This window comes from Rhinopithecus roxellana, chromosome 6 (assembly GCF_007565055.1).
Source record: "Rhinopithecus roxellana isolate Shanxi Qingling chromosome 6, ASM756505v1, whole genome shotgun sequence".
In the NCBI taxonomy this organism is placed as follows: domain Eukaryota; kingdom Metazoa; phylum Chordata; class Mammalia; order Primates; family Cercopithecidae; genus Rhinopithecus; species Rhinopithecus roxellana.
Genome location: NC_044554.1, coordinates 100303995 through 100441685, shown reverse-complemented (window position 1 = coordinate 100441685; position 137691 = coordinate 100303995). Strand labels below are relative to the sequence as shown.

The 137691-nt window shown below is 58.3% G+C and overlaps 4 protein-coding genes across 17 annotated transcripts in view; 2 read left to right on the top strand and 2 right to left on the bottom strand.

Annotated features, from left to right (window-relative positions):
• Positions 1-34035, top strand: part of IQCE (IQ motif containing E) — a 53027-nt gene extending 18992 nt beyond the window's left edge. For 5 of the 11 annotated variants that reach the window (XR_004057988.1, XR_004057985.1, XR_004057990.1 and 2 more), the window contains 17 exons: positions 359-472; positions 590-640; positions 4744-4814; positions 5793-5865; positions 6180-6229; positions 8489-8652; positions 10050-10105; positions 12420-12619; positions 16224-16328; positions 18118-18208; positions 21795-21962; positions 25123-25146; positions 28553-28663; positions 29119-29318; positions 30448-30551; positions 30899-31529; positions 33145-34035. Coding sequence is in view for 4 of the 11 variants with exons in the window: in XM_030932542.1 (XP_030788402.1) it covers positions 359-472; positions 590-640; positions 4744-4814; positions 5793-5865; positions 6180-6229; positions 8489-8652; positions 10050-10105; positions 12420-12619; positions 16224-16328; positions 18118-18208; positions 21795-21962; positions 25123-25146; positions 28553-28663; positions 29119-29318; positions 30448-30551; positions 33145-33266 (1704 nt within the window). In the remaining 7 variants the exon portion in view is untranslated. The other 6 variants (XR_004057986.1, XR_004057987.1, XM_010366667.2 and 3 more) reach the window with 6 other exon arrangements.
• Positions 34036-55647: 21612 nt separating this feature from the next.
• Positions 55648-91123, top strand: TTYH3 (tweety family member 3). Its single transcript, XM_010366666.2, is given in 15 exon segments — positions 55648-55981; positions 70865-71034; positions 71163-71274; positions 71438-71658; positions 71976-72003; positions 72005-72072; positions 73505-73577; positions 73846-73921; positions 76493-76548; positions 77222-77314; positions 81676-81768; positions 81982-82118; positions 84575-84748; positions 85275-85350; positions 87975-91123. Coding segments are annotated over 15 exon segments (1572 nt in total). The 5' UTR covers positions 55648-55858; the 3' UTR covers positions 88047-91123.
• Positions 91124-103448: 12325 nt separating this feature from the next.
• LOC104664990 (beta-1,3-N-acetylglucosaminyltransferase lunatic fringe) lies at positions 103449-111303 on the bottom strand. Its single transcript, XM_030932677.1, has 8 exons — positions 110789-111303; positions 106332-106380; positions 105759-105858; positions 105510-105663; positions 105306-105391; positions 104690-104855; positions 104177-104262; positions 103449-103950 (listed from the first exon to the last, which is right to left on the bottom strand). The coding sequence occupies exons 1-8, from the start codon at positions 111218-111220 to the stop codon at positions 103884-103886; spliced, it is 1140 nt and encodes a 379-aa protein (XP_030788537.1). The 5' UTR covers positions 111221-111303; the 3' UTR covers positions 103449-103883.
• A 1562-nt stretch (positions 111304-112865) lies between these two features.
• On the bottom strand, positions 112866-120906 carry LOC115898289. Of its 4 annotated transcripts, none has more exons than XR_004058007.1 (4): positions 119933-120906; positions 119544-119714; positions 118203-118380; positions 112866-114690 (listed from the first exon to the last, which is right to left on the bottom strand). XR_004058007.1 is itself a non-coding variant. In XM_030932678.1 (4 exons), the coding sequence occupies exons 1-4, from the start codon at positions 120083-120085 to the stop codon at positions 114526-114528; spliced, it is 594 nt and encodes a 197-aa protein (XP_030788538.1). In that variant the 5' UTR covers positions 120086-120906; the 3' UTR covers positions 112866-114525. The 4 variants fall into 4 exon arrangements, 2 of the variants coding, with proteins under 2 accessions (XP_030788538.1, XP_030788539.1); XM_030932678.1 differs by lacking the exon at positions 119544-119714 and adding an exon at positions 117075-117172; XM_030932679.1 differs by lacking the exon at positions 118203-118380.
• Between the last annotated feature and the right edge of the window lie 16785 nt (positions 120907-137691).

Here is a 137691-nt window from a genome sequence, read left to right as displayed (position 1 = left end):
CATGGCTGTGTGCGGTGTATGTGTAGTGGTGTGTGCGTGGCAGTGTACGCAGGGACGTGTGTGTGGCATGTGCGCAGTGGCGTGTGCGGAGCTGTGCGTGGGGGACCTGTGTGCGGCGTGTGCATGGTGTGGTGTGCTTGGCCGCGCAGGGAGGTGTGTGCGGCATGTGCTTGGCTGCCCGGGGACGTGTGTGCGGTGTGTGTGCAGCAGTGTATGCTTGGCTGTGCGTGCGAGGACGTGTGTGCAGCATGTGCGCAGCAGCGTGTGCTTGGCTGTGCGTGTGAGGACGTGTGCGGCTTGTGTGCGGCGTGTGCGCAGCAGTGTGTGGATGGCTCTGCATGGCCCTTCTTTTCTTCAGTCATTGCACGTGCAGAAGAGCGATGTGGACCTGATGAGAACGAAGCTCCGGCGCCTGGAGGAGGAAAACAGCAGGAAGGACCGGCAGATAGAGCAGCTCCTTGATCCCAGCCGCGTAAGCTCCTGGCGCTTCAGGGACGGGGCACGGGGAAGGTCCTCGGGGCATCTGCCAGCCAGCCCTGCTGGGGGCTACACGGAAGGCCGTCTTCATGTCTCAATCTGCTTACCACAGGGCACAGATTTTGTTCGGACTCTGGCAGAGAAAAGGCCCGATGCCAGTTGGGTGAGTATGGGCTGTGCAGGACAGAGCCTTTCCCCATACACTAGTTATGGGGGACAGCTACAGCGGGGACGCCTTTCCCTGCAGCACCCACTCATGAAGAGTAGCAGGCGGGGGGCGACTGCGGACCCCCAAACCCTTCTCCACTGACACCTGGGGATGCCACGGGGAGGGGGTCAGCAGGCTCACCACAGAGGCCAAGCAAGACACTGTAGGAAAAACCCGTCACAATGGGCAACTTCTCCCTCATACCTGAGAAAATACATTAAGCTCAACAAGTGCTCCCAGCACTTTGGGAGGCTGAGGCAGGTGGATCACTTGAGGTCAGGAGTTCAAGACCAGCCTGGCCAACGTGGTAAAACCCTGTCTCTACTAAAAATACAAAAAAGTTAGCCGGGTATGGCAGCCTGCTCCTGTAGTCCTGGCTACTCAGAAGGCTGAGGCACGAGAATTGCTTGAACCTGTATGGCAGAGGTTGCAGTGAGCTGAGATGTTGCCACTGCCCTCCAGCCTGGGCGACAAAAAAAAAAAAAAACAAGTGCTACAGATGTAAATCAGGGAGCCAGGGCAGCGATAAAGTCCTTCAGATAGATCCAGACCCCCCAGATACTATATGACGATATGTAAGAAGTAGAATGAAATGGAAGGAGGGAAGACGTTGCCTTTCGGTGTGGTAATGCCGTGGCGATCAAGTGTAGGTAGCACAGTACACCTCCTAGGAGTCAAGGAAGTACTTTTCTAAAGCGGGAAATGCTGGAAGAAAACTGAAAGGGATACGATTTTGAGATTCTTGAACACAAATAATAAAATAACATGAACAATGTGATTAATAGATTTGATCATGTAAAATTAGAAGTGACGGAATCAAAACCCATGGGACTAGGAGCACCGAGATCACTGTCATGGGGGAGGGGAAGGATATTATGGATCAAAACAGCAAAGTTTTCTGTTCAGAATATACAAAAAACCATACATCTCTAAAGAAAAAAGCCGTCTCCTCTGAGCTATGTCACAGATACAGAATGTAGAACGACTTATAATCATTACGTGTTTAAAGTAGATGGTGAGAGCCTGGTTCTGCACCTGGGATGGCACAAAGTAAATCCTTAACAAATGCCTGTAAGTAGCGGGTACTTTCGTAAGGAAAGGGCTCCATATTTTTGTTGTTCTGGTGCTCTGTGTGTGTGTCTGTGGGGTTTTTCTTGTTTTTTTTTTTCTTGAGACAGGGACTCACTCTGTTGCCCAGGCTGGCATGCAGTGGCAGGATCATGGCTCACTGTAGCATTCAGCTCAGGTGATCCCTGGCTCAGGGGATGCTCCCACCTCAACCTCCTGAGTACCCGGGACCACAGGCACGCACCATCACACCCAGCTAATTTTCTTTTAGTTTTGGTAAGATGGGGTCTCACGAAGTTGCCCAGGCTCATGCGATCCTTCTGCCTCGGCCTCCTAAAGTGTTGGGATTACAGGCCTCAGCCACTGCACCTGGCTAACGTTAATTTAAACTAGGAATTCTAGATCCTAGGGTATATGCAGTATTCATTATCATATGGCAAATTGTCCACCAGAGTGGCTGCGCCCTACCACATCTACTTGTCATCACCTGCCTTCAGGAAACATTTGCAGATGTGCCTGAGGAGACCTGGCCAAGGATTTCAATTATAGGATTGACCAGAATTACAAAAATGGGCTACAACTGAAGTATGTGTCAGTAGGCTACAGTGACAGGTTTTAGAGGATAGCCAAAAAAAAAAAAAGATTTTAAAAGGGTCTATTGGCCGGGCGCAGTGCTTCATGCCTATAATCCCAGCACTTTGGGAGGCTGAGGCAGGTGGATCACCCGAAGTCAGGAGTTTGAAACCAGCCTGGCCAACATGGTGAAGCCCTGTCTGTACTAAAAATACAAAAAATTAGCTGGGTGTGGTGACGCACCTGTAATCCCAGCTACTCAGGAGGCTGAGGCAGGAGAATCGCTTGAACCCAGGAGGCGGAGGTTGCAGAGAGCCGAGATCGTACCCCTGCACTCCATCCTGGGCTACAAGAGTGAGACTCTGTCTCAAAAAGCAAAAAGTGTCTATCAGTAGGAGAGACTGGATAGAGAGACTGTGGGAAATAGTGTGGATTCACGGGCGCCAGCAGGGACAGAGCACCAGGAGGATTTGTTGAATGTCAGGAGAAAAAAAAAAAAGATTCAGAGGGATGCATGTGACAGAGCCCCGTTTCTGTGAGAACAGAGGGCCTGACTTCCCGAGTGCACACACACAGCCATGCACAGAACCAGGTGCAGAGGGGCATGCAAGCGGAAACAGGATTCGGTTGGCCGAAGAGGGGAGTGGCCAGGTCAGAGTATTTTAGTCTCTATAACGTCTTCATTTTTGTTTTGTTTTGTTTTTGAGACGGAGTCTTGCTCTATTGGAGTGCAGTGGCGCGATCTCGGCTCACTGCAAGCTCCGCCTCCCAGGTTCACGCCATTCTGCCTCAGCCTTCCTAGTAGCTGGGACTACAGGCGCCCACCACCGCACCCGGCTAATTTTTTGTATTTTTAGTAGAGATGGGGTTTCACTGTGTTAGCCAGGATGGTCTCAATCTCTCGACCTTGTGATCCGCCTGCCTTGGCCTCCCGAAGTGCTGGGATTACAGGCGTGAGTCACTGCACCCAATCCTGTAACATCTTCATTTTTTAAGGAAAATGTATTCATATATGACTTAACATAATTTATTTGTTTGTTTATTTATTTATTTTGAGACTGAGTCTGGCTCTGTCGCCCAGGCTGGAGTGCAGTGGTCAGATCTCGGCTCACTGCAACCTCCACCTCCCGTGTTCAAGCAATTCTTCTGCCTCAGCCTCCTGAGTAGCTGGGATTACAGGCATCTACCACCATGCCCGGCTAATTTTTGTATTTTTAGTAGAGATGGGTTTTCACCATGTTGGCCAGGCTGGTCTTAAACTCCTAACCTCAGGCGATCCACCTGCCTTGGCCTCCCAAAGTGCTGGGATTACAGGCGTGAGCCACTGCACCCAGCCAACTAACATAATTTAAAATGACTTTAAAATCCAATGTAGCCGGGCGCGGTGGCTCAAGCCTGTAATCCCAGCACTTTGGGAGGCCGAGACGGGCAGATCACAAGGTCAGGAGATCGAGACCATCCTGGCTAACACTGTGAAACCCCGTCTCTACTAAAAAATACAAAAAACTAGCCGGGCGAGGTGGCGGGCGCCTGTAGTCCCAGCTACTCGGGAGGCTGAGGCAGGAGAATGGCGTGAACCCGGGAGGCGGAGCTTGCAGTGAGCTGAGATCCGGCCACTGCACTCCAGCCTGGGCGACAGAGCAAGACTCCGTCTCAAAAAAAAAAAAAAAAAAAAAAAACACAAGAAAAAAAATAAAATCCAATGTAAAAGTTGTCTGTTCAAGCCTGGTGTGGTGACTCACACACATAGTCCTAGTACTTTGGGAGGTCAAAAGCAGGCAGATTGCTTGAGCCCAGGAGTTGCAGCATAGTGAAACCCCATCTCTACTTAAAAGTTGTCTATTTAGAAGAAAAGAATGTTCTTTAAAGAATATAAGAATGTTATCTCCTCCAAGCAAGACATTCACAGAAAAGGAGGTGAGGAGGCCTCTGGAGCTGTTCTCCCTTCCCCAGATGGAGGAGAGTGGCTCCTCGGGCCCCTGCGGCTGCGCTGTCTCCCAGCCCCACTCGCTGCCCTGTGGAGACTGAACTGGGTGACGCTAGGGGCTTCGAGTCTGTGGTTTCTCCAGCTGGTGATGGGGCTGCTTCCTTTATTTAATATAATCAAGGGAGCACCCTGCTCTGTCCCCAAAGTGTGTGGTGTGCTTGGGGAAGGACTGCCAGTCGGTCAGTGTGCCCACGATGGCTGCCACCTCCTCCTGCTCCAGCCGGTGTCACACCCCTGCCATTCACCCAGCTTTACTCAGGGAGAGGACAGTGGGGCCCTCCCTCTTCCCTGGGCCTGTAGTCTAAAAGAGAGGACAGTGCTGGAGGGAGGAAGGACAGTGAGGTGTGTAGGTGCTCTGGGAGGAGGGGACAGCCACGTCTACTGAGGGAGAGTGGGGGTGGCCTGCCTGATGGGCATGTTCCCCGGGCAGGTCATTAATGGGCTGAAGCAGAGGATCTTGAAGCTGGAGCAGCAGTGCAAGGAGAAGGATGGCACCATCAGGTAGGTGCAGGGCCTGCATCCTCTCCCCTGCCTCCTGCCCCCGTGTTCTGCTCGCTCAGACTCCCGCCTTTGTTCCTCCCCAACCCCTGTCCTGTGTCCTTACTCCCACCCCAAGGCCGAAGGTAAATATTAGCTGCCTCTTTTTAATTTTTTTTATTGTCTTTGTTCCCTCTAAATATTTCCCTTCAACAACTTCTTGTATTTAAGAAATACTTTCTCTCTGCTTGCTCTGTGGACCCCTGTATCTTTCCAGGATGAGGTTTCTGTGCCTCAGTCCTGCGCCGTCCTTGTGCTGTTTTTGGTGTGGCTACTCGCATTTCTTTACCTGCCTTTCAAGTGTGAAGGGAAAGTCTTTCTGGGCCGTGTTTTGGTTTCTTTAAGAGAAACTGAGGCCACACGTCCATTGCCTCATGTCTCCTGTTCATACGATAGTTCCCACCTCGTGTCCTGCCCAATTTTGTCAACTTAAGTTTGCAGATTTCTTCTTGTTTCAGTGCAGAACCTCCATGACCTTACTTTAGTTTCTCTATCAGTGTCTCTATTTAAAGTCTACTCTCTGTTGAGAGTGAGGGGACAGCCTGACAGTGCCAGGGAAAAGGTGATTCTCTCTTCCTTACAAAACCAACCCCTCAAAGACGGCTTGTCCTCTCTAAGCTCCGAAGTCTTTCCTCACCATTAATCTAGTCTTTTAAAGACAGCATCTCGGAGAAGAATATCTCTAGGGAAGCTGTGTATTCACTTTGGGAAGCAGCTGGTCTACACGGGATGCTCTCCAGTGTGAGGAATTCTCCCATCAGGCTCGAAACAAGTCCCTTGTTCAAGACACAAGCTGAGTGAAGGCCCATTCAGGCTTTTCCCTCCCATCCCGGGTCTCTTCCAAAGCCTCTCCTCTTCCGAATGTTCTGGGAAACTCTTCCTCTTGCTCTGTCCCCTGGGAACACTGGCACGGCCCTGTTAACACTGAACCTGGGTTTTCAGCAAACTCCAGGCTGATATGAAGACCACCAACTTGGAAGAGATGCGGATCGCCATGGAGACATACTACGAGGAGGTGCACTGTGCTGGGTGGTGGGGCGGAGGGCGGGCACCGTGCTGGGCGGCGGGGCGGAGGGCCGGCACCGAGTTGGGGGCACCAAGTGGGAGGGGACCGGCGCTGGCCCCAGGTGGTGGATCGAGCCCAGGTGGCCCAGAGCTGCGCTCCTGGAGCCTGCTCCTGCTCCAAGCCCAACGGAAAGATGAAGTGCGACCACTTAGTTTTCGCTTCCGGCTGTAGGCAGTGTTCAGGACTGTGATGTCAGTCTTTTCAGAGAAGGTCTTCTCCATGCTAGCCTTGTGTTTTCATGCATTTCAATTTGGTATTTACAGGTGCATCGTCTCCAGACCCTCTTGGCAAGTTCTGAAACCACCGGAAAGAAGTATGATGGCCGTTTGTGAGCTGCGTTTTGTGTGTTGCCTTCTCGTTGTGGAAGCTCCTCTGAGAGCGTGTGGCTGTCACGTGGGTGCAGCATACACTGCCCTTAGCTTGGCGGCGGTGCCAACACCGCACCTGTTCTGTTCAGGGTTAGAGTTGATACGTTTCCATTTGCAGTGTTCAAACTCCTCATAGTGACCACATGTTGACGGCCCACACTTGTTCAGTGCTGCCCGTGTTCATTCTAGATTCTACATCCTGCCTTCCAGCTTAGAGCTAGAAAGTGCTGTTTCAAAGCAGATCCACCTTTTTAGGAAGACATTGCATACAAGGACAAGTTTACTTTGCCACCTAATGTTTTCCTAAATAAGTTTATCAGGAGAAACACTGAGGTTCCCCTTGTCTGGTAGATCTCCCATATCCCTTTCCCAGCGAATGCAGCACCCGGCTGCCATCCGCGTCTGGGTGGCTGATCCCTGGCAGTGGCTTTGGCCGTGTCACTGGTCTCTGCAGCAGCTTGCTGACGTCACGGACTGCTTTCCTTTTTCTTTTTTTCTTTTTTTTTTTTTTTTTTTTGAGACGGAGTCTCGCTCTGTGGCCCAGGCTGGAGTGTAGTGGCCGGATCTCAGCTCGCTGCAAGCTCCGCCTCCCGAGTTTATGCCATTCTCCTGCCTCAGCCTCCCGAGTAGCTGGGACTACAGGTGCCGCCACCTCGCCCGGCTAGTTTTCTGTATTTTTTTTAGTAGAGATGGGGTTTCACCATGTTAGCCAGGATGATCTTGATCTCCTGACCTCGTGATCCGCCCGTCTCGGCCTCCCAAAGTGCTGGGATTACAGGCTTGAGCCACCGCGCCCAGCCTGCTTTCCTTTTTCTTTACCCCTCATCCTTAAAACTGGTTGGAAAACTTTTTCTGTAAAGGGCCAGATACTAACTACAATTGATTCTCATTATTCAGTTACAAAGTGTCTGTAGGTTTTCGTAGTGCAGTGGTTATCACGTCCGCCTTTCAGAGTTATAAAGTCTCCATGAACATGGAATGAGCAAATACTAAACCACTGCTCCTAGGGGAGGTACAGGGCTCCTGCGAACTTCTGCTCACAATATTTTTTTTTTTTTTGGAAAATGTCGCCCAAGTTGGAGTGCAGTGACGCGATCTCAGCTCACTGCAACCTCCGTCTCCTGGGTTCAAGTGATTATCTTGCCTCAGGCTCCCGAGTAGCTGGGACTGTACAGGCATGTGCCACCACGCCCGGATAATTTTTGTATTTTTAGTAGAAACAGGGTTTTACTATATTGGCCATCAGGCTGGTCTCGAACTCCTGACCTCAGGTGATCCGCCTGCCTCGGCCTCCCAGAGTGCTGGGATTACGGGCGTGAGCCACCGCGCCCAGCCTGGTCGCAACATTTTTATCAGCCAGTCAAAGTATAACCTGGCTAATGTGTATCTGTTTAAAGACACCCTATTTAATAGTGATTGTGGATTAATTTTCATCAAACTCACGGCTGGCCTGAACGAGGCTTCTTGCACACACATAAGCGTCTCCACAGGGGCCCACACAGCCTTCCTGAGCTTAGAGGCACTGGACAGCACTCAGACTGCAGTCCAGCCCACTCCAGGCAGCATCACCAGCAAACAGCACAGAAACGTGCGAGCTACAGCACCAGGCAGGCCGCAGAAAGCACACTTGTTTTCACATGAGTTGAGGTGAGGAGCGGAGCATCACCTGGTTCAGCCCGAGCTGGGAACGTGCGCACCAGCGACTGGCATTTTTCATCACCTGTGCACGTGTGAGAATTCCCACACAACCCCCGTGCGTATTGATTTTGGGCTGACAGATCCATTTTAGCAGCAAGCACATTTGCAATTATGGGATCTGCAGACAATGAGGATCGACTATACTTTAGACCTTGTGGGCTACGAGGTGAAATCTGAGCTGTTCTGCAGGCACCTGGTGGAACAAGATACATTTCCACAACCCTTCTAGTGATGGCATGGAAAATACAGTACTGTTGCTTGAGTACGATATTTTGTTACGCAGGTTTACCTTGCATAAGGATGGGGTTCCATTTTGGGTGCTAACGTTTTGCTTATTTAAGGTTCAAAGTTATTACTGCCTATTTGATTTCAAATACTCACCTGCAAAAGCCACTCTGAGAGCTCATGACCAACAGGGCAAGCTGTGATTCACCTGCCCCTCGTTTCAAGCATGTGTGAAACCAGCTTAGCAATGCAAACCTCAGCCCACGATTTGGTTGTTCCAGGCCCCTGGGGGAGAAGAAGACGGGCACCAAAAGGCAGAAGAAGATGGGCAGTGCCCTCCTGAGCTTGTCCCGGAGTGTCCAGGAGCTCACAGAGGAGAACCAGAGCCTGAAGGAGGACCTGGACCGCGTGCTGAGCACCTCCCCCACCATCTCCAAGACACAGGGTACCTTCCTGAAAGCCACTGCAGGAGGGAGGCCAGGGAAGGGCGGGGCATGGCCACTGGACAGGCACCACGAGGGCAGATGTGAACCCTTGAGCGACGCCAATTCCCACGTGCGCCAGCACCTGCCACGGGCCATGCGGTGTCCGGGGGATGGAGCCGCGAACGGATGCTTATAGACACCCCTCGAGGAGACAGTGCTGTGGGAGGGAGGGAGGAGCTGGGTCACATGCGTGACAGGTGTGTCAGGTGGCCGTGCCGTGAACGAGGGGAGGAGGACACGTTTTGGGGTGAGGCAGGTGGTGTGTGCAGCAGCAAGCAGGGTTGACAGGAAGGTGCCCCCAAGACAGTGACAGCTGAGCGGGACCCAGAAGGAGCGAGACAGCCATGAAGACGGCAGCAGGGGTGGGACAGGCGGGGCAGGGCTGAGTGCCTGGGAGACACGTGGAGTGTGTTCCCTGAGGCCCAGTGGGGCGGGGCGGGGCAGGGTGCCATGGGAGCCTTAAGGGTGCCGTGGGAGTGTTAGGCAGAGGGTGGAGGGGGCCGTGCTGCTTCCCGAGGACCCCTGGCTTCTGTGCAGAGACAGGGATGGTGGCAGATAGAGGCTTCTGCACTCGTCTAGTCGGGCTGCTGGTGGCCTGGATGGGGGGAGCAGTGGGTGTGGTGAAAGGTGGTCAGGGTCTGGTTGCATCTTGTAGCCAGAGCTTAGGGAAACTGCAGAGAGGGTGTAGGCTCTGAGAGGGAGCAGCCAGGCTCCAAGGCTTTTCGTCCCAGCAACTGAAAAGACAGAGTTGCTGTTTCCTGAGATGGGGAAGGTAGAGGAGCAGGTCTGGGGAAGAGCCACGGGAGGTCTGAGTGTGTGGCAGTGCGGGCCAGGCAGTGGCTGTGTGGGGGTGCGGGGCAGAGGCCTGGTCTGGAGAGCGAAGCATGCGGGTCACCAGCACTCAGGTGGATCGAGTGAGCTCACCCTGAGTGAGAGGAACCTGGTGGTGTATGGTGGGGCGGGGGCAGCCAGCAAGGCAGAGGGGAGGAGTGACCAGCGAGGGACTGTGCATGCCAGGAAGGGGACAGGCTGAGAACCGATTATTGGATTTGGCAGAATGACAGTCATCAGAGATCTTGATGAGAACTGTCTTAATGGCCTGGCCAGGTGGAATCGGGAAAGCATGTCACCCTGAGATGCTTGGAGGCCATTAATACAGACATCTCTGCACGGTCCAAGCGACAGAGACTGGGCCTGTGCTGGCGAAACCCCCAGGGGGCCGGGACCTGTCAGTGTGGCTCTGCAGCCCCGCAGGCTGCTCCGGCTGCGGGAGAGGAGCCTCAGGCCGTACCCGAGAAGGGTGGCCCTGCTGGCAGTGCTCGCCAGGAGCCGTTTGAAACCACACTGCTTCCCTCAGGTTATGTGGAATGGAGCAAGCCCCGGCTGCTGAGACGCATTGTGGAGCTGGAGAAGGTGAGCCGGCGTCTCAGGGCCACTGTCCTTGAGGACCAGGGGCCTCATGCTGTGGGGATGGGCTCACGGGGTGTGGAAGGTGGTGCTGAGCATGGCACTGGCTGTCCGCCAGGCAGCACCACACACAGACCACAAGGAGACTTCTTCCAGGTGTAGACAACGCTGAAGGCAGCTCTCACGCCCCTCGCTGGGCTGTGAGCTTCTGTGCGTGGCCGCAGGCAGACGCGCTTCGCACTGGAGCCCCTCACGGTCCAGCCCCCCTGTGCAGGCTGTGGGCTGTGCCCTGCCCGTCGACGACCAGGCGCTGCCTCCACCACTCAAGTTGTGTTGGAATCCACAGGGAACTGTTGACCCAACTCCTGGTCAGCCAGAAATACTGGGAAGTGAACGTTTCCCCACATCCCCTACGCGACTTTGCAAAGTAGGAATTAGGCAGATTCTATTGGAATTGGACCTGTGTTTGGGGTTGTGTTTTTTAAGATGGAGTCTCACTCTGTCCCCAGGCTGGAGTGCGTGCAGTGGTGCAATCTCAGCTCACTGCAAGCTCCGCCTCCCAGGTTCAAGTGATTCTCCTGCCTCAGCCTCCCCAGTAGCTGGGACTACAGGTGCCTGCCACCATGCCTGGCTAATTTTTTGTATTTTTAGTAGAGACAGGGTTTCACTATGTTAGCCAGGATGGTCTCAATCTCCTGACCTCGTAATCTACCCGCTTTGGCCTCCTGAAATGCTGGGATTACAGGCATGAGCCACCGAGCCTGCATGGTTTTTTCTTTTTTTCTTTTTTTTTTTTCTGAGATGGAGTCTCACTCTGTCGCCCAGGCTGGAGTGCAGTGGCGTAATCTCGACTCACTGCAACTTCTGCCTCCTGGGTTCAGGCAGTTCTCCTGCCTCAGCCTCCCCAGTAGCTGGGATTACAGGTTCCCACGACTATGCCCAGCTAATTTTTGTATTTTTAGTAGACATGAGGTTTCACCATGTTGGCCAGACTGGTCTCAAACTCCTGACCTCAAGTAATCTGCCCACCTTGGCCTTTCAAAGTGCTGGGATTAATCCCAGCACTTTGGGAGGCCGAGACGGGCGGATCACGAGGTCAGGAGATCGAGACCATCCTGGCTAACACTGTGAAACCCCGTCTCTACTAAAAAATACAAAAAACTAGCCAGGCGAGGTGGCGGGCACCTGTAGTCCCAGCTACTCGGGAGGCTGAGGCAGGAGAATGGCGTAAACCCGGGAGGCGGAGCTTGCAGTGAGCTGAGATCCAGCCACTGCACTCCAGCCTGGGCGACAGAGCGAGACTCCGTCTCAAAAAAAAAAAAAAAAAAAAAAAAACAAAGTGCTGGGATTACAGTCGTGAGCCACCGCACCCAGCCTGGACCTTTGTATTTTAAATAGTAAATTGGAGCATCTGTGTTGTTTGGCCAAGAAGAATAAACCTAGAGGGAAAAACGTTTTTAAAAAATAGTTTTTTACATATGTACAGTGTAGAAAACTAGCCAGATACAATGACTCACACCTGCAATCCCAGTACTTTGAGAGGAGGATTGCTTGAGCCCAGGAATTTGAGACCAGCCTGGGCAACATAGCAAGACCCCATCTCTACAAAAATGAAAGCAATTAGCCGGGTGTGGTGGTGCACACCTGTATTCCCAGCTACTTGGGAGGCTGAGGCAGGAGGAACCCTTGAGCCCAGGAGTTCAAGAATGCAACAAGCTGTGATTGCACTCCAGCCTAGGTGACAGAGCCAGACCCCGTCTCAAAAAAAAAAAAAAAAAAGAAGAAGAGAAGTTTCTATAAATTGTGGGCATTTAAAATATAGAACTTGTTGGGAAGTCAAGGCACCCAGAGGTGGTTCGGAAACACAGTGGGTAGCACGTCCGAGAGCCGGGAGAGGCAGGAGTGGAGGGTGGGACGGGCTCAGTGGCACTTTGCAGGCGACACCAGGACGTCACTCGAGACTGAAAGCATAAAGGTTGAAAATGTCAGCAGTTCCAGGGGATAGGAGGGTAGATGTGCAGGGTCGTTTGAGTCACCTCCCCTCGTGCCCTCCTCTCTGTTTTAATGGCTTCTGCCCGCGCCTTGCCTCGGCAGGGGTCTGGCGTGCCTCACTTCTGATTAAAGAGAGCTGAGCAGGAATCATGCTCTTCCAGTAGCCCTGTGCCCCACGGTGTCTCCGGGTAACTTGGGTCCCCTCAAAGCTTTCTCGTGGCCCTGCTGGAGACTCGGTTCGCCCTGGTTCGGTGTCTCTTTTCTGGGTTTGGTAAATAGAAAGTAGAAATGAGAACTAGCATCTAACACGTGCCTGTGTTGCCTCCAGAAACTAAGTGTGATGGAGAGCTCAAAACCACATGCCACAGAGCCAGTCAGATCACACCCGCCAGCCTGCCCTGCATCCAGCTCTGTGCTGCACAGACAGCCACGAGGGGACTGCAACAAGGACCACGAGCGTCTCCGAGGGGCTGTGAGAGACCTGAAGGAAGAGCGGACCTCCCTGCAGGAGCAGCTGCTGCAGAGAGAGTAGGTCCTCCTGAGGCCCCCCAGTGTCCCACGGGAGCAGCTGCTGCAGAGAGAGTAGCTCCTCCCGAGGCCCCGCCAGTATCCCCACGGGAGCAGCTGCTGCAGAGAGAGTAGCTCCTCCCGAGGCCCCGCCAGTGTCCCCATGGGAGCAGCTGCTGCAGAGAGAGTAGCTCCTCCCGAGGGGGCCCCCCCAGTGTCCCCACGGGAGCAGCTGCTGCAGAGAGAGTAGCTCCTCCCGAGGCCCCGCCGGTGTCCCCACAGGAGCAGCTGCTCCAGAGAGAGTAGCTCCTCCCGAGGCCCCCCCCGGTGTCCCCACGGGAGCAGCTGCTGCAGAGAGAGTAGCTCCTCCCGAGGCCCCCCCCGGTGTCCCCACGGGAGCAGCTGCTGCAGAGAGAGTAGCTCCTCCCGAGGGCCCCCCCCGGTGTCCCCACGGGAGCAGCTGCTGCAGAGAGAGTAGCTCCTCCCGAGGCCCCGCCGGTGTCCCCACGGGAGCAGCTGCTGCAGAGAGAGTAGCTCCTCCCGAGGCCCCGCCGGTGTCCCCACGGGAGCAGCTGCTGCAGAGAGAGTAGCTCCTCCCGAGGCCCCGCCGGTGTCCCCACGGGAGCAGCTGCTGCAGAGAGAGTAGCTCCTCCCGAGGCCCCCCCAGTGTCCCCACGGGAGCAGCTGCTGCAGAGAGAGTAGCTCCTCCCGAGGCCCCGCCAGCGGCCTCGCCAGGGAAGCAGCTGTCACTCCTTGTGGAAACTGATCTTCGCCGGGGTTCAACAGTTGTCAGTTTGGAAAACTGTTCAGCTCATAGTGGTCACTGCATAAATATTTTTATATGATTCTAAAACTTTTATATGATTCTAAAACCACTTTTGGTGGTGAAATAAAGGCAGCTTTAGTGATAACAAGAAGACACTAACTGACCATATTACATTATCAAAAGCATGAGGGGTCGGGCATACCTGTCATCCCAGCACTTCGGGAGGCCGAAGTGGGAGGACTGCTTGAGGCCAGGAGTTTCAGACCAGCCTGGGTAACATAGCAAGACTCCATCTCTCCAAAAAAAATTTTTTAATTAACTGGGAGTGGTGGCTCATGTCTGTAGTCCCAGTTACTCGGGAGGCCACGGCAGGAGGATCGCTTGAGCCCAAGAGTTCAAGGCTGCAGTGAGCTATGATCATGTCACTGCACTCCAGCCTAGGCAACTGAGTGAGACCTCAACTCAAAAAAAAAGTATAGGGAATGGTGGGAGAGCACATTTAAATCTCTCTACCCTGAATTCCAGAGAAATCTTCAAATTGTCTACTAGAGATGAATTAACTTTCATTGGTTTATGTAAAATCAGTTAGATTTTATGCAGCATGGTCTTAATTCAGTAATGTGTTTATGGGGCATATGATCTATTAATACATATGAAATAAAACATAAATGCTGCAGCCTGACGCCGTGGCTCACGCCTGTAATCCCAGCATTTGGGAGGCCAAGGTGGCAGGATTGCCTGAGTCCAGGAGTTCGAGACCAACCTGGGCAGCATGGAGAAACCCCATCCCTACAAAAAATACAAAAGTTAGCCATTCGTAGTGACTCAAGCTGGTAATCCCAGCTATTTGAGAGGCTGAGGTGGGAGAATCACTTGAGCCTGGGCAGTCGAGTCTGCAGTGAGCTTTAATCATACCACTGCATGCCAGCCTGGGTGGCAGTGAGACTCTGTCTCCAAAAAACAAAACAAAACAAAACCGAAGAAGACCTAAATGCTGTGAAATACTTGGTGTGAACATAGGGCTGGGAAGGCAGGGCCTCACCGGGTGTTCCGGACCTCCATGACCTGTGGCCACCTAGCACCCAGCCTGGCTCCTGTCCTCCTCCTATTTGCGGCTCCTCTGGGCTCGGCTCCGCCATGAGGCAACCACCTCTATCATCTTTGGAATGATGTTTCTCTCTAGTTTGCAAGAACTACCGTGACTTGCCCCTCAGAGTGGCCTGTGAAGCAGCAGCAGGAGCAGGAGCTGGGAGCTGGTTAGTATGCAGGAGCCCAGGCCCTACCCCGGCCTTTGGAATCACACTCTGCATCCAGTGGGATCTGCAGGTGATGGGTTTTTTTTGAGACAGAATCTCTCTCTATCGCCCAGGCTGGAGTTCAGTGGCACAATCTGTGCTCACTGCAAACTCTTCCTCCCCAGTTCAAGCGATTCTTGTGCCTCAGCCTCCCAAGTAGCTGGGATTACAGGCATGCGCCACCACACCCGACTAATTTTTGTATTTTTAGTAGAGATGGGGTTTCACCATGTTGGCCACGCTGAGTCTGGAACTCCTGATCCAGATCTGCCCGCCTCGGCCTCCCAAAGTGCTGGGATTACTGGTGTGAGCCACCGCGCCCAGCCCTACAGGTGATTTGTGTGCCCTTTAGGGTCTGAGAACTCGGCCAGTGCCTCCCAGCCTGCTAAGTTCTCTGCTGCCTGCTGTGAACAGTAGAAGGCCAACCCGTCCCCACTATCCTTACCCCTCATATGAGGTCTCAGATCGCATTTATACCAATTGATAGGTCGTTTATAAAAATTAGTATTTCATGACAAGGTTTTCCAATTAAGCAGTCATTACAGAGTTCATAGACATCAGGTAAAAAAAAAAATTAAGGTAGTCATGAAAGGTAAATAACTTCTGGAATTATCTATGAAACTGTAAAGTGGCATGATAAGAGCCACCTCTTATTAGCCCTAACTGTGTGACAGGGACTCTGCTAAGCACTCTAGGGTTTCTGGCATTTAATAGAGACTTGTAGGCCCTGAGCAGTCAGGGCTCGCAGACAGCATACAGTCCATCTGAGACTCGGACAGAAGTCTCCGTTGAAGGCCAGTGTGTGGCCATCACACCACATGGGACGCAAGAAATGCATCTGGGAGCGGTTCAGCTGGAGCCCCGCACAGGCAGTCACAGGCAGTGGCACGGTCTAGGCAAGGCAGGCCCCTGTCCCATTCACGAACCCCGCGCCTGCCTGCAGCACCCCCACGCGGGTGCGAGGTCCGTGCCAATGAGTGGTGGCTGGAGGGGCAACTCCCCATTCTATGGCCTGATGGCAGGGCCTTCTCTGGCATCGTCCTGTTGATCCCCTGCACACAGCAAGTGCTTGGTTCAGGGCAGGCAGGGCCCTGAGGTCTGTCCTTGGCACTGTGTGATTAGAAATGGGCCTTTTGGCCAGGCACGGTGGCTTAAGCCTGTAATCCCAGCACTTTGGGAGGCCGAGGCGGGCAGATCACGAGGTCAGGAGATCAAGACCATCCTGGCTAACACGGTGAAACCCCGTCTTTACTAAAAATACAAAAATTAGCCAGGTGTGGTGGCGGGCGCCTGTAGTCCCAGCTGCTCGGGAGGCTGAGGCAGGAGAATGGCGTGAACCCAGGAGGCGGAGCTTACAGTGGGCCGAGATTGCGCCACTGCAGTCCAGCCTGGGTGACAGAGCAAGACTGTCTCAAAAAAAAAAGAAATGGGCCTTTCGTGGTCCTCCTGCCCCCGCTGTCCTAAGGAAGGGTTGAGCACTGTCACTTTTCAGAAGTGCCTTCCTGCTCTGACATAACCTCCAGTTTTCGTGAATGCTGATGAGTCTCCTATTCTGTGTGTGCAGTTTGGAGGTGAAGCAGCTCCTGCAGGCGAAGGCTGACCTGGAGAAGGAGCTGGAGCGCGCAAGGGATGGCGAGGAGGAGAGGAGAGAGAAAGAGGAGGCTTTGAGGTATGTGACCTGGGTCAGGGCTAGAGAGAGGAGCCAGGCGAGTCTGCACTCCTGCCACCACTGCAGCCCCCCGAGGCATCTCAGCCTCTCCAGCCGGGTTTTTAGAAAGGCCACACCTCCCTGCAGTCTTTCCCTGGTTTTCTGTCACCCAGTTCAGGAATAACCTCTTGATGCTGAGCAGAGCCTACCCTCTGGCATCGTGGCCACCTCCCAGGGGCATCCTCTGCTCTGGCTGTGCCAGCACCTGCCCCTTCCCAACGAGCCATCACACTGGCCTCTGGTCAGAGCCACCCTGGTGTGGGCCACGTCCTCAAGAGGGGCCGCCTGTGCCCTCAAAGTAACGCCATTCGCGAGATCCAGGAAGCAGCACCCACCCCACGGTCCATCAGCTGCTGGGGGACAAACACCCTGAGATCGACCACACGGAGGCGCAGAGCGGACGGCAGTCCCGACAGGCCTGGCCTGGGGACCCTCAAAAACGTGGTGCTCAGCAAAGAAAGCCAGACACAAAAGGCCACGTAGCACACGATTCCGTGCGCAGGAAACATCCAGAACGGGCGGACCCACCTGAAAGTGCTGCTGCTAGGGGCTGGGAGGGGAGCGGGGACTGCTGACGAGCATGGGTTCCTTTCTGGGGCGATGCAAATGTTCTGGATTTAGATAGGGATGGTAGGTGCACAACATTGTGAATATGCTAAAATTCACTGAATTACACACTTTAAAATAGTGAATTTTATGTGATGAGTCTTAACTTTTTAAAATGCACAAAAAACTAGGTTAGAAATCTGAGCAGACATATTTAGCATTCAGAATAATTAGTAAGACATAGATTACTGGAATGAAGAAAACCTTGGCTGGGCACGGTGGCTCATGCCTGTAATCCCAGCACTTTGGGAGGCTGAGGTGGGCGGATTGCAAGGTCAGGAGTTCAAGACCAGCTTGACCAACATGGTGAAACCCCTTCTCTACTGAAAATACAAAAATTAGCTGGGCGCAGTGGCAAGTGCTTGTAATCCCAGCTACTCAGGTGGCTGAGGCAGGAGAATCACTTGAACCCAGGAGGCGGAGGTTGTAGTGAGCAGAGATCATGCCACTGTACTCCAGCCTGGGTGACAGAGTGAGACTCCATCTCAAAAAAATTTTTTTAAAAAAGAAAGCGTTTCATTTTCAGGAGAAATCTGACTGAATTCTGTCAGAAGGCTAGAATTAAAGTAAATCTGAAAGAGCACATGTGCAGAAATGAATTTTTTTTTTTTTTTTTTTTGCCTTTAGTACCTGGAATGAACATCTAAATTGCAGTGCCTTCTGTTCATACTATTTACTAAAATGCCAGTGATCCCTGCTTATTTATCTCAAATGCGTGGGCTCAAGTGATCCTCCGGCCTCGGCCTCCCAGAGGGCTGGGATCACAGGCGTGAGCCCCCCGCGCCCGGCCTCCTACTTACTTATCAGTCTCCTACTTACTTTATCAGTCACAAAATGGATTCTGTTTTTAGTTCTTAGCTGTTTCAGGAGAGGTGCTGGGCCCTGGGGGTCCTCAGCCCTGGCCTCGTTGGGCTTCTAGCCCAGAGCAGGAGACAATAGGAAGTCCCGGCCTACGATGGGGTTTCTGGTGCCGTCAGGTCATAGCTGGGGCCCAGTGGCTCAGGGAGACATGACCCCACCAGCCCTCTACAGGCTGCCTGGAGTCCCCCTGTCTCAGCGTGGACCGCCCACCCCACCCTGCCCTGCGCCAGCCTTCATCACATAGTGACAGGTGAGGCGTCTTATTTTTCCCTTTCCGCCTTAGAGAGGAGATTCAGACGCTTACCAGCAAGCTCCGAGAACTGCAAGAAATGAAGAAAGAAGAGAAAGAGGATTGCCCGGAAGTTCTTCATAAGGTACGGTAACCGTTTGGCTGAGTCTCCCGTCAGGTGTGGTGAGACTTCTGCTGGTCATGACGGTTCCGACCGTTTCCCTGCGCAGAGTTTTTTCTAACCATCCACTGAAAATCCCACTCCCTTTTATCATCACAATTGATTTCTATAACTCATGTCGTGTGTGTCGAAGTCCGACGTTTTGGATTAATTGACTGTCAGCAAATTGACTTCTCGAACTGATATTTGAGTCTCAAGGCTGGTGAGTAAAGAGTTAACAGGCCGGGCGCGGTGGCTCAAGCCTGTAATCCCAGCAGTTTGGGAGGCCGAGACGGGCGGATCACGAGGTCAGGAGATCGAGACCATCCTGGCTAACACGGTGAAACCCTGTCTCTACTAAAAAAATACAAAAAACTAGCCGGGCGAGGTGGCGGGCGCCTGTAGTCCCAGCTACTCGGGAGGCTGAGGCAGGAGAATGGCGTAAACCCGGGAGGCGGAGCTTGCAGTGAGCTGAGATCCGGCCACTGCACTCCAGCCTGGGCGACAGAGTGAGACTCTGTCTCAAAAAAAAAAAAAAAAAAAAAAAAAAAAAAAAAAAAAGAGTTAACAAAAGCTCAGCCATGCGGAGGGTGTAGGGATGTGGCCAGAGCTGTCACTGAGAGGCAGGAGGCGCTTGGGGGAAAGGACAAAGGCTCAATCCGGCCTCTGCATGGAACTAGGCCTGCGCCGTCTCCTCTCATCTAAGTTCCAGAACACGAGGCCGGCAAAGCCTCAGCGGGGACTGCCCTGTGTGTGGAGTGGGGCTTCCTCTGCCCTCTCTGCAGAACACAAGGCCAGCAAGGCCTCAGCGGCCACTGCCCTCTGGGTGGAGTGGGGGTTCCTCTGCCCTCTCTGCCGTTACTCAGCTGTGTACGGGTTGAACATGAAGTGACTGTTAGCAGGGACCCGGCAGGTGAGCAGGGACCCTAGGCGGATGCCCTCCTGCCTCTCCACTCCCTCCACGTGTGTGGACGCTACCCAGGGGCAGCTAGTCGAGGCGGCGTCTCTGTGTCTCCAAGGTCCCTGGCTCTCTGCTGCCTCCCTGGAGGGTCACAGCCATGCTCTGGTCACCATGGCCAGTGCTGCCTGCACTTGCACTTCTGGTGGCAGAAGTGCGTCCTCACAAATCCCCTTCCAGTGGGTAGGATCCTTTGGAAGGCAGGTGTGAGCCCATGCATGTTCAGGCAGGAAGCAAGGAGCTTGGCGTCACCATCCTGGGTCTGCAGTTCGCTCTAAGAGGGGCTCGTGGATAAAACCAATCGAACCCACCGCCTGTGGTCCCAGCTGCTCGGGAGGCAGCAGTGAACCAAGGTTGCACCACTGCACTCCATCCTGGGCCACAGAGCCAGACCCTGTCTCACTAAAAAAAGAAAAGAAAGAAAGAGAGAAAGAGAAAAGAACAATGTCTGAAAGCAGAGAGAGAGGAGAGACAGAGAGGGAAAGAAAACAAAAATGTCTGAAAATACTGCTGAAATACAGCCTTTTCTGTGTGGTGGGGTTATAAGCTTTTTTTTTTTTTTTTTTTTTTACTTTCTTTTAGTGTTGTCTGAATTTTTCGTAATAAGCATGTATTAGCTTTGTGTTATTTTCCTCCTCGGGAAACATTTCTATTTTAGAGAACAGGAAGAGTGGGATTGAGTGATCAGCTCTCTGAGTAGGGGAATCAGCTCTTAGCATTCACGTGGGAATGATTAATTGCAGGTTAAATGGAGTGACAAGAGTGGGTTTAAGAGTTGCCTCAAGGAATTTATAAGCATGTGAACATTTAGATTTTTTTTAACTGTCTGTAGTTGTGTGAGTAAATGTTCATTTATCTTCTGAGGAGCTGATTTTACCTTTCCGATCACATTGGCACGGGCCACGTACTAACAGCTGATCTCACTTTAGCGGAACAGAGGCCTGAAAATGTGTCAGGACTGAGGGAAGATGAGGCTCTTCTTAGGGTCACAAAATCGGAATGTGGAAGCCCAGGGCCAGAATGCTGGTGCCAGGCAACTTGGTGCCACAGCTAAAGGGATCTTGAAACAGCTGGTTGTGTGGATGTACCCAGGGCATCTTCGTCAGGGATGTTAAGATGTGTAGACACGCAAGTGACTGTCCTAGGAAGTTTACACTCCCAGGTCCCTAGAAACAGGAGGCAGGGCATGCAAGGCCACGCAGGAGCAGCACGTCGGCCCGGAGGCGGCAGGGATGTGCGGAAGACCTGGGCCAGGGCCTTTATCATGGGAAGGAGCGGGAGAGGTGAGGTGAGCTGGCTGGTTAGGGCCAGCGGGCTGGAAGCTTGAAGAACTTCAGCAGGACCTGGGCCACAGGGTGGTCTTGAGCTGTCCCGCACCTGGCCCTGGGTGATTAAGGCTGAGGAATATTGCCTCCTGGAGTGTGGGCCCCAACGCAGGAGGCGATTCTGAGTGTGGGCACTGGATTAGTTGCTTGCATAGGATGGCCGTGCCCAAAGGCAGGCCCTTCACTGTCTAGGAATTGGCCAGGCCCAGAGGGGCATCAAGGCCCCAGATGCCCAAGCGTCATAACACACAGATAATGAAAAGCCAGTGCAATCCGTTCTGTGTTTGTTCAAGTCTGTGGACAGGCCACCTGTGCCCGCGCCTGGCCCAGTGTGCACTGGGAGCGGTCTTGTGTCTCCCTCTGGGGAGGGCTTTCAGCAACAGCATGCTTTCCACCGAGCTTGCATTCTTGACATGAGAGGCCTTTTCATTTGTACTGGGTAGTGTCCTGTGGATGATACATTTGGAGTCATCAGTGTTAGAAATCATAATTTTTCTTTTTTCTTTTTAGAGACGGTCTCACTCTGTTGCCCAGGCTGGACTACAGAGGCACAGTTATGGCTCACTGCAGCTTTGACCCCTGGGCTCAAGCGATCCTCCTGCCTCAGCCTCCTGAGTAGCTGAGACCACAGTGGTGTGCCACCACACCCGGGTATTTTAATTTTTTTTTCATAGAGATGGGGTCTCGCTGTGTTGGCCAGGCTGGTCTTGAACTCCTGGGCTCAAGTGATCCTCCCTGCTTGGCCCCCCCACATTGTTGGGATTACAGGCGTGAGGCACTGCACCCAGCCTGAAATCGTGGTTATTTCAATGGTCGTTATAGCAATCCTGGCTTGTTTCTACCTTAAAAAACATGGTAGAAATATATATATTGCCTTCAGTCCCAGAAATCCCATGTTTATAATTTAGAGTGTTAAACTAGAAAACAGAAAAGGACCCCAGAAAAACAATTCTTGAAGGAACAAAATGTGACCGAGTGTAGTGAGTGTGTGACAGCCGTGTGAAGAAGCGTCCTCTCTCTCTCCCAGAAGGTGTGGCCAGACAGAGTTGAGGGAGTTTAATGAGAAGTGTGTCTGCACGTGTGTGCTCGCCTGGACACTGTTTCTCAGCAGTACAGAAGACCGCTGTCATGTGGCCTGTGGACCAGTGTGGAACAGCTCTCGCCACATTCATAAGACTCGCCTGATAAGCCCAGCCGCACCATGCAGAGTAATATCCTGTCCCCTTGCCGGGTACTGCTCGTCCCTGCCCTGGCTTCATCGTCCTCTTACTCCTTCAATTTCCTGCAGGCCCAAGAGCTCCCAGCTCCCACTCCCAGCAGCATACACTGCGAGCAAGACTGGCCGCCGGAGTCCAGTGAGGAGGGGCTCCCGTGGCCCCGCTCCCCCTGCTCTGATGGGAGAAGAGACGCCGCGGCCAGGGTGCTGCAGGCCCAGTGGAAGGTGTACAAGCACAAGGTGAGGCTCCCCAGGGTGACCCGGGCTGCTCCCTGTGAGTCTTCGTGCTCCAAGGCAAGCCACGCACTCTCTAGGAATGACTAGGCCTGGGGGGGCCAGCCGGGCCCGAGGTGTCCGAGTACCGTAACATACAGAAAATAAAAACATCATTCACACACTGACTCATCTGTTCTGGGTGCATTTTGTGCAATACTGAACATCTCGCCAGATTTCTTTTCATACAGTTTTCTTCCAGAACTATTCGAAAGTAAGTTTTAGATGCTATAAAACATTAGCATGTATCTTCTAAGGAAAAGTGTCTTCTCCTACCTGACCACAGCACCGTGACCGCACCTCAGACTGTCACAGCAGCTTTATATCCTCACCTACCGGCCCTTCCTATTCACATTCCCCAAACATCCCGAGATGCCGCCTGCAGCTCTCTGTTTCCCACTAGCATTCAGTCACGGCGGTTCTCAGCCCACCTCCCGCCAGAGCCTGGGGGTTGGTTGGTTACATCTCCTTAGTGTGGTTCACAGCAGCCCCCACCCTTTCTTTTCTTTAACGAACGGGTCACCCTGGCCGATTTGTTTGTTTGTTTTTCTGAGACAGAGTCTTGCTCTATTGTCCAGGTTGGAGTGCCGTGGCACGGTCTGGACTCACTGCAGCCTCCGACTCCCAGGTTCAAGCAATTTTCCTGCCTCAGCCTCCCAAGTAGTTGCGATACAGGTGCCCGCCACCACGCCAAGCTAATTTTTGTATTTTTGGTAGAGACAGGATTTCACCATATTAGCCAGGCTGGTCTCGAACTCCTGGCCTCAGGTGATCCACCCACCTTGGCCTCCTAAAGTGCCAGGATTACAGGCATGAGCTACCACACCCAGCCTTTTTTTTCTTTTTTCATAGAGACAGGGTCTCACTCCGTCACTCAGGCTGGAGTGCAGTGGCACAATCGCAGCTCACTGCAGCCTCGACCTCCCGGGACCAAGCAATCCTCCAGCCTCAGTCCCCCAAGTAGCTGGGACTACAGGCAGGCACCACCACACTTGGCCAATTTTTGTAAAGACGAGTCTTGCCATGTTGTCCAGGCTGGTCTTGAACTCCTGAACTAAAGCCGTTCACCTGCCTCGGCCTCCCAGAGTGCTGGGATTACAGGTGTGAGCTACTGCACCTAGATGTTTTTTCTTTTTCTTTTTTTTTTTTTTTTTTTGAGATGGAGTTTTGCTCTTGTCGCCCAGGCTGGAGTGCAGTGGCATGATCCCAGCTCACTGCAACCTCTGCCTCCCGGATTCAAGCAATTCTCCTGCCTCAGCTTCCCAAGTAGCTGGGATTATAGGCGTGCACCACCACGCCCAGCTATTTTTTGTATTTTTATTAGAGACAGGGTTTCACCATGTTGGCCAGGCTGGTCTCGAACTCCTGACCTCAGGTGATCCACCTGCCTTCGCCTTCCAAAGTGCCAGTATTATAGGTGTGAGCCACTGCACCTGGCCTTTTTTTTCTTTTTAAAGACATTTTCTTTCTTTCTTTCTTTTTTTTTTTTTTTTTTTTTATTGAGATGGAGTCTCGCTCTGTCGCCCAGGCTGGAGTGCAGTGGCCGGATCTCAGCTCACTGCAAGCTCCGCCTTCCGGGTTCACGCCATTCTCCTGCCTCAGCCTCCCAAGTAGCTGGGACTACAGGCGCCCGCCACCACACCTGGCTAATTTTTTGTATTTTTACTAGAGACGGGGTTTCACCGTGTTAGCCAAGATGGTCTCGATCTCCTGACCTCGTGATCCGCCCGCCTCAGCCTCCCAAAGTGCTGGGATGACAGGCGTGAGCCACCGCGCCCGGCCTAAAGACATTTTCTTTGGCAGAGAGCAGGCCAGTGTGTTACAGAATGTTCCCTGTCCTGGATCTGTTTCCTTATGGGGTCATTAACTTACTCCTCTGTCCCCTTAATTTCCCATAAATGAGAAAGAAGGTCTCCAGCTCTGATTCACCCAGGTTTGCTTTTGGCAAGAATGTCTCACATTGAGGCTGTGTACCCCCATCCCCTCAGGCCGGCCCCTGTTTGTGTTTCTTACCTGGTCATGGCTGCTGGCTTTCGCCATTTTAAAGAAACAAGTTTCCCTTGGTAACTAGCCAGCAGTTTATAGGGGACAGCTTGGCCTCCATGAGGTCCATCCCCGCCACCTTTCCCCTTGTGGCCTTAGTGCCCTTCATGTCACAGCTGTCTTCGTCTGAAAAGCAGTTTCCTTATTTGCGGGGCCAACTCATGGTCCTCCCAAAAGGGTGGGAGAAAACTTAGTGACTTCCCTTCAGGTGCTGAGCAGATGCTGGCTTGTCTGTCTGTCTGTCTCTCTCTGTCTCTCTCTCTCTTATTCAGTGTATATATTTCTTTGCTTCCATCTTACATTCTGTTGGTCCTTGTACTCAGTTCCTCCTTAATCTCCCAAGGGACAGATCCTGTGTACAGTAGTACAAATGTGGGCTGTGCACTCTGATGACTATGGAAAATCAGCCGGCTGATGTACCTGTTATCTGGCCGTGGCCATTCCGTGCCCTTAAGTGCATATTGATTATTTTGGCGTCAGCATCTGGGAAGGACTTCGTTCACATCTATAAGAACACGTGCTCCGAGAGACCCTCTCTGCTGACTGACGCTGTGTGTCAGCTGCAGCCACAGAAACTTCCCAAGACACCCAAGGGTGACTGATGACCAGTCAGGTTGAGGCCAGTGATCCAGACCCCTGAACCAAAGTCCCCTTCATAACGTCCCCAGCAGGCAGCCTCAGCCTCCGAATTCTGGGACTTATCCAGAAAGTACAGTGGTCCGGACACCTGTGATGTGAGAGGGCTCCGCATCCACCTCCTTAGCTGCACAGCTTGGCCTAATGGAGTCTCTTCTGCACAGCCAGAGGACCGGCACACGGCACAGACACATCCCTTCATCTGCAGCTCAGGCCACCTCGTGACTCCCGGAGAATTCCCGCCATCCTCATTCTGCCTCTCACTTTCGTCCTCCTTACAAAGGCGTTTGTTTGCTGGGCCCTGGCAGCTCGGGAGGGAGGAGCCAGGGCAGCCAGGCCTCTTGTTAGCTTGATCGACGCCTGTTGGCAAGATCAAGGGCTGAAAACCACTGTGTGGGGAAACATTCATCCTTCTCATGTTTATTCATGTATTTTTTCTTTTTTTCAGAAAAAAAAAGCTGTTCTGGATGAGGTAAGTGAGGTTTATTTCATCAGTTTCGAAATACGGATTTGTATTTTGTTATAAAGTAGGTGAGGGGATATTTAAAGATGCGTTGAGTCCTTTTCTTTTCTTTTCTTTTCTTTTTTTGAGACAGAATCTCGCTGTGTGGCCCAGGCTGGAGTGCAGTGGTGCAACCTCGGCTCACTGCAACCTCCGTCTCTTGGGTTCAAGCGATTCTCCTGCCTCAGCCTCCCTAGTAGCTGGGATTACAGGTGCGCACTGTCACACCCGGCTAATTTTTGTGTTTTTAGTAGAGATGGGGTTTCTCCGTGTTGGCCAGGCTGGTCTGCAACCCCTGACCTTAGGTGATTCGCCCATCTTGGCCTCCCAAAGTGCAGGAATTACAGGCATGAGCCACCACGCCCGGTAAGTCCTTTTCAAGAAACCAAACCAGACCCCAACATTAAGTATAACATACATAAGAAATAGAAACATCAAATAAATATTTGGATAATTTTCCACTTTCAAAATCTCTTCATTCATTCCTTCCTTCCATTTATTCTTTTCATGCACATTCACTGATCACCAGCCCTGCATAGGACAGTCTCAGAGGCTCTGGGACGCAGAGGCTCAGACACACAACTGAACAAGTGGTTACAGCCCGGGATGGCGCTGGGGGCGGCCAGCCCTGCACACAAAGGCCAGGAGGTCCCTGTGAGGGGTGACATGCAAGGTGGGCCTCATGGGACACATGTCAGAGCTCGCTGCACCAGGAAGTGAGGGGAGGGTGTCCTAGCAGAGCCAGCGGGATGAGGAGTCTGAGACAGGGCGAGGGCGTGGAACTGGAATGGAGGTTGAGTATGTCACCCACAGCTGAGAACTGACAGATGGATGAACAGTGCAGTTCCAGCCATGATCCTTTTTAGAGAGGAGCTAGAAAGTGAGATCTTTATTTTGCTAGAGTCCTGGTGGCCTCAGATGCTCGCCTCTCCTTTAGGGCCCCTTCGGGGACAGCAGTGTATTTGCACTTAGACCGCGGGAGAGGCCCCAGCCCCAGTCACTCAGAGCGGCCAGGCCACAGGGCTTCTCACGCTGCCTTCTTCCTCACCAGCAGCTGCTTCTCCGTGGTAGGGCAGACCCTGCACCCGCTTGTCCTCACACTCCCCCGGTGTATCTGATGCCAGCAGGGTTGACAGCTCTGCCATCAGGGCGGGGCTTGCCTTCCCCCTGCCCCACACCCATTGTCCCCTTCCCCTTGGCCACATTACTCATCCACAAGTGTTTGCTGGGCTCCTGCCATGTGCCAGGCACGTGAGGAGCTTGTAACAGACCAGCCAGACACTGTCCAAATTTCACGGGGTTCATACTCTGCAGTCAGGACAGCCAGAATGGTCACAAGTGTGGGTGGCGCACCAGGCTCGGTGGCCTGTGCGCAGTTGCAGTGGGAGAATGTTGGCATCTGAAAGCCAGGTCACAGCCGCATGAGCGCCCTCCATGAGCAGGTAGCTGGACTGCCCACCTGGCTTACCACACTGTCCCTGAGGAAGGGCCCCTGCTCGCCACTACCCTAGTCTTCAGCCTTCGGTTCTGCAGCCCCTCCGTGCCTGGCCTCCTCGTCCCTGAACTTGCCCCACAGCCACACTCTTGTCCATACCCATCTGACACATCTGCAGTGGCAACTTACAACATTCCCGTCTGACTCTCCCTCCCATCCTCCAGCAGCCCTCAGGCCCTCATCCTGAGGTCTCCAGCACGTCAGCCTCCCACCTGCCCACTCACCACAGCCTGCCCAGGCTCCCGGCCCCACAGCCGGCTGTGGTTCCTAGCACATGCCCCTGCCTGGCATCTCACTTTGTGGTTATTCTTGCCGGCCTCCCGTCAGAATGCAAGCTCTTTTTGCCACAACACCTCTGGTGCCTAGACTAGCGCCTGGCATGTGGGAGGCATTCGGTAAATGCCCTCCAGCGAGTGGGTGAGGGGACCCGGGCTCCTCGGCCAATGGGCCAGTCAGTGGTGGGTGCCGTCTCCCCATCCTGCTTCTCTCCCTGGCGCCCCCCCATGCCTCAGGGTCCTCATCTCTAAAGACAGCAGTGAGGCTGCCTGTGTGGGGCTGTGGTGGGCGTGGCGTTTGCCAGCGTGTGCGCAGTGTGTGGTGTGACGGAGATGCATGCCCCTCTCACCCCTCCGGCTGGTGCAGAGCCCCCTGTACCTGGCAGCCGCTTTACCGGATGCTTCTGGGCAGCCTCCATGTGGTCACCACACTGTGGCGGATCGTTCATTGTTGATAGCGAGCGCTGCCTCGCCCTCCCCGGCAGAGCTCTTTTCCCACCCCAGTGTTCTTCCCCTTGCTTTAAGACAAAACAAAGGTGCTTTCTGTTCCAGCAGCGGCAAGCCTGCTAACCTCACTTGGCATGGGGCTCGGTGGGCATGCTCGTCATTCTCCTAACATGTTTGAGAGCTGCCCGTATCAGGCTGGGAGGGCTCACAGGGCTAGAGGCAGATTGTTCAAAAATAAGTGCTTCCCCGAAAATGGAGCGTGGACTTCTCATGAAGTGAGATAGAGTCTTACTGTGTCACCCAGGCTGGAGTGCAGTGGCCCAATCTTGGCTCACTGCAACCTCTGCCTCCCAGCTGCAAACGATTCTCATGCTGCAGCCTCCTGAGTAGCTGGGACTACAGGCATGCACCACCACGCCTGGCTGATTTTTGTATTTTCAGTAGAGACAGGTTTTTACCATATTGACCAGGCTGGTGTCAAACTCCTGGGCTCAGTGGATCTTCCCACCTCAGCCTCCCAAAGCACTGGATGATAGGTGTATGCCATGCCCAGCTAATTTTTTGTAGACACAAGGTCTTGCTATGTTGCACAGGCTGGTCTGAATTTCCTGGCCTCAAGTGATCATCCTGCCTCAGCCTCCCAAAGTGCTGGGATTACAGGCATGAACCACTGCACCCGGCCACATTTCCTAAGAAAATCATTTAAGATTAAGCTCCAAGGATAAATTATTCTCTTCAGATCACTTTAGAGGTCCTGTTGCCCCTTGCTTGATTTAGAAAACGTATATGGAAAGTCGATGAAACCAGTAAACTATTCCAACCCGGAAAAACGCTCCAACATGAAAACATAACCATGTGTGAAATACCAGCTCCTATTAGCCACTGAAAGGGACTGCAGTGAGCAGCGAGCCCTTCCCATTCCCAGAGTCCCCACCGTGCTGACAGGCGCCGCGCCCTGTGCTCCCTGGGGTGCCAGTGAATGTCTCACGGACTGGGGTGAGTGGGAGTGCGGAAGGCTCTTTGGGAGACTGGCTGCGCAGCAGTGAGAGGAGTTGCGTTCCTACCGCCGAGGCAGCTCTCACCTCGGCGCCTCCCTCTCGCCCGCCGTTACCCCGGGCATTCACATCCGCTTTTCTCTCCCTGCTTCCTTCCCTGACAGGCAGCTGTGGTGCTTCAGGCAGCTTTCAGGGGACATCTGGCACGGACAAAGCTCTTAGCAAGCAAAGCATGTGGCTCAGAGCTGCCCAGCATGCCAGGCCTCCCAGACCAGGTAACGTCGGGGCGCTGGACATCCCAGTGGCCATCTCCAGAGCTGCTCATCTCACACTCCATCCACTGAGAAAGCCCAGGGCACCTCTCAGCCTCCACATCCCCGCCCGCCCAGCAGGCATCCCTTCCACTCCATCCCTGGCCATGCAGGCCACACAGGCCCCTCTGCACAGGCCCCTCTGCATAGGCCCCGGATGGGTATGGCATTAGGGCCAGATTGCCTTGAGCTGCCAGAGAGTCAAATAGCTCCATGAAGATGTAGCTAAAAACTACCAAAGATAGACACAGGCCATGCCAGCCCCTCCTCTGTAAGGAGGACCAGGTGTTTGTTTAAGAATCCCTACAGTTTAAAAATTCAGAACCCGCCGCCAGGAGGCTGCTCACTGACCAGCAATTCCCGGGAGGTAGGGCCACCTGAAATGGAAACTGAGCTCTTCCCGTCTCCCTTACACCCAGGGTGTCCCCGGGGCCGAGCACCAGGAGCCAGCAGGGGGCTGCCAAATAGTCGTCTTCCCTACTGTCCTTGTGCCCCAGAGCTCTCCCGTGCCCCGTGTTCCGAGCCCCATCGCCCAGACCGAGGGCAGCCCTGCGCAGGAGGAGGCCATCGTCATCATCCAGTCTGCTCTGCGGGCACACCTGGCCCGGGCCAGGCACAGGTGAGTCAGGGTCACAGGGATGCCCCCTGCGACACAGACGCAGCGCAGGAGGCTGCCCACTGCAGTGGGCACAGAGCACTGGGCGCAGGGCATGTAGCGGGAACTGGAGCATCACCTGCCACCTGCCAGTGGGACCTCAGTTTGGGGCCTGAGTAAAGGCTTCGCGTCGTGAGGACTCCCTGCTGCACCACGGGCGTGGAGCGGGCTGGAAGTTCTGATCCTCGGGAGCCTTTCCAGAGTCGCTTCTTCCCTACTGGGAGGAGATAAGAAGAGGAGCTTCAGACACCATGTAGCTCAGGTCGCCATCAGTCTGGCCTGGCTTTCGGCTGTGCTGATACGTCATCCCTTTGAAAGAAAACTGTGATGTGACCTCAGTGTTGGACATGGCATATGACAGGCGACACGTATGGGGTCCAGGTGGCAGCGTTCCTACAGGCCTCCCGGTGGATTCGCTAGGACTCTCTTGGTGTCAGAAATCAAAACCCCTTGAAGTGAGCCTGGGCAGAGGGGGAGTTTAGAGTAGGGGGAAGAGATGGCCCCGCTCCCTCACCCTCCTCTGCTTCACCCTTCGTGGGGCTTGTTCCCCTCTTATCACAGACTGCTCTGGTTCTCGGCCTCCATGGTGGAGATGCGCAGCCACCCAGCACTTCCAAGTGAGCAGTTTCTCCCTCCAAGGCCGCATCTGCATCTCGTGGTCCTGATCCCATGTGGCCTGGGACACACCATGGGCTCAGGAGTCGGGGACCCGTCGCTGGGCAGCGAGCCTCAGCCAGGACGTGGAGGGCCATGCAACCTGCAACCACGTCCCTGGGGAATGGCAGCCGGGCTGACCCAGACAGGAGACAGGGAAGGGAGCCGTCTGAAGCCAGCTTATAAAACCGAACTGGCCTGACCTCAGCATGGTCCCCGAGGAGATGCACAGGGGACGTGTCTGAGGCTCTTCATGGCCGGACGTTTCTGGACCCTGGGTACATCTCGGGTACAGGGCTGGCCGTGGGGCTCAGGGGTGGCTGTGTGTTTGCTTTCACTGGAATACTTGCCTCCAGGCAAATTAGTGAAGCCTGTCGTAAACCTCAGAGAGGCTTGTACTCTCTAAAGGCAGAATCAGCTGGCATTTTCTTTTTTCCAGCGCTACCGGTAAAAGAACCACCGCCGCAGCTTCTACGAAGAGGATATCGGCTTCAGCCACACACGGGGATGCCTCCTCCCCACCCTTCCTCGCAGCTCCTCCTGGTAATTTCATTCATTTGGATTCTGGCACCAGGGCAGCTGGTCTGCTGAGGTCCCAGCCAAAGAGTGGCCACCTCCAGGAAGGCCGGGCTGTGTCAGGACGGAAGGGAGGAGTCTCCCATCTGGAGCTGCCTCTGAACTAAGCGTTGCCTTATGCCAGGAAGGCCCCCAACAGAGCCCCCCTTGGCCCAGCTTGTCCCTTGTCCCTGGAGCTGCAGAGGTCCTGGCTGCCTTTATTTTTACTCTCAGCTCCAATGGGACCCAGGTGGCTTCCTCCTTCGGACCAGCATTTCTCCCGTTTGTTTGTTAAGTAAAACTGTGTTATTGTTTCCTTTTCTATTTTGTTAAAGCCCAAAAACAGTCAGTGAAGAAGCCGCTGGCGCTACAGGATGCCACACCCTCAGGTGAGGCCTCATCCCTGCTCTGCCGCAGCTGCCCGGAGCTGACGGGGATGCCCCAGCAGGACCCTGCCTTTCTCTGGCTGTCAGTCCCTTCATGTGCAAAGTAGAGAACAGGCTAGACAGCTCAAAAGCCACTCTGCACCCCCAAATCTATGCTGCTCTGCATAGACTTGAGATCCCGTGTGTTATCCTGCAATTAGAAACCCCTCATTGACGCTTCCTGTAAAGGGAGGATGAGTGCAGAGGCACAGTGTTGAGACACAGGACTGTCGGGAGATGGAGAAGGGCGGCCTTGAGACCCTGTTGAGGAGTGTGGCGTGCAGGGCTATGTCGCGTGGGTAGTGTTAGGTGAAGGGCTTTGCTGTGCTGAGTCCTTAGGTCTCCAGGGTGGAGTCAGGGAGGGAGGAGACAGAACAGCAAGGAAAACCACAAAGGAAGAGGCTCTTCTGAGCCCAAAGGATGAGGGTGATGAAGGCCGGGGGTGAAGGAAGGGTGAGGCCTGCCCGGGACCTACACGCCTTAATGAGAATGTCCCTTCAGGACGGGCCCAGGGAGGCGGCGGCCCCCCAGCACCACTCCAGTAAGTGCGGGGGCCCATGGTGGGCGGAGGCCTTGCTTTCTTAGGAGATCCCTCCTGTGATGACACGGAGTCACGGAGTCGGGAAGAGGCCGTTTTGGGGCCCACATCAGACCTGGAGCCCGAAAGCCTTGCCTCCCCAGCGGGTCCCGTTAGGGACTGTGTCTTAGAGAGTCTCCTGCACGAGCTAAGAACTGTACACCACGTTTGACCTGGAAATACCACAGATGAAATCACGTTTTTTTCTTTTCAGTCATTTTTTAACCTAGTTTCGTCAGAGCTAGAAAACTTTGAACTTTGATATTCGCTCCAAAACCTCCATTTGTAAAGCTCAACAAAAAGATGAGCCACCTGGGGTTTCGGGGAGAATGTGCAGACACGCAAAGCTGTCCGGCCGGCCTGTGACTCACGGGCTCTGCAAAAGATTTTCCACTGTTCTGCCGGCTTCACCAGACCCTGCATTCGGCGACCTTTAGAGGCTTTGATCAGGGGCTAAAGCGGGCCTTGGTGCTGCCCTTCTCTCTTGCTAAACGCAAGTGATTTTGAAGGGGCAAGTTCATCCCAGTGACCCAGGGATTCGGCTTGATTGACCTAAGGAAATGTCTCTGGGAAAAGTATAAATCGAGCTTTTGTTTGAGCTGATTGGTGGTTTTTGAAGATTAGCATGAAAACTGTTTTTAATTTCCTAAGGTTCCCCTTTAATATGAATTTTCTTGGAAGTTGCAGGAAAAAAAAGCTGACACAGTTACAGTATCTGCAGCATGGCCGAATTGCCATTTCCTTCCCTTTTTAAAATCTCACATCAGCAGTTTGTTACTTTTTTACTTTCATCTTTCAAGGCAGTAAGAGTCAGGCTCCCTGGCGAGGAGCTCTGGGGCTGCTGGTGTGGTAGGGCCGGTCCCTTCTTCAGCTCTGGTACCCACCCCCATCCCGTCTGTAGGTGGCTTCCCATTCTAGAGTGGATTAAAAGTTCTGAACACTCTAGATGCTTATGAAGGAAGTAGCATCCAAGGGGGAATGGCCGAGCAGCTTGCAGGCTCACAGCAATCCGTGCCTTGCCCCCTCCTGCCTTCCATACCAGTGGCCAGCGAGTTAACAGGGAAGCTGGCTTTTTTTTTTTTTTTTTTTTTTTAAGATGTGGTCTCGCCGCGTTGCCCAGACTGGTCTAGAACTCCTGAGTTCAAGCCACCCTCCCACCGCGGCCTCCCAGAGTCCTGGGGTTACAGGCGTGAGCCACTGCACCCAGCAGAAACGCTCCTACGCACAGGTAGCCGCCCAGCCAGGCCCCAGACTCCTGGGCTGCTGCTGTGGGAACGACTTCCGGGGAATTCCTCCAGCGCAGACTCGAGGTTCCTCCGTGCTGGCAAATGTCTGCTTTTGCAGGAGTTTGGATTTGGGGAATGGTGATACTCAGAGCTGAGTGTGAAGACTAGGAGAGCGAGGCTTTCTGGCAGGTGTGTGAGTTGGTCCTGTGGGCCTGTGTGCCCCATGGCTTACTGCTTCTGGGGGTAGCCGCCGTCTTACCTGCTGGGGAAGACCAGACAGTGTAAGGGTGTGTGTGGTGGCAGCCCCTGAGGTCAGCGTGGCTGACCCGTCTCCCTGTGGTTCATTTCCGCAGACCCCTCTCCCGCAGGGCCGCAGCCCGTGGCACCTCCACCTGGGGATGACGTCAACTCCGATGATTCCGATGATATTGTCATCGCCCCATCTCTGCCCACGAAGAAGACCTTTCCAGTCTAGGTCCCCGTCACTGTCTCCATGACGTGATGGCAGCACTGCTGAGGACACAGGAGCCACGACTGGAAAGATAATTTGTCGTGTTAGGAGAAGAATGATACCTACTTAACATCTCAACATCGGCGTCGTCTCTCTGTGCTTTTGCTTGTGGAAGGAAACCCAAATGCCTTTACTTTATTCTCTGGGGAGGGCCAGCGGCTCGCATCCCCCTCATCTCCAGCTGCAGCTGGGATGGTGGGTTTTCATTGCCGACAGACACGTCTGCCGTGAGCTCGCGGACACCAGGGAGCCCTGTAGTGACATGTTATCTGACCACCTCGCCACCTGCCCACGACCTTGACCATGAGGAGCTGCTGTCCGCAGCTAGCGCCGACACCACGCCCCCTCTTCCTGGTGACACCCATGACAACCAGGATTTGCTTCGATCTCGGCCCAGTAGGCCAGGCAGAGGCGCCCCGCTGTGCCTTAGGAAGGTGTGAGACCGGCTTCCCCCATCCCCACAGCAAAACACGACATGTCCCAAGCCAGTGAGGAGCTAAAGACACCCAGGTCCCCAAATGAGCCTACTCCATGCCCCACCTGCCCACACCATCCTTTCCCGTCACCCTCGCTACCCCCTGGAACACCGCCCTCCAGAGCTGCCCTTCCCAGGAAGGAGTTTGGTTGGATTCTGTCACTGTGGAGACAAAGTCTTTTCTTTAATTCCAAATTATAATCACAAAAGCAGCATCACACTTGCTTTTGAGAACATCAGGGTGATGTCTGTTCCCAAACCGGCAGCGGGTGCCTTAGCCTCTGTGGGGCCACCCAGGGGAAGGAGAGGAGAGGAGGGTGAGGAGGCAGGCTTGCCGTTCCAAGGGAGAGCACAGGCTCATGGTGGGGTGTGTTGCATGTGGTGTCTGGGACAGTCCCCATCACTCCATGTATGCGGCCTCTACACTCCCAGCTCCACTGCTGGCCTGGGCTGGGCTGGGCTGGGCGTGCGGAGCCTGGGGAACCAGCGGCTGAGGAGGCCTGGGAGGAGCCCTTGGAGGCAGCGGCTGCGGAGGCCTGGGAGGGAGTTCCTGGGGGAAGCGCACAATGTCCAGTGCCCATCTCTTGCTTTTGTGTGAGATTAGCCCCTGCTGGGGCATCAAGAGGAAGAGCCTTAGACCTGGGCGGGCCTTCAGGGGCATCTAGACCCCTGCACAGCCCAGGCCTAGTGTCCACATTTCCATAGCACCCCTGTGGGGACTCCTGCCGGGGCTGGCTGCTGTCTCAGGAAAGACCCAGTGTTAGAAAGCCCCTTCTTACGCAGCCAGTGGCTTCTCCCAAGGCTTCTGTCCACTGGGACAGGCTAACCCCTGGGCACCTCTTCTGCAGCATGGCTTCTTTCTGATTCACCCAGGCTGAGCCTGGGGCATCCTCCACGGCAGTCAAAAGGCCGATGGCCCCAACACAGTGGCTTGTAGAAGAGAGAGAGGAGGCTCTGCATGTCCATCTGCCCTGTGGGAGGAGGACACAGGTGTCTCAGTCAGTCAGGGATGGGGCCCCCCAAAGTGCAGGACCCGCCCCACCCTGCGGTTCGCAGCCTGGCTCCTCTCTCCACTTAGGCTCTGTTTCTACAGTGGGTGGAACTGAGTCAGCGGGGATCCTGGCTTGTGTACGTCTTTTCCTTATTTGGTCTGTGGGTTGTCAAGTCCATTTTTTTTTCCCACTGAACTGGCTGGTAACTTGACAGACTGTGTAACTGATACAGGCCCTCTGTAAACCCCTGCCTTCACCCCACCTGCCCGGGTCCACTCCCTGGGGCACTGTCCCAGCCATCCCTGCTTGCCAGCTCTAAGCTGCAGTCCTAAGAGCCAGTCTACCTCGAAAGCCCTGAGAAAGTGAGACACCTGCACGTTCTCTGGGGGAGACCCTCCGTTCTCTTGCGGCAGCTGCTCCCTCTTGTTAAACCAAGCTGTTTCTGTGGGACATGCTCACTCTTGGGAACCAGTGGCCTAGAGCTTTGGGTTACAGGTATGGAGAGGGCGTTCCTGCCTCGGGCTTGGCGGAGAATGTTGCATACATAAACCACCATGTCCTCCTTTGGTGCAGCTGGACTGCTCTGTTAAAAGCCAGTGTCTGTCTTGAAGCTCACTGGGTAAATGGCAATGCATTCTCAAGCCTGTGTCTTCAGCTGATGCCCAGTGTCCAGTGCTGGTCACCAGTCCCCTTTGCTGGGGACAGCCCGCCCGGCTGTTCTGTGGTCCTGGAACACTGCAGTGTGGTTTTGTTCCTTGGAGACAGCACCAAGCGGAGAAGCCTCCTTGCCCGCTGCCCCAGGGCCTGGGGGCCAGGGGTTCTGGTCCTGCGGGAATTTAGGCAGGAGGGGAAGAGAAGCCCATGGAGCCATGGGAGGGGTGTCATGGGCGGGGCCTAGCCATGGGAGGGGTGAGATGCGGGCGGGGCCCAGCCGTGGGAGGGGTAGCTGTGGGCGGGGCCTAGCCATGGGCGGGGCGAGCTGTGGGCAGAGCCTGGTCATGGGAGGGGTGAGCTGTGGATGGACGGGACTGAGCCATGGGAGGGGCAAGCCATGGACGGGGCCGGGCTGTTGGAGCGGTAGGTGGAGTAGGCTGGGCGGAGCTGCTGGGGCTGCTGACAGGGCCTGGGAAAGTAGACAGCTCCCAGGGGAGACTGGAAGTGGAGAGTGAGTCCCCATGAAAGGGACCTCTGCCCCAGCGTTAAGTGCCAAAGCAGGTCCCGCCCACCACTTCGGGGTAGACGTTGGCGGCACGTGTTCCTCACGGTGTCCTGATTGTCACTGCAACGCCTCCACATCACCTTGAACTTAAAGAACGGCAGCAAAGCTGTATCTGCTATCAGAGGCTGTTAGGTAGCCCAGCTTTAAACTAACATACTCTTTCTCCATCGCATGCCCTTTAAACAAGCAGACACAGAAAATGTCCGTCTCCAGGGCCTGGCCCCACTGTGTTGACAGCAGCCACACCTGTTGAACCGACACTGCTGAGGCTGAAGCTGGCCCCAGTGCAGGGGGCTGGTGAGCCACAGGTGCAGCTACCCGGAGGTGTGCTCTCCCCTAGAGTCCTGCCCCCCCCTCCCCTGAGGCCTATTCCTGCTGCTCTCAGACCTCAGCAGAGGCACCAGCTGGAGGGCTCCACAGACATCCTTGGAGATACAGGAAGCTTTCCTGGCACAGGGCACAGCTCTTAGGAGGCGTTTGTAGGACGCTGTCTCCCCAGCGTGTCCTGCTCATCCAGGAGGGGGAGAAAGAGGAGGAGGCTCCAGGCTCAGAAGCCAGGGACAGATGGCCGATGATGACCAAACTGAATCCAGGTAGTGCCATGACCCTTGGGTGTCCCTTGGTTCACGTCACCCACCAGACACAGCTGCAGAGAGAGTGCAGGGAGGGGCTGGGACCAAAGAGGCCAGAAACCAGCAGAAAGGCGGCAGAAATGAGGTGGGTGTGCCTGGGGCGCAAAGCTAGCACCGGGGGGATTTCAGTGGGGTCCTACAGCCAGTTTCTGTGCGGACTGTGATGCCAGAGAGGCGTGCAGCCTCTGGGCAAGTCGGGAGAGGGCTGGGGTGGTCCCCACAAGGGAGAAGAGGTGGAAGGGCCAGAGAAGACCGCCAAGACCACCGTTTCCCCAGGCATGGGGTGAGTGACCTATGAGACTAGCAGGGCAGAGCCAAGCAGAGCTAAACTCCAACCCAGGGCCCAGTGTTAGACAAAGTAGCTTTTTCTTTGCTCGCTTGTCTGTGTATTAAGAAGAGACTAAAATAGCCAAACGACACTGGTCGCACGCTCTGGCTGTGGTCTGTCGGCTGAATGTCTATTTTTGTCTCCTGACAAGAGACATGAGGACCATGCCCTTGATCCCTCCAACAGACCAGAAACCCCCTTCCTTGCAAAAAAAAATAAAAAATAAAAAAGCCAGCTGCATTAGGAAGAGATAGCCCAACCTAGCTCAGATCCACCAAGATAAGCACAGCAAAGCTTGGCTGCATTTTTGAGGAATAAAAACCTTTTGCAGAAAGCACCAGTAACCTTTAAGATCTGAATGAGATTCTAGTATAACCCGTCTAAACGATTGCAAAATTTCCCCTTTGGTTTTGGAAGCAGCCCTTGCTCTCACGTGGCTCAGGGACTCTCTGAGGACCAGGAGTTGACACCCAAACCCCGCCGTGGGTCCGAGCCAGCTATTTCTCAAGGCTCCCACCTCGCCAAGCTCCCAAGGGCCTGCCGGCAGCACCTACACTGTGCCAACTACCCTGTCTGGTACAGACCACGGCTGGGTAAGCACCCTCAAAAGCAACAGAAATGACGTCTGGAAGCTGAAATGCAAAACTGTCGAGATGGCTTAGGAGAGGAAGGAGCGGACCTGCTGGTCTTTGACATTTTGTATTTAGAATTATTCTAATTTTATACAGAACGTCTAGGCAGATCTTTTGGAAGGGATATATGGTTTTCATTCTTGCGCAACTCATTGTTCTCATTACTGGCCTTTTACATAAAAAGTTGTTTTGCAGGGCACCTTGATTGCCTGTGAAGCTGTCCCTTTACCTCCAGGTGTGTTCCTGCTCCATGTGCTCAGGCTGCACAAACGATGTGCTCCAGAAACCCCGCTTCTCCGGGCTTCTGGCATTTTGCTGTGGTCGTCGTGCAGGCTTGGGGTTGGAGAACCAACTGGAGGGACAGGTCCCGCCGCCAGCTCCCCGCCACACGTGAACTCGGATACACCTGTTGACACCCCAGTCCCCCGTCGAATTTCAGATCCTGAGATATGAGGACACAAAAATGTCCATGCATGAGGCAGTCATTTCTCCACATGTGATTTCATTTTTGTTTCAGGAGCAGGGAAATAATAATTTCCTGAAGAATCAAACACAGATGGAAACAACCAGAAGGAGCTGATATCTGGGTTTTGTTTTCCAATATTTTGTTGCATGGGACAAGGTGCATCTGTGGCTTTGCGTGCTTGTGTCTGCCTGCCCTGGGGCCCTGAATCCTGGGTGGAGTATGTCTGAAGCCTCCATATTTACTGAGGTTGGCTCTGGCATTTGCCCAACCCCATTTTCTGTCTATTGATCTCATATATATGTGCGTGTGTGTGGAAATATATGTACATTTTTAAATTGAGATAGGGTCTTGCTGTCTTGCCCAGGCTGGAGTGCAGTGGTGCAATCATAGCTCACTGCAGCCTCAAACTCTGCGCCCGGCTGCCCAACCACTTTTTAAAAAATTTCTGGCCAGGTGCAGTGGCTCACGCCTGTAATCCCAGCTCTTTGGGAGGCCGAGGTGGGTGGATCACGAGGTCAGGAGTTTGAGACCAGTCCGGCCAATATGGTGACACCCCGTCTCTACTAAAAATAGAAAAATTAGCCGTGTGTAGTGGCGCACACCTGTAGTCCCAGCTACTCGGGAGGCTGAGGCAGAAGAATCGCTTGAACCCAAGAGGCAGAGATTGCAGTGAGCTGAGATGGCGCCACTGCACTCCAGGGTGGGTGACAGAGCGAGACTGTCTCAAATAATAATAATAATAATAATTCTGTAAAGATGGGGTCTTGCTGAGTTGCCCAGGCTAGTCTTGAACTACTGGGCCCAAGTGATCCTCACACCTCAGCCTCCCAAGTGGCTGAAACTACAGGTGTGACCTGGCTAATATAAAAAATTTTGGGGGTGGGGGACAGTGGTTCACACCTGTAATCCCAGCACTTTGAGAGGCCGAGGTGGTAGATCACCTGAGGTCAGGAGTTCGAGGCCAGCCTGGCCAACATGGTGACACTCCATCTCTACTAAAAATACAAACATTAGCCGGGCGTAGTGGCACATGCCTGTAATCCCAGCTACTCAGGAGGCTGAGGCAGGAGAATCACTTGAACCCGGGAGGTGGAGATTGCAGCGAGCCATTGCACTCCAGCCTGGGCAACAAGAGCAAAACTCTATCTCAATAAATAAATAAAATAAAATAATTTTTTGGTAGAGATAGGGTCTTGCTATGTTGCCCAGGCTGGTGTCCAATGCCTGGCCTCAAGCGATCCTCCCACCTTGGCCTCCTGAAGTGCTAGAATTACAGGTGTGAGCCACTGCGCCCTGCCCCGAGCCCATCTTTACACCCCGCTGGCCTGTGTGCTGTTCTGGCAAGTGGTTCATTTGTAGACTTGCACTTTGCAGAGGAGCTGGTAGAGCCTGAAGGAGCCTGTGGCATTGGAGAGCATGGTGCACCAGGCACTCGCCCGCTGCAAGCTTGCTGCCACTGCAGCCGCCAGCTGTGATCTCCCTGAGGGGTTCAGACCCACCAGCAGAGAGGAGGTAGCCTGTGGGGGCTTCTCAGCTAGAGCTGGCGAGAGAAGGAGAGAGAAGGTCCAACCTCAGGCCTCCACCCGCCATGGGCCAGGGTGTGGATAGCCATGGAAGTATGTGAGCATGGACATCCGTGCACACAGGCACAGGCACACGGGGACGACCCTCTTCCTCTTCCCCATCCGGCCCGCTAGTTTTTGGTGCTCCCAGGCATGCACTCAGTACATGAGGGCCTCCTCAAAGACCGAGTGAGAGTCACCACCAGCTCTTGCCAAGACAGTTTTAAATATGAGATTCCTCCAAGGTCCCCGGGGGAAACAGGAAAAAAAAGAAGTAAGCCTCTGAATCCCTCGCTCCTTTCAGCACTGCTGTTGGGCTTGGAATATGAATGACGGGCTGCGGAACGGGGTGGTGTGTCTCTGCATGGGTGCCAGCTAATGGCCTTTGGCCAGCACCTCCCCTTTGGATCCCGGGAGTCGGGCCCAGCGACAGCCCTGAGGGCCAGCCCCATTAGATGGGGCCTGCCTCAGGAACCTGGGGACGTTTCCATGGTGCTGTGTGCCTTTCTGAATAAGAAGAGGGGGTGCCCCGAGCTATTCGGTAGTGAAACCCCAGAGCAGCCTGGGATTCAAAGGAGAGAGTCCAGCGCTGCCAGGGCTCCCGCGGCTGCCATTCATGGCAGCCCTCTCTGGGGGCTTCCTCCCCACCAGCCCTTCCCTTCCCAGGCCCGGCTTGCAAAGGAATGAAAGCAGGGAAGGGTGTAAGTGGGTGGGCCGGGGCGCAGCTCACATAAGATATACAAAGGGGGCTGATTCCCGCTCACCGCAGCCTCGCCTGCCCCATTCCCTTCTCACACCCACTTCCCCCGCCAGCACGCTGTGGGCTGCTGGCTCTACTCCGCTCACCGCTCCACCGCTCGCCGCTACCCTCACCCGGGAGTGCACCCTTCCCGCCTCATCACTCCTCCCTGCTTTCGGGATTTCTCTTCTGCTCTGGCACCCAGTCCTACCCTCTGCCTTTTGAGTATGGGTGTCCCCACGGCTCCGTCCCCAACACCCCGACCTGCCTGAATCGTCCACTGGACGTCCGCACGTTCATATCCCAGATGCCTCCAATTCAGCTTGGCTCGGCTTCAATTTATCTTCCCCCGTGACCCTGCTCCCTGTTCAGTAAATGACATCACAAGCCACACGGTTGTCCCTGCCAGAAACCCAGAGACCATACCTGTCTCCCTCCCCTTTCTCAACAGGCCCCACCTGAGGCTACACCCTCAGCAGCCCTCAACTCTGCTGCCACAATCTGCAGTGAGGCCAGGTGACCCCACCAGACAGTTCCCACGGGCTCCAAGACAAAACCGAACTCCTGAACACGCCAGACTGCTGCATGTCCACTCACACAAAGACACGTGCACACACAAAACCCCACGATGCAACATATGTGCAAACACCTGCACATGAGCAGATGTATGCCCACAAACACATGCACACACATGAAACAATGCAGACTTGAAAATGCATACAGAATCAACACGCACACACCAATGCATGCACTCTCAGATACACATACACAACACACTTCGCACAGACATGCACACACACACGTACAAACACAAACACATGCAAACATGCCTGCAAACACACCTGCAAAGACAGAAGCATACACAAATTTGCAACCCACACACACGTACACACAGGTACACACAAACACAACATACATATAAAACACACATGCACACACACAAACATGCACACACACACGTGCACGCGCACTTGAAGCTCAAGCCAGCCTGAGCTATGTGAGGCTCCACTTTTCCAAAGAAGAGACAGCAGAAAAGAAAGCCCATCTAGCCAACCTGAAAGTATGAGCTTTATATAGGTGTGGACGAAAGTGTCAGATGCCAACTTGTGAATAATTAATATGTTAATTTGGTCACACATCATGCATATTTAAAGTCATAGCTAAAAGAAGACACTGGTCTAGGAGCAGGCCTCTGGTGGTGCTCCCGGGACTTGGCTCCACCAGCAGCTTCGTCCCCGTGTTTTGGATCCTCTCACACAGTTTCCCAGGCACGACATCTCCACTTCCATCTAAGCTGTTTGCAATCCACGTGACGACTGAGAAATCTGCTCATGCCGGGTGCAGCGGCTCACGCCTGTAATCCCAGCACTTTGGGAGGCCGAGGCGGGCAGATGGCTTGAATCCAGGAATCTGAGACCAGCCTGGACAACATAGTGAAACCCTCTCTCTGCAAAAATACAAAAATGAGCTGGGCAAGGTGGCATGCACCTGTGGTCCCAGCTCCTTGGGAGGCTGAGGTGGGATGATTGCACGAACCAGAGAAAGTGGAGGTTGCAGTAGTGAGCCAAGATCGCGTCATAGTACTCCAGCCTGGGCAACAGAGCAAGACTCTGCCTCAAAAACAAAACAAAAAAAAAATCTGAACAGGGTGTGCCATAATTGAGCATTTCTCCCCAAGCCACAAGTGCCAGTGTGCTGAACCTGAGGACGGCGGCCCAGGTGGCAGTGACTTTATGATCACGTTTCCACAGTGGAACTGCTGGCTGTATTTTTAAACGTTTTAAAGGCTGATTCACAAAGACAGCCAATGCTTGCAAATGTGAGGTTCTACTCCTGGAAAAATGACTAATCTGAGTTAAATTTATTTCTGACATCTTTTTAGTGGATTCTGCCAGGCGACCTCCATACACATTGCTCCCAGCTTTCACACGCCTCCCTTGGTTCCCATACAGTGTGTGGCTGTCAAAATAAACTAATTGAGAGCCTCATGCAATGAGATACTTTCTAAGGACTTAAGAAGGCAGTTCCCTGTTTTCTGAAGGATACTTTTTAAATATTATTATTATGTTTTTTAAAGACAAGATCTTGCACCCCAGGCTGGAGTGCAGTGGCACAATCACGGCTCACTGCAGCCTTGACCTCTTGGGCTCAAGCGATCCTCCAGCCTCAGCCTCCCACGTAGCTGGGACTACAGGTGTGAGCTACCATACCTGGCTAATGTTTTCATTTTTTTCTTTTATTTTTGAGACGGAGTCACACTCTGTCGCCCAGGCTGGAGTGCAGTGGTGCGATCTTGGCTCACTGCCACCTCTGCCTCCTGGGCTCAAGCGATTCTCTTGCCTCAACCATCTGAGTAGCTGGGATTACAGGCACACACCACCACGCCCAACTAGTTTTTGTATGTTTAGTAGAGACGGGGTTTTGCCATGTTGGCCAGGCTGTTCTAGATACTCCTGGCCTCAAGTGATCCACCCACCTCAGCCTCCCAAAGTGCTGGGATTACAGGTGTGAGCCACCGTGCCAGGCCTCATTTTTATTTTTGTAGAGATAGGGTCTTGCTCTGTCACCCAGGTTGGAGTGCAATGGTGCGATCATAGCTCGCTGCAGCCTCAACCTCCTGGGCTCAAGCAATCCTCCCACCGCAGCCTTCTAAAGTGCTAGGATGACAGGTGTGAGCCACCAGGCCATGAAGGATAATTTTTTGCGGGGAAGGGGAATTCCCCCTCTCTTCTATTTGAACTGTCCCAGAATGAAACCAGGGCCTTCTTCACCCTTCAGCCTCAGCCTGCAGAAACTCCCTCCAATGCCAAGCTCAGTGGCCTCCCAATCTCAGCCCCTGCCTCATCCTCCCACCTCCTAAGCCCGAGGCTCCTCCCTTTTTGACCCTGAGGGATGCTCCCGCTCCCATGCCTCCCTTCACATATTCACCTGGCTCTTTCCCATGGGCCATTTCTATTTTACAGTCACATTTTGTTTCTTAAAAAAGATACCTGGCCGGGCGTGGTGGCTCACACCTGTAATCCTAGCACTTTGGGAGGGCGAGGCGGATGGATCATGAGATCAGGAGTTCAAGACCAGCCTGGCCAAGATGGTGAAACCCCGTCTCTACTAAAAATACAAAAATGAGCTGGACGGGCCGGGCGTGGTGGCTCAAGCCTGTAATCCCAGCACTTTGGGAGGCCAAGACGGGCGGATCACGAGGTCAGGAGATCGAGACCATCCTGGCTAACACGGTGAAACCCCGTCTCTACTAAAAAATACAAAAAACTAGCCGGGCGAGGTGGCGGGCGCCTGTAATCCCAGCTACTGGGGAGGCTGAGGCAGAGAATCGCTTGAAGCTGGGAGGCTCGAGACGCACTGCACTCCAGCCTGGGGGACAGAGGGAGACTCCATCTCAAAGAAAAAAAAAAGATATCTAACACATTATAAAAAGAAAAACAGAAAAGTATAGAGTAGCCTCATCTCCCTCTGGCCCCACTGATTCTGGGGTCCCGGGCTTTTGTCTTGCCTCCCCACTGCTACTAGGGAACTCAATCCAGAACCGGGGTGAGCTGTTCTTCAGCCCTTTGCTCCACAAACATGCTCAGGTCCCACGTGGCACCCTGGATCCCATCAGCACCTCCACGCGGCACCCCACGTCTGCCCTGTCTGGCCTCCCCTCCAGTCACACACCCCTGACCACAGGCCTTTGTGGAAAATCCCTCCCCCACCTCCAGCTGGCCCCTCGCCTGTGCCGATTCTGCTGCCAGGAATGTCTTTCCTGTGGAGCCGGCCCGGATGACCCTCTGCTGAGAAGCTTTTCACCATCAGCTCCTCCTCCCTGTAATCTCACAGCACCCAGCCCGTGCGTGTCTTTTAGTATTTATTGCACCTGAGGGCACTTTGTACGGACTATTTTAGGGTTTATTTTTTCTGTTTGCAACTAGACTAAGCTCTGTGAGGACTGGATCTTTGGGGCCAGGAAATAATTTTTTTCTTTATCTTTTTTTTGGCAAGGTCTCACTCTGTTGTCCAAGCTGGAGTGCAGTGGTGCAGTCATAGCTCATTGCAACCTTGAACCCCTGGGCTCAAGCGACCCTCCCTCCTCAGCCTCCCGTACTTGGGGACTACAGGTACTTGGGGACTACAGGTGTATGCTCCCACACCTGGCTAAGTTTTACATTTTGTTTTATTTTTTTGCCGTGTTGCCCAGGCTGGTCTCAAACTCTTGGCCTCAAGCGATCCTCCTGCCTCGACTTCCCAAAGTGCTGGGATGACAGGCATGAGCCACTTCACCCACCCTAAATTCATTTACTCACCAAATATTCACTGGCTTAGGTGCGGAGAACCCAAGTTTGTGGCAGACCACAGCCAAGGGCCCCCCCTCCAGGGTGGTGGGGACACAGGTGGTTTAGACCCAGACACTAGGAGTGCTGGGGAGCAGTTCTGGTCCCCCAGAAAAGGCAATCGGGGCTGCGGCTGAGCAGGTGGGGAGGCAAGTGTCTTCCAGGCCCAGGGAGCTATCAGCCTCTTTCCAGAGGAAAAGGGAGCAGGCCCCACCTCCAGGAAGAGCCCCAAGGTGGCCAGACACAATGGGTCAGGTGTGGCAGGGGTGACAGGGCTCAGGAGGGACACAGAGGCCAGGCTGGGGGGACCTTGCCCTGAGAGCTGTGGGAACAGGATTGTATTTGTATTTGAGAAGGGGAGGCTGGGAACAGGAGGGGACATCATGGGCTGATGAGGAAGCACGTGCGTGCTGACCCCAGAGGAGAGAGCCCAGGGCCCCCGGAAGGGGACAGCCTGGCTGTTGGCCAAGAGACGCAGAGGGGAAGGAGGCCTGGCCAGGCTGGGGATATGCGCAGAGGGGAGCACATTCCACTACCCCTCCCCCTGGAATGGAGCCACATCCCGGACAGCTCTTCCTGCCCCAGCTCCTCCTTCCCCAGCTGTTCCTGCCCCAGCTGCTCCTGCCCCAGGTGCTCCTACCCCAGCTCCTCCTTCCCCAGCTCCTCCTGCCCCAGCTGCTGCTGCCCCAGCTCCTCCTGCCCCAGCTCCTCCTGTCCCAGCTCCTCCTTCCCCAGCTGCTCCTGCCCTAGCTCCTCCTTCCCCAGCTGCTCCTGCCCCAGCTGCTGCTGTCCCAGCTCCTCCTGCCCCAGCTCCTCCTCCTCCTCCTCCTCCTCCTACTACTCCCAGCTCCCCCTGCTCCTCCTACACCCACCTCCCCCTGCTCCTCCTGCCCCCATCTCCTCCTGCCCCAGCCTCTCTGTACTCACAGGGACCCTGTGGAGCAGAGAGGGCTTTCTGGGGTCCACTGAGGCTGGGCTGGGCCCCCAGAGCTGGGCCTCCACTCTAGCCCTACTGATGAAGCCCAGCGGGGCCTCGTGCATCCCACATCCTCCCTGCCAGGCTGCAGACCCAGCTGGGAAGTCTAGGAAGGAAAAGGGGGGTCCTGGGCCTGCAGGTGGAAGAATTTGGCCCAGGGTTCCAGCCAGCACCACCCCCCCAACCCGCCCCCCACCCCCTGTTGCGGGCGACCCGTGGCGAGCCTCAGGTTCACCATCTGTACCCAAGGGCGTGCTGGCTCTGTATCTGGGTGGCTGTGAGCCAGTGGGCAGGGAGGGCCTACGCCAGCCAGCAGAGCTCTGGAAGAGCAAAACGCCGTTCATCCCAGACACACACCCCAAGCCCAGGGTTCATCCCAGACACACACCCCAAGCCCAGGGTTCATCCCAGACACACACCCCAAGCCCAGGGTTCATCCCAGACACACACCCCAAGCCCAGGGTTCATCCCAGACACACACATCCTGGGCCCGGCCCTGGCCCTCATAATATCGCCATCACCACCTCGCTTCCAGAAGCCTCTGCCTGCTCCTCTCTGCAGCCCTGCGCCCCTGCACTGCCCGCCCCCCAGCCCGGGAGCGATGTGGAGGCTTCGCCAGTCCTGGGAGGACTCTGAACTTGGTCCTGAGGCCCTGGGAGGCCAGGGAGGGGCTGGCAGGGGCGCAGCAGGCCAGATTCCTTGTCAGAGATGAAGCGGGAGGTGCAGAGAAATTCAGGACAAAGGGCAGGGCCCTGCTGCCCTGTGCTCCCGGGGACCTTGAGCGAGACACTTCCTTTTCCGAGCCTCCAGAGCTGAGACTGGCAGGAGTGGAGCTGGAGAGCCCCTCCTGAACGGCGGCTGGCACTGGGTGTGCCCGGAGGAGGCGGCCCTGCCAGGGGTGGGATGGTGACGCCTCTGAGGGGCTTCTCCAGGTGGCCCCAGACATCTTCACAAGACCCAGAAAAAGCCCCACCTCCTGCCTCCAGACCTGTCCCATGAGATGAGCCCCTCTGGGCAAGTAGGCCCCCCCAGAGTGGCCTCTAGAACTTCCCTGCTTGTCCTACGATGGGGGCTGGGCAAGGGGTGGGGGCCACAGAGGGGCTGCCTGTCACCCACCTCCACACACAGCACGTCTCCCACGCCGAGCCAGGTCTCCAGGGTGGTGTGTTCTGGACAAAGCCTCAGGGGTGCTGGGGGACCCACATTCCCTCCTGGGCCCCCTGCCTTGGAAATGGCATGTCAAGGGGAGGATTGGCTCTCCAGAGGCTCCCCAGAGCCAGCAGCCTGCCCGGCCCAGTGAGGGAGACCCTGGGTTCCCTGGGCTCCCTGAGCCCACCCTGACCAGAAAACCAGCCAAGGAAGCTGAGCTGGCCTTCCCCCATGCCTGGGGGAGTGAAGTTTGTCGGATCCAGGCTTTGAAACCCAGAAGGTGCAGGACACTCCCTTGCCCAGGCCAGACAGAGACACAGTGGATGTGGGTTGAGGACAGGGTCCCCCAAGAGGACATGAGGCAGAGCACGCAGGTTATGTGGGGCCTGGCCTTGGACACCCCTTTTCCAGCATAATCGCAGTACCCACCCAGGGAGGGAAGCATGCCCTTCCTCCTGTTACAGCTGGGGAAACGGAGGCTTAGAGAGTTGTGTGGTCAAAAAGTCTCTGCTCTTGGACAGGGAGCAGTGTCTCCTTGGCAGCTCAAGCCTGTGACAGCCTGTGGGTCCTGTGAGAGCAGCAGGCAGGGCTCCCGAGAGGGAGGTAAGAATCCATCCCCCCACCCCTCCCCACCCACTCCGCCCCAGCGCCTCCCTCCACGCCCACTGCTGGCTTGTTTCTGAAGGTCGGTGAAAGATGTCTTATTCACCAAGCTCAGGCAGCGGGGTCGTTGGTCCACCTGCCAACAGCGATTCAGCCAGCCTTTGTCACTAATGCCAATTGCAGCCCACAGAGTGGCCAGATACCCCCTCCCACTGCTCCTGAAATTGAGGCACTGGAGGCCACCAGGAAGAGATGGTAGTACTGGGTCTTAATGAATATCCTGCTCAGACGCAGCCGGCTCCCGGCACCCCCAGAGCAGGGATTTACTGGCAGACAATGAACATCCCTTGAAAGCATCAGAGCATTAACAAAGCTTTCCCCATTTCATTTCTGTTTTGTTTTGTTTCAGTTTTGTTTTTATGTTTGTGAGACAAGGTCTTGCTCTGTCACTTAGGCTGTAGAATGTGGTGATATAATCACAGCTCACTGCGGCCTCGACCTCCTAGGCTCAGGCGATCCTCCTGCCTCAGCCTCTCAAGCAGCTGGGATTACACGCATGAGCCACCACACTTGGCTAACTTTTGTATTTTTAGTAGAGATGGGATTTCCCCATGTTGGCCAGGCTGGTCTCGAACTCCTGACCTCAAGTGATCCACCCACCTCGGCCTCCCAGAGTGCTGGGATTACCCGTGTGAGCCACTGTGCCCGGCCCTTTCCCCATTTTGGAGTCCCTAGTATCTACTGTTTCCCTCTTTCTGTCCATGTTCACTTGTTGCTTAGCTCCGGCTTGTAAGTGAGAACGTGCGGTGTGTGAGCTCACTTAGGATGATGGCCTCCAGCTCCATCCATGTTGCTGCAAAGGCCATGATTTCATTCTTTTTTTTTTTTTTCTTTTTTTTTGAGATGGAGTCTCGCTCTGTCGCCCAGGTTGCAGTGAATGGCGCGATCTCGGCTCACTGCAAGCTCCATCTCCCGGGTTCATTCCATTCTCCTGCCTCAGCCTCCTGAGTAGCTGGGACTACAGGCATGCGCCACCACGCCAGGCTAATTTTTGTATTTTTAGTAGAGACGGGGTTTCATCGAGGTCTAGATCTCCTGACCTCATGATCTGCCTGCACCGGCCTCCCAAAGTACGGGGATTACAGGCGTGAGCCACCGCGCCCAGCTGATTTCATTCTTTTTCTATGGCTATTTTCTTGATGAGTCAGGGCTGTGGTTTGGGATGAGTCTCTTCCCTTCTCAGAGCGTCAGTTTCCCCATCTGTAAAATCGGTGACATGGGTTCCCAAAGGGGTCATAGCAGTTGGGCCAAGCCTGACGTAAGTCCCAGGTCTCATGACTCTCAGCACAGTGCTCATTGCAACAAAACCTAGCTGCTGGGTGGGGCTGTGTGGACAGGCTAATTTTTCAAATGTTTTGTAGAGATGGGGTCTCCCTATGTTGCCCAGGCTGGTCTAGAACTCCTGGCTCAAGTGATCCTCCTACCTGGACCTCCCAACACGATGGAATTACAAGCGTGAGCTGCCATGCCTGGCCTCAGGGCACTATTTTCTTTTTTCTTTTTTTTGAGATGAAGTTCTGCTCTTGTTGCCCAGGCTGAAGTGCAATGGTGTGATCTTGGCTCACTGCAATCTCCTCCTCCCAGGTTCAAGCAATTCTCCTGCCTCAGCCTCCCGACTAGCTGGGATTACAGGCATGTGCCACCATGCCCGGCTAGTTTTGTATTTTTAGTAGAGACAGGGTTTCTCCATGTTGGTCAGGCTGGTCTTGAACTCCCGACCTCAGGTGATCCACCTGCCTCGGCCTCCCACAGTGCTGGGATTACAGGCGTGAGTGACCATACCTGGCCTCAGGGCACTGTTTTCAATCTACACTGGGCTTGGGACCCAGAGACCCAGAGACCCAGTCTTGATAGTCTTATGTGGCAAGTAGGGAGGTTCTGAATGAAACACTCAACTTGAGTGATGAGACTTGGGGCAGAATTCTTGGCAGCTCAGAGACCATCCCTACTGGTCTCCTGGCTCCCAGTGGCTTTCTGGACATGACAAGGCTGCTGGCCGGGTAAGCCCAGATAAATGAGAGGTGCTCACATCCTCGCTCTGGCCAGGTCTGCGTGGCTTGCTCTGTGGTCCTCTTGGGGACCACGCTGGCTAGCATCTCTCCCAGCCTCCAGAGCTCCGGGCTGGTTGCCTCAGACCCAGATTGAAAGCGGTGCTTCTGTGGCTCCCCTGCGGCCGAAATCCATCAGCCAGGTGTCTGTGGTCAGCCAGGCCCAGGCTGGCTGTGCGACCACAGAGTCACCCAGCCTCATCTCGGCAGGCACCAGGAAGCCCAGCCCTGCAGCCTTCTCTTCCTGGCCAGTGAGGGCCGTCTCCACAGAAAATGTGAACCTCTTTGGATGGGGCCCAAATACACGGAATTCCATTGTCCTGGCTCCCGCCCCAGCATCTGGGGGAGCGGTCCAGGCCTGGCCACGCTCAGCTCAGGCCTGGCCTCTCTCCGGTGCCTGCAGGCCTTGGGACAACCGTTCGGGAGCCTCAGCCTTCCTGGTGTGGGGTAAAGACCCTGGGAGCTCCTGACCTCGTTGCCCCCTTCCCTCCGTGCCAGACTGCCTCAGCAGTCTCTCACAGATTTCTCAGGCCTGGTTTTTACTCACAATCCCTATTTCACTCGAAAGAAGGAAGGGAGGGAGGGAGAAAGAGAGATAGGAGGGAGGGAGGGAGGGAAAAAGGAAGGAAGGAGGGAAAGATGGAAGGAGGGATGGAGGAAAGAAGGGAGTGAGGAAGAGAAGGAGAGAGGGAGGGAGAAAGGAGGGAAGGAGGGAAAGAGGGAAGGAGGGAGGAAAGGAGGGAGGGAGGGAAAAAAGGGAAGGAAGGAGGGAAGGAGGAAAGGAGGGAGGGAGGGAAGGAGGAAGAGAGGAAAGGAGAGAGGAAGGAAGGGAAGGAGGGAGGGAGGGAAAAAGGAAAGAAGGAGAGAGGGAGGGAGGAAAGGAAGGAGGGAAGGGGAAGGAAAGAGGGAGGGAGAAAGGAGAGAAGGAGGGAAAGAGGCAGGTGGGGGAAGGGAAGGAGAGAAAGGGAGGGAAGGGAGGAGGGAAGGAGAGAAGGGAGGGAGGACAGAAGGAGAGAGGGAGGGAAGAAGTGGGGAGGGAGAAAGGGCCCCTGGAACTAGGCTGAACCCTGGTTCTCTGACCAGCTCGTGATTCTCAAGGCCTCCCACGCAATGGCAGGGCCTGGGCCTCAGCTGCTCCATCTGTAGAGTGGGAGTGAAGTCCAGCCTCCAGCCACAGTGGTTGCAGGACAGATGGGAAGAACCACATAGCTCTGGGCAGTGACTGTCGGGTCAAAGCAGGCGGGATGGTAGGGGGAGCTTCCTCCATGCCCCATCCCACACTAGATCCTCTCTCTGGCCTTCTCTCCTTTAACCTTCCTGGAAGCTGGAGGGAGGGACCCACGGAGTTTCTCTTTAACACCTGGATCCCAAGCAGCGTTGCACGGCGGTGAGGTAGGGACTCTGGCTGTGTTCTTCCAGAACCTTCACTGTGGGCCCCTTATTCTCTCCACCCTGGATCCCTTTTACCAAATTCTTCCTCCACAGGCCCCTGAGGAATAGATTTCACAGCCCAAACACACTGCAAATATTACTCAGTCACCAGCACCTTTTCATCCCATACCAATCAGAGGCACATGGTGGCGGTCACCAGGAAGCTCTGAGAAAGCCGATGTATTCGTTTCTGGATTTGCCGTGACAAAGCTCCACAAACTGGGTGGCTTCAAACACAGACAAGCATTGTCTCACAGTTCTGGAGGCCAGAAGGCTGAGATCGAGGCAGGGGCGCTCTGAGGGAGGGAGGGCCCCAGGCTTCTCTCCCAGCTTCTGGTGGCCTCAGCAATGCTCGGTTTTTGGGGCTGTGGTGGCATCGCTGACACTCTGCCTCTGTGTTGACAGGGGGTGCTTTCCTCTGTGTCTCTATATCTCTGAGTCTGTGTCCAAATTTATCTTTTCTTATAAGGATACCATCTTTGCATTAGAGAACATTCTAATCCAGTATCACCTCATCTTCACGGGATTCCATTTGCAAAGACCTTTATTTATTTATTGTATTTTATTTTATTTTATTTTATTTTTTTTGAGATGGAGTTTCACTCTTGTTGCCCAGGCTGGGGTGCAATGGCATGATCTTGGCTCACTGCGACCTCCGTCCCCCAGGTTCAAGCGATTCTCCTGCCTCAGCCTCCCGAGTACCTAGGATTACAGGTACATGGCACCACGCCCAGGTAATTTTGTATTCTTAGCAGAGATGGGGTTTCTCCATGTTGGTCAGACTGGTTTGGAACTCCCAACCTCAGGTGATCTGCCCACCTCAGCCTCCTAAAGTGTTGGGATTACAGGCGTGAGCCTGTCACCCAGGCTAGAGTGCAGTGGCACGATCATGGCTCACTGCAGCCTAGATCTCCGAGGCTCAAGTGATCCTCCCACCTCAGCCTCCCAAGGGGCTGGAACTACTGTGGTGGCACAAGCCTAATTAAATTGTTCTGTAGAGAAGGGTCTCACTGTGTTGTCCAGGCTGGTCTCAAACTCCTGGCCTCAAGCAGTCCTCCCGCCTCAGCCTCTCAAAGTGCTTGGATTTCAGGTATGAGCCACTGTGCCCAGCCCCTTTCTTCAAAGAAGGTGACATTCATAGGTGCCAGGTGTTAGGACTTGAACATATCTGGAGCATAATTCAATCCACTACACCTGAGTTATCTTTCTTTCTTTCTTTTCTTTCTTTCCTTCTTTCCTTCTTTCCTTCTTTCCTTCTTTCCTTCTTTCCTTCTTTCCTTCTTTCCTTCTTTCCTTCCTTCCTTCCTTCCTTCCTTCCTTCCTTCCTTCCTTCCTTCCTTCCTTCCTTCCTTCCTTCCTTCCTTCCTTCCTTTCTTTCTTTCTTTCTTTCTTTCTCTTTCTTTCTTTCAGATGGGGTTCTCGCTCTGTCACCGAGGCTGGAGTGCAATGGTGCAATCTTGGCTCACTGCAACCTCCATCTCCCAGGTTCAAGCAATTCTCCTGCCTCAGCCTCCCGAGTAGCTGGGATTACAGGCATGTGCCACCACGCCTAGCTAATTTTTGTATTTTTTTTGTAGCGACAGGGTTTCACCATTTGCCCAGTCTAGTCTCAAACTCCTGAACTCAGGCAATCCCCCCTGCCTCGGTCTCCCAAAGTGCTGGGATTACAGGCGTGAGCCATCACGCCCGGCCCTGAGTTATTTCACATAATGTCTGCATCAGACTTTCTGATTTTATCAAAAGAAAAGGCACAATTTTGTGAGGCTTCTAGAAACAGGGGAAGGAACTCATGCACCCCCTGCCTGCATGTGTGTACCCTGGCAGTGTTGCCAGGCTGGTGTGGAGGGCACTGGAGTCGGGGGAAAGCAGGAGGTTCTGTTTGTGGCCATAGGATCTGCTGCCAATAGCAGGAACCAGAAACAATCCCAGGCCATGAGACAATTTCTGCAGCTGGCCAGGGACTGCCCTGTTCATCCCTGGAGTTATGTGACACAGAGTCGCATAACTGACTCTGACCTCAGAGTCAGCCCGGGGCACGGACCGTGCAGGCGATCCCCTGGCTGTGGAGATGAGGGCACAGGCTGGATACTGGAGCAGTGTCAGGCTAGGAGTGGGCGTCCTGCCTACGCCACCTGTTCACAGTGAGCAGTCAGCTGGTGCCAGAGAAGAGGACTCACCAGCCAGGTACCAACCCACCCCAAGGAGGTAGGCTTGGTCTTAGGGGGGTTAGGGGGCTTCTTTCTGCCTGGAGCTCTCAGCATCCTTAGCATTGGAGAGGGAGGAACCTGAGCCAGTACCCCCGCCCCACCCTGAATTACTGGCTCTTCGACCGGTAGGGATGGAGAATGCAATCTCCCGGCTTCTGCCCGGCTGTTATTTCCCAACTGGGTGGTATCTCTAAGTTATCCAGCGGGTGGAAACCGCAGCTCAGCTAGGCCTTCTTGTCCAGTGCTCTATCACAGGAAAACAGGCTAGTCAGGGCAGTCGATGAGCTGAAGTCCAAGTCTCCTGGGAAGCCACTGCCCAGAACCATCCCTGCCTGCAAAAAGCCCTTCCTACCAGGAAAGGCCTGCCTGCCCACAGAAGTGGCCAAGCTGGGCACAGCAGATGGTGGAGACCGGGTGTGGAAACCTGTTTCTCAGCACACAGGAGGTCCAGGAATAAGGCCCCAGGTGGTGAAACAGAGCCAGGATGCAACCACTACCCTGGCGTGGGGAGGGAGGCATGCACCGGGGCCCAAACGCCGTACTATGTCCATCCTCCTGGCTCTGGCAGCTCCCATCTCCCCTTTAGCAGAGGAGGAGGCACAGGCATGAGGAGGCCCTGTTAGGAAATTTGGCCGTGTGACTCCAAAGCCCATGATGGACCCTCCCTGGCAGGTGCCTGAATTTTTAGACCCCAGGATGCCAGAACAGGGCACCGTCTTCGTCTTAGGTCTTGACAAAAGACTCAGCCTTCCCCAGAGGAAAGGCCGGATGGGGACTGAATCTACTTGTGGATCCACTTAACTATTGTACCTTAAAACAAAAAATTTTTTTGGCCGGGCGCGGTGGCTCAAGCCTGTAATCCCAGCACTTTGGGAGGCCGAGACGGGCGGATCACGAGGCCGGGAGATCGAGACCATCCTGGCTAACACGGTGAAACCCCGTCTCTACTAAAAAAACACAAAAATCTAGCCGGGCGAGGTGGCGGGCGCCTGTAGTCCCAGCTACTCGGGAGGCTGAGGCAGGAGAATGGCGGGAACCCGGGAGGCGGAGCTTGCAGTGAGCTGAGATCCGGCCACTGCACTCCAGCCTGGGTGACAGAGCGAGACTCCGTCTCAAAAAATAAAAATAAAAATAAAAAAATAAAAAAAAATTTTTAAAAATATATATACAGAGAGAGAGACTGAGTCTCGCACTCTCGCCCAGGCTGGAGTGCAGGGGCGCCATCTCGGCTTACTGCAAGCTCCGCCTCCCGGGTTCACATCATTCTCCTGCCTCAGCCTCCGGAGGAGCTGGGATTACAGGCGCCCGCCACCATGCCCGGCTAATTTTTTTGTATTTTTGGTAGAGACGGGGTTTCACCGTGTTAGCCAGGATGGTCTCCATCTCCTGACCTCGTGATCTGCCCGTCTCGGCCTCCCAAAGTGCCGGGATTACAGGCGTGAGCCACCAAGCCCAGCAAAAAAATTTCTTTTTTTTTGAGATGGAGTCTCGCTCTGTTGCTCAGACTGGAGTGCAATGGCGCGATCTCCACTCACCGCAACCTCCACCTCTTAGGTTCAAGCAATTCTTCTGCCTCAGCCTCCCGAGTAGCTGGGATTACAGGCGCCCGCCACCACGCCCGGCTAATTTTTGTATTTTTAGTAGAGACGGGGTTTCACCATGTTGGCCAGGCTGATCTCGAACTCCTGACCTCAGGTGATCCGCCCATCTCGGCCTCCCAAAGTTCTGGGATTACAGGCATGAACCACCACTGTGCCCAGCCAACACTCGAATTACAGACAAGGACACCTATGCACAGAGTGGTTAAGTAACTTGCCCCAGATCACACAGCTCTAGGTGCCCCAGCCAGGCCCTGAATCCAGATCATGTCCATTGTACAGACAGGCCACTCGGTGCCTTGCTGGGCACTGCGGGCTGTGGGCTGTTATGTGTGCAATGGAGAGGCCAAGACCAGCCCAGCCCCACCAGGCTGGACCCCAGCCTGGTCAACTAAGAAACATGCAAAGATCGAAACGAAGAGTGAATGCACGGAATGAAGCGCAGCTGCATATGCAGCCAGGGTTCCAGCCCCCACGGCCACGTGGAAAGACGGGCCCCGGTGGTACAGCGCTGAGGACCTGTCTTCCAGCGCCTTAGGGGCCAGGCGTCCCTCTAAGAGGGCGAGGAAGTAGGCGGAGCCTCTGCCGGCGGACCAATGACGGTACAGAGGCGGGGCCGAAGGGCGGGGACACGTGGGGGGCGGGGTCCATTGGGTAATGGGAGGGCATGCGAGTGGAGGGGCAAAACCATCAGGTAAAAGGACCAATAGAGGTGCAGGAGTGAACGGGCGGGGCACAATGTGGGGCGGGATCGGCGGGGGATAGGCCAATGGTGGGTAAGAGGCGGGAAAGAGGGCGGGGTGCGCGGGGGCTGGGCTGGCGGGCGGCGGGCCAATGGAAGCTCGGGGGTGGGGCCGGCGGGCGGACGGGCGGGGGCGCGGAGGGGGCGGCGGCGGCGGCGGCGAACAAAGAGGCGGCGGGCGCGGGCGGCCGAGCGGAGCCGAGCGCAGCCGAGCCGGGCCGAGCCGGGCCGAGCCGGGCCGGGCCGGGCCCAGGAGCGCGCGGATGATGCGGGCGGCCAGGCGGGGGTCGGCGGGTCCCTGAAGCCCGCGGCCCGGGCCAGCAAGGGAGCCCCGCGCAGGCCGCGCGCATCCGGAGGCGGCCGGGCCCCGCCATGGCCGGGGTCAGCTACGCGGCGCCCTGGTGGGTGAGCCTCCTGCACCGGCTGCCCCACTTCGACCTGAGCTGGGAGGCCACCAGCAGCCAGTTCCGGCCCGAGGACGCCGACTACCAGCAGGTGACACGGGCCCCTCGGGGTCGCGGGGTCAGGGCCCCCAGGTCACGGCCCCCTCCCCTCCCAGGGTCACGGCCCCCTTCCCCGAGGGCCTAAGGACCCCTCATCCACCCCATCCAGAGTCACGACCACCTCCTCCTCGCAGGTCTTGGCCTCCTTCCTTCTCGAGGGCCCCTTGTGAGTCCTAGGACCTCTACCTCCAGGGTCATGGCCTCCTTCTCAAGGGTCTAAATACCCTCCAACCCCCATCGAGGGTCCACGATTCCCCTCCCGATTCTGGCTTTCTCTTCTGTGTCACTAAGGCCCCTGGGGTTTCATGGAACTGCCTCTCCCCTCTCCGTGAGCCCCCTTGGCCAGTGGAGGGCCTCTCCACCATCACTGGGGGCAGCCTGGTGCTGTGTCCCAGCAGAGACCCCTCCCCAGATGACCCCCAGGCTCTGAGATCAGAGCGGGTGCCTGAGCACATTGGGTGCAGGCAGACAGAGACTCCTCGCCCACTCACCCCCGACTGGGGAATCCCACTGCCAGGCTTCCAGTGGGTGAATGGCCTGGGCCGCCGCCAGCCCTCTGTGACCGGTAATGACCCCCTGCTTGGCGGTCAGGCTGTGGGATGTACACTGGGTGCCATGTGTGGCCGTGGGAGACCAGGCTGCCTGTAGCCCTGGAGGGAGGGAGGGAGGCCTGGCGGCAGGGAAGCACCGTGGGCCTCAGGCAGGGAGACTGGAAGCGGCTGAGCCCAGGCAGAGCTGGGGGGCGGCGGGGACCCTTTGCAGCCCTCTCCCAGGGGAGCCCTTAGCCTGGCATCATGCCAGGCCCCAGCACCACCCCCATCGCCAAGCTACTGTCATTTGAGTTCGGGGCAGGGGACCAAGCTGTGGGCATTTCCTTCCTGCCTAGATATCCGGATTCCAGAAGCCCCGTGACCAGGGTCCCTGGTCACCGGGAGTTTCTCTCTGGACGGATCATGGCAGAGCCCCATGGTGGGGTGGGAATGGCTTTGCTTATCAAAATGGCTTGGGAATCCAGTATTCCACGGGCAGCCTAGCACCTGGACTCTTCAGAACTGCGTTGTCTGTGTCCTCCCGCATCCAGCGGAGGGAGGCGGAAGTGGAGGAGCAGGGCACCTGGGAACCCACTGCTCCCAGCCTCCCGCTCACTTGCACCCAGGCCCCCCAGCTGAGCCGATGACGTTTCCTAACAGATGAGGAAGGGGGCGAGGGATCGGCCCAGGCACGCCCAGACACAGCAGGGAGGAGGGAGGCGGAATGATTGGTATAAAATCTCACGCCTGCGTTCTAGAAGCCCAGCCCTGGGGGACCGTTCAGTGTGGGGGCAATGCACATTCAGGAACTTCTGGAACTTCTTCCATGCTGACAGCTTTGTCACTTGTCCCTGGAGGACTCTGTTGAAGCTGCAAGGAGGGTGTGCTTCACTTTGGAAAGTTCTCTGCCCTGAGGGTTTGGCCCATTTGTTAGTTCTGAAGCTCCGGGCAGCCCTGGGGCATGGGAGGTGGCTGTTTCCTGCTGCCCCTTGGGCTGCCACCTGCCTGAGCTGCCAGCCACAGTTCGACTTCCCTTCAGCCCTCCAGGGTGCTTGCACTCCCAGATTGAAGACAGGCAGTGAGAGGGAGTGAGGGGCGATGATGTCTGCAGCCCAAGACAGTCTCCGGGCAGTGGCCAGGCCCCTCCGCTCAGCCTGGCCTGCCTGGCCTCCCAGCAGGGTGCTGTGGCCCTGGGAGGCCCTGGCTTCTGCCCTCTTTCCTCCCCTGCCCTGCGCTCTGCTCTGCTGTGGGAGGGCTCTGACTCACTCTCCTGCCTCATCTCCACGAAGCAGAATTAGCCACTGAATAATTCACGACGTGGAAACCGGCCTGCCTCCATCCCCCGCCACCTCCACTCCCGGCTCTTGGCGAGGGGCTGTGGTGTGAGCTGGTCCTGGCGTGTGTCCTGCCCCTGCCCTTTGAGTACTGGTGCTTTTGGACAACTGCTTGGTGTCTCTGAGCCTTCATCGCCTCATCCTGAATCTGGGCTGGCCATGCCTCCTGTGTAGGGATGCCCCTGGGAGGCAAGGGCCAGGAGTCCCCTTCCTGGGAGAGTGGGCAGTGGGTGGGCCTGGGCTGTAGCAGGTGCCCCTTCCTGCCTTCCGTGGTGAGGAGTTGCTGACTGTGGTAGGGAGTGGACCCCTCACCCATCCTGACCGAGGGCTCCCTCTTAGCTGTCTGTGTGCTGCCCCAACCTGGGCTGTGCCCTGCTGGGGAGGGGGCATCTGCCCTGTGGTTATTGGGGTGGGGGATGGAGAGGGGGTGGGGCCTGGTGTTGGGAGTTGGGGGTGTGGCACGGGGGACTGGCCTTTGTCCTTTGCTATTTCTGGTCCCGGTGGTCTGCTGTTGGGAACCCTGGTGAAAGCCCTGGGAGGGACCAGGCCAGGTCCTGTTTCAAGGCCCTGCGTGGGACTGCCGGTCGGCAGTCACTTTTCCCACAGTCCCAGGAGGTGGGGAGAGTTGTCCGTTGTACAGATTAGCAAACTGAGGCTCCGAATCACATAGTGAGTAAGTGGTGGAACCACAGTCCTGCTGCAGACCCCTCCTCCGGCCTCCCAAGGAGCCCCGGTCAGCCTGGAGTGTCAGGCTACCCAGCTTCCCCAACGGCTGCCTTGCCGCTGGGGCTGTGACCGTGGGATTAGAAGCCCATGGGGGCTGAGGGATCTGTGGGAGGGCAGTGGGTAGGGAGGCGTCTGGGGTCGGCTCTGTGCAGCTCCCCAGACAGTGACTGTCGAGAGGGGCTCCCGTGTTGCCTGGACATCTGAGTGAATGGGGGGCTGTTGTTCACAGCCGGGATTTGGAAGCCCACAGGAGGCCTGAGACTCCCTGGTGGCCCCACAGCTGAGCTGGCAGGGCTGGGCCTGAGGCCCCTATCGTGGCCTGGGGCCAGTCATTGCTGCATAGTGAGTCCTGAATGTCCAGTGGGTCTGGCTGTTCTGGCCCCAGGCAGGGGCCCTTGAGAGTAGCAGAGCCTTCTCTTCAACTAGAGCGTCGCAGGCCTGCACCCTCGCTCTGTCGCTTCTTCCTGCGTGACCTTGGGTGGTCCAGCCGCCGTCCTGGGATTCGGGGGAGGCCTGCCTGCTCAGCTCCCACCAGCTCTTCGTGACCCTGTGTCCTCAGGCAGGGATCAAGTTCATGCTCACTGACCTCAGCCTCTCTCTCGGGCTCACTGTCTCCTCCAGCTCAGGGCAGGCCAGATGCAGGAGAACAGCTATGGCTTGTGGTGGATTCCGAACCCGGGTAGTGGGAGCCCAGTGGTCAGGGAAGGCTTCCTGCAGGAGGTGGTGTTAACTGGCCTGCCATGGAGGTTGCAAGCCTGGCTGCCGACAGTCAGAGGGTTAGGATTAGCCTGCTGCTTTCTGATTCCTCCATGGGCCATGCCAGCCCTGGCAGGTGATGGTTTCACTGGAACATCTGCCTTCCAGGGCAGATAGTAGGCCCTGCCTCAGGTTTGCCTAGCGTGGGGGGCCTGTTTTCCACTAGAGCCTGGAGTGTCCAGATGTTTCTGTCGAGACCCTAATGATAAGACTGAGGTCACCATGCGGAGGCCTTGGGGAAGAGCTTCCGGGCTGGGGGAGCAGCATATGCAAAGGCCCTGAGGCAGAGAGAAGCTTGAGCCTCGGGGAGAGGCCTCAGCCCACATGCTGGAGGGTCGATCTGGTCTGACGGTGCACGGGGAATGTGCTGCCTCAGGAACTAGTAAGCCCTCTGTGCCAGGTGCTGTGCCAGCCCAGGCTGGATGGCCACTCAGAGGGGATCTGAGCTCTGGGAGTAGGGCCAGTGTTCTCCTAGCAGAGCCGGGAGCCTGGCTCCTAAGAGCACAGCACCTCTGTGCCGCCACGAGGCGAGGTCAGCCTTGTGCCCAGTTGCAGCCTGGGGGGCAGTTCCCCGGGGCAGGGCTGGCCTGTTATCATCCTCCCCACTCATCAGAAGGAAATTAGCTCTGGTTAAAACAGCAGTGTTGGTCACCTGTCTTGTGGTTTACGAAAGCAGTGCACGTTCATGGAACATTTGGGGAAAAGGGAAGAGCGTCAGACAGAAGTGTCCCTCCAGCTGGGTTCAGTCCAAAGCGCATAAAACTGTAGGGTGGGTGTCCCTCAGAACTGGAATCCTATTGCTTTTGACATGTCCCGTACTTTGGACTGTGTATGAGGCCTTTAGTTCCAGATGCTTGTCCAGTGTCCCACGGTGCCAGGAAGGATTCTGTAGTTGCAGGTGACAGAAGCGGGCCAGACACGGAGGCCCCCGGGGAGCTGGGCGGAAGCTTCAGGAGCAATCCCTGAATGGACAGGAGCTGATGAGCTAGGCTGGGGGGTGCAGCGAACGGGACCCTGCATTGGGGGGTGGGCAGGAAGCCCGTAATGGCTGGTCCCAGTCCACACAGGATTTCCATCTTGGCCGGCGTCCGCATTCCTGGGGAGCCTCTGGCCGAACTTGCCTTTTGACCAGGGGGTGTGAAACTATGGGCCCTGGACCTGCTAGGGGGTGGGTGTCAGGCCACCCTTGGCCCGGCTGCTGCCCGCATCAAGGGTTCCTGTATTTGGGCTCCTGGTTTTGTGGTTCTGAGGGTGCCTGGCCACCTCTATCCCCGGGACACTCGTTCTCAAGTCCCTTCCTTGGAGTGCAGCCTGGACCCTCTTGAAGTCCCTGAGGTCTTCACAGCTTTTCCTGGGTGTGCATGAATGTTGGGGTGGTAATTCTTGCTCAGGGTGCTGGCTGCCCCATCTCCCCAGTTCCAACAGCACCAGGGGCCACTCCAGTCTGTGTGTGCGGGACCCCCGCCTGCCCCCGACTCACCTGAGACTTGAGGGCTAGCTCTAGGGCCCCTCTTCCGGGCATCTCCACGGTGACCCTTCTTCCTCCCCTGACCCCTGGGCAGGGCCTGCCGGCCGGTCCCGTCTAAGGGATGTGCAGCATCAGCCACCCTGACCCCTGGCCAGGGGCTCTTGGTCAGGCTCTGGGGGAGCGGGGAGCCCTGTAGCTTGGTTCCCCAGGCCACAGCGGGTCTTCCCGGACGCCCGTGCTGCTTGTTTCTAAAGCATTTTTCCTGGGAGCCACCCAGTGGCCCTGGGAGGTGGACACTGTGTCCCCGACATAAACAGAAATGGGGGCTGGCCAGCATCAGGGGCCCGAAGACTGGGCGCGGGCTCCAGCTGCAGCCCAGCTCCATCCCTCCCAGTGGACACGACGTCAGTGCAGTTCGTGGGTGCAGGGATGCAGGTTCGGGGGGCTCAGGGGCATCTACACTTCCCCCACCTGCCCCACCGTCAGTTCTGCTGAGGCCTGCGCTAGAGAAGAGGAACTGCGTCTGCAGCCAGGGGCCTGGGGTCAAGGACATGGGAAGTGCCTGACGCAGCCAATGGGGAATTGGCATGTGACAGCGGGTGGATGGTGGGTGTGGGAGGGTCACAGGAGGGTCTCCAATACCCGGGCCCAACACTGGGGTCTGCAGGGAGCTCACCCGGGCCCTGTGCTGGGCCTCACACCGTCCGAGGGGGCTTCTCACAGTCTTGGGAGGCTGGGTGAGACCTGAGTCCCGTGGGGCAGCACCCGCTGTGGCTGGGCCAGGCCCATGTTGGCCAAGCGTGTGGGAGGAGGCCAGGCCACCCACAGAGTGCCAGTGCCTTCGGTCTCTGAGGAGGGTGCCAGCCACGGTGCCCCTACCCGCTCTGCCCCCTCGGGCCCATGCACACTGGCTGGGTTCCTGGCCGTCGTGGAGGAGCACTCCCGAAGTTCTGGGGTACACCCAGCTCTGAGCCCTGCAGCCCTGCATCTGGGGTTGGGCTGTGCCCTCTGGGCTGCCTCTCCCTGGTAGGGAGCCAAGCCCGGAGATGGGGCTCCAGTCTGGCAGCTCCTGGCTGGGTCTGAGGCCCGGAGCCCGGTCCCGAGGGGGCTGGTGCAGGGGCCTGCAGACAAGTGGGGAGAGCAGGGTATTTTCTGGGTGTCACGCTGGGAGATGTGTCGGAGCGCGGGGACCAAAATAGACACACTTGCTGCAGTTCTTTGGTGTCTGTTCCCTGCACAAGGGGGAGGACAGGCGTGGGTGGCGGGAGAGCTGGGGTCCCCCGGCTGCAGGGTACAGGGCAGGGGCCTGGCCTGTGGGGAGACGGCGGGAGCAGCTCTGAGCCTCAGCCCAAGGGCTGCCTCTCCGGCCTCCTTCCAGGCCATTCCTGGAGGGTGAGGGCCAGCCTGGAGGAAGCCCCGTGGGGGCGTGGGGCAGTGGGTGTGGGGCCATGTGCAGCCTGGCGGCCTGGACCTCGGACCTCAGGAGTTGGGGACAGGGACACAAAGTTGGCCCTGGCCCCGGCTCCCACGTGGCCGCTGCTGGCTGCATGTCCTCCAGGCACGGCCAGGAGCTCACCGTCATGGAATGTGTGAAACCCAAGCCCAGCCTGGTGGAAAATCTGGTTTTAATTTTGGGCCGGCGTCGCTGGGAGCCTGAGCCGAGTGTGCTACGGGTGGGGGCTGGGGCCACGTGTGCAGCTTGGCCGCGTGGGGGGCTGTGGCCTAGCCAAAGGGTGTGACCCTGGAGCCCCCACTTGCGCGAGGCGACCCACGAGGCAAAGGTCGGGGGACCCACTTCCCGGTGGGGGACCCCCGACACGGGGGCGGTGGTAGTGGCTCGCACACACCGAGCCCACCCTGACCTCCCCAAACAAGGCTTGGCCCTAGGGATCCCGCCCCTTTCCTGACCCTGACCCAGGACACTTGGGGGGTTCTCATGGTGCTGGGGGCCAGAACCCCTCAGTGTGCATTGGAGTGTGGGACCCCAGCCAGCCTCTCAGACACCCCCAAACCTTGTCACTTGCTCTGGAGGAGGGGCCTTGGCAGTTCCAGGGCTGGAGTTCGGCATCCGTGGAGGCAGGTGGAGGTCGCTCCCCTCCCATTCCCACCTCTCCTGTCTGCCTGCCACATCCTCCCGGAGCCCCGTGCTGCTGTCACACGCACAGGCTCAGGCCGGGGCCTCGCTGGTCCCTGCTGCCAGTGGATCTTCAGCACGCAGGAGATGTCGGTTGCCTGGATCCTGTGCCAGGACTTGGCTGACACTGTCCCCGGGCCAAGAGTGCCCTCCCCACCTGTTGTGGTGCCCGCGATGCTCCCCAGAGCGGGAGTTTCAGTGACCATCTCGTTCTTCTTCCTGCCTCCCACAGCCTCCGAGCTCACAGGGCCGGCACTGTGGGCACAGGGGAGCCCCCACCTAGCGGGACCGAGCTGTCTGTCCAAGCCTGGGCCCTAGCACCCAGCACAGGCTGCTGCTAAGACGCCTTGAAAGCTGATGCTCCCAATTAGCCCAGAGTCCAGCCAGGACCACGGCCGTCAGTATGGGGCCTCCATCCTCATCCAGGAAGCTGGGGGTGACTCTGTCCCCACTGCAGTCAGGCTGTGTGGCCGTTATCATATTGTGTGTCTGTCACATGCCGGCGCCTCTGGCGGGGTTCCAGCCCCTCAGTGGACGTCGTGCTTGGCCTCTGTGGAGCCTGTCCGTTTCCCTCCGCCACGCTGTGTCACTTCCACATGGAGCTGGCACGAGGGGCGGGGCAGAGCTGAGTAGGGCTGGAACCCACCTTCTGCCCACCCCTTCTCTGGCCACTGGGGGCTGCTTCTCCTGCCATCCCTGCTCACCGTGCCTCACAGCTGCACCCCTGGGACTCGCTGGTCCCTCCCAGTGCCACAGGCAGCCATCGTCCTCAGCTGCGGTCACACTGCCTGGCCTGGCGGGCTCACCCGCCCCCGCTGTGTGACTGTAGACTCTGGGCCCCCTCCCTGAACTCTCTGTGCCTAGCAGCATGGCTCCAGGATGCGGGCCTATGTCTTCACTTCCCTTCCTGCTCAGGGCATACCCGCAGCAGTGTCCAGCCAAGGAGCTAGCCCCTGTGGCTGGAATGGCAGGGTGGTGGAATCGTGGCCACTGCCTGTGGCTGGAGTGGCAGGGTGGCGGAATCGTGGCCACTGCCTGTGGCTGGAGTGGCAGGGTGGTGGGATCGTGGCCACTGCCTGTGGCTGGGGTTGAGGGTTGCTTCAGACCAAACTTCTCATCAGAGTCCCTGTGGGCACCTCCCAGTGGGCTAGAGCATCCTCAGCCCAGCCACACGCCATGGTAGCCCACAGGTTGGTGGGACAGAGTGGCGTGTGGGTCCGTGGCCTGGGGTAGTGGGGTGGGCAGCTGCTCCCAGGGGTGCGCATGTTGAGTGTCCACCTGTGTGTCAAGGGGGCGTGTGTTCCACAGGCCGGCCCTGACTTGCTGTACACCCTCCCCTGAGTGGCATGCTTCCTCACACACTGCAGGCCCAGGTCCCACCACCAGGTGCTCCGGGAGCCACCAGGATGCCCAGCGGTGGCAGGCAGTGTGCGCTGCCCTGCCGTCATGCATGGCCCTCCTGCCTCAGCAGCCTGGTGTGGTGTGATCTGTCCTGGCACTGAGCCTGGCATTGTGTGGGGGGGGTGCCTGTGTCTGCGTGGCTGATGAGAGTCACGTCCAGACAGGGCCTGGAGGCAGAGTGGCCATGGCTGGGAGGCCGCAGCAGGCGTGGGGCACAGACCTTGCAGCTGCTCATGCACATCCTCTCCCCAAGCCTCCTGCCCCGCGGGCCGTCCTAAGGCCTTGTGGCTCACTGGGCCCTCCCCTCTCCAAGCAGGGCTGGGTCGGGGCCATCCACCTTTGCAGGTGGCCAGGTTGGGTTGGGGGTCTCGTCCTACAAGTGCGGGTCCAAGTGTGGGAGCCGAGGTTCACACAGAGCAAAGGCTGCAGTGCCGGGTTTGGGCCTGGGTCTCTGATATCCTGGGGACATCCTGGAGGAGATGGCCCATGTCTGGGAACAGTGGGGGTTCCCTGAAGAGGAAGGCTCCAGGCCCAGGGACAGCATATGCCTGGGTATAGAGGCCACAGAGCCCTGCCCCAAGCCACACCCCAGCCCTGCCTGCTCCTCGCCAGCCACTGCCCCAGGCGTCCCTGCCAGGCCAGGGAGGTCTTGCTGGGACCCGGGGTGTACTGGGATCCTATCAGTAGCAGCCTGATCTGGGACAGAGTAAGGCTTCAGGCCCTGGCCCTCTGGTTGGCTGGGTGTTTCCAGAGTTGGTGGGGTTTTGGGGGCTGCATTTTGGGGGCTGCAGGGCAGTGGGGGGAGTCTGAGCTCATGGTGGGAGGGGGCACCCCCCGTGGATGCCGTCTGTGGGGCTTCAGGAGCCAGGAGAAGGAGGGGGTGACCCAAGGCCGAGACCAGGAGCCCTAGGGTAGGGACTGGGGGACTGCGGCTGCAGGAGGGGGTTGCCTCCAGCCCCCTTGGCGCGTGCGTGGCAGGTGAGTCCTCCCCACGTGCTCTGCGGAGCCCAGCGTGCAGCTTTCGCCTTGCCTGACCGAGCCCTTACATCACTTCCACCACAGACGGAAAATTCCATTTGGTCAGAGCCCAGCTGCTGATCAGACAGTTCCCATTCTTTCTCTGAATGGGCCAGGGAGGGGCGGAGGGGCCACCAGCCCGGTGGAGAGAGGTGGCGGGGCCACCATAGGAATGCCGCTGGCGCGGTGCCCCGCAGGAGACTGTCTGCTGGGAATCTGGCTTCGGGAAGTGGGTGCAGAGGTCAGGCTGGCCACGGCACACTCCCCGCAGACAGCTGGGCTCAGGCCTGGTGCGCTGGGCGCCAGGGCTCTGAGGTGGGATGAAGTAGCTGCCCGGTTTGCTGGGCACCCTGACGCCTGGGCTCTGCACAGCGGACAAGGACAGGCTCTGCGTGGTGGGCTGGGACCCAGGCAGCCCAAGTGGCCTTCCTTTGAGGGAGGCGCCATCTCCTTCCTCAATTGGGGGAAGCCAAGTGGGGCTGTCCTGGCACGGGCCCCGAAGCCTGGCCTCTGGCCCCCGGGGGCTGAGGACTGAGGCTTTGTTTGCAGCTGGCCCCATCCGGGCAAGAACAAGAGAAAGCTGCCTCAGACGATCGCAGGGCTCACACCTGTAATCCAGCACTTTGGGAGGCCAAGGCAGCTGGATTGCTTGAGCCCAGAAGTTCAAGACCAGCCTGGGCAACATAGCCAGACCCTGTCTTTACAAAAAATTGTTTAAAAAATTAGGGCAGAGGACAAGCACAGTGACTCACGCCTGTAATCCCAGCACTTTGGGGGACCAAGATGGCAGATCACCTGATGTCAGGAGTTCAAGACCAGGCTGGCCAACATGGTGAACTCCCCGTCTCTACTAAAAATACAAACATTAGCCAGGTGTGTTGGTGCATTCCTATAGTCCCAGCTACTCAGGAGGCTAAGGTAGGAGAATCGCTTGAATCTGAGAGGTAGAGGTTGCAGTGAGCCGAGATCACACCACTGCACTCCAGCCTGGGTGACAGAGACTGTCTCAAAAAAAAAAGAAAGGAAGGAAGGAAGAGGGGGAGGGAGGGAGGGAGGGAGGGAGGGAGGGAGGGAGGGAAGGAAGGAAGGAAGGAAGGAAGGAAGGAAGGAAGGAAGGAAGGAAGGAAGGAAGGAAGGAAGGAAGGAAGGAAGGAAGGAAGGGGAAAAGAAAGAGAAAAAGAAAATTAGCCAGTGGTGGTGATATGTGCCTGTGGTCCGAGCTACTTGAGAGGCTGAGGCAGGAGGATCACTTAAGCCCGGGAGGTTGAGGCTACAGTGAGCTGTGAACGTGCTACTGCACTCCAGCCTGGGCCACAGAGCAAGACCCTGTCTCTAAAATAATTTTTTTTTTTTTTTTTTAAATCATAAACTTGGGCCGGGTGTGGTAGCTCACACCTATAATCCCAGCACTGTGGGAGACTGAGGCGGGCAGATCACCTGAGGTCAGGAGTTCGAGACCACTCTGGTCAACATGGTGAAACCCCATCTCTACTAAAAATACAAAATTAGCCGGGCATTGGTGGCAGGTGCCTGTAATCCCAGCTACTCAGAGGGCTGAGGCAGGAGAATGGCTTGAACCCAGGAGGCAGAGGTTTCAGTGAGCCAAGATCACACCACTGCACTCCAGCCTGGGCAACACGAGTGAAATTCCATCTCAAAAAAAAAAAAATCGTAGACTCCCCGGTACTCCAGCTCCTGTGCTGCCTTTTCTGTTTTTTCTCAGTGTCTCTCACCTTCCAGCAGGCTTCACAGTTTGCTTATGATGATGTTGAGTGCCTGTGTCGCCTCACCACCCTGCAGGCGGGCCCCAAGGGCAAGGGTGCCTGGTGCCTAGCAGCCTCTCCCCACTGGCCATGGGCGCCCCCTGCCCGCCACCCCAGGATGTCAGCCCTCCGCACCAGGGAACTGTCATCTGAGGGATAGGCTTGCCTCACCCAGATCCTGTTTGGCCAGGGCTTATCTCGCTTTGCCTCCGTTTTCTCATCTGGCAAGTGGGAGTGGGTGGCTCTGGCGCCGCCGAGGAAGTGATCTGGGCCTGGAAGCCCTTTGATGTATGCTGATGCCCCGAGCTCTGGGTGGACATGCCAGGCCGGTGGCTGCGGAGGTCATAGCCTGGTACGTGTTTAGGCTCTGTGTAATGCGCGTCTGGGATTGGTCTGCTCTTCCAGTCCCCAGCTCCTCACCCCAGGAGGAGTTTCCCTGAGAAGCTGTGAGTCCCGAATGTGGGGTGCAGTACAGACAGGCTTTCCTAGAGTCGTGTCCCACGTGAGCACAGGGTCGGGAGAGCGAGGGTGACCCCAGCCAGGGACTGGTGAGGCCTCTGCAAGTGGAGAGCAGAGGGAGGGTTCACTGGAGGAGTCTGGTCAGCCCAGGGTCAAGATGTGGCTGGTTGACATGGCCTCCAGGCCATGGGAGCCCAGGGGAGGCCCTGTGGATGGACATGCAGATGTGGGCCTGGGTCCCATGGAGCTCTGTTCCCTGGGGACACGGTCAGCTGCCTCCCCCAGGTCTGTTCTGCCCTTGGCCTCTGAGCTATAGGGAGGGTACTGGCAGGGCCTGCAGTCACAGCTGGTGGGGTCAGCACCTCCACTCCATGCCCAGCCCCACATAGGCGAGGGCAGACCCAGGGAGCCCCAGAGCGTGGCTTTTCCAAGCTCCCTAACGTGTGTGCGGAGCCTGGGCACGGTGCTGGCACTGTTAATGTGAGCCCCCCCTGCAGGTGACTGCTCTGTCTCCGCCTCCCTGTGTGACCTTGGGTAAGCCCTCCTGGGCCCTGAGGCCTCTGTGACCTGAGCTCCCTGGGACCATGAGACCACCCTGAGCTGATTCGGTTTCAGTGGCTCTGGTGCCAGCCCCGGGGCCTGCTCCCAGAGGGTGGGGGTGGGCTCAGGGCCCAGCAGTCCTCCTGCCATTGCAGGGGCGGTAGGCACTTGTGCATGGCTGAAGGAGTGGGAGGGTGCCCACCCCCGATGCTCTGCAGTGCCCAGATTGCTGGCCGCTGGGCAGCCGTGGACACACCAGCATGGCTTTGGACCGTGGCGGCTCATTTCTGGGTGTGCTAGGCTGGTCAGTGCCTCCCTGGCCAGGTGGAGGTGGAAAGGCCGCCTTCGGGTGTGGGTGTCGGCCAACTTCCTGGAGGGCAGGACACACCATCCTCCCACTGCCTGGCAACCGTCTCCTGGGAGATCCAGCAGCAGTCCCAGTGCCCACTGTGGCTGAGCCTCTCATCCCAAGTGGGGCCAGGCAGGGGACGATCCGCCCCAGCAGCTCCTGAGGCTGGGGCCCCAGAGGGCAACATTGCTGAAGCGTTGAGATGTGGGGAGGGAGGTGTTTCTGTGCAGCAGTGCCAGTTAGGGCAGTGCAGGTGTGCCTGGTGGCCACCCCACAACACTGAGGGCCCCAGCTGCTGACACCCCCATGGGCACCCCCGAGTTAGCCTCTGGGTGGTCCCTGGCCCCATGATGAGGCACAGCCCTGTGTCAGCTCCCCATCCTTCACCCTGGCATGGGAAGTGTGTGGAGGTTCCGGAGGGCTGAGCCAGGGTCAGGGCTATGCTAAACCCAGGGACCTGGGGTTGCAGGGCCTGTGTGCTTTCTCTGTAGCTTATCTGAAGGCCAGTTTCCCTGTGGATGAAATGGGGTGAGAGCACTCGGCCAGGCAAATTGAGTGTGGTGCCAGGAGAAGGGACAGCTCTGGGGCCACGTTACCTACCCTCTCCACAGCTGGTGTTCAGGAAATGTCACTGTTGCATCAAATTAGCCACTTCCTGTGCAGGTCTCCTGGCCTCGGGACAGGGGAGTTCTGGTGTCTGTTCTGTGGTCTGTCTTTTGTGTTCAGAGACCTGGGGAGAGCCACACCGGAAGGCCATGCTTGGAGCCAGACAGGGCTGTGTGTCCGGTGCGGTGCCCGTATGCAGCCTGTGTGGGTGGTGTCCACTGGGACAGCCCTGGCCAGTGACCGTAGCAGTGTGGGGTCAGCCCCGCCGTCTCATCCAGCGTTGGGAGGACTCCATGGGCAGTGAGAGGTGGCTTCTCAGTGCACAGACCCCAGACAGGATCAGACCCCTGATAGGGCCTCTTCCATGTTCACCCCTCAGAAACACTTTCATGGTCAACAAGAGGAGGTTCAGCCCCCCACAGACTCCTCATTTTCCTACCAGACCTGAAAACCTCAGCTCTACAGCTGGGGTGGGGGGTCCTGCCAGGACTGAGGTAGGAGAGTTCTGGGCCTGAGATGGGGACAGGCCCTGGGGTCCTGGAACTGTCTCGGGCTGGAGGTGAGGATGGGAGCTGATGCCAGCAGCCCCTCCCCAGGGCTTCACTTCTTCAAGGGGGCAGCAGTACTTTTTTTTTTTTTTTTTTTTTTAGATGGAGTCTCGCTCTTGTTGCCCAGGCTGGAGTGTAGTGGCGCAATCTCGGCTCACTGCAACCTCTGCCTCCCAGTTTCAAGCGATTCTCCTGCCTCAGCCTCCTGAGTAGCTGGGATTACAGGTGCCCGCCACCACGCCCAGCTAATTTTTGTACTTTTAATAGAGACAGGGTTTCACCATGTTGGCCAGGCTGGTCTCAAACTCCTGACCTCAGGTGATCTGCCCGCCTCAGCCTCCCAAAGTGTGGGGATCACAGATGTGAGCCACCCCGCCCATCTCAGCAGCACTTCTTTCTTTCTTTTTTTTTTTTTTTTTGAGACAGAGTCTCGCTCTGTCGCCCAGGCTGGAGTGCAGTGGCTGGATCTCAGCTCACTGCAAGCTCCACCTCCCGAGTTCACGCCATTCTCCTGCCTCAGCCTCCTGAGTAGCTGGGACTACAGGCACCCGCCACCTCGCCCGGCTAGTTTTTTGTATTTTTTTAGTAGAGACGGGGTTTCACCATGTTAGCCAGGATGATCTCTATCTCCTGACCTCGTGATCCTCCCATCTCGGCCTCCCAAAGTGCTGGGATTACAGGCTTGAGCCACTGCGCCCGGCCAGCAGCACTTCTTTCTACAGAAGAGAAACCAGGCTTGGGGAGGTGGAGGGACCACCTCAGTGGGGCTGTGGCTGCAAGGATGCTGGCTCACCAGCATGCTGGGTCCTCATTTGTCACCCACATTCTCTGGCCACCTCCATCCAGCACCTCTCCTTGGGGCGTGGTGGGGCAGATGTCCTGAGCACCTGCCCTGGACTCTGGGGACCCGGTGGGGAGGGGACACGTGGCCTTGCCCGAGCCACAGAGGCCTGGAGTCCGTCCACCCGGTCCCTCCTACTGGCTATGGAGTCTTGATGCAGTGCAGCCTTGAGGATGGTGAGACCGGGGTCCCAGGTGTGGGGTCCAGGCCTGGGTGACCCCAGGTGCATCACTGAGGTGGTGGGAGCCTCCATGCCTCACCTACAAGTTGGGGATGGGGCCCACTTCCTAGGGCTGGGGACAGGATTAAATGGGAGTGTGCGCCAGGTCCCCTGCTGGGGCGGGGCGTGGGACTCTGGGCTGGAGGTCTACCCCCTCCAGCGCCGCTTCCTGCCTGCCCGCAGGCGCTGCTGCTGCTGGGGGCCGCCGCCCTGGCCTGCCTCGCCCTGGACCTCCTCTTCCTCCTCTTCTACTCCTTCTGGCTGTGCTGTCGGCGGCGCAAGAGCGAGGAGCACCTGGACGCCGACTGCTGCTGCACGGCCTGGTGTGTCATCATCGCCACGCTGGTGTGCAGGTGAGCACGATGGGGCGGGGCCGGAGGGCGGGGCCAGAGAGGGCGGCCCCCAAGGGGGCGGGGCTGGAGTGTTGGGGTGGGCGGGGCTACATCGCCAGGCCCCGCCCTCATGCCCCTGCCCTCTCCAGCGCCGGCATCGCCGTGGGATTCTACGGCAACGGGGAGACCAGTGACGGCATCCATCGGGCCACCTACTCGCTCCGTCACGCCAACCGCACGGTGGCCGGGGTCCAGGACCGCGTGAGTGACCGCGGAGTTGGGGCCGGGGCACTCTTGCTGCTCCAGAACCCCATGTCTGCGCGAGGCTGGGCGGGGCAGCCGGGGCTGGGGCTGTGCAGGAAGGGCCCAGCCTCTGGGGCGAGGGGGGCGCCCTCCCAACCTCACGCCCGCGGGTCCGGCGCAGGTGTGGGACACGGCAGTGGGGCTGAACCACACGGCGGAGCCCAGCTTGCAGACCCTGGAGCGGCAGCTGGCCGGGCGACCCGAGCCCCTGCGCGCCGTACAGCGGCTGCAGGGCCTGCTGGAGACGCTACTGGGCTACACGGCTGCCATCCCTTTTTGGAGGAACACGGCAGTGTCGCTGGAGGTGCTGGCGGAGCAGGTGGATCTCTACGACTGGTACAGGTGCGGCCAGGCGCTCCTCCCTGCCCAACCCCACCTGGGCAAGCCTCACCCTCCTTGGGCCGGTTTTGCTGTCAGCACCTAGTACATGAGGTCTGATGGGTGGGGGGCCCAGGGCCACTGGAGGTCACAGGCAATGACTGGAGTTCCCCTAATGGGAGCCTTTCTCAAGAACTGACACCAGTTCCCATGACCCGGACCCTCTGAATGCCCTCTGGGGTGCCAGGCTGCTGGCCTCAGCTCCCCCTTGAGGGCCCCTGGTGCCCCACTCCCTGGTCCTGCATCCCTGTGCCCTGGCCCACTCTCAGGTGTGCCTGCAGGTGGCTGGGCTACTTGGGCCTGCTGCTGACTGGACGTCATCATTTGCCTCCTGGTGCTGGTCGGCCTCATCCGCAGCTCCAAGGGCATCCTGGTGGGGTGAGTCTGGGAGTGTCGGCCCTCTGTGGGCCCGAAGCGGAGGGGGAGGGCAAGCACGTGGCACCACTTCCCCCACCCCATCGGCAGATCCTCGCCACAAGCTCTGTGGTGGGGGCTGAGCAGGAAACCCCTGCACTGGGCCTGTTCTGAGATTCCCTTTCCATGCCTGTGGCCTGTGCTCCTGTGGCCTGTGCCCCTGTCGCCAGAATCCCGGCACACTTGCCCCCAACCCTTGATTTCCTTCAAGAGTCTGCATGTGGGGCACTTGTAGCCCAGAACCTGAAGCAACCTGTCCAGGTCTCCCAGTGCCCGGGGCCACCCAGAGACCAGGCTGGGGCTCCTTCCTCCACCCCTTCCATCCTTGGCCCTGGGACAGCCTGGGTTCCAGCTCCAGCTCTGGCTTACCAGGAGGGTGACCTTGGTCAGGTAGCTTATTGGTGCTGGGCCTTGGTCTCCTCATTTGGAAGGCAGAGAGAGTGGCAGCTCCTTCGGGGGAGGTGAGGTGTTGTCACTGCCCTTCACTGCACAGCCGCATGGCCATGGCTGGTGCCTCCCTGGGCCAGGCCCGGGAGAGATGGGAGAACACCCAGCCTCCCCCAACGTGGCACTCACAGGCCACAGAGGAGCAGAATGAGGGAAATGTGGCATAGGCCAGAAGTGATAGCACCCTGGAGAGGAAAATCCGGGGTGGTGTGCAGGCCTGCAGTGGGGTGAGTTGGGGGAGTACAGCTGCACACCGTGCCCAAGGAACCTGAGAGAGGAGGAATTGAGTGGGGACCCAAGGGAGTAAGGGACGCCTGGACAGATGAGAAAGGATGACAGTGTGCAGTGGGGTGTGGGGCCTGCACTGGGGTGTGTTTAGGGGGCCTGAACTGGGATGTGGGGGACCTGTGGGGGGGGGGGCACCTGCAGTGGGGTATGCACAGGGGGCCTGTGTGTCTGGATCAAAGGGAGCCAGATGTGGGTGAGGTGAGGCCTCAGATGAGGGAGAGACCAGTGCCGTAGCAAGAGCTCTGAGTCCCCGGTTGCTGAGCGAGGGTTCAGCACAGGAGGGCTTGGTCTAGCTGCGGTTATCAGGCCCCTTGGGCTGCTACGTGGGTAGCGGGATGTGGGGACCCACATGAAAGTGGACACTGTTGCCTGTTCAGGAGAGGGACCTGGGGGACAGGAAGGGCAGGGCCCCGAGACCCACCTGGCCTTCCAGTCCTGCTTCCAGCTCGGATCTCTGAGCCCCACCCCACCCAGGAGAGGGATCCATCTGGGCCCTGGGCTGTGGGCAGCTCTGGCTGAGGCCAGGCCATAGAAAGAGTCCCAGCCCGTGTGTGGGCTGAGTCCTGATGTGCACAGGGACCTGCCTTCTGGCCTGCAGCCCAACAGGTGGCACAGCCCCCACCCTGGCCTGGGGGCTGCTGACTGGCTGTCTCTCCCCCAGGGTCTGCCTGCTGGGAGTCCTGGCCCTGGTCATCAGCTGGGGCGCACTGGGCTTGGAGCTGGCTGTGTCCGTGGTGAGTGGCAGAGGGGGTGAGGTCCCCGGCTGCTGGACCTGGGCACTGGGGGAGGGACGAGGGGAAGCCACACTCCTCTCCCCTCCTGTCTTCCCTGGGCACTGGGTTCCAAGAGCAGTGGGGACCCACCGTGGGCACAGTCCGCCTGTAACCCCAGATTCACAGTCCACCCTCCTTAGTTGAAAGCAGACTCCGGGGGCTGGTTCTACCCCCGAGAGCTTCCCTTTAGGCCCAGCTTGGTCCTCTTGCTTGCCCACGCCCACCCCAGGGCTCCAGCGACTTCTGTGTGGACCCCGACACCTACGTGACCAAGATGGTGGAGGAGCACTCGGTGCTGAGTGGGGGTGAGTCTGTGTCCACAGCCGTGTCCGAGCGGGTTCCCCAGAGTTGGGCTGAGCCAAGAGAGTGAGGTGGCTGAGGCCGAGGTACCCCTGCCCCGTAGGCCCGTGGTCTCAGGGAGACAGGTCCCAGGTCAGGACGCTAGTGAGCAAACAGGACCACCTTTCCCAAGTGGGAGGCTCTGCAAAGAATGACAGCAACTGTGTGGGGTGGTGGGTGCCCACAGGGCGGGGGGAGGGGCAGGTGACACAGGGCTGCTTCGAGTAGGTGCCCAGGGGAGGCCAAACGGGTGGCATTAAAGTACAGCCAGAGGGCTGGGCGCAGTGGCTCACATCTGTCATCGTAGCACTTTGGGAGGCCAAGGTAGGTGGATCACCTGAGGTCAGGAGTTCAAGACCAGCCCGGCCAGCATAGCAAAACCCTGTCTCTACTAAAAATACACAAATGAGCTGGGCGTGGTGGCGGGCGCCTGTAATCCCAGCTACTCCGGATATTGAGGCACGAGAATCGCTTGAACCCAGGAAGTGGAGGTTGCAGTGAGCTGAGATCACACCACTGCACTCCAGCCTGGGCGACAAGAGTGAAACTCCATCTCAAAAACAAAAGAAAAGTAGAGCCGGAAGGACCCTGCATCTCTTGTAAGGGCCCCGAGGCAGGAGGCAGACCCGAGGGGAGAAGGGAGAGTGGGAGGCCAGTGGGGCTGAGTCATTGTGACGAGCTTCGCTTTATTCCAGGGGAGGCCATTGGAGGGAGGGAGGCGGGGTAGAGATGACCCGTGATTGAAGGCCCCTTTCAAAGCTTCCTTAGGCCTCGGGGGTTACAAGGGGAGGTGAGGAGGATGCTTCAAGCAGGAGACAGCAGGAGCTTGAATAAATTGAGCAAAAGATGGACAGGGATGGGCTCTGAGGGCGGGAGGGATGGAGCAGGAGTTGGCGTCCCTGGTCTCAGCAGCTCTGTACTACGGGGCCATGAGCTGTACTGCGGGTGGGGGAGCAGGAGGTGGGGGGCAGGGAGCTGGGGTATCAGGAGTTTCAGCCCTCTCAGAAGGTTTGCGATGTGTGTCGGACGTCACAGAAGCAGGTGGATGTGGGAATCTGGAGATCGGGGTGCTGTCAGTGTGTTAAGCTCAGGCCCCCGTTGTGGAATTACTGTGTGTTCACAGATAAAAAATAGAAGGCCTGTCCCTGTGGGGGTGGGGGTTACGGAATGACCTTGAAGGTGATCATCCTGCCACCCTTTGTCCTTGGAGGCCACAGGATTGGCTTGTGGGCTGGTTTTTTACCTGCCTATGTTGAAGGAACCATTCCCACCAAAGCCTGAGGAGCCTCCCAGAGGAAAAGTCATCACCTTGTCCTCGGGGGTGAGGGTGGAGGGGTGGGCCCGCTCTGCTGGGGGCCGGGAGGGCTGGTGACCACTCAGTGTTACCCACCACTGTGCTTGGCCCTGGTGCTATCAGCCTGGTCCCTCCAGGTCCCTACTGCCGGCAGCCTTTGGGGGTCTTATCAAATATGAGCAGTTCCCCTGCACATGTACATGTACACACATAAGTGTGAGCTCCAGCCTGTGGGCCAGACAGCCCCTCCCAGAAGGCAGCAAGGCCAGCCCCACTGGCTTCACTGCACAGGTGGTCACAGTGATGCCTGGTGCTCTCCTATGTTGCTCCATACTTTCATCATTTTTTCAACTTTTAAAACCTTTTTTTGTTTGTTTGTATATTTTTGAGACGGAATCTCATTCTGTCTGTCACCCAGGCTGGAGTGCAGTTGTGCAGTCTCGGCTCACTGCAACCTCTCCCTCCTGGGTTCAAGCGATTCTCCTGCCTCAGCCTCCTGAGTACCTGGGATCATAGGCATGCGCCACCACGCCCTGGCTAATTTTTGTATTTTTAGTAGAGACCGTGTTTCACCATGTTGGTCAAGGCTGCTCTCGAGCTCTTGACCTCGTGATCCGTCTGCCTCGATCTCCCAAAGTGCTGGGATTACAGGCGTGAGCCACCACGCCCGGCCTAAAACATTTTTTTTAATGTTCTTTTATAATTGGAAGAACTGAACTTGTAAAGAGTTCAGAAGGTGGAACCCCGGCAAGGGGCAATGTGTGGGGACCCTGGCTTGATGGGAGCCCAGACCCCACTGCCACACACACAGACATATGCATGTTACACACATGCGAAGACACATGCACACACAGACATGCACACATATAAATAGACACGTACACGCACAGACATGCACACATATAAACAGACACATGCACACATATAAACACACCAACACAGGCACACAGACATGCACACATATAAACACAGACACATGCACACATATAAACAGGCACATGCACACATATAAACACAGACACAGGCATACATGCACACGTAAACGTGCACACAGACATGTGCATGTGTAAGTAAACATGCAGACACATGCACATATGTAACAGGTGCATGCAGACACACATGCACACATGTAAGCATGCACACAGACATGCCCTGAAGACATGCGTGCAGACATATGCACACATGCACGCAGTCGCACAGGGACAGCCGTTGTGGCTCAGCCTGCCCTGACATCTCTCCGCAGACATCCTGCAGTACTACCTGGCCTGCTCACCGCGCGCCACCAACCCCTTCCAGCAGGTGAGAGCCTGGGAGGCCAGGACTGGGATTCAGGAGAGTCTGAAGTACGTTGCTCTGTGTGGAGGGGCCCAGCGGGCCTGGTGCCTGGCTCCTCAGCCTGCAGGACTGGGGAACTGGGGGAAGGAGCTGGACAGAGGCCATGTGGATGTCACCAACGGCCCCTGGGGTTACCGTGCCAGTGACCTGGTGACCTGGCTGAGAGCCTTTCGGGGTGACCTGCTGAATGCACCTGCATCGCTGGGACTGCTTTTGCTCCTTGGATAGGCCTTGGTGGGGGAAGGAGGAGCCCCAGGGATGCCTCTGTAGGGTAACCGTGTTCAGGCGTCCTGGTGGGGGAGTTTGAAGAGGTCGGCCGCACCAACTGGTCAAGCCCCGTATGCACTGCCGGTCATTTCACCGATAGCACGTGACCCTCCGAATCCTGAGGGCCGTGTGACTGTGCTTTGCTTACTGGTGTGGGTGTGTGGTTGGCTGTTACCACCTCAGGGCTCTGTGGTCTCTGGGTGTGTCCTGGGGAAAGCAAGGGTAGGGAGTGCCCTGTTGGCCTGCAGGGCGGAGCCTTGATGGCCTCCCGGGCTGGACAGCTTGCTGGTGGCCATGTTGGAGGGTCCTGGGGAGGGAGAGGCAGGCGGACCCCGCGGCACCCATGGACTTGGTCTCCTCTCTGGAGCAGAAGCTGTCGGGCAGCCACAAGGCGCTGGTGGAGATGCAGGATGTCGTGGCTGAGCTTTTGAGGACCGTTCCCTCGGAGCAGCCGGCCACTAAGGTGAGGGCTGCGGGGCAGCCACTGGGGAGGGCAGGGGTCCTCTTTTCTCAGCATGAAAGAAACTTGGGTGCAAACACAGCTCAGGGCGAATTTGGAGAAGGCACCAGGCTGGCCGAGTGGGGACCTGGTGTTGGCGGTGCCCTGGGAGGTATTCCTCGTTCCTTCCCCAGCCCTTTCTACGTTAAGCCTCTTCCTCCCGCCTTCATTCCTTTCCCTTGGGAATTTTTGGTAGGTTTTAAAAATCATTTCTTTTGAGACAGGCACTTGCTGTGTTGCCCAGGTAGGTCTCAGGGCTGGGATGACATACATGAGCCACCACACCCAACTTTTTTTTTTTTTTGTAGTTGAGACAGACTCTCGCTCTGTCACCCAGGCTGGGGTGCAGTGGTGCGATCTCGGCTCACTGCAGGCTCCGCCTCCCGGGTTCACGCCATTCTCCTGCCTCAGCCTCCCGAGTAGCTGGGATTACAGGCGCCGCCACCACACCCGGCTGAGTTTTTGTAATTTTTTGTAATTTTTTTTTTTTGTATTTTTAGTAGAGACAGGGTTTCACTGTGTTAGCCAGGATGGTCTCAATCTCCTGACCTTGTGATCCACCCGCCTCAGTCTCCCAAAGTGCTGGGATTATAGGCGTGAACCACTGCGCCTGGCCCACCACACCCAACTTTTAAAAAATAACTTTATTCTTTGTTTAAAAAGTAATACGCCGGGCGCGGTGGCTCAAGCCTGTAATCCCAGCACTTTGGGAGGCTGAGACGGGCGGATCACGAGGTCAGGAGATCGAGACCATCCTGGCTAACACGGTGAAACCCCGTCTCTACTAAAAAATACAAAAAACTAGCCGGACGAGGTGGCGGGCGCCTGTAGTCCCAGCTACTTGGGAGGCTGAGGCAGGAGAATGGCGTAAACCCGGGAGGGGGAGCTTGCAGTGAGCTGAGATCTGGCCACTGCACTCCAGCCTAGGCGACAGAGCCAGACTCCGTCTCAAAAAAAAAAAAAAAAAAAGTAATACAACCTCTTTATATTTAAAAAAATTTGAAGAAAATGGAAAGAGACGAGGGAAGAGAGTAACAGAATCAGATCCATTCTCAGGGTGAGTGCCCTGGGGGCAATGTGGAAATTTGAGAGGATTCTTGTTTTTCCCTGTAGTGTTTTGGGCCCGGGCATTTCTATAATATGTTTTTTTTCTTTTTTTTTTTTTTGAGACGGAGTCTCGCTCTACCGCCCAGGCTTGAGTGCAGTGGCCAGATCTCAGCTCACTGCAAGCTCTGCCTCCCGGGTTTACGCCATTCTCCTGCCTCAGCCTCCCGAGTAGCTGGGACTACAGGCGCCCGCCACCTCGCCCGGCTAGTTTTTTGTATTTTTTAGTAGAGACGGGGTTTCACGGTGTTAGCCAGGATGGTCTCGATCTCCTGACCTCGTGATCCACCCGTCTCAGCCTCCCAAAGTGCTGGGATTACAGGCTTGAGCCACCGCACCCGGCCTATAATATGTTTAAAAAAATAAAGGCCCAGCGCAGTGGCTCACACCTGTAATCCCAGCACTTTGGGAGGCCGAGGTGGGCGAATCACCTGAACCCAAGAGTTCAAGACCAGCCTGACCAACATGGTGAAACCCTGTCTCTACTAAAAATACATAAATTAGCTGGGCGTGGTGGTGCACACCTGTAATCCCAGTTACTTGGGAGGCTGAGGCAGGAGAATCGCTTGAACCTGGGAGGCAGAGATTGCAGTGAGCGGAGATCACACCACTGCACTCCAGCCTGGGTGACAGAGCGAGACTCTGTCTCAAAGAATAAAATAAAAATAAAAAATAAATATGTTGCTGTACTCTTGATAAAACCCAAATCTCTTTGGAGGTGTTTGGTCCACCCCATGGGGATCCCTGCCCCTGCGCACACCGCCCCAGCACTGGACATGAGAGGGAGGAGTGTGTCTGTGAGCACAAGTGTGGGTCTCAGACTCCATTTGGGAGCAGTTGGCCCTTCTCCAAGGAGCTCTTCACAAAGCTAAAAGCAAACAAATGTGTATACACGCACAGGGCACACGGCACTCATGCCTGTCATCCCCGCACTTTGGGGGCTGAGGCAAGGGGATCACTTGAACCCAGGAGTTCAAGACCATCCTGGGCAACACAGCAAGACCCCATTCTACAAAAAACACAAAAACTAGCTAGGCATGGTGAAGCACATCTGTAATCCCAGCTACTCGGGAGGCTGAGGCAGGAGGATTGCTTGAGCCCGGGAGTTCAGAGCTGTAGTGAGCTGTGATGGCACCACTTCACCCCAGCCTGGACAACAGAGCAAGACCCTGTCTCTCTCTCTCTCTCTCTCTCTCTCTCTCTCTCTATATATATATATATATATGTAACATATAACATATATATATAACACATACACACACATAAAAATACAAATTAAAAATAAGTAAAAATTACACACACACACACACAGCTTTGATTTAAAGTTACTTTTTACAATTTCTGTTACAGCTGGAGCCCCGCCTTGGTGTGTTTGCACTCGAACGGATAGAGTGGTGGAATCATTTCCTGGGACCCCCCCATAGCACGGCACCCCAGACGGGGCAGCCTCCGCAGCAAACATTTATCACCTCAGCTCTTGGCAGGGCCGGCTTCTTCCAGGGCCTTCCTTTTGCTTGCAGACGGTGTCTTCTCCTGCTGTCTTTGCAGGGCCATCCCTCTGTGGGTGTCTGTGTCCTGATCTCTCTTTTAAAATTTTTATTTATTTATTTATTTATTTATTTATTTATTTATTTGAGACAGTCTTGCTCTGTCGCCCAGGCTGGAGTGCAGTGGCGCAATCTCGGCTCACTGCAACCTCTCTGCCTCCCAGGTTCCAGCGATTCTCCTGCTCAGTAGCTGGGATTACGGGCACCTGCACCACCCCCAGCTAATTTTCCTCTTCTTAGAAGGACACCCGTCACATCGGGCTAGGACCCACCCACGTGACCTTGGTTTACCTTCAACACCTCTTTAAAGGCTCTGTCTCCAAATGCAGCCCCTTTCTGAGGTTCTGGGGGTTAGGACTGCAACACAGGAATTGTGGAGGCACCATTCAGCCCGTAACAGTAGGTTCTGTTATCCCAAAATCCTTTTTTTTTTTTTGAGACAGAGTCTCGCTCTGTTGCCCAGGCTGGAGTGCAGTGGTGTGATCTCAGCTCACGGCAACCTTCGCCTCCTGAGTTCAAGCGATTCTCCTGCCTCAGCCTCCTGAGTAGCTGGGATAGAGGCATGCGCCACCACGCCCAGCTAATTTTTGTATTTTTAGTAGAGACAGAGTTTCACTGTATTGCCCAGGCTGGTCTCCAACTCTTGGCCTCAAGTGATCCACCTGCCTTGGCCTCCCAAAGCGCTGGGATTACAGGTGTGAGGCACCGTGCCTGGCCCCAAAATCCATTTCAGGATTGTAGCGGGTCCTTAGAAAACGTGCCGTAAAAGGCAGCACTGGGCCCAGTCGCTGCTCCTGTGGAGTCCTGGTCAGCCTGGCAGTGTTTCTGTGCAGCCGTTTCTCCAGGCATGAGACAGAGCTGGCGGTGTCTGTGCACAGGTACACACACATGCACACACGTGAGCACCGGCGAGCACACGGACATGTTACAGGACCGCGCTCACTCTGCATGGAGAGTTTCATCAGTCCACATGAGACTTTTGCCTTGCTTTTAACTGTTCCTTCAAATAATACCTTTTTTTTTTTTTTTTTTTTTGTGAGACAGTCTTGCTCCGTCGCCCAGGCTGGAGTGCAGTGGCGCAATCTCGGCTCACTGCAAGCTCCGCCTCCCAGGTTCACACCATTCTCCTGCCTCAGCCTCCCGAGTAGCTGGGACTACAGGCGCCCGCCACTGCGCCCGAATTTTTTTTGTATTTTTAGTAGAGACGGGGTTGCACTGTGTTAGCCAGGATGGTCTCGATCTCTTGACCTCGTGATCCACCCGCCTCAGCCTCCCAAAGTGCTGGGATTACAGGCGTGAGCCACCGCGCCCGGCTGAAATAATACTTTTAAAAGCAGAGCAGGTCCTTGTCTGTAGACATGTGGGGGTTCATTGTTTCTCCCATTACAATAAAGGGAGGTCTGTCTTCACATAGTGGCGACCACACTGGACAGGCGCTCCCGGGTCCTTGTGTCCTTGGTGGACCCCATGGGTCTGGGGAGGGGCCTGAGGTCGCCATTCTCAAGGCCCAGAGTCCTCGTCCTTAGGACCTGCACTGAGACCCCAGGGTGGGGGGTATCTCAGTGGCAGACTATGGGGTGGAGGGAGACCTGGGGGCTTCCAAGACGGGGTGAAGCTGGCTCAAGGTTCTCCATCCAAATGAAGTGCTGACCACCTGTGGTGCGTGTCCCCCAGGATCCCCTCCTCCGTGTCCAGGAGGTGCTGAATGGCACAGAGGTGAACCTGCAGCACCTCACCGCCCTGGTGGACTGCCGCAGCCTGCATCTGGTGAGAGGCAGGGCCTGGGGCAGGGGCATGGCGGCTTGTGGGGTGGGAACAGGGGAGCGGCTGCTCAGGAGGATGGGGACCCCCAGCAGACAGTGTGTCCTCAGTCCCGCCTCTGGGGGGTGGTCCAGGCCACCATGGCTGGACTGAGGGCCTCACACTGCCCCCTCTACCTTCCCTGTCTCTGGATCCTGCTGTCTCGTCCCTCGGCCTCAGGACTACGTGCAGGCGCTGACCGGCTTCTGCTATGATGGCGTGGAGGGCCTCATCTACCTGGCCCTCTTCTCCTTCGTTACAGCCCTCATGTTCAGCTCCATCGTCTGCAGCGTCCCACACACCTGGCAGCAGAAGAGGTGAGGGGCCCCGGGGGTCGCGGGAGGTTGCCCCAGGCCACGTGGCATGCAGGACGCTTCAGGGGCATGCCTTTATGGACACCTGTGTGCCAGTCCCAGAGGTGAGGGACAGACACCTCCTCACCTGGTGACCCTCCCTAGGCCTCTGTAGTGTCTCTGAGGCTGCCGGCTCCCAGGTGAGCCTCCCCATTCCACAGGAGGAAAACAGCATGGAGGGGCTCCCGGCCTGGGTTACGGGAGTCCAGAGCAGGCAGCGGGGAGGACTGGGGTCCCCTGTCCCCAGACTGGCTCTATGCCCTACGCCCTGAGAGCTGGCCTCAGACTGTCTACTACACACCCCCTCCCAGGCAGGGGTCCCTCACCGTGGGGTGCAGGTGCACGGAGCTGTGGGAGAAAGGTCAGTGGTCCGCTGTGCAGGCTTAGCTCTGCTGGGGTAGTCCAGGTAGCTGTGGCCCCCAGCTGAGTGACCAGAATAGAAACCAGCTCCCCTGGAGCCACTATGTCCTTCCCTTTGAAGTAGGGGTCCTGGCGGCCCCTGCCTGAGACTCCCCACTCAGTACTGGGTTGAGTGGTGTATGAAGGTGATAGGCCCCTTCCCTTGCCTGGGCTCCCATGGCTTACCTTTGAGACCTTCGCCTCCCCTCTTGGACTGTGGCTGCTGCTTGGTGGCCCAACATGGACGGCAGGTAGCTCAGCTCAGATTTCTTCCTTTTGTCTGGATTTCTGTGATTTTCCTTTGTGACGGTGAGGGTGATGCTGCCGATGATGGTGGTGGTGATGGAGGTGGTGATGGTGATGATTGCGGTGGTGATAACGGTGATGGTGGTAATGATGGTCATGGTGGTGATGGTGATGATGATGGTGGTAATGACAGTGATAGTGATGATTGTAGTGGTCATGGTGATCATGATGGTGGTGGCCATAATGCTATGGTGATGGTAATGATGGCAGTGGTGATGGTGGTAATAATGGTGATGGTGGTGGTGGTGGTGATGGTGGTGATGTTGGTGATGGTGATGATAGTGGCTGATGACAATGGTGTTGGCAGTGGTGATATTAGTGATGGTGGTGATGGTGATGATGGTGGTTGTGGTGATGGTGATGATGGTGATGATGGTGATGATAATGGTCATGGCAGTGGTGATGTTGGTGATGATGGTAATGGTGGTGGTGGTTGTGGTGGTGATGGTGATGGTGATGGCATTGGTGATAGTGATGATGGTAATGGTGATCATGATGGTGATGGTGGTGATGATGGTGATGGTGGTTGTGGTGATGGTGATGATGGTGATAATGGTGATGGCAGTGGTGATGTTGGTGATGATGGTAATGGTGATAGTGGTGGTGGTGATGGTGATGATGTTGGTGATGGTGATGATGACGGCAGTGGCGATGACAGTGGTGTTAGCAGTGGTGATATTGGTGATGATGATGATGATGGTGATGGTGGTGATGGTGGTTGTGGTGATGGTGATGGGTAATGATGGTGATGATGATGATGATAATGGTGATGGCAGTGGTGATGCTGGTGGTGATGGTAATGGTGATGGTGGTTGTGGTGGTGGTGATGGTGATGGTAATGGTGGTGGTGGTTGTGGTGATGATGGTGATGATGATGATGGTGATGGTGATGTTGGTGATGGTGGTGGTGATGGTGTCAGTGGCAACAAAGATGGCAGACATAGGGGAGTAGATAAGAGCATAGCCCTGGACCCACAGGGCTAGATTCAGATCCTGTCTCTATCCTTGCCTATTGTATGATGTGGGCAAGTCACTTAACCACCCTGGGCCTCAGTTTCCCTCACTGTAAAAAGGGAGTTGTAAGAGGACTCAGCTGGAGTGTCGAGTGGGCACTCAGTGAACCGCTGCGTGTGAGGGGCTTGGCTGGTGGCCCCTGCGCAGCCAAAAGCTACCACTGTCCTGTTTCTGAAGTGCTTGCTGCCAGGCAACCTCCCCTGGGTCCCATCTGGGACCTCCTGGGGCGTGGAGGAGCTCCAGAGTGCCAGAGGCTCGCGCAGAGTGGAAGACAGAAAGCTAGAGGGCAGCAGGGCTGGGAAAACTGGCTCAGGCCACCCAAGGGTGCGGTTGGATCCTGCAGAGCCAAGAGACACCCCAGCCTCCTGTGCCCTCAAGAGGCACCCTAGCCTCCCATACTTTCCCAGGAGGGGCCCTGCACTCTTCTTTCAGTAAGCGGCCAGCTAGCCTTGCCATGCACAGGCTGCAGTACATGACCTGGCACTCAGGTGACCACACAGGTCTCTTAGCACCCCACCTTGCAAGGGCAGGGCTGGATACAGAGCCGGGTGACCTGCCCGTAGTCCCACATGTAGTATGCATATGGCTGAGCCGGGACTGGAACCAGGAGTGTCTGTCTGCACCAGAGCTGACCCCTGTGGGTCTATGGCCAGCTCCTTCCTGCTGGGGCCTGAGCCTGTGCTGTGTGTCCCTCCTCACAGAGGCCCTGATGAGGATGGGGAGGAGGAGGCCGCTCCAGGGCCACGGCAGGCGCACGACAGCCTTTACCGCGTCCACATGCCCAGCCTGTACAGCTGTGGCAGCAGCTATGGCAGTGAGACCAGCATCCCGGCTGCGGCCCACACCGTCAGCAATGCCCCGGTCACTGAGTACATGTGAGTTGAGGGGGGCCTAGTGGGGCCAGCAGACACATCAGCTGCAGCTGAGAGCCTGGATCCGGGCTGGGGCTAGCTCAAGGGAAGGGGTTGGAGAAGGGGCGGCCTCCGGGCTGGGCAGCCCTGGCCTTGAGTGCCTCCTGCCCCAGGTGAACATGGTCCAGGGGCCATGGGGAGGCCACATGGTCACATGGAGGTTCTGTGTCCAGGGCACAAGGACTCTGTGGCCAAGGACCTCAGGGCCCAGCTACCTGGTGGTCAGGTGGCTTGGAGGGAGTGAACTCTGGCTGGGCCCAGGTGGGCAGGGGTCTCTCTGTGGGCCCTCTCTGAACCCTTTGTTACTGTGCTGGGTTCGTCAGACCCCCAGTGAGAATGGATATGCCCATCCCTGTGGAAGTCAGGATCAAAGATGGGGGTGCCAGGCAGAGCTGGGTGAGCACAGCCGGCCCACCCATGGGCCCCCCGACCTGGAGCTGGGACCACGTGGCCGGCAGGCACTCACAGCCTCTCTCCCCTCATGCCTCAGGAGCCAGAACGCTAATTTCCAGAACCCCCGCTGTGAGAACACCCCACTCATTGGGCGCGAGTCCCCGCCGCCCTCAGTAAGTCTTGGGGCAGGAGGGTGGATGGGGGGCTGCTCAGCCTTGGGGGTCCGCGGTTCCACTGCATCGGTGGGCTGGTGTGGCACGTGCGGCTAGTGTAAGCTCTGGGGGCAGCTGTGAGCCACCACCACCGGGGTCCTAGCTGACCCTTCCCAGCTGGGACCTCTCTGCAAGGCGCCCGGCCTGAGTAGACAGGGCTGGGTGGGGCTGCCAGCTCCTCCCGGCCGGCCTTGGAGTACCCTGGGGCCAGAGTGGGCAGCCTCGGGGCCAGCCGTCCAGTGGGTCAGCTCTCAGGCCCTTTCTTGGGGAAGCAGAGTGGGTGGGCGGGCAGGTATGGCCCCACTGTGGCCCTCCCAGCTCATAGGCATGGCCCTGCACCAGGCCCTCCCTGGCCTCACCCACCATTCTTTGTGCCTTCTGGACCTGTGGGGTGCCACCGCTCCAGTTCCCGGGGCCCTGACTCCGCCTCCTTTTCTTTTTCTTCCTTGAGTCTTTTCCTGAGTGTCCACCCATGGCTGTTCCAGCCCAGGCCTGGTGTCCCCTCTGACTGCCTGAGTAAGACACAGGCAGGAGGGGACAGGGTGCTGAAGAGAAGGAGCTTGTGGCAAAGCTGGGGGACCGGGGAGGAGGCAGACAGGGCTTGGGAGGCTGAAGGCTGCCTTGCTCAGAAATCCACATCCCGGAGCCGCTGCCATGGTCCCCTGTAGCACAGAACTGGGCTTGGGGTGCCTGGGAGGGGCCAGCCCTGTGAGCCTCAGGCCATCCAGGTGCAGGCCCAGTCCTGCTCGGCTGCCCTCGTCCTTGTCATCACATGGCCCACAGCCCACTCCTGGCCCCACACCCTGGCGTTGAGGCCGCGCTCTCTCTCTCTCTCTCTCCTGCACCCCACCCACCCTGGGCCCTCCTAGCGCTATCTGGCTGCCCTGGACTCTGGCAGCCACGCGGGCTGGCAGTTTAAGCCCATGGACAGTGCCCGAACGCTGTGGTAGCTGTGCCCTCAGAGCGACAGGTACTGACCCACCGGGTCCCCCATCCCGCACGGCCACCCGCCTGCGCCTCCTGCCTCTGCCCTGCACTCACTGCCGCCCTCCCGTCGGCACTGGGCTGGGGCTCCATCTGTCCGGCTCCTGTTGGCAGGGCCAGCTCTGAGCGCCGCAGCCCAGCCAGAGACTTCTAATGCCGGCTCTGGGTCTGCCAGCCTCACAGTGGGGTTGGCAAGTCCCCTTCCAGGCTCCCCCTGCCCAGCTGCTTGGCCTCTGGGGACTCTGCCACCAGCTCCAAGTGGCCGCAGCCCCTTCTGTCACCTCCCAGTGAGGAATCCATGCACCCAGACCCCTGTATGTGCCTAGGGCCGTGGGTGTGTGGCCAGCAGGCCCTGCCCTGGAGGCACCAACTGCATATCGGGGGTGTGTACACGGACAGGCGTGTGCCGGCGAGCACGCGAGCTTCTCCCGCTGGCCCCACGGTGGTGTGGGTGCCTGCTTGGGCTCCTTCAGGGGTCTGGGCGTGTGCCCCGTCCCGTCCCACCCCACCCCCTGCCTTGTGCTGCATGTCCGTGGAATGACGAGGCTCTGGGCCGTGGCTCTTTCCTCCCACCCCCTCCATGGCGTCCCCACGGGCTGCTTGAAACCTCCTAGGTGTCCCAGGAGGGCTCTCGGGGACCCGGGAAGCTCTGTGCCTCTGAATCTGGGGACTGTGGGGATGGGCCTGGGGCCCTGGGGTTCTGGAGCCCACCTGGGATGGGAGCCGGCCTGCCAGGTCTCCTCACCACCGCCGGCTCCAGACCCGTGTCAGGCCTGTGGGTCCATTGCACTGTCTGGCCTCAGCACGTGCCTCGCGCGTGTGCGTTTCTCTGTGAGCACACACATGCACTGTCATGCACACATGAGACCTTCACACTCCTGGCTGGACGAGGGCGCCCACGATGTGCAGGCCCGCTGCAGAGCCAGGCACACGGCAGCACCCCCTGCAGCCGCCTCTGTTCCTAAGTCCAAGACCTCCAGGAGCCCACAGTTGGGTCCCCCACAGGAGTGGGGGGCGGCATTGCTCCAGTCTCCTGTGTGGCTTAGGGGGCTCTCCTTCCATGGCGTGAAGGGGCAGAGTGGCCCGGGGGATGTCCTCAGGCTGGGGCTTCTGTACTCCTGCATGCTATGGCCTGGCTGTAGGAGGACCCGGCCCTGGGCTGGGAGGAGGCCTTGGCCTGGCCCTGAAGGGTGGCTGGTTTGTGTCCTTCAGGTCCTGGGCACGTTGGGTGCAGGTAGGGCCATGGAGCTGTGGCTTCTGGGGGTGGCAGAGCTCTGCCTGGCCCGACGCCTGAATGCCGCTGATGTGGGCATGGCGGGGGCCGTGTGTACACCCCTCCTCAGAGCAGACATCCCCTGCCCTGAACCTGGCGAGTCTGGGGGCTGCCCCTCCCTCAGCCCCAGCCAGGCCCAGAGCACAGGGCCCCCCAACCTGCGGCCCCTCCTGAGCCCCTCCCTGTAGGCTCTGTCAGGGCACCCTGTGCTGTCCCATTCTGCCCCCAGGGCTTCTGGCTCAGCCAAGTGAGGACCACGCGGAAGACGCCCCTGACTGCGTGTGCCATGCAGGGGCCCTGCTGACGCCTCCCCCTTGTCTCCCTCCAGTACACCTCCAGCATGAGAGCCAAATACCTCGCCACGAGCCAGCCTCGCCCCGACTCCAGCGGCAGCCACTAGACGGCGCCCGGCAACCACCCACCCCACGTGCCAACTGCCCCTCCCTGTGCCAGCACTGCCGCTTCCACCTGGGCCACCCGCCGGACCCTCGCACACTGCACCAGGCCTACCCCGGACGCATCTGCAGGCCGCTTGCCCTCCTCTCCCCTCCCCGCAGGGGCACAGTGGAGACACAGGGGCTCTGGGCCCGTACCACCAACTCGGGTCACACCTGAACGCTGCCGCCAGCCGATGCCCCAACCCTGCACGCCACCCACTATCCTGGCACGCTCCCTCTGCAGATGGCCGCCGCACCCACAAGTCCTGGCCACACCCAACCTGTGCTGTCGCCGGCCCTTCCTTCCACAGCTCTCCTTCCTCCTGCCTGGCACTTCTGTGGACCCCTTCTTAGTTCACAGGCACGGCTGGGGCCGCTCTATGTTGGCACCTGCTGGCCACTGAGGGATGGGCACGTGCCACCTGCTCATCTCTGCCCTGCGGTCCCCTCATGGTCCCTCCGCGTGCCTGTCTCTCTGCAGTGCCCTCCTTGCCCATGCAGCCCACCCACCCACAGGCTCACCCTCCTGCCAGCTGCCAGAGGCCCCCTCCAGCAGGGCCTCTCTCCATCACCTCAGCTTCACTCTCTCCCTCAGCACCCGCCCTGCCGGAGGCCCCAGCCCTCCATGGACAGCAGGGGCCACGTGGAGCCCGGGCTGCTTACCCGCCACCCAGTGCTGGCTGCCTTCTTGGTGCCAAACCCCCTTCCCCCACCCAGAGACTGGGCAGCTGTGTCTGGTTCATTCTTTGCACTAACCACACTTGTCATCTCTAGGGCAGGCTGGGGCTGCGGGCTGAGGGGGACCACTGGCACCCCCTTCCCTCCCTTCTTGGTTCCATTTCCATCCGTGACAGGTACAGCATCCCAGGAGCCCGGCCTGAGGGGCTGGACCCGAGCCGTCTGTGAACGTCCCTCAGCCCCTGCCGTCCCTTCTTGGGACTAACCACTAACCTCACCCCCCAGCCTCCACGGGTGCCCCTGGCTGGCCCAGAGCCAGCAACGTGAGCCCAAGTCCGGGCTGGAGCTGAGGCCGGAGCAGCTGGCTGGGAGTCAAGGCTGCAGTAGCGTTTCTTCATGGGGTGCTCCAGGGGGTGCCAAAGACCGACAGGCAGCCCAAGGGCCTGGACACCCCTCCCCAGGCAGGTGCTGCCCCAGGAGGACTGTCCTCGGGAATGAACCTCCCGCAGGCTTTGGACTGAGGTCCCTGTGGCCTCGGTCTCCCTCCCGGTGAAGTGGGAGCGAGGCTTCCCTACGGTGCTTTTGGCTTTAGTGTACGATGTTTGCTGTGCTTCCCGCCATGGAGGGCAGAGCCACGCCACATCAGGATCGGATGTGCTGCCCCTTCCGGCCCCAGCCCTGGCCCAACCAGCCCAGCCCTCGAGGCTTGATGCCTGTGCCAAGGCCAGGGGCAGCCAGAGGGCAGCTGGATGGCCACGTGCGGGGGTCAAGGCCGGGCCCCGCAGGGGGACGGGCCGCCAGCCCCAGCAGTTTACAGACACGTGGCTCTTCCTCCCAGAGCAGCCGGCAGCTACCTGGACCGGAAATGTCCTCATCCCCTCCCTGGGGCCAGGCTCTGCCCTGCCCTTCCTCTGTGAACCCCTCCTTTCTTTGTGCTGGTATTTGGGACCAAAAATGGGGATGTGGGAGGGCAGAGTGGGGAGGGGAGTCCATGGGCCTGGGACCCCAAGCCAGGGCGTCTGAGCTCCCCAGACGTGACCAAACCTCAGTGGAGGGGCCTCTGCTTCAGGCCTGGCGTGGCTGACATCCTGAGCCCCCTCAGAGGCCCTACCACAGCCAACCTGCCCAGTCTTTCGCCTGGACTTGACCCGTCAGGGGAGCTCTCCAGGCCTAGGGCCGGGAGGGAGGCCCTGGCACTCTCTGGCCTGGGTGCCTGCCAAGCGCCCTGCGACCGCTCAGAAGCACAAATGCTGTCCATGGCCGCGAGGCTGCCTGCCAGGTGAATGGACATAGCTCGAGAGGCGGCGAGGCCGGGGCTTCCAGCCTCGTGCTGTCTCGGGACTCCTGACCATGGTGTGCGTGTGTGCCCGTCTGTGAATTTCTACTCACCGAGGTTGAAGAAAGGAAACGGGGAAAATCAAAAGGGGTTCAAACCCCACCTCAGTAGGTGGAGGGGAGCGCCTGTCGTTGGTTGTACTTTTGTTCTGAGTTTTCGGTGCCCTGTTCCTAACTACTCCATCCCATGACCTCGCCACACCTACTGGGGGCATCTGGCTGGTGCCTGCTGCCATGGCTGGCCCCCACTCTCACCCTGCACAGGAGGGCTCGCAGCTCCCAGGCCCACAGCTTCATTGGAAGGACAGGGTGGCCCTGGGGACAAGAGGGAGGAGCCCAGGGGCTTACCTCACCGAGGGGGCTCCTCAGCAGGCATCCACTACCCCAGGGGCCCTCCACATGTCATGGCAAGCTTGGTAGTGAACGGGCCTGGTTGGGAGCAGCCCCTGGCCCATTGCCCACCCACCCATCTCACTATGCAATTTGAGTTCCAAGCACCATTTGCTCCTGCCCTGGGGCCAGCTCTGCCCAGCCCTGGGAGGGGTGGTGAGGCAGCGCCCTGGACCCCAGAACCTCAGACGGGGGCAGGCGGGGGACCAGGGCCTCTCCTGTGGGATCTTTGTTTTGTGTTTAACCATAATGGTTGTGTACTGAACCACTTCATATTTGTTATATATAATATATATATATAATCTCCTTAAGACTCAGCCTCCCGGTTTACTCCCCACCTCCCCCCGCCTCCCCGCCCAGGCATCTGACTTCCCCCACCCCAGTGTGATTTAACATCCAGGAACTGAGGCCTGAACCATTTTGCATTTCCCCCTCCTCCAGCCTCCGTAGGGCCATGGCTGTATGTACTGTCGCTGTGTTTTTTTGTTTTTTTTAGAACTGGGTTTGGGGGCTGATTTTTATTTCTTTGGGGGCTTTATTTTTCTTGGCAAATACTAAAAATCTCGTCAATGTAATTTCTGTGGTTTCTATTCAGCTTGGGTTTCATGTTTTAAAATAAACAAATTTTAAAAAACAAGCCTCTCTTCCTGAGCTGCTTTGGCTCCCGGCTGGGCACTCCACGGTAGGGAGTCCGCGGCTCCAGGCACGGGCAGTGGGGGTACAGGGGAACTCTGAGGGCAGGGCCGACCAGGTCAGTTCAGAGGTGTGGGCTGGGCGGGGCCTATTGGGGTTGTGGGCGGGGCGCCGGGAACGGGTGGGCGGGGCCCCTTGGGGTTGTGGGCGGGTTTCCAGGGGTGGGCGGGGCCTCGGAGTGACTTGGCGGGGCGTCGGGGACAGGCTCTCCAGGGATGGGGTGGGCGGGGCCTCTCGGGGTTGTGGGCTGGGCGCCAGGGAAAGCTTTCCAGGGATGGGGTGGGCAGGGCTTCCGGAGTGAGTGGGCGAGGGCCTTGCAAAATAGGTGGGCGAGGCCGGGCGCGGTGGCTCACGCCTGTAATCCCAGCACTTTGGGAGGCCGAGGAGGGTAAATTACGAGGTCAGGAGATCGAGACCATCCTGGTTAACATGGTGAAACCCTGTCTCTACTAAAAATACAAAAATTTAGCCCGGCGTGGTGGCGGGCACCTGTAGTCCCAGCTACTTGGGAGGCTGAGGCAGGAGAATGGCGTGAACCCGGGAGGCAGAGCTTGCAGTGAGCTGAGATCACACCACTGCACTCTAACCTGGGCGACAGAGTGAGACTCTGTCTCAAAAAAAAAAAAAATTATGGGTGGGCGAAGGCGCTGGGAAGGAGATCTCAGGGATGGAGTAGGAGGAGCCGCTCGGAGCAAGTAGACAGGGCCACGTTCGCCGGGTGAGCAGTGTCTCGCAGGCTCAGGGTGCTTGCTGACCGGGCATCAGTGCAAAGCAGCCATGGATCCGAGGGTCTGGAGCTGGGAGTGCTGATCCCATCCATGTGGTGAAAGCCTCACTTTGCTGTCCAGACACACACTGCCAGGGGCCTGCCGGGACCGGGATCGCTGTGCAGAGGCCCCACTGGCCCTCAGGAGAGGTGAGGGGGCCTGGCCGGGAGCAGGGATGATGGAGGGGTCGAGTGGCCAGGTTGGAGCAATGATGGGTTCGGGGCCGAGCTCTTCCTGAGCCCCCAGTGCCACCACTCCCCGTCCTTCCAGAAGCAGCACCGTGGCGGATTCCTGTGCTCCCTGGGCTGGGGGTCCTCTGGCGCCCTTCCTGGAGGCCCGCACAGGGCCCACATGTTTCAAGGACCCTCCTCACCCCACGCTTCTGCTAAGAAGCAGGTTTGGGAAGGCACATAACCCTGTGATAACACACCTACTTCACAGGGAGCTGTTAGGACCCCTGGAGTTGGGGGAGGCCCCTGTTGACCAGCAGAGCATTTGTCTCCCATGCCTGGGTGTACAGGCTAGGAACACAGGTGGCAAGGGAGAAAGACCCTTGCCAGAGGATGCTGGGGCTCTCTCTGGCTCCCAGCTCTCAGGGCACCTGTGTTTGTGGGCTGGTGCGGGGCAGGGTCCGCTGGGCAGGGGCAGCACACACCAGCAGTTTCGCACAGTGTGCTTGGATTTGACCGTGGCTGCTCCAGGGTGGGCCCCAGGACAGGCCGGCTGTGAAGGAAGGCCGCTGAGCTCCCCAGAGTGGAGACGCCAGAGTTTCAAGGCTTCTGGGAGTCATGTGATAAGGGACATCTGAGGCTAGGAGCCCAAAAGGCGAGAACTCCAGGCTTGGAGCAAGAACCGGCAGCCACAAGGGGAAGACCCTGAGCATGTCCCCCCCACCTCAGATCTCAGTCCCCGTCTCTCTATCAGGAAAGGCAGAAAACAACAGCCATGTTCCTAACAGGACACGGGTGGGAGGGTTTGGCGGGGGGTGGTGCATACCGCTCATCCACTCACCCGGCCGGTGTTTCTAAGTCCAACCACTGTTCTGGGCACTGGAGTGCACCCAACGAACCAAAGGACAAAGGGCTCCGCCCTCAAAGAGCTGATGCTCCGGTGGGAGAAAAACAACAAAATTAACCAGCAGATGATGGAACACATGAGAAATTGCTGCAGGAAAACGATCGTGGTGGAGGGATCAGGAGGGCAGGGACAGGGGTGTTGGCCAGGTGCAATTTCCAACAGGCAGGAAAAGCCTCCCTGGAAAACTGGCAGCCAAGAGAGACTGCTGGAGGCCAGGAAGCGCATGAGGGCCCCACTGCTGCCATCACAAAGCACAGCAAGCTCCGTGGACTTAAGACAACACATGATCCTACTGTTCTGTGGGCCGGAAGTCTATGTGCTAGAGCCAAGGCGTTGGCATGGCTGGTTCCTTCTGGAGGCTCTGGGGTGAGAGAGTCCAGGGGAGAGTTCATTTCCTTGCCCTTTCCAGCTTCTAGAGGCACCCACATTCCTTGGCTGGTGGCCCCTTCCTCCACCTTCAAAGCCAGCAGCAGAGAGCACCATGAGATCTCTGGCTCTGACCCCAACCCCCCTGCCTGTGATTACACTGGGCCCACATGGGTAACTTCCAATCATCTTTCCATCTCAAGATCCACAATTAACTCGTGTTTCCAAAGTCGCTTTGCTTTGCCATGCTAAGTCTGGGGGTGAGGACGTGGACAACTTTGGGAGCCATTATCCTGCCTACCATGGGAAGTCAGGTTTAGTTTTGAGGCTATCTGAGGAAAGCAGGTTCCAGAAGAGAGAACAGCCAGTGCGAGTGCCCAGAGGCAGATGCATGCCTGGTGTGTTCAAGCCAGGAGGCGAGGCTGGCCGGAGTGGAGGGAGCTAGGAAGAGACTGGGTGGCTAGAGGTGGGAGAGACTTTGACATTGAACCAGAGGGTGGTGGGAGCCATGGAGGGTCTATGATTAGCGTGTCATGACCTAACATTCTTTTTTCTTTTTTTTTCTGAGATGGAGTCTCACTGTGATGCCCAGGCTGGCATACAATGGTGCGATCTCACTGCAACCTTCGCCTCCCAGTTCAAGCAATTCTCCTGCCTCAGCCTCCTGAGAAGCTGGGATTATAGGCACCTGCCACCACACCTAATTTTTGTATTTTCAGTAGAAATGGGCTTTCACCATATTGGTCAGGCTGGTCTCAAACTCCTGACCTCAAGTGATCCGCCCACCTTGGTCTCCCAAAGCGCTGGGATTACAGGCGTAAGCCACTGCACCCGGGCCCTAACATTCATTTTAATAGGATTGCCCTGGCTGCTGAATTGGGAAGGGGACAGAGCAAAAGTGGAAGACCAATTAGCAGACTGCTGCAGGGAGGGCAGGTGAGAGCTGATGGTGGCCGGGCTGGGTGCAGGGAGTGAGAAGAGACTGAGTTCCGGAGGGTAACACCAGCAGCACTTCCTGGCAGGCTGGGCATGGGTGTGGGGCTTGGATCGAGCAACTGGCTGGGGGCGGGGGGTAGGGTATTGTCACAAATCGAGATGGGGAGAGCATATGATTGGGTCGGGGGAGGTCAGGGGTCCAGTCTGGGGAATGTTGAGCCTATTAGCCATCAAGGGGTGTGGGAGGGTGGTGGGATGTACAGTCTCTGGGGTTTGAGGGGAGCACTGGACTGGAGATGCTTTGGCATGGATACAGTGTTTAAAGCCACCAGCCTGGGTGAGATCGCCAAGCGGGTGTGTATCAAAGAGGAGACAGAGGACCAAAGACTGGGTCTGGGTCCCCCTCCCACCCGGTGTTCAGAGTCTGGGAAAAGAGGGAGCTGCAAAGGAGAGGGGAAGGGGTGAGCTGAGAGGAAGCCCAGGAGAGTGGGTGTCCTGGAGGCCACATGAAGACAGCATGTCATGGAGGGATGGAGGACCACGCCAAACGCTGCTGACGATCAAACTCAGCGAGGACTGGGATGTGGCCTGCACATCTGGTGACCATGAGTTACCTGGGGCACAAGACACATCTGGTGAAGCCTCCCAGCTGGTCCAGGACAGCATGGGAGAGGAGAAATGGGCACAATGGCAAGTCTTTTTTTTTTTTCCTGGCTCTGTTGCCCAGGCAGGAGTGCAGTGGCCTGATCTTAGCTCATTACAACCTCCATCTCCTGAGTTCAAGCGATTCACCTGCCTCAGCCTCCCAAGTAGCTGGGATTACAGGCGCCCACCATCACGCCTGGCTAATTTTCGTGTTTTTAGTAGAGCTGGGGCCTCCCCATGTTGGCCAGGCTGGTCTCAAACTCCTGACCTCAAGTGATCTGCCCACCTCGGTCTCCCAGAGTGCTGGAATTACAGGCGTGAGCCACCGCACCAGCACTCTCCCAGCACTTTGAGAGGCCAGCATGCGCCTGTAATCCCAGCACTTTGGGAGGGTCATACGAGCCCAGGAGTTCGAAACCAGCCTGGACAACATAGCAAGACCTCATCTTTATAAAATAGGCCAGGCGCGGTGGCTCACGCCTGTAATTCCAGCACTTTGGGGGCTGAGGCGGGCGGATCACAAGGTCAGGAGATCGAGACCATCTTGGCTAACACAGTGAAACCCTGTCTCTACTAAAAATACAAAAAAAAAAAAAAAAAAAAAAAAAAAAATTAGCCAGGGCGTGGTGGCAGGCAACTGTAGTACCAGCTACTAGGGAGGCTAAGGCAGGAGAATGGCGTGAACCCGGGAGGCAGAGCTTCCAATGAGCTGAAATTGCGCCACTGCACTCCAGCCTGCGGGACAGAGCGAGACTCCATCTCAAAAAAGAAAGATAAAATAGGCCGGGCGCGGTGGCTCAAGCCTGTAATCCCAGCACTTTGGGAGGCCGAGACGGGCGGATCACGAGGTCAGGAGATCGAGACCATCCTGGCTAACACGGTGAAACCCCGTCTCTACTAAAAAATACAAAAAACTAGCCGGGCGAGGTGGCGGGCGCCTGTAGTCCCAGCTACTCGGGAGGCTGAGGCAGGAGAATGGTGTAAACCCGGGAGGCGGAGCTTGCAGTGAGCTGAGATCCGGCTACTGCACTCCAGCCTGGGCCACAGAGCGAGACTCTGTCTCAAAAAAAAAAAAAAAAGAAAAGAAAAGAAAGATAAAATAATAAAAATTAGCCAGGCATAGTGATGTGCACCTGTAGCAGCAGCTACTCGGGAGCCTGAGGCAGGAGGATCCCTTGAGTCCAGGAGCTGGCAGTTGCAGCCAGCTGTGACCGTGCCACTTCACTCCAGCATGGACGACGGAGCAAGACTCTGTCTCTAAAAATAAGATCCACACACGAGCCCGCACACGAACAGGCACACTTACACGGCTTCTCTGAAGCAATTCTCCTGCCTCAGCCTCCTGAATAGCTAGGATTACAGGCGCGAGCCACCACGCCCAACTAATTTTCGTATTTTTAGTCGAGACAGGGTTTCACCATGTTGGTCAGGCTGGTCTCCAACTCCTGACCTCAGGTGATCCACCCACCTCTGCCTCCCAGAGTGCTGCACCCAGCCAACGTGTGTGTTTTCAGATGGGGAAATAATGCATGTTTGTAAGGTTAGTAGGACTGATCCAGTAGACAGCAAATGAATGTAGGGGAGGAGAGAGGCGATGTCATCAGTGGCACAATACTCTTGAGTAGCCAAGAGGAGCTGGACCCAGGACACAGTGGAGCCTGGCTGCAGACAGGAGTAGGGCCCCGTGGGGACATGTGGGTGGGTCTTGGAGGGTCTCATGAAATAGGAAGGCAGCCAGGTGGGCAGGAAGGGGTGGGAGCTGAGGAGAGAGGAGGAAGGGTGAGCCACAGGAGAGGAACGGTGGGATCCCTGAGGCCCGCTGGGGTTCATGGTCTGGGACTCCAAGTGAGACTGCACAGAGGTGAAGTGGCTTTTCTCCAGCTGTGTTCGGCTGCCCAGGTGCAGAAAGTGGACTGGCTGCAGCCAGGTGACAAGTCCTGCCAAGAGATGATGATGAAGGCAAGATCAAGCCCAGGAGGCTCAGCCCTGAGATTGCAGCCAGGTGAGGGTACGCTTGGGTGGGGAGGGTGGAGACGGGGAGGGTGGAAAGATCATTGAGGGATCATCAGGACATGCAGGTGAAGGCAGAGCGGGAGGCAGGGATGACTGAGGGCAAGGCCATGGGCAGGGCCAGGCCTGGAGAGTGACCATGAGTGGGGGCCTGGGGGAGAGGGTGTTTGGAGGGAGGGGAAGCCAAGGTCACCAAGAACAGAGCCCTGAGCAGTACAGAAGAGGGGTGCTGCAGCCGGGTGTGGGGCTCACGCCTGTTCATCCCAGCACTTTGGGAGGCCAAAGCAGATGGATCACCTGAGGTCAGGAGTTTGAGACCAGCCTGACCAACACGATGAAACCCCGTTTCTACTAAAAATACAAAAATTAGCTGGGCGTGGTGGCAGGCACCTGTAGTCCCAGCTATTTAGCAGGCTGAGGCAGGAGAATCACTTGAATCTGGGAGGCAGAGGTTGCAGTGAGCCGAGATCGTGCCACTGTACTCTAGCCTGGGTGACAGAGCGAGAGTCCGTCTCGAGAAGGAGGAAAGAAGAAAGAAGAAAAAGAAGAGTGTCTGGGAGTGTGAGCCGAAATCTTCTCGGAAAGAGGGAGCCCGTGGATACCCACACAAGGCCAGGTGGGTAGCAGGTGGCAGCTCCTGTCCCAGAAGCCAGAGTTCAGGATGAGGCAGGGAGGACGAGAAGGGGCCGGGGTGGCGGTGAGAGCTGCTGTGTGGACCACAAGTGCCCAGCAGGTGGCGCCAGGTGCTCAGACGAGAAAGACTAGGCAGGCCCCTCCCTGCAGTTCCCGCCGTGCTGGGCGAGGCCTGGGAATCTGCATTCCCCACCTTGCGTGGAGGCTGCTGGTGGGACTCTGAGGGCGGAGGGAACCATGTCTTAGCTGAGGTTGCGATGCCATCCCCCAGAGCCTGGGCAGACAGCGGCCACAGGAGGGGGCCTGGGGCTTCTTGCCACAGGAAATTGGGTCAGGCGTGCCCTCGACAGGACCCGAGCTGCACGAACCAGGCTTCGGTCATGTTGCTGTGAGTTGTGCCAGGGACTCTGAAGAACAAGCACGGGGCTGCAAGAGTGTCCTTCTTCCCCACTCTTTGGGGCTGCACCCCTGGGCCTGGGAAAGGTGGGATTTGGCAGGGGTGAGAAACCGCCGGCCATCATCACAAGCTAGTGCCCAGGCACTGCTCGGGTTGTACAAGGCAGGGAAGTGGGGTCCTAGACGCCTGCACAGGGAAGGCAGGGGGTGCATGGTACGGGGGGCGGTTACAGCTCTGAGTCTCCAAACTCAGCACAGTGACATTATCAGGGCAACCTCCAGCCTCCAGGGGCCGAGATGAGGAGCCCCTGTCCTGGGGTCCCTCCTTGGGATGCACAGAGTCCAGGTGCCTTTTTATTTTGTTTATTTATTTATTCTGAGACGGAGTCTTGCTCTGTTGCCCAGGCTGGAGTGTAATGGCACAATCTCAGCTCGCTTCAACATCCACCTCCTGAGTTCAAGCAATTCTCCTGCCTCAGTCTCCCAAGTAGCTGGGATTACAGGCACCCGCCACCGTGCATGGCTAATTTTTGTATTATTAGTAGAGACGGAGTTTCACCATGTTGGCCAGGCTGGTCCCAAACTCCTGACTTCAAGCGATCCACCCACCTCGGGCTCCCAAAGTGCTGGGATTACAGGCATAAACCACCACGCCCAGCCCTATTTTATTTTTATTTATTATTAGATGAGGTCTTGCTGTTTCCTCGGCTGGTCTGAAACTTCTGGCCTCAAGTGATCCTCCTGCCTTGACCTCCCAAAGGGCTGGGAGCAGAGGCATGAGCCACCAAGCACAGCCCTTCTGTTTTTAAAAAAATTTAAAGAGGCCAGGCACAGTGGCTCATGCCTGTACTCCCAGCACTTTGGGAGGCCAAAGCAGGAGGATCACTTGAGGCCAGGAGTTTGAGACCAGCCTGGGCAACATGGCAAAACCCTGTCTCTACTAAAAACACAAAAATTTGCCAGGTGTGGTGGCGCACACCTCTTATCCCACCTACTTGGAAGGCTGAAGTGGGAGAATCTCTTGAACCTGGGAGGGAGAGGTTGCAGTGAGCTGAGATTGCACCACTGCACTCCAGCCTGGGCAACAAAGCAAGACTCTGTCTCAAAAAAAAAAAAAACAAAAAAAACAAAAAAAACAAAAAAAAAATTCAGAGACAGGATCTCACTGTCACCCAGGCTGGAATGCAGTGGTGCAATCATGGCTCGCTGCAGCCCCAAACTCCTGGGCTCAAGCAATCCTCCCCACTCAGGTTCCTGAGAAGCTAAGACTACAGGTGTGTGTGCTAAGACAAGCCACCTGCTTGTCTAATTTTTAATTTTCTTGTAGAGATGGGGTCTCACTATGTTGCCCTGGCTGGTCTCAAACTCCTGGCCCCAAGCAATCCTTCCACCTTGGCCTCCCAAAATACTGGGATTACAGGTGTGGGCCACCACGCCTGGCCCCAAGTGCCTTCTTGCATGTCCAATTCTGGGCTCAGAAGGTGGGGCTGGGCTCAGAAGCAGGGGGTCACCCCGGAGAATATTTGAGAAGGCTGAGGCTGGGTGGGTACATGGGCCCAGTAGGCAGCAAGACTTGCCCATCGATCTGACAGACACGAAGATGGACCTAGCCCTGGCCCCTCCTTTCCCTCTGACCCCAGGCCCATGCAGCAAGACAGGCTGAAGTCACACAGCAGCCTGGCCCCTGGCCCCTCTGAGCCTGTGGAAAGCCCTAGTCGCCTGTGATTGGGGAGGGGGCATCATGAGACCCAACTCCATAGTTGTCCTCCCTCCCAGGCTTCCAATCCTTCCAGCGGATCCCACCTCTGCAACTCTGCCCAGGCTGTGCTGAGACCTGGAAGGCCTCTCCTCTCCCTACTCCATCTTGACAAAGCCTTCCTGCTTCAGCTCAGAGGCACCTCTTCCAGGAAGTTGGCCCTGATGACCCCAGTGGAAGGGAAGTTCCTTTCAACTGAGCGGGGAGGTGCCCCACCCTAGCAGCCCCTCCCAGACCCCAAGCAGCCTTGGGGCTCCCCAGGCACTCGCCTGGCAGAACGGAAGCAGGGGGTGGGGGCTGAGGTCTGCCACCCTGGCTGAGCACCCAGCAGCCCCTGTGGTTGCAGTTTTACTTGTTTTGAAAGCCTCATAAATGATCAGTAGTTTGGGAAGAAGGGCCTGGCTAGGCTAGACTCGGGGGGACATGGAGCCCCAGGGACCAGCCAGGCCGCTTTCTGACCAGCCTCTAATCTGGTGTGATGGCACCACTGGGGGGTGGGACACAGCTGTCCCCAGAATGTACCTGGGGGAGAAATGAGTTCACCTCCCCCGCTGGGTGAGTCACCTTCTGGGGGGTGGGAGGGCGGTGGATGGAAGAGGTCAGGCTGCCTCATTCCCCTAAGACACTGCTGAGCCTGCTTCCCCTTTTGAGGGCAGGGAAATGTCCCTCCCTCAGCTTGGAAGAGGAAGGGGCCCAGATGCGCCAGCCTGTGCACCTCCCAAGACGCCCCCTGACCTCCAGCACCTGGGGACTGCATTCACCTTTGTTCCCATTTCTCAGATAGAGAGGTCGAGGCCCCGGGAGGAGCCGGGCTTCCTCCCCACCCCACTTCTTGCTCCTCTGCTCTCCCCAAGGCTCACTCAGCCCCCACTCCCACTCCGCTCCACACACAGGGACATTTGAACATTAATGGGGACTCCCCAAGCCCCGGCGGGGCCCCCACAGCTGTGTCCATGGGTCTCTCTGATCCCTGGGTCCAGCCACACCTCCAACCCCAAGGCCCCACCAGCTCTGCGGGGAGGCGATGCCAGCTGCAGGCGGGGGCAGCGTTGGGGCCAGGGCAGAAGGCCTCAAGCCTCTGACTCAGCCGGGCAGGAAGGAGGCCAGGAGCCTCTGCCCGCAGCCTGTTCCGTCAAGACACCCCCTGCCCCACCCCGGAGTCTCAGCTTCCTCGTTCAGAAGAGGGGCCTGCACTGTCCTGTGAGAAGTGGGTGGGCACGTGGTGGGTGCTCAGGGAGGATCACAGCCACCCAGACGGGGGTCCGGCTGTGTGATGGTGAGGGCCCTCCATCCTCCCACCATCCCCATCACTGCCCACACCCCCTGGGCAGCTGCTCTGCTAACTCAGAACCGGCCAACGCCAAGGTGGGGTCACAACCCTGCCAGCCGCCCCCAAGGCCAGGGCAGCCCCCAGCCAGGTTTAGAGTAAGGGGTCTCTGCAGGCCCATTTAGCACATCAGCACTCATCTGGAAGGGGCAGCGATGGGGGAGGGCAAGGTACCCCCGCAAAGAGAGGCACTTCTCACAGTGTGTTGTCTCCTTGGAGCAGAATGGGGGACGCAGAGGCAGCAGGACGGGGACCTGGAGCCCTGGGGAAGGGGGTCAGTCCAGAGCAGGAACTTGCAGGGGGCACGGCCAGGGCAGTGCCAGGCCAAGGGTGCAAGCCCCAGGGAGGGGGTGGGGGCTCATGGTGAAGAGGAAGTGAGTCGCCCCAGGGCTGCCGGGAGGGTGAGGGGAAGGAATCCCCACCGAGGTTGCGACACCCTCCCCTACTCAGTCACCCTCAAAGGCTGGATTTGAGGAAGGAAAAGCACTGCAGAGCTGCTGTGTTCAGAAAACAAGGGTCTGGATCTCTGCAGGGGCTGGGACCAGCTACAGTGGGGGCTCTGGCACTGCTCCTGCTCTCCAGGACTCCGCCCACCACCCCTGAGCGGGCTCCGGGCCTGGGGCCACCTCACAGGAGAGGGAGGCACAGCGTTACCAGCTGCGGGGCGGCTGGACCCACGGCCTGCCTGGCTTGGAGTCTGAGTGCCTCCCCAGCCCACCAGCCTGGCTACCGGACCTTGGACCTCAGCTGCTCCGTGCCTCAGTTTCCCCACCTGCAAAGTGAGGCGATGATGTGGACTCTGCGAGCTTGTGGCAGGAGTGAAAGTGGATAAGGAGGTCCCAGGCCTGGTCACAGGAGTCACTGTCCCTCCTGCAGGGGCTGGGCTCCCCAGTGGCCAGAGCCTTGGGGTTGCACTCTTGGCTGGGACCTAGAGCCCCCAGCACCCTAGACCTGTTCCTCCTGGAAGCACAGGGCCCACCCTTCAGCGACCACCTGACCCTGGGCGGGCCACACCTGTAGTCACCAGCAGGCAGCTATTGTGACATCAGGTTTCATTCCAAAACAGTTATCTCTAAGAGTTTCCTATCTACCTGCTCCATGCGGTACACCCAAGGCCAAGCCTCCCCTTCACCTGTGTGCCCGACCCCCCTCCCCCAGCTGCCCTGCGGCTTAGGCCCCACCTCCAGCCAAGACCACGACCCCCAGGGTTGCTGCAAAGAGCACCTTTATTCACAGCAAAAGGACGTCACCATAGCAACAACACTTAAATTCCCTGAGAACTTTTCCCTTATCATTCGCGTTCCTAGCTATGTCTTTGCAAAGAGAAAAACAACAAGAAACACACCCCATGGGGCAGGTGAGCCACGCTGGGCCCCGCAGGGAGGTGGCAGCTACGCAGCGGGAGGGCAGGGATGGGAGGTTCCAGATGCTGGAACGCATAAATACACAGAGTGCCGGACAGTCCCACTTCAGCTTTAACAACAAAGATGACCCCGAGTTTGGCTTCCGTTTTTTCTGATCCACAGAAAAGATAAGATAAAATAAGACCCTCCCCCACCCCCACCCCCCAAGCAAAAAACAAGAACACCCTACTTTTTACCCACCCCCTTTCAAAAAACAGCACAGTAAAAAAATACTGTCACAATATGTACAGACACGCCCACTGTGGGCGACTTGCTCTCTACTTTGGAGAGGAGATTAAATGCTGAGCTCTGACTCACCCTGTCCTGGGGAGGCAAAGGGAAGGCCTCGGAGGGGGCCTGGAAAACTCCCCACCCAGAAGAGCTGGAAGGGGAGCCACTGTTTGGACAGCCAGCCACTGGGGGCTTTGTGGGGCCACTGGAACTGGGCGGTGGCTACCGTTACTCTAAGCCACAGAGCCCAGGCCAGAAGGAAGGGGATTGGGTCATGCACCTCCAGATCCAGCCTCCCCTGCAATGAACATGGCTCCGTGAGTTGGACTTGGGGTTATGACACAAGAGTCAGGATTTCAGGGCGCAGGTACCCCCAGCACAGAGCTTGTGCTCGGCAGAAAGAGAAAGACATCTACGCATCCCTGCAAAGTAGCCCAGAGCCCTGATCTACGCATCCCTGCAAAGTAGCCTGGAGCCCTGATCTACGCATCCCTGCAAAGTAGCCCGGAGTCCCCTAGCTGCAGGAAGATCCAAAATCGGTAGGGCGTGGTGGCTCAAGCCTGTAATCCCAGCACTTTGGGAGGCCGAGGCGGGCAGATCACGAGGTCAGGAGATCGAGACCATCCTTGCTAACACGGTGAAACCCCGTCTCTACTAAAAAAAATACAAAAAAACTAGCCGGGCATGGTGGCGGGCGCCTGTAGTCCCAGCTACTTGGGAGGCTGAGGCAGGAGAATGGCGTAAACCCGGGAGGCGGAGCTTGCAGTGAGCTGAGATCCGGCCGCTGCACTCTAGCCTGGGCCACAGAGCGAGACTCCATCTCAAAAAAAAAAAAAAAAAGATCCAAAACTCCTCAGAGTGGCCTCCAACACACAAATCTTTCCTCCAAGCAGGCCTTGCAGCCCACTGACTCTCGGGGCAGAGGCACATAAGTGGCGCTTGTGCCTGCCCCTCCACAGAGCAGAACTGCCCAGCAGCCTGCTACCCAGGTGGGCATACAGTACACACACACACGCATACACACACACACATGCACACACACATGCACAGGCACGGCCCTGGGGGAGCCTCGAATCCCGAGGCCAGGGCAGCGCAACAGGGTCACTGGGCCCTTTGGATACCAGGGGCGCCCAGGGGTTGGGTCTCAGCCATGGCTGCTAGAAGATGGCAGTGCGGGGACACCAGGGTGTGTCCGGGTACAGGTGGCAGTGGATGGAGCGGAACCTGTGGGAACAGAGCAGGGGCTGGTCTGTGTGGGTGGCAGGAAGGTGCTGAGCTCCCATTTGCAGTCCCACAGCACTGGCGGCCCCACCCCATGCAAGCAGGACTCCGGAGGGGACACCTCTGTGTAGAGTCACGCTGCTTAGAGAGACCCCGCTGCAGCTCGGCGAGGTCCCCTGATGCCCCTACACCACCCCACGCAAGGCCATCTGGGCCAGGGTTTCCTCACCTGGATGGGTCGGCCTCCACCGAAAAGGGCCCCTTCACGTGGACGGCATTCCGCTTGTTTTCAAACATACCGTAGCTCAGCGTCACCTGTGGGGAGGGGACGGAGTGATGCAGGGAGGGGCCCTGGCATCCCTGGGCCCTGCCCCAGGCTGGCCACACAGCTCTGAGTGCGGCAACGGCCCTGCCTTGGCCTCCCTTGGACCTGGAAGGACACCTGCCCTGCGCACCCCAGGAATAAGGTCTCAAACTGGGGACCAGCTGGGGCTGGCTGCATCGCCAGCCGTCGACAAAATACACACAATAGGCGCATCACAGCGAAGAGAAGAGATGGCAGGGAAACAAGCCGCCATAAACAGCTTTCAGCTCATGGCAGGAAAGACCCCCCTGGCTGACAGTGATGTGCTGCCTGGCCTCCCTGTTTAGAACAGTGCCCCACCCCCCTGCGCCCCTCTCGGCAGCCACGCGTCCCTTCCTGCGCTCTCCGAGTCCTGGCGGGGCCCGGAGGATGGTGCACCTGCTCGTGGAGCTCCGAGGTGAGCACCTGCTGCAGGTTCTCCAGGTGGGAGTGGAAGAGGCCGCTGCGGATGAGGGGCACGCCCAGCAGGGCCTCCACGATGTAGCCAATGGTGCAGTCATCAGGCAGCCGGATCCGCTCGGCAGTGTTCATGAAGTGACCCCCGCTGTGGGAGGGAAGGGCCCAGACCGGTGAGCAGAGGCGGGAGCCATCTGCTGGGAGCTGGGGAGGCCCCACCAGGCAAAGGCGCTGCAGCTCAGAGGGGAGCCCTGGAGAGAGCTCTGAGCTGCAGCTCCCTCCGCCTCCCCTGGCCACAGCCAGGGCACACTCCCTGCACGGCTCCTGTGCTTGGTGGCTCTCTGTGGTGGGAATCTGGGTGCAGGAAGGAGTCCTGCTGGATGGTGCCTGGGGTGCTCTGAGCAGGTCGGGCTTGGGGGCAGCTGCCATAAACACAGCTGCCCTCTGAAACCCAGAAGGAAGTGGAATATAGGCAGTAAATGGGCAGTGCCACACAGGAGGCTGGGGACTCCCCGCGGCTGGGAAGATGAACCAAGCCAGGCCCCACGATGGCGGGGAGCCTGGGACCGGGCTGGCCTAACTTGTGCAGGGCACTCACCTGGCCCACGGGCTCATCTTCAGAGCCAGCCCACGGCTGATGCAGAAGCCAGCACCGCCCGTGGCAAACCAGAAGTGGACAGGACGCTGGGAGAAGGGAGAAGGTGTCCTGAGACCCGGGCGCTGTGCCCCTCGCTGTCCCCCGCCCCACTCCGGGTGTGTGCTCTGCGTGGGCATGGGGGACTGGGAGAGGGCAGGCACTCACCACCTTGTTCTCGCTGACCCGTTCCGTGGCCTGGATGGGCCTGTCCAGGCTGGGCTTGCCGATGTAGATGTCCCGGGTGTGCGGGTAGCTGGCCAGCAGCCGCAGCAGGGCCCGCAGGTTGACGTAGTTGTCATCGTCCACGTGGCAGAACCACCTGAGGGCAAGGCAGGGCCATCGGGGGAGGGCATGCCGGGGCGGGCGCTGCCAGGCTCGGGCAGGGAGATGGGGGTCCCCCCGGGCCACACTCACTTCCTGCCGGACTCGATGAAGTGGTCATACTCCACAGCCATCTTGCAGGACAGCGCCTGGCGGCTGTGGGCGGCCGAGCAGTTCGTGATGACCACATTGCCTGTGGACGGGGGAGCAGCTGTGAGTAGGTCTGAGTCGGCTCCCAGAGAGGGGCCTGGCCTGGGGGACGCCGTGGGGCCCAGGGACTCGAGAAAAGCCCCCTAGTTCAAGCTGGGCCCGGCCCTAGCCTCCCCTACCCTAGCTCGGGGCTCGGGCCTGCGGACCCTCCCCCAGCCCAGCCCCCTCCAGGGCAGCCCCGCCCCCGCCCATTCAGGCAGTTTTTTCCCAGCACCCGCCACCTGTTGCCGCTGCCTGGGCTCAAAGGGACCCGGGGGGCTGAATGGGCTTCATTTGCATGAGAATTGGGGGGCCCCGAGTGGTGGGGCGGGGCGGGGAGCAAACCCCATGAGTAAACTGCCCTCCTCGTCCTGCCCTTGGTGACCTCTCAGCCCAGAGGAGCCAGGAGGCTGGAGGGGGAGGGTTCCGCTCTGGATGGAGGCCTGGGCCCCCTCCCGCCCCAAGTCCAGGGCTCACCCGTGTGCCTGGCCAGGGCCTCATCTTCCCCGTCAGTGAAAATGAATGTCTGGAAGGAGAAAATCAGCCCTCAGCAGCCAGCCCTTCATCTCCACCCCAGGGCCATCTGTGGGGGCCGGACGGGGCACCCTGGAGTTGCTGCAGCTGCAGCTCTGTCACACTGACACCCACCCTTCTCTGGGCCTTGGTTTCCCCACTCATGCGGAGTAGGGCTCAAGTGCCCCATCTCAGTGCCATCTGGGCCAGGGCTCACGCATTCACTCACGCATTCACTGGGGCTGGGGGATGGAGCCTCACTCCCCAACCTCGACAGCTGTGCCCAAGGTCGTCCAGGCGCAGTGAGGCACGAGCCAGGTGGTGCACCTCGCCCGCCCGCCAGGTAACCGGTTCCCGGCCCGCCCCGTGCACCTGGCGGGGCACACACCCTTATTGACACAGCACCCGGCCTGCCACTTGGAGGCTGCTGGAAAGGCAGGGGACAGGCGGGGTGGCGGGAGGGACAGGCGGAGGAGGTCGGCTTTGGGAAGCCAAGTCTCAATCACTCGGGGTTGGGGACAAAGGCCTTCGCTGGGCGGCTGCCAAGCCCTGGCGGACAAAGGGCCCAGAGGGAGGATGAATCACCAGGCATTGTCCGCCAGCTTTGTCCTGGGCTGGCGGGCGAGGGGCGCCGGGCCGGCCTTAACTCGGCCGAGTTAAGCAGAGTGGCCACGCCGCCCATTACCATACAGCTGGCCTGGTTAACCGGGCCGAGCTGGGCACGAGGTCCCGCGGGTAGGGTGCAGCCACCAGCACTGCAGCCCCCACCCCCAGCTGCCCTTTGGGCCAGCACCCCTGTCCTGGATGACCTGCAGGACAAGTTACCCACTCTGAGCCAAAGCAGCCCTGAAGTTCTGCAAAGTTGCCGACGGTCAGCAGGGTTGTGGCAGGAAACCTCAGGTGTCCCCAGCCCCCAGGTCAGGGGCCCCCAGTACCCATGCAGCCCAGCACCCCTCCCACTGCTCAGGCAAGGAAACCCAGGCTTGCCCAAGGCCACAGCCCACCTGTGCCAGCACGTGGCCGCCCCCTGCCAGGAGCACTCTGCGGAAGAGGAGGGGGCCGCCAGGGCGGGGCCAGGAGTCGCCAGCGCCCGCCTGGGCCTGCCGGCACACGGGGAGGAATGTTCCTTCCTCTGCCCGGCCCGCCCAGCGCGTGCCGCCCGGCGCACCCTGGCATGGCTGAGTGCAAAACCCAGGGCGTACGGGCAATGCTCTGACCGAGACAACCCCCCCATGCCCACCCGGCCTCAGTTTCCTTCCCTGTACACACAGGCCCCACAGAGGCCCTGGAACACCTTGGTGGTCTCAGATCCTTGTCCAGCCTGACCCAGCCCTGGGCACATGCTCACTCAGGTGAGGCCCAGAGCTAAGGGGGTGGCTGGCTGGGTCTCCGCCTCTCCATGCGTGCACCCCTCCTGCAGCACCCATAGACACCCCAGGGCAGCCGCACGCACAGACTCGCACCCAGCCCCTTGGCCTCCCCAGCATCTCAGCCCAGGAATGCCGTGGGAGGCGGAGGGCCAGCCCCTGCAGACGCTCCACTGCGCCGCTGGGTTAAAAGGAAAATGCTTTCTTAATGAGATCAAGGGAGGCCTGTTCTCCCGAGATTTGGTGGTGCCCTAAAAACCCAGCCCAAGGCTACAGAGATTAAAGTCACCTTTGTTCAGCTCAGGGAGCAGGGAGGCCTCTAGAACAGCATCTGAGAAGGCGGGGCTGTGGGGTGTGGGGGTGCCGGGCCAACTGTCTCCCCACACCTGAGCCACCAGGAGGGGAGGGAAAAGGCCCTGCTGGGCTACGGGCCTCACCCGCCACTCAGAGCCCCTGTCTCCTTTTCTGTAAAACGGGCATAACAGAGTTTCCCTGGGCAGAGAGCAAAGTGCAGAGACAGATTCTGTCCCTTCTCCCTGACAGTCCTGGGAGGGGGGCGCCATTACCAGCTGAGGCACAAGTGGGGAAACTGAGGTGCAGGTACCAGCCTGAGGTCATACCCTGGGGCCGAGGTGGTGCTAGACCAGCCCAGTCCCTGCCCTCGAGGGACCCAGACCCCCCAGTGCCACCTAACTTCCCAGATGAAGACGGGGCTGCAGGAGGAAGAGCCGGGTGGATGAGGGTGGACGGCGGCGGGGGCCGGGGGACACCCACAGGAAGCGGCATTGTTCCTGGAACCGCGATTCAAAGAAACACAGGATGCCAAGTTCTCCCCAGCAATTGTGGCCGCTGCGGTGGCAGCTCGGCAGCCTGGCTGCTCCTGGGAGGGGTGGGGAACCTCTGGGCCAAAGGCCAGGCTCTTCATCCTGGACTCCAGGCCCATCTCGGCATGGCCCCTGCTGATCAACCGACCCTCCCCCCAGCCACCACTCCAGTTGCTAGAAGTTTCCTGCACAACCCCCACGCTGTGGTCATCACCATGCCCGGATGGAGTGCCCTTTCTGGGCACTTTTTTACTCAGTCTAGCTCAAATGGTGCCTCCTCCAGGAAGTCTTCCTTCCCTCCCTCCCTTCCCCCAGCATGTGGGTCAGATGCCCACTGTTGCCTCACACAGCGTCTCGGGGTTTTCCCCCCACACAGCCCTGACATCTTTCTATCTCCCCCATCAGACCGCGTCTGAGTCACTCCGTGCAGGGCTAGGAGAGGGGGGCCCTCTTCTGTGGGTTTCCAGGACCCCTGCCCATCACCCACCACAAGGGGGGCTTTGCTAGCTGTGTGCTGGTGAACTGAGGCTGAGGGCAGATTCAACCTTTCCGCTGGTGACCCTCCAATAGGGACCTCAGGGCTCAAGGGAGTGATGGCCCCCACCTCGACCCTGAGTGCCCGCCGGTTTCACCCCATGCCTGCAGGCTTTGCCAGTCTCTTACAAAATGCTCCTGGAAGGACCATGTTCCCCCATTTCAGAGACGAGAGTGAGGGTCTGAGAGGCTCCAGGTCTTACTCAGGATCACACAGCCCAGCTGGGACTGATAACTGAGACCCTCTGACCACATCCCCTCCGCTGAAGAAAGGTCCCAAATTCCAAGATGGGAGGTGCTCAGAGCTGGTGGCAGCCCAGAGTGGGGCTGAAGGATGCCCAAGGTCACATAGCAGGAAGGCTTGAGTGCTGGGGGTGGGGGGCCAGGCTCAGGGATGGTGCCCCAAAAGGACTGTCAGGAAGAGATGCTGGCGGGGGCGGGGGGCGCTGGCCCCCTCATCGCCAGGCAACCTGAGTGGCCAGCACGCCAGCAGCGGTTCCCACGGAGCGCGTAGCTGCACACAAGGGGCCCGACGCCTTTCTCGCTGGAGAAAGGGGCTTTGTTACCTTGCCCAAGGGGCCGGCGTGAGAGCCGCCCGGCGCTGGGAATCCTAACGGCCCGGCCGCCAAACAAAACGCACGGCCCCCGCCACCCCCTCCCGCCAGCCCGCTGAGCCCCTGGGAATGGGACGCTGTGTTCCCAGGAGGCTGCCATGGGGTTCCCAGGGCCCCTTCCCCACGCCGGGACCAGAGAGGACCCTGCCCCTCCCCATCCCCCTCATGACCTCACCAAGCCCTGCTCCCACCCACCCACAGTGCCCCAAAACAGGGCAGTGCCAGGCCAGAAGGCCCTGAGTCTCCCGGGTTTGAGCAGAGAGTAAGGCGTGCGGGGTCTTCCCTGAGCCCCCATCCTCACAGCAAATGCCTCTGCATCTCCCAGCCCAGAGATGCCCCCCTCCACTCCCCGACTGCAAGCCCCACACACTGTCCCCATCCCGCCCCAGCCCAACCGTCCTGCTGTGGCCTCGAGGGAAATTTTCAAAGTGGGGTGTGTCTTAATTATGTGTGTGTAAGAAGCTGATGCCCAACTGAAGTGGGTTGTGCCCAAGGTTGCAGGCCTCAGAGACTCCTGCACTGTGCGGGGAGGGTCCCCACACAGACCCCAAACCCGGGGTTCTTTGAGATGTATTCCCCAGGACCCACCAACCAGCAATGACTTCCCTCCCCGCACCTTAACGTGATGATGAGGAAAAGGCCCAGGGGTCAGAACCCCTCACTTCTCTAAAGGAAGAGCCTTTCTCCCCAGGAAGGGGTCTGAGCTGAGGGTAGATCCGAACAGAATCTGCTTGGGGAAGTTTGAAGGCGTAATGCCCTATGCATGCGCTCCAATGTTTGGGGGTGAGAAGTATCACAGGGCACCAACCCCAAGCACTAGAGACTGGTGTAGGGTCCTGCAGCCATCCAGGACTCTGGAGCTGGACAGGGGTCGAGGCCCCGGGTAGTCACACAACTGTAACGGGAAATTGGTCCCAGCAGGCAAACTGGCTGCAACGGGGTGCACTGGCGTCGCCGCCCCCAGATGGCCCTAGTGGCTGGATGGGGATGCAGCCTGGCCCCCATGGGACGCTGCCACCAACTGGACCAGACGGTGGGGCCCCGCCCCGCCCGCCAGTCCTTCCAGGCCGCCGGGGGCTCACCATCTCCTTGTGGCGCGAGATCCAGGTCTCCAGCAGCAGGTCGAGGCGCGCGCGGTGGAACTTTTTGGTGGTCTTGACAGCGATGAAGACGTCTCGGGGCGCGAGCGGCTCGGCCAGGGGACGCGGGTGGCTGTCGGCGGGGCGGGGGACGGCCCCGGGCGGCCGGCCCGCGTCTCTGCGCGCGCGAGTGAGCAGGCTGAAGTACTCGGACAGACTGTGCACCTCGCGGGCCAGCGCCCCGGGCGCCGCCGCCGCCGCCCCCAGCCCGGGCGCCGGGGCAGCCCCTGCGGGGCCCGCCAGGCTGCGCAGCGCGCGCCGGCCTCGCTCGGCGGGCAGCGGGGGCGGCGGCGGGTCGGCGGTGAGCACCAGCAGGCAGGCGAGCAGCGCGCCAGCCAGCGCCAGCAGCAGGCGCCGGCCGCAGCGCTTGAGCATGGTGTGGCGGCGGCCGCGCGGCTCGCCCTGCCCCGTGCGCCTGCCGTGCACCGCCCCAACGCCCCTCGCTCCGGCGGCGCAGTACAGCAGCGCACCGCTAGCGCCCGGAGCTCTTAAACCTCCCCGCCCCGGTCCCGCCCCCGCGCGCTCATTGGCTCCCTGGCTCGGGGGCAGGGCCTCGCGCCGGTCGAGGCTCCAGGCCCCCAGACCCACGTGGGGCCGCGGCTGGGGGCTGGGAACGACCCACAGGGGGCAACGGCCCCGCCCCCGGCGCGCACGTGCATGCCCCGCCCCCCTCGGGTGGCCCCTGCGGGCTGCGGAGGGGCTTGGGGACGTGGGCCCGGCCGGCGCCGGTGTCCCTGAAGAGGAAATCCAGCCTGGCCAGCGCCGGCCGGGGATGCACCGGGCGTCCCCGCAGGGGAGGGGCGCACCCTTGGCGCAGCGGGCAGGGTGCTGGGCCCCGGGCTCTGGGCTCCGACGGGCCGCGTTGGTGCCCGAAGCGCTGTGCGCTTCCCCACCTGAGCCCGGCTTCCTCCCCTTGGGACGCGGCAGGCCCTGCAAACTGGGGTGGCGACTGGGTCTTCCCGAGCGCTCGGTTCAGGGGAGCCGTTATTTGTACAGAGCAAGAGCTTGGCCACCTGTGCTGCAGGTGGGGACACGAGGTTCTGACGAGAAAGCACCAGAACCAAATTCCGCTCCTTCCTCCCAGGCTAATTTCCTCGAGTCCCGGCCCTCCGTCGGGCGGGTTGGGTCCCCGAAATCCTCAGGCACCCCGTGACGAGGAGAAACGAAGGCTGCCACTTCCCTCGCCGGATGAAAGGCCGCCTTCTGTCCCATTTGGTCGCCTTGCGCTCGGGCCAGATGTGGCCCAGCTGTGCGCCCTCCCGGCCCGCCTCCCCGGCACATGGCCCCCACCTCCGGCCCTTCCCACGGGCCCGGGCCCAGGCCCGCCCCTCGCACGAGCGGGGGCGGCAGGAATGCGCGCCGGCAGCCGAGGGTGAGGGGCGAGGGGCCCGGAAGTGGCCAAGGGTCCCCTGAGCAGGGTGTGAGCCCCCTGCCCGTCACCTCCTCCGGAAGCATGGACGGGCGTGGCTCTGCGCGTGGCTGCGCTGCCTTCCCGTGCCCTCCTAAGCACGGTCTCTGCGACCACCACGACGACCACCATCGCCACCACCGCGGCTAAACTGCTCCCCTCGGACGCTGACAGTGATGTTCATGCCTGAGATGGCATTTTAAATTATTTAAGTGCCCCTTGGCGCTCCTCTCCTTTCCTCTACCTGAATGTCAGCCGCAAGACAACAGCGACCTGTCATCCCGACCTGGAACAGGTTTTGGGACACCGTAGGTGCTCTGAAAAAATTCACTGGATAAATGTCTGGCCCCACTGTCAGACCCCCTCTAAGGACGATGTAGCCCATTTGCTCTTTGGGCCCCAGTGGCCCCACCCCTAGCCCCTGTACCGGCTGGGCGGTGTGGGGGATGGGGGTTCCCAGGCCTCTTCCTGGCCCCAGGTAATTAGCAGTCACCACCTCCGAAGGCAGATGCCCCAGCAGATGGTGCTGGCTGTGCCCAAGTGACAAGTCTCCCATGGTGTCACCTCCTGCCATAAACCCCTCCCCGATCAGCCAGAGCCTAGCCCTGGAGCCTCCAGGCAGCTGGAGAGGCTTGAGGGTGAGCCGGGGAGAAAAGGACCCAGTGGCTGGGTTGGCTGCCCCCACAAAGTCAGCTGAGCCCCAGCCCAGCCCCAGCCTCCGGACTGAGGGGTCTCCACGCCCCCACGTGCTTCACACCGATGACTTCAGCCTCTCCCGTATCTGAATTGTTTCAGAGAGGGAACCAGTCTCTTCCCTGGATCGCTTAGGCAGCCTCCACTCCCGTCCCACCTACTCCTATCCTACCTGCTTTGCTATTCTCCACGCTAGGATCATAGCCACTCACACAGCCACACGAAGAACAAAACCCTCCATAGCTCTCCACTGGCTGAGTTCAAGTCCCGCCTGATGTCCACGTACCTCGTGACTTAGTCCTAGCTCGGTTTCTTGAGGCCCAGTCCCTCCTCATTCCGCAGCAGCCAAGCATGACCTAGCCCCCAAATCTTTGGATGGGCTGTGCTTTGTATCTGGACTTTACATCAGTGGCACCGATGGTGGGTGCCGTGCCACCCTGCACCCCACCTGACAAGGGGCTGTGAGTCCATCTCTCCACAGTTCCCAGGCCAGGGGGTGGGACTTCCTGCCCTGAGCCCCCCATTACCCCTGCTCCCCAGCTACCCCTGACTGCAGTGCCTTTGACCCAGCAGGTCGTGGGAGCAAGGTGCCCATTGTACAGAAAGCAAGCGGGGTATTGTGCCAAGGGAGTGACTATACAGAGGTGAATGGCCCAGCCTGGCGGGGCACATGCATAGAACTGAATACGGGGGTTTCGCGTCTCTGTGTAGCCAGGAATGGAGGAGTGGGGGACCTGATGCTGCTGCCTGTCTGGAAGCAGCGGGAGGAAGCTTTACAGCATTCTTGTGGGGGCCGCAGGCTTTGGCAAGAATGAATCAATTTCTTTGCTGTCAGGAGAATGGAATTTCGTGGTAACTCCTTGAGGTCTGAAAACTGTTGAGGGGGTGGCCCAGTCTAGCCACCCCCGCCTGCTTCCCCAGGCTCCGCTTCAGCCTGAAACACTCCCCTCCCCCTCCAGACCCCAGGTCTCCCTCTAGGGGCCCGCTGGGTCATACAGCCCTGCTAGGGAAGTGGGCTGTGGGACGGTGCTCAGCCCTGGACAGGACAAGGGCAGCTGGGGAGAGGACAGAGAGGGCTGACCGGGTTGCCAGGGAAGCCTCTTGGGGCTGTAGGGTCCTGGGGAAGAGGGGCTGGGGGTAGAGGCTGCCCCAGGGTCCAGCCTGCCTTCCAAACCCAGAGGGGCCACTTCTCAGCTTTAAGACCTTGAACCTGTGATGTTACTCCCCGAGCCTCAGTTTCCCCACTTGTAACACAAGGATGACATACCATCCAGACCAGGCAGACCAGCTCTGGCCCTGGCACATGGCTTCATTGGCTTCTTGGACCCCAGCCTTCCCCTCCGCAGGGCCCCTCCACCAGTCCCAGTTTGGGGCTCCAGGGCAGCTGGGTGCACGAATGGCCCAAGAGACCTGCCTGCTGAGGTCAGGTGGAGAGCAGGCCCACAGGGCCAGGACCCACATGACCAGGGGCCCTACCCTCCTCCCCGAGCCGCCATCAGACTGAGACAGTGTTCTGTCCCCATCTGAGTCCAGGCCTCCTGTACCTGCCAGGGCTCAGCCCAGAGGTCTCCTGATGGAGTCAGTGCCACCAGGTCCCCAAAGCCATGGTCTGGGTCTGCCCTTGACACTCAGGCCTAGAAGGGAAGGACTCGGGGCTGGCTTTGAGGCGGCCATCTGCCTTCCCTCCCCCGGGCTGTTCCTTGGGGCTGCTGCGGCCTGCCCTCCTGCAGGGTCCTGGGAAGATCTGTGGAGACATAATGGGTGACCCATTAACTCGGCAGGAAGCCATCTGAGGCGCCTGTCCACTCATCGGCTGATGGAGAGCGGCCCCGCTCAGTGTCTTGGGAACCAGCTTCCTCCAGGCCAGCAGCAGTGCCCAGAGATGAAAATTCCTGGACAGAAATCAGCATGGTGGTGACTGTGGCTGGGGCAAGGCTGGCACCTCCCTGTCCTCTCCTGACACAGACACAAGAATACCAACCCCCAGGCTGGGGCCAGGCATCAGAACTGGCAGTGTGTGAAGCCCTCAGATGCCAGGGGACCCATGGATTTCCTAAAGGCAGGCGTGGCCTAGTGAGTGTCCTAGCCCAGGAGCTTCTGTGAGCAGCCCCTGCTGGCAGGAAAGCGGGTGATGGGAAGGTTGGCTGGGCTCAGCACAGCCGGTTCCCAAGGCCGGGGGAGGGATACTGCAGGGTGGCACAGCTGATTCCCATTACTGCAGCTGGGGCGGGCACTGCCCTAGACTAGCAGACTCCAGCTGTGAGTAGCGCCCCCATCATTCCCAACCCTGCCTGCCTGCTCTGCCCAGACCCCCTCTCCCGTTGTGTGGTCTTGGACCAGTGCCCTCCTCTCTGCGGGTCTGGGGACGTTACTTGACGCTGTAATAGGGATATGGGCTGGTGCCTCACCCCCCTGCCCACCAGGCTGCCTTGGGGTTGGTGCTCTGCAGCCATGAAGCCACGGCCTTTCCAACAGTGACCTGGCCCTTTCGCCTGCACCCTGGGGTCAGGCGTGGACAGAGGCCAGGCCCGTTAGAGTTCAGCCGACTTGGCCTCAGTGTCTGAGCAAGGCTTCGGGGGGCATCCGGGCCTGGGGCACCCTGCAGGGCCCACCAAGGGCTACCCCTCCTAGAACATCCTCCCCATCCCCCTCTGCTACCCCCATCCTGGTGCTGATCACATGAGGTTGTAACTGCTCCTTTATGTCTGCGTCCCTGGGGGAAGAGGATGCCTCTTGCTGCTTGTCAGGGCCTGAGACAAAGTAGGTGCTCAGTAAACACTGGTTGAACTGATTGGGGGGAATGGATATACAGATGGACAGATAGACTGATGGACAGATGGATAGATAGTTGGATGTTTGAATGAATGGATAGACAGATGGACAGACAGATGGAGGGATGGATTTATGGAAAGGTGGATGGATGGATGGATGGATGGATGGATGGACGGACGGATGGATGGATAGATGGATGGATGGATAGACAGACAGATGAACGGACAGGATGGATGGACGGATGGACGGATGGACAGATAAATGGATGGATGGATGGATGGATGGATGGAGGGATGGATGGATGGATAAGTGAATGGACAGACAGATGGATGGATGGATGGATGCATGGGCGGAGGGACAGATGGATGCATGGATGGATGAATGAATGGACAGACGAACGGATGGATGGATGGATGGATGGATGGATGGATGGATGGATGGATGGATGGAAAAGTGGATGGATGAACAGTTAGATGGAGGGGCATATGGATGGGCAGACAGACAGAGAGATGGATGGATGGATGGATGGAAAAGTGAATGGATGAACAGTTAGATGGAGGGGCAGATGGATGGGCAGACAGACAGACAGATGAATGGATGGATGGACAGACGGACAGATGGATGGATGATAGATAGACAGACAGATGAATGGACAGATGGATGGATGGATGGATAGACGGATGGATGAATGGATGGACAGATAAATGGACAGATGCATGGATGGATAGGTGAATGGACAGACAGACAGTTGGATGGATGGATGCCTGGATGGATAGACAGATGGATGCATGGATGGAGGCATGGATGGATGGATGAATGGATGGATGGATGGATGGATGGATGGATGGACAGATGAATGGACAGATGGATAGATGGATGAATGGATAGATGGATGGATGGAAGGATAGGTGAATGGACAGATGAATGGACGGACGGATGGATGGATGGATGGATGGATGGATGGATGGATGGATGGATGGATGAATGGATGGGTAGGTGAATGGACAGACAGATGAATGGATGGATGGATGGATGCATGGATGAATGGACAGATGGATGCATGGATGGATGGATGGATGGATGGATAGATGGATGGATGGACAGATGAATGGATGGATGGATAGATGGATGAATGGATGGATGGAAGGATAGGTGAACGGACAGACGAATGGATGGATGGATGGATGGATAGATGAATGCACGGACAGATGGACAGATGAATGGATGGATGGATGGACAGATAGATGGACGGATGGATGGATGGATGGATGGATGGATGGATGGATGGATGGACAGGTGAATGGACAGATGGACCAACAGATGATCTAATGGATGGATGGACGGACACATACGCACAGAGGCATGCAGGTGGCTGGGAAGGTGCTGAATGTCAGCTACTTGACAGCAGGACCGTGATGTGATTCTTGGCTGTACCCCAGGGCCTAGAGCAGTGCCTGTGTAGATCAAGTGCTTGATCAACATTGGTTGGTAGAGGTTTGGATGGAAGTATGGATGGGTGGATGTGCAAACACACAGAGGGCTCAAAGGAGCCTCTCTGACTCTGTCTCTCAAATGCCCAGCCCTGGGGAGCATAGGTCTCAGGGTGAGAAGACCTGGCAGGCCTGTCTCTGGCCTCTGAGCCGGCACAGGGCCTGGGGCCTGGGGGAGGGCTGTGCTGAGGGTGAATTCCCAGTGCCTAGGCACTATGTGCCTGCCCTGCCCTGGGGGCATTTCCAGACCCCACCTCCAGAAGGCCTCAGAGGGTCTCTCTAACTGTTGGTCTTACAGATGGGTCCGGGGGTCCAGAAAGGAGAGGGGGCACACCCTCGAGCCCACAGCAGGAACAGCGAGAGGCCTCAGCCTGGGGGCCAGGGCTTGTCCGCACCAGGAGGACAGCAGGACTGGGCCTGGCAGCTGCGCCTCTTTCTGGTGCTTCTGTCCCAGGCCAGCTGGGCCGTGGGGCTGGATGGGGCTAATCTGATTTGCAGAGCCCCCAGTATCAGAGCGCAGCCACCAGGATCCACTTACTGACGTCCTGCAGAGTCCAGATACCCACCAGGGAGGCACCAGAGCCACCCTGCCCCAGCCGGCTTTTGTCTTGCCAAGAATGGCTGGCTTGTGTGGCAGCCACAGCAGGCAGGGGGTGGGCTGTGGCCACACTGGTGCGTGTCAGGCCCCAGGCATGACCCCCCACCCTAGTCATGACCCTGTGCCCATGTCAGTGGGATGGGATCCAGAGCAGTGGGAGGAGGGGCTCGAGGCTGGGTGGAGGGAGCAGGGGTCAGTTTTGGCCCCAGGGGAGCCCTGCTTGCTGTGTGATCTTGGGCTTGTGTACCTCCCTGATCCCAGGCTCCCGTCTCTACCATGGGCCAATGTTTTCTTCTCCCTTGGAAGGGTCAGGGAAGACGATACAGCATCAAAGGATATTCCAGGCTGCTCTAGAAGCAGGAGGGGAGGTTATATCCCCAGGAATGGTGACCACACCTGCTTGAGAGAGGCCACCTCTCTGGTGTTGGACCATCTGTCTAGGACCTGAGAGCTGGTGTTGGGCTCCATCCATCCATCCATCCATCCATCTGTCCGTCCATCCTTCCATCCATTTCACCTGCTCATCCCACAGCCTCCCTGAGCATTTGCTCCATGCCCAGCTCTGCTTGGGGTACTGGGGAAACATAGGAGGTGAGGATTCAACAGGCGTTAGAAAGATGGGTCCAGCCCAAAGGTCCCCAGGGCCTGGACGAGGGAGAACCCACTGTGGGCTGGGACTGGGAGGCAGGGGACTTCCGGAAAGGCTTCCAGGAAAAGAGGTGACATTTGCCCTGGGGCTTGAAGGTTTGGGCAGGTGGAGGTGGAGGTTGTGCGGTCAGGCAAGGGTGTGTGAAGCAGGTGGAGGTGGAGGCTGTGAGGTCGGGGAGGGGTGTGGGGAGCAGGTGGAGGTGGAGGTTGTGAGGTCAGGGAGGGGTGTATGGAGTAGGTGAAGTTGTGGGGTCGGGTAAGGGTGTGGGGAGCAGGTGGAGGTTGTGGGGTCGGGCAGGGATGTGGGGGGTAGGTGGAGGTTGTGGGGTCGGGTAGGGGTGTATGGAGTAGGTGGAGGCTGTGAGGTCAGGCAGGGGTGTGTGGAGTAGGTGGAGGCTGTGAGGTCAGGCAGGGGTGTGTGGAGTAGGTGGAGGCTGTGAGGTCAGGCAGGGGTGTGGGGAGCAGGTGGAGGTGGAGGTTGTGGGGTCGGGTAGGGGTGTATGGAGTAGGTGGAGGCTGTGTGGTCGGGCAGGGCTGTGGGGAGCAGGTGGAGGTTGTGGGGTCGGGCAGGGATGTGGGGGGTAGGTGGAGGTTGTGGGGTCGGGTAGAGGTGTATGGAGTAGGTGGAGGCTGTGGGGTCGGGCAGGGATGTGAGGGGTAGGTGGAGGTTGTGGGGTCAGGCAGGGGTTTATGGAGTAGGTGGAGGCTGTGGGGTCGGGTAGGGGTGTATGGAATAGCTGGAGGCTGTGTGGTCAGGCAGGGGTGTGGGGAGCAGGTGGAGGTGGAGGTTGTGGGGTCGGGTAGGGGTGTATGGAGTAGGTGGAGGCTGTGGGGTCTGGCAGGCGTGTATGGATTAGCTGGAGGCTGTGTGGTCAGGCAGGGCTGTGGGGAGCAGGTGGAGGCGGAGGTTGTGTAGTCAGGCACAGGTGTGTGGAACATCCATGGAGGTGAGGCTGGAGATAAAGAGAAGCCCGAGGATCTGGGTGTAGAATGCAGGGGTATTGGGGGAGACATGGGGGACTGCAGGTTCGCAAGCAAGAGGGAGGGCTGTGAGTGGCATTTTGGAGGAAAAGCAACCTGGAGACCCACCTCGGACAATGCGTGTCCAGCCTGAGCCTTCCTGTCTGTCCATCCATCCCTCTGAGCTTTGTGTCCTTGTGGCCAGAGAGGGAGGAAGCTGGAAGGGTGGCTGGGAGCCACCTTGGCCTCTGTCCTCCCTCCTCCCTTCCTTGGGAGGCTCTGCCGGTGTTGCAGCTTAGTCTGGGAAGGATTTGCAGAGGGAAGGCAGGGCCATATTGCTTAGGGGTGGGACCCTGGCAGGAGGGGACGGTGGAGGTGGGCATGGGGAGGTAGGGCAGGGTCTCTCTCAGGGCAGCAGAGGCTGGGCTGAGGCTGGCATCAGAGGAAAGTCCAGGCATGGGACGCACCTTCCTCTGTCTGCAGCCCATTTCTGTGCACACTGTCTGCTAGGGACTTACCCAGAGGGTGTTATCCAGGGCTGGTCCTGGTCTCTGGGGACACTTGATAATGAATGTTTGGAGACACTTCCGTTTGTCGCCTTTGGGCTGGGGCTGAGCAGCCATTAGGGTCTGGCTTATAGGGTCCAGGGAGGCTGCCTGACAGCCCCTCATGCACAGGACAGTCTCACAACCAAGAATGATCCACCTTCAATGTCAGGGGCCACAGCGCAGAAGCCATCCAAGAAATGGCAGGCCCTCCCCTGGCTGTGCCTTGGTGGGGCTCTTGCGGTGGTTCTCCTGCCACGCCTGGGGTCCACACGAGGTGGGCTTGTGCCTGGCCACGAGGCCCGGGAGCGGCGTGCTCCTGCCTTCTTGCAGGAGGTCACACAAGGGCAGAGGATGCAGCGGCCGGGTGTCCAGGACAGTGAGGCTGCCCTGGGTCGGAAGGATCACACAGGGAGTGTTCCGGGAGAGCCCATGGCGGGGGTGCTGGGAGGAGGCTGCGGCTGGGGCAGGGGCTGGGCTGCTCGGGCTGTGGTCCAGGCCTTGGTGAGGGCAGGGGTTGCAAAGCTTGGTCCCCTCCATCCCCCAGCACCCCCACTGCCACCCCCACAGCCTCCAGGTGGTCCCAGCCTCAGGACCTGAAGACAAGGCCAGGGCTGGGGTGGAGGGAGGGGCCACCCGGAAAGCTGTTTGCTCAGCCGGGGTTTAATCTCCAAAACAGGAAGGCCGTATTGACAGAAGCAGCAGCCGGAACTGCTGTGGGCTGCCAGGTTACACTCCCTGGTCCCTCCTCCTGTCCCCACACTGGGGGGCTCCCCCACGGACCCTGCCCTCAAATACAGCTGCTCCCATCACCTCCCACAGCCCCCCAGGCCATACCTTGGGGAGACAGTACCCCGCTTGCTCTGCAAGCTGCAGGGAGGACTGGTGCCAGAGTGGGGCAGGAGGCTGGAGGGGGTTTCAGGGTCACAGGCCTGGCCGAGCGTGACTCTTGGCCTCATTTTGCAAATGAGGAAGCTGAGCCCAGAGAGGGAAGTGAGCTGGTCCGGGTCCCACAGGGTGGGGTGAGGGTGGTCTGCCCGGGTGCCCCCACCCCAGGTCTCTAACCCACTCTTGGGAGTGGCTCTGTCCACCATCACCACTGTCCAACCTGCACAGCATCCCCCGTGCCTGGCCTCCCTGTCCCTGGGGTACCCGGGAGGGTGGACCCAGCGGAGGCTCAGCAGGGCTCAGCAGGGCTGTGTTGCCGTGAACCCTGTGGTAGTGGGTGGACATTATACATCCACCCACTGCCAGAGGAAGCTGCGGAGACGGGCAGGGTGGTATGCCAGGCAGCCCTAGCAACCTCTGAGGTCATTCTGGGGGGCCACTTCACCCAACAGCAATGTCAGGCCCCTTAAGAGCCTGGCGGTCCCTTATCTTCTCCCTAGTGGCTGACTCAGTAGGACTGGGGATCTCCAGGCAGGCCTGAGGGCCGCCCACCCCCAGGTCGCCCCAAGCAGCCCATGTGCCTCTCTGGACCTTGGCCTTCCTGGATCTCAGTTCCATGCCCACTGCTTGTCCTGAGCTGGAGCTGGGTAGGAGCTGGCTCTGAGGGCTGCCCCTAAATCCTAGAGATGGGGCTCCGCTTTGCCACCCTCCCTTGGTGCCCCACTGCCCATTTAGGAGGGCTGGCTCTGCCCCTGGCATTCTTGGGCCACCCCCTGGCCAACTCTGCCTGCTAAACCCCCTACGTCCTGCCAGGCCCAGGCTTCCCACACTCCAGCCGCCCCTCTGTGTCTGCCTGGAGTGCTCAGCATCTCCACCCCTGTGGGAAGTCTCCTTGCTGCTCCCTCCTCCACTCCACATGTTGCCTGTTCCTGGGTTCCCTCCAGCCCTCAGTACAGCCCAGCACCCACAAAGTACTCAGCCCAGATGCCAATGGAATGGAGCTGAGCTTCCTGAACTTGGCTCTTGCTAGAAGAGTTGGAAGAAGGGCGTCTAGGTCCAAGTCCCATTTCACAGAGGGGAAGATGGAGGCCCCGGGCCCACATGGCCAGCAGCAGATGTCTCCAGCCACCCTTGAAAGTGAACCCCTCAGGCTCACCCCTCCGGGTGCCTCCCATATGCCAGGAAGTCCCAAAGTTCTGAGGGGCTGAGGCTCCAGGACTTCCCCTGGGCGAGGTCTTTGGTGGTGCCAAGGAGTGAAGGTGGACCTTCAGGCATGGTGGTTTTCTGGCCAGGCCTGCTTCTCCCTGTGACCCCTCGGAAAGCCCTGCCCAGCTGGGAGACTGAGCAAAAGCTGGACATGCCCAGGCCAAGGAGTGGGCAGCTGGCGGCCTGCCTCAGCGGGGTGGGGCCTAGGGACCAGTCCAGGCCTGCCCCCCACAACTTGGCCTATGGTGTCTCTCTGGCTGGAGAGTCCCCTGTCCTGGCTGCGTCTCCAGCCTCAGGTGGGGTCCTAGCTGTTTCTTTCTGGTCTCAGCTGTGCCCCCCACCCCAGCCTCCACCCCACCCCCTGCAAACCAGCAGTCACTTGAGCCCTCCTTGGGGCTCTGAGGCCCCCCACCCAGGGCAGATCTTCAGGCCTGGGGCATCCTTAGAGGCTGGGCTGTGCCCAGTGGTGGCCACCCCTCCCTCGTGTCTCATCCCCACCTGCCATGGCTGTCACTCTATCTCAGCGACCCAGTTTTCCTCCTTGTCTCTGTTGGTGGGGAGGGCGGCCCTAGGGGGACAGTGTCCCCCTTTGTGGCCCGGCGACCGGTGGATCAGATGTCCCTGGTGGGGCTGGCAGGCGCGTCTGCTGGCTCGGGCCAGGGGCCATGGCTTTCAGGTCTTCAATAGCTCAAGATTAGGTTCCGTCCCTGGGGGACCCTGTTGTGTGGCCATTGTGATGGCCTGGGAACCACAGCCTCCCAGGCCAGAGAGAGATGTGTCTCCCTGCCCATGGAGCCCTGGCCTCCTCCGGGCCGTTTGGGAACCCTGCAAGGCATGTAGAAGTGTGCACATACAGCCACAGCCAGTACAGGGCCTCGGGGAAGCGTGGACCCCGCCTGCCAGATGCTCCGCCTGCTGCCTGGGCCACTGCTTGGGAAGAGGCACTGCTTCTTTACAACCCCACGAGCAGAGCACGGGCTGGATCTCAGGTGTGCGCTGCTGATCAGTGCACGACCTGCACAGGTGTGCACGGCGGCCCTGGCACCGCCCCGGCCCCTCCCACCTTTCTCGAGAGTTTCTTCAGCTTCACGGCTCCCCTTGGCTGCATCCTCCCACAGGACCCCACTCAGATTGCAGCGCTGGTCCTCGGCCGCTGGCTGGCGGCTGACAAAACCACAGGCCAATCCCCGCTGGCAGGATGGGGACAGGCTGACAATTTCATGTCCTAACTGCAGGGCCTTGCATTTCCTCCTCTGGAGACTCAGGTGTGGAGTGAGTGGGGCTGTCAGTGCAACCTGGGCGAGACTCCTCTCGGCCTCCCTGGACCTGATCAAGGTCACCGACCCCCAGCTGTAGCCCCCAAGACTGGCTCCTGATGGCTTCTGTGCCCTGCTCAGCAAAAGCTCAGCTGGGATCCTCTTGGTGGCCCAGACAGAGGTGACCACATAGTGTATCGTCTTTCAAGGGTGGGAGGGAGCTCTGTTCGTAATTACTCCTGGGGCATTCCAGGGCGATTGCAGGAAACGGAATATGTCACCGACGGAGACGCAGATTCCCTAGCAGGATGCATGCTGGCCGGCACACGCCTCGGAGCGTGAAAGGGGCCTGTGATCCTGCGGTGCTTACGTGCTTCACGCGTGTGTGCGGAAGCACGGAGGAGCCCGTGGGGAGCATGGCGCACTGCCACTCTGCACATGTGGGCTGGCCGTGTGCGGGGACACGTGTGTCCCTGTGTGCACACACCCAGAGCCCATCCCGGCAGCCCGGAGACGGCTCCTTTCCCTTGTACAGCTGGAGACTCCGGAAGGAGGAGGCGGGTCGGGCTGGCCTCCTGCTTGGTGAGGGTAAGACGAACAGGCCAAGGTGGGAGGCCAAGGCCAGGCCTCGCTCAGGCTGGGGCGTGGCCCTAACACATGTTTCCTGCCCAGCGTAGTGGCAGCAACCTTGGACAGGAGGTTGGACCCCATCAGGAAGGTTTTGCTTCAAGAAGTGGGGCTTCCGAGGCTGGGTCAGCTCCTCCAGCAGTTTGCATTCATCCTAACATGTGACTGCCTCTTCCTCCAAGCAGGCTTCCGTGACTTCTGCTGTCGCCCCGTGGCCTCCGTCTCCAGAGCAGGTGGAGCAAGGAGGCTGTCTGCTTGCCCCCTGGACCCAGCAGACATATTCCCAGAGACAGGTAGGATCTGCTTAGGGGCACACAGCCAGCTCTGGCAGAATGGGGCTAGACCCCAAGGAGTGCCCCTCCCAGGTCAGGGCACTTGTGACTATGGCTTCCCTGAAATCCTCTTGGGGCTTCTTGCTGGGGGACCATTCTGGGCCCCACTGAACTTTGCTTTAGGAGCAGAGGGCCTTTGGGCTGGGTGTGTCCTCCAAGGGCCAGGTCTGGTGACTCCTCCAGGCATGGGGCAGAGGCTGGGGGCTGAGAGGCAGCTGCTGCTGAGGCCTTTGGTAGAGGGAGGCCAGCATCGGGCAGATGAATGGGCCATTCAGGCAGGAGAATCTTCAGGGTCACCCTGGCCAGCCCCGAGCAGCCACCGAACCCTCCCCTTCCTGCAGCTGGAAATATCATTGTGATGTGGAATGCTGGAGATGGGACAGGAGCCACACAGACCCAGCTTTACCCTCTGGAACTCACAGCATCCTGGCAGCCGGCAGAGAGAGAGAGGGCCAGCAAACAACTCCACGAGGGAGTCCCGCGATAACATGCGAGAAGTGGGTGGAGAATGCCTGGCAAGCCTGGGTGGCCAAGGAGGGCTGGACAAGCAGGTGCATGGGCTGAGACATGGAGGGTGCCTGGGGACATCCTCCTGGGGCAGGAAACGGCAGGTGCAAAGGCCCTGGGGCCGGAGGAGCTTTTGGTTCCCTCATTCCCTTGCTCAGGGAGCATCTGAGCAGCACCCCCCAGAAGCCAGGGCTGTGCTCGTGTGCTTGGGCCAAGCTTCAGAGAGAACTCGGGGGGCTTCCCGGGTCTGAGGGGGATGGGGGCCAGGGCTGGGCGGTGCAGAGGATGAGGGGATGTCCTTCCTCACAGAGACAGAACACCAGAGGAGAGAAAAAGGCCCTTTGGCATCCCTGTCCAGTGCATGGGATTGTGGGGGCTTGGAGGCATCCTGTGGCTGGGCTGCAGGAGTTCCCAGCCAGACCTGGTCCCCTGGGGAACGGGGTCCGGGAGGCCTGGTTTGCTGTGAGCCCACCTCCACAACCCACCTGGCCAATGAGCGGAAGCCTGAGCTGGGGTTCAGGGACCCATCCGTGGAGTCGGCCCTGGGGGAGGGCTTCCCACGTGGCACCCCACTGGGGCCCTCTCCCAAGCCCTCACCCCTCCCTCCCAGGCTCTGGAAACCTCTTGCTGTCCCCCCAAGTTAGTGTCCAGGACTGCTGTCACAAATGGCCACAGACTTGGCTGGAAACAAAATAAATTTATTGTCTCAGTCTGGGAGGTCAGAAGTTGAAATCAAGGTGCCCGCAGGGCTGGTTTCCCCCAAAGCCAGGAAGGGTCTGCTCTGTCCGCTCCATCCCACCGCGGTGTCTGGCGGCTGCCTGCCAGACTTGGGCAACTTAGGGAGGCCTCCCCGCATCTCTGCCTCCATCTTCACGCAGCCTTTTCTCGGAGCCTGTGTGCCCTCTCATCTCAAGATCCTTAACTTAATTACTTCTGCAAAGAGCCCTTCTCTAGGTCGGGTGCGGTGGCTCATGCTTATAATCTCAGTACTTTGGGTGGCTGAGATGGGTGGATCACTTGAGGTCAGGAGTTCGAGACCAGCCTGGCCAACATGGTGAAACCCCGACTCTCCTAAAAATACAAAAATTACCTGGGCATGGTGCCGCATGCCTGTAGTCACAGCTACTTGGGAGGCTGAGGCAGGAGAATTGTTTGAACCCAGGAGGCGGAGGTTGCAGTGAGCTGAGATTACGCCCCTGCACTCCAGCCTGGACGACAACAGTGAGATTCTGTCTCAAAAAAAAAAAACAACAACACAGCCCTTCTCCAAACAATTTCCCCTTCATGGGTTCTGGGGGTTAGTACTTGGACATATCTTTTTTGGGGGCTTTTATTCAACCCACGAAACCCCAAAATACCAGGAATCTGGGAAATTGGGTCTTCTTTCACTGCTAAGCCAGTTCCCCTGAACTTCATCCATGTGGGCTTGGGAGCCATGGCATCCCCCCTTGGCATGTGTAAGTTAGGGGACAGAGAGGAGGGCTGGGAAGGATAAGTTGGGGAGCTGGGGCCTGGTGGTGCAGGCAGAGTGCAGACTCAAGGAGCAGCCAGCACTGTGCCTGCCCACCAGGAACACGGCCTGTGGTCCCCGCCCCTGTGTGAAAAGAATGGACAGAAAACGCCTCGCCCTTGTGCCTCCTGCTTAACTCTAGGGACCCAGGAACCTGCCTGGCACAAGAGAGGGGCGCACATAGACTAAGATGGGCCCTTAGTCCCAGGCCCGCCGTAGACCCCACGCCAGGCCCAAAGGGGCACACATAGGCACAGAGATGGGCCAGCAATCCCTCAGCCCCAGGCCTGCCATAGACCTCACGCCAGGCCCAGAGGGGCACACATAGGCAGAGATGGGCCAGCAACCCCTTAGCCCCAGGCCCGCCGTAGACCCCACGCCAGGCCCAGAGGGGCACACATAGGCACAGAGATGGGCCAGCAATCCCTCAGCCCCAGGCCTGCCATAGACCTCACGCCAGGCCCACTCACGGGCAGGATGTTTCTCCCCCAGCCCTCAGGTCTGGGCATGAGCTCCGGGCCAGCAGCCACCAGGCCCTAGGCCAGCGAGTCCCGGCTTCCAGCACTTGCTCCACCAGCCGGAAGGTGCTTTCCACTCCATAATCACCTGTGCCAAGCGCAGGCTCTGTTGATCTTCCGAAGCGCTGTTTACACCATGTGGAAACCAAGGCTCGGCGCTCCCCCAGCCCGGAGGTGGTAGGACCGCGATTTGAAGCTGGGTCTCCGAGTGTCCACCTGCTGACGCCTTCCTCGGCCCCGACAAGCGGCCTGGAAGCGGCAGAGCTGGGAACACTCCTGCATCACCCCTAAGCCCTGCCGGGGGTCTCAGTGTCCCCGTCTGTGAAATGGGATAAGGGCCCTGCACACCAGCCTTGCTCCCAGGGGCCAGAGAGGGGAGGGACAGTGTCCCTAGTGACAGATCCAGAAACTGAGGCCAGGAGGCACTGGCCTGGACACCCCTGCCCAGCAGATGCGGGTCGGGGCAGGCCCAGGCCCCAGCTGGCCCACCACCTGCTGACCCGCTTCCTCCTGGGGCCTCTGCGGGGAGGCAGTGGGAATTGACCTCCTCTCTGCCTCTCAGCCCCAAGGCAGCCGCCCCCTGGGAGGCCTGGCCCGGGGCTCAGGTGTCCCGCACAGCCGGTTTCTCCGCCTCTTCCCATCCTCGCCTCTGTGGAGCCAGAGGGGGGTCACTCCCCAGGGGCCACAGGCAGTTGTGGCCCTGCCGTTGAGTGGGCTGGCTCTGCTGCCTCTCTCATAGCCCCCAGGAGGCCGGGCTGCCCAGGTATGTCCACAGGGACCTCCCCAGAAGCCCCTTCCCACGACCCTGTGCCCACCCCCCATGATGTTCATACCTGAGGCTTTCTCTGCAGCTCCTGGTCCACGCTGGTGGGGGGCGTGGGCCCAGGTGAGGCTGGTGGGCTTCAGGCCAGGGGCTTCCAAGCAGCTCCTTAGCCATGCCGTCCTCCTTAGGGGTCAGGACCATGACCCCATTTCATAGGTCCGGAAAGGGAGATTCCTGGTGCTGGGGCCCACAGTCCGACAGCTCTGCGAGCTGACTCCCTGTCTGCCCTTTCCCAGACCTGTCCTGGGTTTGGCAGCAGAACCTCAGGGGGAAACCGAGGCTGAGAAGGGCTGGGTGCTTTGCTCAAGGCCGTTGGCCAGCCCAGTTCATCTGCCTCTTGGATCCACACTCCCACGGCTTCCATCTTGCCTCTGCTAGTTATTAGCTGGGTGGCCTTAGGTGAGTGGCACAACCTCCCTGTGCCTCAGTTTCTTCAGCTGTAAAATGGGAATAACTAGAAGGCCCGCTTTGAAGGGTGTGGTGCAGATGACACAAGGCATCGGCTGTGGTACACGGCGAGGGTGCAGTGGCAGGCCACTGTTATTCTTACCATTACCATTATAATTGTCCGGCTGTCCCAGCTGTGCTTGGAACTTCAAAGCACCGGGGCCTCGCCTGTCTTGTTCGCTACCGAGCCCTGGCCATGGGCACACGGTTTAGGTCAGGGACTGGTTTTAAAATAGAAGCAGAAGCTTGAACGCAGCTCTGCCTGCCTGGAGGCCAAGCCCTCTCCCCACTGATTCCCCAGTGAGACCCCCTCCACCAAGCCTGTGCCCTTCACAGGGTCTCTGAGCCCCACAGCTGTGCCCTAAGGGTTTTTTTTTTTTTTTTTTTTTGAGACGGAGTCTCGCTCTGTCGCCCAGGCTGGAGTGCAGTGGCCGGATCTCAGCTCACTGCAAGCTCTGCCTCCCGGGTTCACGCCATTCTCCTGCCTCAGCCTCCCGAGTAGCTGGGACTACAGGCACCCGCCACCTCGCCCGGCTAATTTTTTGTATTTTTTAGTAGAGACGGGGTTTCACCGTGTTAGCCAGGATGGTCTCGATCTCCTGACCTCGCGATCCACCCGTCTCGGCCTCCCAAAGTGCTGGGATTACAGGTTTGAGCCACCGCGCCCGGCCGCTAAGGGGTTGTTTTTATCTACCTTGCCACAGCCAGGAAACTGAGCCTCAGAGAAGGCACGCCTAAAGAAACACCATGTGAGGTTAGTGGGTGCCAAGGAGTGGGAGGATCGGCTGGGGGTGGATGGAGGAAGGCAGGACTGGGGGCTGGGTGCTGGGGGCTAGGGGCCTGGGGCCCCTGCAGGCAGGAGGCTGGGCCCATTTCCATGTGGGTGGGCCTGCTCCAACTCGCCACCTGGCACGGCTGCAGGTGCCCACACAACGGAAGACCCCGTGCACCCCCAGCGCAGCCTGTGCCAGCCACCACAGCCAGAGGGCAAGTCTACTGTCTCTGCCCACTTCCACCCCAGGACAGGACCTGGGGACAGGAGACCACAGGGGCTGAGGTCTCTCCTACTCCAAGAGTCAGCCCATGGCACAGACAGCTCACACAGCGGCCCACTGGGACGTTCATTCATTCCCTCATTCATTCATTCATGCATGCATACATTGATTCTGCAGATAGCCGTGGGTTCTTGCTGTGCGGCCTTGGGCAAGTCTTTTGTCCTCTCCAGGCTGTGCAGTCTCCCATTCGGCAGAGGAGTCAGACCCCCACGACGTGTCAGCTGAAGGTCTCTGGGAGGGAGGCTGGACAGGAAGCACAGGGTCGGGGCAGCCACAGGCTGAGACAGCACAACGGCTGCGGCTCTTCCACAGTCTCCCCCGAGAGTTCTGGAATCTCGCTCTCGCCCACGCATGGACTGCAGGGAGAAGCTCCCCCGCCTGTCCTCCCCCCACTCCCCTCTTCCTGCTGTCCCGGCCCCTGACCATCCCTCCCCAGTGGGGGGTGTATGGGGGACCTTGCTGTCAGACCTCCTGAGAAGCCCTAGAGGTGTTGGACACTTCCTCAGCCCCTGTGGCAGATGGGGAAACTGAGGCTGGCAGGAGCTTCCTCCTCCGACTCTGCCCAGTGGCCTCCGTGACCCTCTCCCCAGATGGCCTCTCTCACCTCACGCCCCCCGACCCCTAAATGGCCTGCACGCTCCCCCCATCTGCCGGGGTTCTGCCCAGCCAGCACACCCCCACCACACACCCCACACCCCAAATGACCTCCATGTTCCACCCACTTCCCGGGGTCCTAGCACCCTCACCACATCTTGCACCTCCTGTCCCCTCACCCCAGCATGGCTCAGCTGCCCCCGAAGATGGCCCCCACCTTCGGGGCTACCCCTGGCAGGGTGGGCCTCAGGGAGCTGAAAGCCCTGGCAGTGGCTCGTGGGAGGGGGCCTGGGCGTGGGTGTCTGGGCCACAGGAGTCCGAGAGCCATCCCGAGGGGAGAGGGGGTCAGTGAGAAGTGGGCTAGGGCTGTCTCCCCCTAGCTGCAGGACCCAAAGGGTCAGTGTCAGCCTCTGCCTCCCCCAGGAGGCCCCAGCCTTTCCTCCTAAGACTCAGTTTACTCAGCTGCCAAATGGGACCATTTCTTGTCCTTCCAACCCCACGAAATTTCCATGAGACAATGAAGGGCAATAAAGGCTGTGGGCACCCCTCAGTCTGCGCCCAGCTGTGGGGAGAAGGACAGGCTGGATCCCCCACACCCCACCTTCCAGGGGACAGGCTGAGTCCCCCACACCCCACCTCCAGGGGACAAGCTGGGCCCCTCTGCACCCCACCTCCAGGGGACAAGCTGGGTCTCTGCACCCCACCTCCAGGTGACAGGCTGAGCCCCCCGAACCCCACCTCCAGGGAACAAGCTGGGCCCCTCTGCACCCCACCTCCAGGAGACAGGCTGGCTGCTTCTGCACCTCACTTCCAGGGGACAGGCTGGGCCCCTCTGCACTGCACCTCCAGAGGATGCTTGGGTATGTAGGGCCTAGGCCCTGGCTAACAATCACTCACCCACGGCCCAGCCAGGGAGCTGAGAGCTGAGAGCGAGCAATCACCCGTTGCACCCCAAGGCTGGAACCCACCAGCAGGGGCAAAGCCCATTGAGCTATGCTTCCCGGCCGTCCAAGCCCAAGCCCAGATCTGGAAGCAAACAGCCAAGGAGACACTTTCTCCCTGTCTGAACCACCCAGATGGTGAGCTCCCTATTGGAAGGCAGGTAAGCAGAAGGTAGCAGGGGAGGAGAGCCCGGGAGCAAGCATGAAGCTGGAATCCAGGCTATTTGATGGACCTTAGATCACACCTTGGCCTGGAATTCCAGGATCCGAGGATCCTGTCTTCTGGGAACAGATGCTGCTGGAGGGAGGGAAGGTGGTCTCCGAGGTGAGATTCTGGGGCCAGGGAGGAGCTGGCTCAGGTGAGACCCTGAAGGTGGAGTCGGGTCAGCCCGGACCCTGGTGGTCACCAACTCTTTGACTGCCCTTGACCTCAGGCCACACTACCTCTGCAGCGGAGAGCTGCTATTTTTCTTTGTCTTTCTTTTTTTCTTTTGAGACAGAGTTTCACTCTTGTTGCCCAGGCTGGAGTGCAATGGCACGATCTCAGCTCACTGCAACCTCCTTCTCCCAGGTTCAAGTGATTCTCCTGCCTCACCCTCTTGAGTAGCTGGGACTGCAGCTATGCACCACTACGCCGGTTAATGTTTTGTACTTTTAGTAGAGATGGAGTTTCACCATGTTGGCCAGGCTAGTCTCAAACTCCTGACCTCAGGTGATCCATCTGCCTTGGCTTCCCAATGTGCTGGGATTACAGGTGTGAGCCACTGCGCCTGGCCGAGAGCTGCTGTCTTTCATGCAGAGTGGTGGGGCCTGCCACGGGCCAGCCACGTCCTGGGCGCTGCCGGCCTGCCCCCTGGATTGGGGTGGACAGCACGTGATCCTCATGGAGTGCTAGAAGGGACAGTGCCACAGGAGTCGGAGGGCCGGGCCTACAGCCTCTCAGACTTTCGGGGAGGCAGGCCGGGGAAGAGCTCGCGGCTCCAGACCCAAGGACGAGGAGACTGGAGTGAAGGCCCTGAGGGATGAGCCTGGCTGGTTCCTGGAAGGGCTGGAGCGGGAAGGAGGGAGAATAAGGGGTGACAGTGACCAGGGTGGAGGAGAGAGCCAGGGCAGGGCCAAGGACACTTCACTTCTCAGGGAGAGGGGCTGACCACCTGGCAAACGCCCTTCCCGCCACTGGAGTTCCCAGAGCTGGAGGGCCGGGGATGTGGGGACAGTGGCGGGGACAAAGCACTGGGGCCGAGGAACTGGGGGCCGTGGGGGCTGGATTTATGACTTCCCCTGACCCCGGGAGAGAAACCAGCCTTGTTGGGCATGGCCAAGTCACCAGCGACCAGCCCGGGGTGGGACAGCCGGGATGAAAGGCCCAGAGAAGGGATTAGCCGCAGCCCAAAGGGCCACACAGGGCACCATGGCAACCGTGAGGCCTGGGCCCGGAGAATGGGGCCTGTGTTAACACCCCAATGGGGCTGGGGGCTTGTTAACCAGCTTACCAGGCGGGCCTGCCTGGCCATTGACATGGAAATCCAGGCCCTCCGTTCCTAGCCCTGAAAGGCCTATCCCGCTCTGAAAGAAGGGAACGAGGAGGGGGGCTTCCAGGGTGGGCGGGGTGGGCAGGGGGCCAGGTGCTGGGCTGGGGCAAGAACCAGCTTCCACCTTCCTCCCCCACCCCCTCAGCACCTCTGCAGCCTGGACCCACGGAATGGAATGTCCAGGACCCACGTGGACTCAGTGTCCTGGAGACCTTGAGTGGGAGGGCCTGAGTATTACCTGGCCTAACTCCCAGGCTTGAGGGGGCCTGAGTGTTACCTGGCTTGGCTCCCACTAAACAGGGGTCCAGGGTGGGGCCTGGCTGGGGGCAGTCCTGGTTGTGGACGTGCCGTGGCCAGGGGCTGCGTTTCCTAAGTGGACGAGCTGGCTCGAGTCAGGCCTGTGGGCCACAGTTGTAGGGCAGAGGAGGGTCACCTGGACAGACAGAGCAGGGGTCCTAGCATGGGAAGAAGCTAGCACTCCTGAGGCTCGCCTGACCCCTGCCCTCATTCCCAGCTGACCCCAGCTCCAACTACAACTCAAAGCTCCAGTTCTTCCCAGGGCCTGGCTCCAGATAGGACCCATGTCCACATCAGGAGATTGTCCCAGAGCTAGCCTCAGCTGCGTGGGCACTGGACCCTCCTGCCTCACAGACCGTGGTCCTGGCTCCTTCCACAGGGCCCTGGCTTCCAGCTCTGCCTGCCCCGTTCACCATTCCCACAGCCTCCACCCACCAGGCCCTGCCCACCTGACCTGGCCACCCGGGAGCTCAGTCCTGGGACCCTCTGCCCCAGCAATAGACCCCTTCCCAAGACCCCCTGCCATCCCTCCTCTGCAGCTCGGCACCAAGTGGGAGCCTCAGCCTCCGCACCCAGCCCCATGCTGCTGCTTCAGACACCACCATGTCTCCAGCCCCAATTGTCCAGAAAATTCACTCGTGTGATTTGCCACAGTGGTCAGCCCATTCCCAGGCCTGGACCTGTGGCAGGACAGTGAGCGAGCGCAGCGGCAGGCCTGGCCTTTGAGACCAGACTCTGAAGTCTGTGCTTCGGATGGGGCAGGGGCGGGGAGACAGTGCCCCCCCACAATGTGGGAGGCCCAGACTCCAGCCAAGTGGGGAAAGCCCCTTGCAAGCCAAGATGTGCCGGAATGCGGGGCTGGCCTGAGGGGGTGGCGAGGAGCTGAGCAGGTGTCTAAGCCCCTGTTGACATGGGATTACAGCCATCTGGCAGCTCCTCCCCACACAGCCCCCACTCTGGGCTCTGGCAGGAACCAGGGAGCTGAGACAGGGAGGATCTGGGCAGGGCCTCAGTCTCCCTGCCTGAACAGTGGGGTGTACTTGACGGGGTGCAGAGCTCCAGGGTGGGGGCTGCGGCAAAGGCAGGTTCTCCATGGGACCTCCGGGTGGGCTCTCCCCTGTCCCCTAAGGGACGCGATGAGGCCCGCACGTGAGAAAGATTTGGGAGGTTGGCCAGCTAGGAGGTGAGATCAAGTCCTTTGCTGGGGGCCAGGGCCTTTGTGAGGAAACTGAGGCTCAAGGGTGGAGGCTGAGCAGCTTCTTGCTCCTGCCTCTCCTACCCTGGGTACCCCATACCCTGACCTGGCCCTAACCTCCCCAGCCTCAGGATCCTGTTCTTCCTGGAGGTTGCATGCAGCTTGGAGCTCATGAGGGGCTGCTGTGATCACAGGGTGGGCTAGGTGGTCCTCCAAGCAGGGAGCTGCATCTACGCAGCACCCTCTAGCCTTTACTGGTGTGGTGTCACCAGGGCTTGCGGGCCACCCTTGTCACTTCTTGTAGCACCGGCCTGCAGCCCCTGGGATGAGCATCCCAGTAGCTCACAAACAGTCCTGGTGAGGAAGCAGCCAGGCCCGGGGGGCCACCCCCATGGTGTTGGGTTTCCTCTGGGCATGGCCCCAGCTGCATGCAGCTGGCAGAGGCCATGGGGCTGGGAATGTGAGAAGGTTGTGTCCCCCTCAACTCCCGGGGAGGGGCCATAGGCACCCATCAGAGCCGGGGCTGGCTGGCCTCCCCTTCCGTCCTCAGCCCCCCCAGCCTGCCATCTGCCTCTGTCTCTCGGGGAAGAGGAGGGGCCACCCACATTCCTGCGCACGCCACCCCTCCCTACATCTGGCCCTTCCCAAGCCCCTTGCCTTCTCCAGCAGGCCCTGGGGTCCCTTCCCCACCCCAAACCCGCTTTGAGGGGTCACAAGGGCACCAGTCCCTCCCCTGGCAGGGTCTGGGGACCCTGTGCCCATCACCCCTTGTTCCTCCTGTGGGCGACCCCTCAGCCCTCTGACAAACTTTCCCAAGGCTTCCTGTGCGCCTGGTGGCCCCAGACCCCGCCTGCACACTGGGAGCAGGGCCTCCCCCACCTGGAAGGAATGCCCTGTCCACGGCTGCCCCCAGCTCCTGGACACCCACCAGCATCTGATTTAACTGGGTACCCCCCACTCCTCATGCAGGGATTGGGGGCCTGAGGGCTGGGAAGGTTGAGGAGGGAAGAGGGCAGTGCAGCAGGGCTGGTCAGATGGGCAGCTCTGTCCTGGTCCTGCACTCTGGGCAGCACAGAGAACTTCTGGGTAGAGGCCAGGCTGTCTGGCTCTTCTCCCTGCAGGTCCGGGGTGCAACCATCCTCATCCCATCAGGGGTACCTGGTGGGACCTGGGACACCATGGTCCAGAGACCAAGAGAGAGGGTCCCAGACGAAAGCACAGACACTTCAGGCTGAGGCCAAGCTGCAATGTTCATTCTCACTGATCCTCAAAGCGTCTCCTGGAGGAGGGGGTACTGAAAATCAGGCCGTAGCAGAATGCATAGGAGTCCATCAGGTAGAGAGGGGCATGCGGAATTCATTGTCATTTTCTAAACTCCTGTGTGGGCCTAAGAGTTGGGCTCAGACCTCCTTGGGCACTTCATCAATGTACTCAGCATTTATTGAGCACTTGGCTGGGCACGGTGGCCCACGCCTATAATCCCGGCACTTTGGGAGGCAGAGGCAGGTAGATTGCTTAAGCTCAGGAGTTCGAGACCAACTGGCCAACATGGCGAAACCCCGTCTCTACTAAAAATACAAAAAATACAGGTGCGTGTCTGTAATCCCAGCTATTTGGGAGGCTGAGGTGAGAGAATCGCTTGAACCTGGGAGGCAGAGGTTGCAGTGAGCAGAGATCAAGCCATTTCACTCCAGCCTGGGCGACACAGCGACTCTGTCTCAAAAAACAAAAAACAAAACCAAAAAACAAACAAGAACATGTATTGAGCATCTGCTGTGTGCTGGGCCCCATGCTGGGCACAGGGACAGAGGGTGGGCCACACAGCACTGACCCCACCTTTCCACAGAGGGACCTTCCGGCAGCAGGCCGTGTGGCCCAGGGGTGATGGGAAACAGAAGAGGCCTGGGCTTGCTGGAGGCAAGGTTTGTAAGTGGAAGCTTACCAGGCGTGGGGAGGTAGGATATGCAAAGGCCCTGTGGCCAGGATACTGATGGAGGATGGAACAAGAGGCCAGTGTGGAGTCAAGGCGGGGGCGGGGGCGCCTAGTCCGGGAGACCTGAGGCCACACCACACTCCTGTGAGTAGAGCGTAGCACGAGGCAGTTTGCAGGGGCTGCTACCCTCCTGTGCTCCTCTCCAGGCACCCAGCCATGAGAACCTAGAGCCGAGCTTGACTTAAGATGAACCGGCTTGAGGCTTTGGCTAAGGGGACAGAGGGGCACACGCAGAGGATTCCAGGGGCTGCGTTTGTGCAGGAGCAGAGGTGGGCACGCAGGGGCCCAGGACACACAGTCACATACAAAGAGACACCTCTAGAGATGCAGAGAGACAGGGACCCAGCGGACACGCGCACCAGTGGTCTGTTTACCTCCCAACCCTCCCTCCGGCTGCCTCTGCATCCTCCACGTCCCCCTCCCCCACACACACAACGGCCGCCAGGCAGGTCCCCTTTCTCCCAGGTCCCCTTTCTCTGGCTCTTCAGCAAAGCAGTTGCTTGAGACTAATTGAATTTTCCGCCTGGGAAGGGCTGGGGAGTTGAGGGCGGGTGAGGCTGGGAAGAAGCTTGTTAACAGGTCTGGCCCTCCCCACACCCCCCAGGCCCCCTCCATGGCACCCCGCCCCACCCCCTCCCCACAGGGCCTCCTCTCTGCAGTGGGGGTGGGGCGGTCAGGGGCCCTGGTGGCCTGGAACAATGGACAGACAGACAGGAGCAGCCCACACCCGGCCAGTGCCTGAGGGGCTGTGCTCCAGAGGAGGCTAGAGTGACCCTCCGGGCCTCAATTTCCCCTCCTGACTCAAAGAGAACTGGGAGAATTGGGGCTGGGGTGGGAGCCCCGGTCATAAAACAGACTCCTCCGGGTGTAGGTGGTTGGGGGGCCACCCCTGGACTTGTGAGAGCCCCACCCACTGCCCAGATGGCAAGACTGAGGGCTGGTCAGGCACAGGGCTGGGCCTGGAGTCTCAGCAAGGCTGCTTGGTGGTGGGGGATGAGGGGCCACTGTGCCCAGTGCTCACCCCCACGTGCTGCTCCTGGCCCTGCCCGTATTTACAGTTCGAGTGGTGGTGTACACGTTTGCGGGGTGTGCATGACGGGAGGCTGATGGAGGAGCGGCCAGTGGGCAGGCGACCCCCTGGCCCCACCCCTGTCTCCAGCCACCAGCCTCTCTTCTTTTCCTTCCCTTTCTTTCTCTCCTTCCTTCCTTCCTTCCTTCCTTCCTTCCTTCCTTCCTTCCTTCCTTCCTTCCTTCCTTCCTTCCTTCCTTCCTTCTTTCTTTCTTTTTTTGAGATGGAGTTTCGCTCTTGTCACCCAGGCTGGAATGCAGTAGCAAGATCTCAGCTCCCTGCAACCTCCATCTCCCACGTTCAAGTGATTCTCCTGCCTCAGCCTCTCGAGTAGCTGCTGGGACTACAGCCGTGTGCCACCATGCCCGGCTAATTTTTGTATTTTTAGTAGAGACAGGGTTTTACCATGTTGTCCAGGTTGGTCTTGAACTCCTGACCTCAACTGATCCGCCTGCCTTGGCCTCCCAAAGTGCTGGGATTACAGGCGTGAGCCACCTGGCCCAGCCCCTCTCTCCTTTTCTCGACCAGGGGCCCTGGTGTCCGGCCGTGCTGGAGTCAGGCTTCCTCAGGTCCAGGCTCCAGCAACCCGCACATGTGAAGGGCCCAGAACCCCACCGAGCACGGGGTGGGGAGGGAAGATGTGCCGCTGGGGTCATCTGGAAGGGAGGGCAGTGCTCTGCTCCTGCCACAGAGGCCACGGAGGGTCCTTCTTGGGCCCAGGGTCCTGCAGACGGGAGGACTCCAAGTCCGGTTCAGGTCCCACCCCTCTCACACATCCCTCGGCCTGACTCCTTCCCCCTCTGGATGTGAGCAGAGCCAGCCATAGAGTAGGGGTCTCCTGGAGCAGGACACAGGGGAGCCGTGGCCAGCTGGGACCTGGCTGGGCCCATGGGGTGCCCCCAGCTGCCCCTGTCCCACCTGCCCACGTCCTGGCTGACCCCC

What these genes read in the sequence shown, in the direction of transcription:
- LOC104664990 (XM_030932677.1), bottom strand. Translation starts at nt 111,220, where the DNA reads ATGCTCAAGCGCTGCGGCCGGCGCCTGCTGCTGGCGCTGGCTGGCGCG. An exon ending in AAGATGAGCCCGTGGGCCAG is followed by an intron (nt 104,856 to 105,305) that starts GTGAGTGCCCTG and finishes TCCCTCCCACAG; the next exon opens with CGGGGGTCACTTCATGAACA. An exon ending in CCTCGGAGCTCCACGAGCAG is followed by an intron (nt 104,263 to 104,689) that starts GTGCACCATCCT and finishes CCCTCCCCACAG; the next exon opens with GTGACGCTGAGCTACGGTAT.
- LOC115898289 (XM_030932678.1), bottom strand. Translation starts at nt 120,085, where the DNA reads ATGAGGGGCTGTCAGGCAGCCTCCCTGGACCCTATAAGCCAGACCCTA. An exon ending in CCCTGGATAACACCCTCTGG is followed by an intron (nt 118,381 to 119,932) that starts GTAAGTCCCTAG and finishes ATGTTTCCCCAG; the next exon opens with TACCCCAAGCAGAGCTGGGC. An exon ending in CCAGCCACCTGCATGCCTCT is followed by an intron (nt 114,691 to 117,074) that starts GTGCGTATGTGT and finishes ATGTCTCCACAG; the next exon opens with ATCTTCCCAGGACCCTGCAG.